Source organism: Aedes albopictus, chromosome 3 (genome assembly GCF_035046485.1).
Source record: "Aedes albopictus strain Foshan chromosome 3, AalbF5, whole genome shotgun sequence".
NCBI classification, from domain to species: Eukaryota; Metazoa; Arthropoda; class Insecta; order Diptera; family Culicidae; genus Aedes; species Aedes albopictus.
The window spans coordinates 167,883,513-168,027,691 of record NC_085138.1 but is presented as its reverse complement, the minus strand read 5'-3'; the positions used below and the strand labels follow the sequence as shown (position 1 = coordinate 168,027,691).

Here is a 144,179-nt window from a genome sequence, read left to right as displayed (position 1 = left end):
AATTCTGTGATACAAAACTATTTTATACAAATTAGGATCTTTCTCTGTTTCCAGAACGCCACTGTTCAACTGAGCGCAGATGGTGTGAAGGTGGTTGTCGAAGACTGCAAAACCGTCCAAGCCACCGCATACATAACAAAAGCCTGCTTCTCGGAGTACGAGATAGCCCAGCCCAGGAAACGCAAATCGACCGCCATGGACGGTGAAGACCACGAGACGGCGGACGACAACGAACCGTTGACTTCGTTCGGGCTCAATCTGAAGGTTTTCACCGATTGTCTGAGTATGTTCATGGATGGGGATTACGATTCCACCATGAAGATGCTGTACAAGGGCGATGGGGCCCCGTTGGTGGTCATCCTGGAGCGGCGCTGTGAAGATGAACTTATCACCGAGTGTTCGGTCAAAACGATGGAAGCGCTGGAGATTCTGGATTACGACTTTGAAGAGGATCAGGTTTGCAGTAAGGTTAGCATCAAGGGTCAGGATTTCTTCGCTCTGCTGTCGGAGATGGATCGGAACTGCCGGGAGGTTGAGCTATTCATCTCCCCGGACGCCCCACATTTCAAGTTCTCCACCTTCGATGAGCTGGGATCGGAGTCGAGTTTCGAGATCACCAACAGTAGCGATATGCTGATTTCGTTTCACAGTACCGAAACGACCACCAATCGGTACCAGTTTGCCCATTTCAAGCTGGTCATGAAGACTTTGGCACTGGCGTCGAAGATTGCGCTGCGAACCAACAAGGATGGATTGGTCGGACTGCAGGTGATGATCGAAAACTCCGAAAGCTCCAACATATTTGTGGAGTACTTTGTGATGCCTCTGTGCGACGGGGACGCCAATGATACGGCCATTTCGTGTGATTGATTTGGTTTTTATTTGGGTAATAAATAATCACGAAACTAGACAATTCTTACGGTGTGCCGACTATTGGTTCTAAACTGAAAGAAACAAATATAAGGCGCCGTAATCCGGGGTAGCATGGTAACATCATTGAATTTCTGGCGGATATTGAACGTAAAATTAATTAAATTGCATAAAGCTCTGCGTAACGAACACTAATGCGGACAATTGAAATGCATTAGATATGATTAGGATCTAAATAGCATCAATGACTATTCAATTCTCAATTAAAAATGCTCAGATCATACCTAATTTAACAACGTTACAATGAATTATTCAAATAGGGCTATTTTTGAATATTTATATTATTAACGACAAATCCAGGTACTTTAACCTTTCTATAGTCATTTTAAGTTCTAGAGGGTAAGCACTTAGTGCACAATATGAATCCTTGCTTGTTATATTTTCTTCTTTTTACTCAAAATTTTAACTTTTGGCCCGAATAACTTTTCAACTTTTTGACCAATTTCAAACCATTTAACATGCTTTTGCAGATATTTTAGTTGATTAACAATGTTGTGAATAAACAATACCTCTAGAATATTGTTTCAACGCGGATACATATAAAATCACTGTTCTAAAACACGAATTTTACCGGAAAAATTATAATTTCGGCTGAATTTTGATTATCTACCTGCTTAAACCACTTCAACTACATTTTAAGGGGTTACGTACAAAAGGCTGAATTACGCAAGGCTGAAATAAAAGGCTGAAATTACAAAAGGCTGAAATAGTGATTCGACAAGTTTGCAAACGCACCAGCCAAAAAACATCAACAACTCAGACAAACAGGCGCATCACTCTTATATAACGTTTCTGCAGTGAAATGGCACAAAAAGCGTGGGTATTATGATTCCTTGCCTAATTTGATGCTGTTTGAGCAAAACTTTGGGCAATAGTGTTGTTGTTTTCTCCATTTATTGCAACATAAACAATATAGTTATCCAAAGTTTTGCTCAAACAGCATCAAATTAGCCAAGGAATCATAATACCCACGCTTTTCACACCATTTCATTGCAGAAACGGAGAATTGACCTTCTCACCATACTAAAATTCAGCTCATTACTACAAATCTAGTACTACACCGAACGTGCCCCATTGGGAATGCTTACATACATACACTGATTCAACGGTCTATTTAAAAAATTGCTTGTTGTTCGTTTAACCCTCTAATACCCAATCCCGCCTTTAGACGGGGTATAGTTTGAGCATTTTTGTAATTTTTGTTTCGTGGAAAATCATTTTTTTATATTTTTGGCTGATATTTAGGACTGTTCTGTATATCTCAAAATGATTTTCGATGTATTTTAAAGCGTATTTACATTTTTTAAAAATCATTGAAAAATTGATGTTTTAGTCACCTTTTAGAAGTCATTGTTTATTTTGTATTGAATCGCTACAATAAACACATTTTAAAATTTTCCCAAATCATTCTATCCTTGTTTAATAGTTTAAGGGAATCGAATACACTCTTAAATAATTTTCCTTAAAATTACACGGAAAATAAAATTTTCTGCGAAAAAAATTTAAAATAATAATATTTCAACAATAATCATAAAATCTCAAAATGTTTTCATCTCAAAAAATCCGTTCCCCAAATGGGTTTCCAGGAAAAATGTAAAAGTGTGGGGACGTACAAAAATAAAAATTATAAAAATCAAAAACTGAAATTCACTAAATCGAGAATTAAAAAGAATCATCTTCCAAAACATGTTTAAATCGATTTTAGATGACGAAAAATGATATTTAAATCAAAATAAAAAATTTGGGTATTAGAGGGTTAACCAGCCAATTCACTCGCATTGGTTTTGCTTAAGCTTGACGTTTGGCCGTCTTGTCTTACCGTCCCCTAGTTCATGGTTGGTCATACTAGGCCATTTTGGGGGAACATGCTTCAGTTACTATGTTCTGAATCGGAAAGTTTTACGACTGTTCATAATGTTATGCATTATTGAACGCCTATACATTATATACCAAGACAATACACGGAGAAAACAAAGTACTCAAATGTGAGTTTCTTTCACCCAAATTCGCGGTTGCGTGCGGAAACCCAAATTTGAGTTCGTGGAAGCGATGTTGAAATGGGTTTTTTTTTGCATTTAATCACGTACGACAAGACCTACTGGCTAAGTTTTTTTCACCCAACTGCTAGTTCAAAAAACTCAAATTTGAGTTCAATGCTGTTTATACCCCGGACAGACATGTGATACGAGTGTGATACACGTACAACGGTACTCACTGTCAAGAAAATTCTAATAAGACTAACTTGAACGGAGAGCATTATCAGTGTGGCACTCATTTCAAGCGCAATGGATCACTAAAATAACTAAAACGACCGCTATGAAATAAACAGATAGCGCCACCGTAGCCTTGTGTGTTTGACGTAACTCGACTGCTGTCACTGTGTTACCGTCCACGGTGTCAGGCCATTCGGCCGAAGGTCATTAGGCCGAAGGCCATTCGGCCGAAGGTCATTAGGCCGAATGGTCATTAGGCCGAATGGTCATTAGGCCGAATGGTCATTAGGCCGAATGGTCATTAGGCCGAATGGTCATCAGGCCGAATGGTCATTGGGTCTTCTTCTTGCCGTTACGTCCCCACTGAGACAAAGCCTGCTTCTCAGCTTATTAACTGAGAGCTTCCTCTGCAAATGACCATTTTGCATGTGTGTATCGTGTGACAAGCACGAAGATACTTTATTGATGCTGAATCTACTGATATTTTACCCATGAATTTTTCCTTCTTTTAAATATAGGCTGTTCTTTCTAGTATCATTGCTGAAATAGTTTTTGGCGCTGAAACTGCTGATATTCAATTCATAAATTTTTCCTTCTTTAAAACATAGGCTATTCTTTCTAGTTCCATTGTTAAACTAGTTTTTGTCAAAAATTGTTGGAAAAGGTAAAAACAACGGCTAACTTTCAGTTCGTCCTGATGACCATTCGGCCTAATGACCATTCGGCCTAATGACCATTCGGCCTAATGACCTTCGGCCTAATGGCCTTCGGCCTAATGACCCAGCATCACCGTCCACATACGGTGGCGCTTTTGTTTTGATGCGGTGAGTAGCGAGAAAGTCGGCTTCAATGATCCATTGTACAGTGATTCCTATATCACATGTGTGTCATAAGTATTACTTAATTTTGTCTTCCCGCACCGAACTGTCAAAGTTGGGTTGGTTTGCTCTTCGCTCACTGACAACAACAAAGAGAGTGGATGAGAGAGGAGACAAAAAAGAACTCAAAAGTGAGTTTAAAAATACTCAAATTTAGATACTTCAGTTTCTCCGTGTATGTTTCAAAAGATTAGCATACATTTCAAAGAAGGGTAAATCTTGTATGAAATTGTTAGTATCCGTAACGACAACAATCTCCGAAACAACTTGACTTGAAAGAATAGCTCATGTTTAAAGAAGGAAAAATTAACGATACAAATATTATCAGATCCTTTCTGTATTTGTTGGTATGCATCATTAGCCTCTTCACTAAGCTCAGTGTTCAAACTTAAACCCATGCTGAGGGCTACGTGTTCGGGCCAAGAAGAACTTTTCACTTTCGTACTTTCAGCCTTTTGTTATTTCAGCCTTATGTTACAGTTTCTTAATTTCAGCCTTTCGTATTCAGCCTTTTGTGCATTCAGCCTTCTGAAATTCAGCCTTATGTTACCATCCCTTTTTTAAGTATTCTGAATAAAAAAAATCCATGTTCAAAATGCTAGGAAAAAATACATATAGAAATGTCTCCTACCTTTTGAGTTCCATATTCCTAATACGATGCTTAGCATATTTACTGTAAAAACATCAAAAAGTCAAGTTTTGGTCAATGAACACTTGAACGAATGGTACACAAACCATTGGACATTGGACAGTTTAAAAGTTATTGGGCCCAAAACATTTAATTTTGAGTTAATAAAAATTAAAAAAAAATAATCTTAAGAAATTCATATTTTGCGTTTAAATTATAAAAAAATAATGTTCTACAAGTTTTCTTTTCAAAATTCATTAAAAAGAATTTAAAATATTAAAAATTGAAAAAAATGGATTGAGAAAATTTTAATACGTAGAGTGGAGACATCTTTCTATTGATCAAGAATTCAACTTCGAAGCATTTGCGCCACCTCTAAAATCTCAACATTTTTGGCTCAAATTTGGAAGTGAACAGAATCTAAAAGATCCTAAGAATTCCAGTTTTCAACAACCTTTGAAAAATAAGCCGCACAAGTTTCTGCAAGTATGTCAGAAAAATATTCTGTCGGTATTCTTGGTGAAATTATTAAATTCATTTCTAGAGGAATTTATATAGCAAACCTTGGAAGAATTTTGGCTGAAATCACTGCGGAAATTTCAGAAAAAGTTGCTGAAAATGAAATTCTGAAAGAATCCTTGGGAGAACAAACACTGGAAAACCTCATGGAAATCCCTGGAGGAATCGTTAGAAAAATTTCTTTAGACTTTTGTGGATTGATTTCTGATTTTTGGAGAAAATCCCTGCAGAAATTTCTGAAGAAAGTCTTGAAAGGTTTCCTGAAATGTTTTCTGTAGAAATCCCTGAAGGAATACCGGGATAATACCCTGGGATCTGGAGGAGTTCTTAGATAAATCTACTTGATAAGTTTCTGGAGATTTAAGAAGAAATGCCAAGAAATAATTTCTCGAGGATCCACAGAGAAATTGCTGAGGTGATCATGATTCTGAATAACGAATTCCAGAAGGTATTAATCAAGCAATCTGTGAAGAAATATCTGAAGGAACTTTTGGAGAACATCTGAAGATTTTTTTTTATCTCAGGAACATTTTCGAAGAAAATCTTTTAAGAAATTTCTAGAGGAATACGTGGAAAAATCCCAAAGAAAAACTCCTTGAGGAATTCTGAATAAATTCGTGGATAAATCACTGAAAATAAAATCCAGGTAGAATTTTGGAAGCGTAAAAGGAATCCATTGAGGAATTGTGGAATAAATACCTCGAAGAATCCCTAGAGAAATTTCTTGAAAAATAATCGAGGTAACTTTCCTATCTTTTGAAAAAAATCTTTGAATGAATTCTTGAAGATATCCCTGAAAGGATTCAAGGAAGAACTCGTGGTAATGCGAATTGGGGAATTACTATTTTTTGTTGATAAATTTCTCAAGCAATTTCAGACGTTAATCCTGAAAAAAATCTAAAAAACTGTTTTTCAAAAAGAACCTCTTGAGGCATTCTTAAAAATATTTTCGAAGTAATGCTTAAAGGAATTCCTGGACGATTTTCTATAACAAATCCTCAAGAAATACCTTAAACCATTTCTATAAAAAATCTGATGGGATTCCAAAAAAATGCCAAAGAATAATTGTTAGACAAACTTCTGGAAGAATTCCTCAAAGAATCTCTGGAAAATTTTGGAAGGATCTCCGAAAATACTTCTGGAAGAATACCTGAAGAACATTCTGATCTCATCCCAGGTCAGAACTTTTGGTGAAAGCTTCTAGAGGAGAACTTATATAGAAATCTCCTAAACGTTTTTCAGGAGAATCCCCGCAGTTTTTTGAAGGAATTCCTTAAGTTTTTTTTTTCTGTGAATGCTATTGACTGTTGATTCTTGGACTTGGGTTTTTTTCGGTCTTGCAGTCTTCAGTGTGAAATCAAAACGACGCCCGACGATTCGATGGCAGATGGAGGAGATGGCATAGACCATCGAAATGTCGGGCATAGAGAACATACAATGTCGTTTCGATTGCACACCGAAGACTTCATGGCCGAAGAAAAACCCCAAGGAATCCCTTAAGGGGTAACCGAAAAAAAAATCCAGGACATTTCTGGAGGAATTGCAAGAAAGATTTCTTGACAAAAATCCCTGCAGAAATTTCTGAAGAATTTTCTGTAGCAATCTCTGAAGTGTTTTCTGGAGACATCCTTTTAGGAATAAAGAGAAAAAAATCTAGGATCTGGAAGATTTTGTAGGTAAAATTTCTGGTGAGATTTCTGCAAAAATGATAAGACATAATTTCTGGAGGATTCCCGGAAAAAAATCCGAAAGAATCATGATCCCGAATGAGGAATTCCAGAAAGAATTAATTATACTATCTCTGGAGGGATTACTAAAGGGGGACACAAAGACTGAACACCTAAGCCATTTTTCAAAAAAAAAATCTCAGGAGAAATTTATTTATTTATTTATTCTTACACCACACACTGTCTACAGTTAAACTGTACACGTACAGACTGTTTTACCTAAATTATATGTTTAACCAAATACAAAAATACACTGCAGAATACAAACATTACACAACATTACAAAGCGTATTTAAACTGAAACCAAGAAATTTCTTAAAAAGCTCTTGAGAAATTTCTAGATAAATTCACAGAGCAATGTGATTCCTCGCTGGGATTTCTCAGGCAATTACTGGATAAGTGGATAATTCTCAGTTGCAAATGCTTGAGAATCCCAACAATAATTCCTGAAGAAATCCTTGAGGAATTCGTGAAGGAATCCTAGCAGGAGTTTCTACTGGTATTCCGAGAGAAATGCCTAAAGGAATCACTGGAGAAATCTTTGAAATTTTGTATAGCAATCGCAGCAAGGATTTCTGGAGAAACCCCATAAGGCATTGCCGGAGGAAATCCAACAAGATTTCTCGAATAATTCCCCCAGGGAGTGCACTGGAAGTGCCTCTAGGAACTCCTACTGTGATTCATCCACGGATTTCTCTAAGGATTGTTCCAGAAATTGCTTTTCAAATTCCGTCAGTAATGCCGGCTAAAAAACCTCCAGAAATTCTTCTTGTGACACTTTAAGGGATTTTCAAAAATCCCTCTTGGCATTCCACGACTGATTTCTCTAAGAGGTCCGTCAGGAGATTTTTTTAGGAATGACACTACTGGACTCTCTTCAGAAGTTGCTTCTGTGATTTCTACAGCGATTTTTGAAAGACTCTTCCAGAACTTCTGCTTGAAATTTCCCCAAGAATGCCTGCCAGGATTTCGTCAGGAATTCTGCATGTGATTCCTTCGAAGATTTTTCCAAGAATCCCTTCTGCGATTTATCCAAAACTTTCTCTCGAATTTTCTCTTGAAATTCTAACTGGAATTCCTCCAAGTATTCTTGATTTGATTACTGCAGCAACTTTTGCTGTACATATTTTCTCTACGGATTCTTCCAGAAATTCAGTTTTTTTTTTAGGAAATTCTTCAGATTTTCTTTTAATATTATTAGGTACTGGAAATCCTCTTGAGAACTCAGTCTTCTGGATGAAGAAGCGCCATTAGGAAGAACGAGATCACGAAGCGATGGAAGCGTTGTATCGCGCTAAGGACAGACGGAAGTTCTACGAGTAGCTAAACCGATCGCGCAGAGGCTTTGTGCCACAAGCCGACATGTGCCGAGACAACCACGGGAATCTTCTCACGAGCGAGCATGATCGATCGCGCGATCACACTACAGTAGACGTTCGATAACTGCAACATGTTTACGTTTCACTTAGCGAATGAAATTCGATAACTGCAACAACTGACAGACGTCAAAGAACTGTCAGTTGCTGCAGAATGCAGTCAATGTGCATACGGAAAACATCGCATTGCAGCAAAAGTGCATGCGAAAAACATCGCATCGCTGTTGACATTTCATTTTGACGGATAGCGGTGCGATAACTGCAAAATTGTTGCACTTAGCGGACTTGCAGTTAAAAAGCATTGCAGTTAAAGCGTTTGCACCGAGCGAACGTCTACTGTATTGAGCGCTGCCTACAAGATACTCTCTCAAATTCTATGCCGCCGTCTGTCACTGATTACAAGAGAATTCGTGGAGCAATATCAGGCTGGATTCCGGGGTGAACGCGCTACAACGGATCAGATGTTCGCCATCCGCCAGGTGTTGCAGAAATGCCGCGAATACAACGTGCCCACACATCACTTGTTCATCGATTTCAAATCGGCGTATGATACAATCGATCGAGACCAGCTATGGCAGATCATGCACGAATACGGATTCCCGTATAAACTGATACGATTGATCAAGGCGACGACGGATCGAGTGATGTGCGTAGTTCGAGTATCAGGGACACTCTCGAGTCCCTTCAAATCTCGCAGAGGGTTACGGCAAGGTGATGGTCTGTCGTATTTGTTGCTTAACATTGCTTTAGAGGATGTAATAAGGAGATCAGGGATAAAAACGTGTGGAACGATTTTCACGAAGTCCGTTCAGCTGCTTGGTTTCGCTGATGATATTGAAATTATAGCTCGCAAATTTGAGACGATGACGGAAACGTATATCCGACTAAATAATGAAGCCAAGCGAATCGGGTTAGTCATTAATGTGTCGAAGACAAATTACATGATGGCAAAGGGAATCAGGGAGGAATCACCGCGCTCGCCGAATTTCTGATGACGGTGATAAAATCAAGGCGGTTGAAGAGTTCGTGAACTTGGGCTCACTGGTTACCGCTGACTACGACACCAGCAGAGAAATCCAGAGGCGCATTTTGGCCGGAAATCGAGCTTAACTTTGGACTCCGCATAACTCTAGGATCGAAGAAAGCTCGCCGTCATGCCTACGAAGTTACCCCTCTACAAAACGCTGATTAGACCGGTCGTCCTCTATGGGCACGAAACATGGACCCTACGTGCAGAGGACCAACGCGCCCTTGGAGTTTTCGAACGGAAGGTGCTGCGTACCATCTACGGCAGAGTGCAGATGGAAGACGGGACTTGGAGAAGGTGAATGAACCACGAGCTGCATCAGCTGCTAAGAGAACCAACCATCGCCGTCCATACCGCAAAAATCGGGAGGCTGCGGTGGGCGGGTCACGTCATCAGGATGTTGGATAGCAACCCGACTAAAATGGTTCTTGACAGTCATTCGACCGGTACAAGAAGACGTGGTGCGCAGCGAGCTAGGTGGGTCGATCAAGTGGAGGACGACTTGCGAACCCTTCACAGAGTGCGGAACTGGAGATACACAGCCATTGACCGATTAGATTGACGATGACTGCTATGCCTGACCGGCTAGGTAAGTACATGCCAACAAAATGATATTTCAATTTAATTTATTTGTCCAGAATTCAACTTTCTTATATATTAGAGTTATTTTATTCCCATCTCCAGATTTAGCAAAAGCAGTTATAAGATAGGTAAAGACGAAAACGTTGCAAGTAGTTAATCTAGTCGGAATCCTCTTGCTATCTCCTGTTACGGTATTCATTCCTCCTCTTGTTTCCACCACCACCGCCGCCGCCGCCTCTGTCCCGAGAGAACAGATCGCCATCGTTGCGATCCCGGCCGGAATAATTATCCCGGTCCCTATCGCTTCCTCCCCGGTTGTCTCTGTTGTCCCTCGAGTAAGGCTTCTGTTGCTGGTGCTGCTGCTGCCGGTCGTTACGGTTCATCTTGTTCTGCTGCATATGCTGCGGCATATGGCCCATGTTGAGCAGAGCCTGTTGACTCAGCTGGTTGATCATCCCCTGCATCATCTGGGTCATGGCCCCCGGGCTTATGTTGGCGAATTGAAGCTGAGCCAAGTTTGGCATGTTTCCTGGATTCATCTGTTGCTGCTGCTGCGGTTGTTGTTGCTGATGGTGGCCCCGGTTCTGCTGCGGATTGTTCACCTTCGGAGAGCCTGCATTCTGTCCGTTCTTACTCTTCTTGTGTATCGTCAACTGCCGGTTGAACAATCTGGTTCCGTCGAATATGTTGATGGCGTATTCCACCGATGAACCGTGGGTGTAAGTTATAAATGCGAACGACCTGGGCCGCTTGTCTTTGTCCTGGGGAATCTTCACCATCTCTACTGGACCAGCCTGTAAAACGTTTCCAAACTGATGCAAATATCTTCTCAATCACCAATCCTAATGGAAAAACATACCTGCAGGAACAACTCGTACAGAAGCTCCTCCGTCACTTTCTCCGCGAGATTACCGCACCACAATGTGCGCTCGTCCTCTTCGCTCATTTTCGCCGTATGGTTTGAAAGTTTTACAATCCAATTCAGAAGCAAGAACACTCACAAGTTCCAATCCGATCCGAAAACAGCACGCAAAATTACGCGAAGGAATCCAAAATCTCCGTAAAAATCCGTACAATTTCGCGTTCCGCTCGCCGCGATCCGGGTCGGGGGTGTTGTTTTGGTACACAAAATTATGACAGTTCGATGTTTTCTATGTTTTTTTTTGCGCTGCCCGCCCGCGTGCGATGGGTTGCTGTGCTCACTTTTCGACATGGCACTGCCAAACCACAATTTTCTTGAAATTTTTATTCAGGAAATAATTTTTTGCGCTTCAAATTTTCGTTCGAGTTTATTTTCACAGTCGCATCTCAGCGCAAGCAAAGGCTAATCGAAGAAAATCCGTGAAAATTGCAACGGAAAATGGATCAAATCGATGACGAACTTGTGAATTCGATAGTGGTAAGCTGGTGCAATTGAATGAGTAAAGAAAAGAGAAACAGTTGGTGCAATATTTGGGCGTATTTTGCAGGAGGAGGTGGAGAAGGAGGTTTCGTACGATGTCCTGTTGGAACGGCAGAAGATGCTGCTGCTGACCCGACGGGAGATCGAAGATTGGAAGCGGATTGTTTATGGTGAGTATTTAGGTTGAGGATTTTGAAACAAATGCATCTAAAACTTAAAAAAAAACCCTAAAATCGGCTTTACAGTAGACATTTCATAATTGCAACATGCTTACGTTTCACTTACAGGGGACATTCGCTAGGTGCAAGCGTTTTAGTTGCAATGCTTTTTACTAGGTAGACGGTGCAAACGGTTTAACTGCAATGCTTTTTAACTGAAAATCCGCTAAGTGCAACAATTTTACAGTTTTCGCACCTTTCCGTCCAAATGAAATGTGAACAGCGATACGATGTTTTTCGAATGCGCTTTTGTTGCATTGCGATGTTTTTCGAATGCACATTCGCTGCATTCTGCAGCAACTGACAGCACTTTGACGCCTGTCAGTTGTTGCAGCTATCGAATTTCATTCGGTAAGTAAAACTATAGACACTATAGATTCCATAGACTCGCGGAGACATGGTTGAGCAATACGATTTTAGTGTGTTTTGCCGTGAATTTAGAGTGTACCGAGCGAATATGACGTCACGCAATCCATTGTCGTTATTGAAATTGTGACGTCATGCTCGTTTGGCTACACGAACTGACAGTTCGTTTGGCTACAGTTGTCTTCGCCTCCGCGAGTCTATGGAATCTATAGTGTCTATAAGTAAAACGTAACATGCTGCAGTTATCAAACGTCTACTGTAATGCAAGTACAGTAGGCGTTCGCTCAGTGCAAACGCTTCAACTGCAAGTCCGCTAAATGCAACAAATTTGCAGTTATCGCACCACTATCCGTCAAAATGAAATGTCAGCAGCGATCAGTGGCGTCGCGTAACCTCACTTTTTACCTGTGCACCAAGTATAAATTCTTGAATTTTTTGAACAAATTTGCTTGTAATAATTAGAATATGGCGAGAATAGCTGCTTTCACTCATTTCTATTTCGATTTTGATCATAAATCCCCTGCTATTGCAAGTTTTAGGGTCGGTGCACAGGTAAAAAGTGAGGTTACGCGACGCCACTGGCAGCGATGTTTTTCGAATGCACATTAGGGTGTCCCAAAATATAAAAAGTGTCAAAAAGTTAACTTGCTCACCCTTAGAATGATAGATTAGGGTCCTAGCAACAATAGTTCCATACATGAAAACTCAATCAAAAAATATTTAGAGGTTGCACGCATCGGTTTTATGAAAAATTGACGATTTTTGGTATGTTCACCAAAAAATGCTAATATGAGTTGAAAAATAAAAGTCATCAATCAAAGTAAATCATAGTTCTGGGTCCCGCAAACAAAGTTTGGAGGGAGTTTAGGTCATCAAAGCTGATTTTATATATTTGGCAAAGGTTAGAATATCAAAAAATCGTGATTTTTTTCACCAAATTTTTCAAAAATGCCCAATTTATAAGGGTTTTGGAATTTTTCCTGTAATTCGCAATTGGGTTTTTAAACTAAGAAAAATGTATCAATTTTTTGATTTTATATGAAAGAGTACCTTTTTCTGAGCCACTATGATTTTACCAAATTTTTCAAAAATGCCCAATTTATAAGGGTTTTGGAATTTTTCCTGTAATTCGCTTATTTTATAGCAAATTTTGTGTAGATTATTTCGGCTGAACACAGTTTTGAGCTATCTCCTTCATGAGTTGAGATATCGGCATAATAATGATAACACAATCAATGAAAAAAATCGGATTTTCTTATGTTGTTTGTTTTTGTTCATTAGTTTCTATGACTACCATGAAAAAAAAACAAATAACAAGTGATTGACATGTTATATTATTGCAGACTACATCCCAAATTGGACTATCACACTTTTTTGGTACGCCTAAAAAGTGTGATAAAAGTGCACATTTGCCTCGGATCGTCTCGACGTCTTCGGTGCACTTATTCCTCCATTTATAAGGAATAAGTGCACCGAAGACCTCAACTCGATCCGACGTGTCCCTGCGCTGCAATCACACTTTGAAGGTGTGTGCACACTATTGTGACAGTCCAATTTGGGGTGCAGTCACACATGTAAGTACACATTTTTGAAGATTTTTTAATTTAATTTGAAGATTATTTAATAATTGGGTTACTTTGATGATTTTACATTGATTGTGCTTACCGGTTCAGAAAGACCCAGAAAGTGAATCGCTGCGTAATTTTAATAATTGTTACGTTTGTAATAATTGTTAAAATTTGTAATAATTGTTACGTTTGTAATATACGACGTTCGATAAGTGCAACATGTTTACGTTTCAGCTACCGAATGAAATTCGCTAACTGCAACGACTGACAGCCGTCAAACAGATGTCAAATGCTGTAGGGTACTGCAAGCACCTGATCTAACCTCACTTTGTCTGACAGCTCAGCGAGCTTGTTTACAAGGTGTTAGAATTTTAAACGAGCGGCGAAAATTAAATTTACGTTTTTCGTCCCGAAACCATTATGATACGGAAATATCGATTATATTCAACTCTACTATAGTACAAAACCAATCGTCTAATTACAGTAGACGTTCGCTCGGTGCAAACGCTTTAACTGCAATGCTTTTTAACTGCAAGTCCGCTAAGTGCAACAATTTTGCAGTTATCGCACCGCTGTCCGTCAAAATAAAATGTCATCAACGATGCGATGTTTTTTGCATGCACTTTTGTTGCAATGCGATGTTTTTCGAATGCACATTGGTTGCATTCTGCAGCAACTGACAGTTATGTGACGTCTGTCAGTTGTTGCAATTATCGAATTTCATTCGGTAAGTGAAACGTAAACATGTTGCAGTTATCGAACGTCTACTGTACCGTTTTACTGATATTGTATTGAAAAACAGTTTTGCCGGATCTTCGCCAGAGACTAAGTCCATGTAAACAAGCTCGCTGAACTGTCAGTGCACTGCTTCGTGACGTCATCTTGCAGTATCCTGTTGGACGCAGCTAAAATGCACTCAAAAACATCGCAATGCAGCTGATGTGCATCCGAAAAACTTAGCAACTCTGTTGACGTTTTGTTTTTGACAGATAGCGGTGCGATAACTGCAAAATTGTTGCACTTAGCGGACTTGCAGTTAAAAAGCGTTGCAGTTAAACCATTTGCACCGAGCGAACGTCTACTGTAGTTGATACGTTGTAAAGTAGTTTTAAGAATTTTCCATGAATTGGAGAATGCAATTCACGTTGGGCGCCAATATAACAAATACATTTTGGAACCCTATAAATGCACAAGGCCCCACGTTGGGCGCCAATGTAACGGATAGTACATTGGAACCTTATAAACGCGCATTTTATTTTCCGTATCGAGCCCCACGTCTGGGAACTTGGATACGAAAACAAAATGGAACATTACAAATGCACAAAACACAAACATGCAACACATGACATAAATTGTGCCCAGTTATCCAAATAGATAACGTAGTCCAATCCCAGGATGACGAGGTTTCATTTTTGTTCTTGGTCCATCAGTCATCCTAGAATTGTATTTTGTTTGGCAGTTCGGCTTTTAGTTCGCAGCATCTGTTGCGGCATGCATAGCTTGTTTTGGTCTAGGAATTTCTAATCCTAAGGGGCCCTGTCCAAGAGTGGTGGGTTTGACGATGGTTTATCAAGCGTCGTCATATAGTGAAAATGTGTTTAAATAATTTCAATTTTAGTCTTTTATAATTATAGATTAGCTAAATTAAATATAGTAACGAAAAATAGTGAAATAGTAAATGGAATAGTATTTGAAAGTAACTAGGTTTTGAATTAAAGCATTTCTTTACAAAATTAAACTAAAATAGAATCTGAATAATCATACCATTGCTTTATTGACTTTAATTTAAACGCTTGATTTGTCATGCCTCCAGCATACGCTTAATCGCTGTCGCATGATCTAACAACAGTTGATTACGCGCAGTGCTGGGGGGACCGACAGGGCTTATTACCAGTCTATACTATAGACACTATATATTCCATAGACTCGCGGAGACATGGTTGAGCAATACGATTTTAGTGTGTTTTACCGTGAATTTAGAGTGTACCGAGTGAATATGACGTCATGCAATCCATTGTCGCTATTGAAATTGTGACGTCATGCTCGTTTGGCTACACGAACTGACAGTTCGTTTGGCTACAGTTGTCTTCGCCTTCGCGAGTCTATGGAATCTATAGTGTCTATAGTCTATACTAACCCTCTAACTACTAACAAGACTGGGAAGCCAACGATCACTCATTGCACTTTTGATAGTTATTATTATTATTATTATTATTATTATTTATTAAAGAGGTTTTAACTTGAGTCATTCGCCTCTGCAAAAACAAACTTAAAATTAAGCTTAAATTCTACTTTTGATAGTAGTATTAGTAGTAGTACATAGTAGTAAGAGTAGTAGTAATAGTAATAGTAGCAGCATTTTATTAATAAGTTGATTCGTACTATTCTTTTTCACTTCTTCGAAATTATTTTTGTAGCAACTATAAACTTAGGAGTGGATAGCATAACGCCATTGATTGCAGCAGGGTCCAATCTTATTATGTAATGCAAGAATGCATAAGGGATGTCTCTGCATCACTTATATCTTCTAATTAAGACAGGGCAGGGTGATAAGAAAATCGCATTAGTGAATGAACAATTTAGAATCTAAATTCTAGATGTTTAATGCTGTTCACTCAAGAAGTTGGCTACAGAGCCACACGAGCTCTCAAAGAGATTTTCACATGGGTGAAAACACTCTAGTGAATTTCACTTTGAACGGCCCGTGCGGCGCTGCGGTGCGGTTTTTTGACAGTTCGAAATGACATTTACAATATTTCAACATCCTTCTATCTGATAACATGAAAAGATTTCTAATTTATGATGTTCTTGATGGTGTAAATCCAAAGAGCAGAATTTTCATGCGCTCAGTGCGGACAAGCCTGTTAGTCCATAGACAAATGCGTAGTTGAATCTATAATGAATACAAGGTGGTATCTTGCAGAAATTCACTCGATGTATCTTTGAATATCTAAAAGATTCTGGCTTGTATTTCTGAGAATCTTAAAAGGGATATCTCAACTGTTTTTCAAATCATCAAGCAAGCAACTTTATAAAAGTTGCCTTGTGATTTTTTGAGAGTTTTCCTCAGAACTTCATGAGAAGGTCAAATAATCTTAAATTGATATGCTTAGAATAAGTTCTAAAACAGCCAACCATCTTGAAAATAATTCTACAATACCTTTCCAGAAATCGTGGTACAATACCAGTAATCGCCATGGATCAATAATAAGCTCCACCGAATTCACTGAATATTTTTTTTTATTATCAAGCACGAATGTCACCAGAAAACAGGATTACATTTCGTTAAAAAAATCATAAAGAATATTGTTCAAAAATGTCTAAGAATCACAAGTTAGAGTCAGAGTCATATCAATATGCGAGAATATCAAACATCACGTCGGAAAACACAATAACATTTTTAGCTAACTGCATTATTTTAATAAGTGCACCGCACAGAAATTTATTTCTAAAAAGTGCACCGCGAGACAAAAGGGCTGAAAACCCCTGCTTTAGACTAATCGAAAGAGGTCATTATGCAATGCTAGGAGGAAACTCCAGGAGGAACTCCTGGAGTAATTTCTGAGGAAATTCCCGAAAGAACTCTTGGAGGAATGCCCGAAGGAATTCTTGATGGAACTCATAGAAAAATAGACGAAAACTTCTAGAGAATTTTCCAGAGTAACTCGTACAGGGGATAGACAAAATGATCGGGACAGGCAAAATTTTCATTTTTAAAAAAATGTTCAACTAGCTGTAACTTTTTGAAAAGTGCATCAAATATTCTCAAATTTTTACTGTAAGTTCATCAACTAGTTGTATATCAGTGGTCCAAATTTAGAAAAGATCGGGCCATTCTCCACGAAGTTATAAAGATTTTTGGAAAAGGTCAAATTATCCGATAGCCAACTTTGAGCTGTTATATCTCCGGATTCAATGAACCAAATGCAATGAAATTGACCATGTATGACTTATATGATGAGCTATGAAAAAACCGTTGACTTAACTTAAAATTCTTAACACGGAAGAAAATTATAACAATTAGATTATTAAATTCATTAAATTTCCTTCCAACTGACTCATTGTTGTGAACGAGCATTCGTGTACCCTTTCGATCGGCTCGGCTCGTCTCCATCACGACGACGGATGGACGACGACCGCCGCCGCCGACGACGACGACGACGAACGGCAGCAGCAACAACAGAACGTAATCGACTGCAACAGCAGCAAGATGCTGCCCGCGCGCGTTCTCCGCGGTATTACTTTTAATAGATTTTAATATGTTGTAGTATTGTGTAAATTGTGTACAAAGTCAATGTAAATAAATGTGCATGTTTTTATTATGTAATGTCCGCGTGTGGAAGTGTTTTATTCGGCCCACATAAGTACATTTTCCCGGACATGAAACTCATATATAAATGTGCTTTGAAGGTAAGTAACAACATAGCCGAAAAAAATGGAAACGTAATGGAATACATATTAAAAATAGACCAATTTGCTAAAAAAAACGTGAAAAAAATAAAATCGCTATAACTTTTTCTCTTGTTAAAAATTTCAAGTTAAGTCAAATGTTTTCCAGAGTACATTATATAAGTCATACATGGTCAAAATGTCATTGCAATCGGTTCATTAAATCCGGAGATATAACAGCTCAAAGTTGGCTATCGGATAATTTTACCTTTTCCAAGAATCTTTATAACTTCGTGGAAAATGACCCGATCTTTTCCAAACTTGGACCACTGATACACAACTAGATGATGAACTTCCAGTAAAGATTCGATGCACTTTTCAAAAAGTTACAGCTTGTTGAACATTTTTTGAAAAGTGAAAATTTTACCTGTGCCGATCATTTTGTCTATCCCCTGTAGATTAATTCCTCGCTTACTGCAATGTTATTTTTAACGCACGAAAATGACACCATCGCCAACAACTAGGTTTTTTTTTTGTTTAATTTCAGAAACTAACCGATGCCGCGAACAGTATCTCCGAGAATACCGTCTCGCTCGGAAGCAGATACGGGAGTTGTACAATCCGATCAACCGGATTAATGATCCATCTCTGGAAGCAATCATTGACCAGCATCTCGGCCAATGGATGGAAAACGATGGCAAACCAGTCGATCACCAACCGGAGATCGCGAGAATGCGAGCGAAGATCGAACGTATGAAGCAGCGTATTCAGACCTACGAGGACTCTTACGAGCAAATTCAGAAATCAAAAAGCCATCAGCTGGCCAAGGAAATCTCACGGAAGGTAGGTGAAGAAGAGCGAAAAATTGAAGAGCGTCAGAAAGAAATCGAACATTTGTGGAAAGCGAGGCGCGTTGAAGCTAAAAAGGAATGGGAAAATGAGATGAAAGTTTATGTGGAGCTCTGTCGACTATACACCGAATTCGCCCAAATGGAAATGGAACAAGAAGCTATGGCGCAGAACAATGAGATTAAAAGGGCCAAGATTGTTCACCTTGGCGAGGAAATCAAGCAGGCCAAGATCGAGCAGGAGGAAGAGGCTAAGCGTCGGGAAATTGAGCTGAACGAGCGTCTGTTGATTCCGGTCAAACTTCAGCACATAACTCTCGAGGATCCCGTCTTCAAGGATCCCAATGATTTCCCGGTCCTTATCGACAAGATCGAACGCACTCGCAAAACGTACGAACATATCTTCAAACGTCCCGAGTATATGGATCTGCGCAAGCTGCGAAAGAAGAACAGGAAGATTCTGAGCAAGAGTTCTAGCCAGTTGGCACTGCTGTTCAGCGCTCCCAAGCGGAAGGATAAGTCCCGGAAAGCGTCAACTCAGCCAGCTGCTGCCAAAGTTAGTGTGGCGCCAACTACAAAGGAGATTGCATCTAAACCGCGAAAGGAGCTTCGGCCACCGGTTAAGGAAGTGAAGGACATTTCAGTTCCGAAGCCGATGAAAATTGATCAACCGGAGGTTCAGGTCGAAAGTTCTCCGGAACCATCCCAGAAAGAACCCCCATGTCAACCATCACCGCAGTCTCCTGAAGTGTTATCGCAGAGTGTCCCACCAGCAGGCAACAGACGCAAATCGCTGGAACATAAAGAAACAAAAGCGGTTGAAGAGCAACATAAACCGGTTTGCAACGTACAAGGCCAACAGATCAAACAACCGTCTGCTCAGTTGATGTCCCTGCCCCGCGAACCCCAGGATAAACCGATTCAGAAGGAGCAGCCCAGAAAACGCTTATCTCGTGAAACCCCGATGTCACAGCCCTGCGCACAACCTGTTGAGCCCCAAGAGAAACCTTCTCAGAAGGAACCACCCAGAAAGCGACTATCTCGTGAAACACCTATTCCTTCTTCGGCTCCTGCGCGTACCGAATCGAAAAAACCTCATAAGGTGCAGCAGCTTTCGCCGGAACCTATTCCCAAGAAAGCTATTGCCAATGAGCCGCAAACGCAATCGTTTGAATTTGATAGCGAATCGTTCAGCTTTTCGCCGGAAAAGCCTAAACGTAAAAGCAAATCTCAACCTCCAGCGGAACCGATGGACTTCGAAGCTGCCCCCCAACCGCAACCGTCGGAGGAAGGTGATAACTTTTCACTGGGAAGTGGTTCACCTCCTGCAGAGGACCGTCATCGTCAATCCGGGGGTAAGGGCGACACCGGCGATTTCCTGGATTCGGTCAGTCTCAGCGGTAGCATTTCGTCGTTCGATATGGAAGATCGCGAAAGTGGCAGCGATCTAGGATTCGATTTGTCCCCCGTTGGTTTGCGGACGGGCGGCAATCGCAAAGGGGGTAGCGACGCCAGCAACGAAGGGGATTCCGACTTTGATTTCCTGGCTAGTCCACCGAAGTCGGGTGGTCCAGCGGGGAAAAAAGGTCAGGATAGCTTCGATTTTATGGACGGCGACGACAGCGGTACCGGATTCGATTTCTTCTAAAGGAGAGGAATTTGCCGTGGCGAATCTCTGGAAATTATACGATGTATAATTTAATTTGAGTTTTGCATGCCATTTGATGTGGCATTCACGAAAAGGACAAAACTGATGATTTCGTTATAATGTTCAGTTAAATTAAGACTATGAATTCTAACAAATGAAGTATGGCGTATGTACTACGAAAAAAAAACTTAACTTTCATTCCTGAGAACCCATAATGGTGCAGAGGACCAATGTGGAAGATCTCCAACCTGAATGATTGCCCCCCGCTATCGAATTGACTTGTGGCCAGCTCAAATTTCTGTCGATTTCCTTTATTTCTTTGCTAAGTCTCCGCCACCAGGAGTCTCTGGGCCTGCCTCTGCTGTGATGTCTTGCCGGGTTCCAATGTAACGTTTCCTTGCCGATTTTGTTTTCCACCCCTGTTAGAATGTGGCCGACTAGCTAATCTTCACGAGCTCCTGACGTTATCGTCTTTTGATGACATCAACGATGGAACTCCACCATGCAAGAATTATAAACCGCAGGCATCTTTTGATGAATACCTGCAGCCATTGAATGTTCTTCACTGATACACACGAGATTTCACTGGCGTACAGCAGAACATATTTCACATTTGAGTTGAAAATTCGAATTTGAGTGCGCCGAATAATCTGACTGTTTTTCCATGCATTTCTTAAACTCACAAAAGCAGTTTACAACCAACGATTTGTTCCTGTTCACGTTGATGGTAAAACCTCCACCGAGGAGCGGTCGGCAAGATCTTCGACCTTACTCTGCGCCATGATTTGGTTCACGATCAATCGCACCTACCAGGATCTCGTCGATAACTACTCCAAGATGATACGGAGCGTGACAATAAGGTCCACACAGGATCGTCCGGAACAAAATCCTGCTTGCTGCCACCGGAGAGTTGCGTTAATCTTCTCCTGTATCCGGTTAAGGATCACTTTCCAGAGGACTTTGAGACGATGCACAGTAACATGATACCCGCCAATTATCGCATACAGTTGGGTCACTCTTTTTTAGTGCCTCTAGTAAGACGCATTGCATCCAATCGAACGGAAACGTCGCGTATTCCCATGTTGCAGAATGATGGATGCAGATACTACTGGGTCAGCTTTGAGCATTTCAGTTGATATCGACCCCAAGGGCCCTGTTCGATTTTGTGCCACGGATGGCTGCTTCTATTTCCTGCAATGATGGAGCTTCGGTGTTGACACAAGTAATGCGTCGAACCCTTGGCGGATCATGCTGAGGTGTTGGTGATGTAACCGATATTTAAAGAAGCATATGAAAAAGTTTCCAAAGTGCTCGAACCAGCGTTTCAACTGGTGTCGGCCGGGTCGGTCAATATATACCTAGCTCTCCAGATTAGCAAAGGCAAATCTGGCTGAGACATCGATTTTTGTGAATCGATTCGAATCGGATCAGCAGAATCGATTCACCAATTTAATCTAATGCTTTGAATCGATGTTTTCACATCGATTCGATATAATAAAATATTACAAAACTATAAAATGATTCGTTTGCTGCATGTAATTCAAGTTCATGGTATGTTTTCTTCCGGAATCTTGGTAGGAATTCTCTCTGAATTTTATTAAGGATTTTCCAAGAATCCTGAGAGAGATTACCCCATATATGAGACGGATTGTCTCATAGTCTCGAGAAGAATTCTCCCAGAATCCTGTGATAGATTGTCTCAGAATCCTAAGATAAGCTTTCCCTTGGGATTCTCCCAAAATTGTCCAGTATCCTGAAAGGAATTATCCCAGAACCCTGAATAGGATTATCCCAGAATCCTCGGATGAATTCTCCCAGAATCCTGGGAAGAATTCCAAGAGCGGTTCTTCCACATTCTTGAGCTAAATTCATCTAGAATACTGAGAGAGATTCTCTCAAAAAAAAATGTTCGGATTCCTAGGACAATTCCCCAAGAAACTTAAAAGAAATGACCCTGAAACCTGAAAAGGGTAGCTTAGAACCCTAAGAAGAATTACTCCAGAATCCTGGAAAAGGTTCCCTCAAAGTACTGGGCGGGATTGCCAAAAAACCTGAGATATACCTACCTGAAATATACTCTCACAGAATCCTGGGAGATAGGAACCCAGAATCTTGAGAAGAATTCCTCCTCAATCCTTTGAAGTATTCTCCCAGAATTCCCTAAATATCCTGGGTGGAATGCTGAGAATAAGTCTGCCAGAATCCCGAAAGGTATTCCTCAAAATTCTACGAGTGTTTCCCCAGCATCTTGAGAGGGATCATAAGAGAAGTAATTCCAGATTCTTGAGAGAAATATATCTAGAAACCTAAGAGAAACTTTTCAGAAAATCTGATAAGGATTATCCCTGGAAGGGATTACGAAAACTTCTAGAATGGACTTCCCCAGCATTCTGAGAAGAATTCTCTGGAATTCTGAGAGGTATTTTCACATAAAACAGAAAATTACCGCAGATTCCTGAAAGACATTCCTGTTACGTGAGAATGGTATTGCGAACCCCTGAGCCGAGCCCTCCGGATGTGTCGGACTTCGTTTTGTGTTGTCAATCTTCGGTGTTTTCTGCTTAGCGTTGTGTTTACCGAATGCTCGTAGCAATCAAACAATGCGAACTAGGGTGCCTGTACCAGTTATCGCACCACCTAAGAAAAACTATTTCTACAAAAATAAAAAGAAGACCGAAGAATGTAAACAATAAGTCAAATGATAGATTAGTTTTCATACTTTACAGGAAAAATATAAAAACAGAGCCAAAACTACTTTTAGTATTTATTACGGCGTGTGCCAATGATAGGAACCCTGTACCAGTTATGGACACATTTGTTAATTTGGGTTCCACTTCGCACTATTTACACGCATTCCTTATGGGAGTTGCCATAACTGGTACACTATGGCGAAATAGGGTGCAAGGAAGCCGAAAAGTTAAGGAAAATGATTTATTTCTACCATAATTTGAGCAAATTGTGAAGCTTGAATGATTGCAATCATCTTTTGTGATCGTGATCTGTTGTTCACGATTTTTTTCTTGTTGATTTGTATCTTTAAAGGTTGAAAATCAACTATGGCGAACTTGAGGTACTATAGCCATAACTGGTACACTGAGCCTAGCAATAACACGGGCGCAAAGAACCAACTTTGTTCTTTGGCAGAAAAACACCGAAGATGTAAGTAGGGTGGGGCGGGGCAAGATGGGTCGCATAAGGATGGATCACCATAACTTCGTAAATACAAATCGGATTGGTTTGCATTCGTCCGCTACTCTTTAATACACTAGTTAGCTATGCTAAAAGTCGATAAAAAGTTCTTTAAATACAAAATATGATGTTTAAACAAGTAGTTTTAAAAAGTGATCGATTTTGTGCCGTGAAAAAAGTGCGGGGCAAGATGGGTCACTTTTTAAGTAAATAACATTTTCTCAACGAAAAACGTCAAAATATAAGATTTGTTCCGCATTTAAATATGCTCCATATCCATACTGAGTAAACAAGAGCTACTAGTAAACATTTTATAAATTTATTTGGAATATAAAAAACTTTACGATTTGAGTGGTCCTGAGGCGACTTACTAAAAAAACATCATAATTTTATGCTATAATTTTGAGCGTTCATTCCGCTTGATTGAAGTCATTTATGAGATAGTCTTGTAATAAAAAATAAATAACTTTTGAATGCTCCAAAAATACGTTCAAAATTGAAGGTGACCCATCTTGCCCCGCGGCCGTTTATATGGAGAATATATGGAATGTATCGCATAAGGAAAATGGCAAAAAACCATTTTATTTTTTATTTCCAATGAGAGTGAATAATTTTTCAATCAATGCCCCAAACTTTTGTATATTCATGCTGGTCATCTAACAAAATTATTAACATAACCAAAACATGAGTAATGCGCCCGAAAATGGCACTGACCCATCTTGCCCCGCGACCCATCTTGCCCCGCCCCACCCCACAATTATATAATATTGTTTATTGTGATGTTACTTATTTATAATGTGAATAAATTTTAGCTTTATAGCATGGGTCAACATGGAGTGCTGTTGTTTAATCGTTACGCCCTGCTGAAAGATCGGTGCCTGCTCTGCTATTCGTAATAATTCCCTTAGAATCTTTGAAAGGACTCCCCCAAACATCTGAAAGGGATTGTCCCAGAATTTTGAGAGTGATTCCTTTACGATTTAGAATTTAAAATACTTTAAACTATTACAACAGAATCTCAAGAAAATTTTCCCATAATCTTGTCAGGGATTTAGATTATTAAGAGGGATTCATCCAGAACCCTGAAAGGGATTTCTGGGAGACACTGTTCTAGAACACAGAAAACAGAATTCGTCTGGGACTCTCATAGAATACTGAGAAAGATTTCTTCCGAACCCTAAAAGAAATCACAAAATCTATGCGAGAGATTCTCCAAAATCCAAATTTCTCTAGAAAATTCTGCCCAGAATCTTGTGAGAGATTCTTCAATAATGAAAAATTCTGAAAGAAATTGCCCTAGAATCTTAAAATATATAGCCCCAGAATCCCAAGGATATCTCCAGAATCATGAGACAAGTTTCCCAGAATCTTGAAACAAATTTCCCCAGAATCCTGATGGGGATTACCCCAGAAAGCCGAATTTTCAGAGAATCTGGGGAAGAGTACCCGCAGAAAACTTAGTGATATTCCCCCAGAATCTTAAAAGGATCTTACGCAGAATCCTGAAAAGGATTCTAGTGATCCTGAGTGGGATTTCTCCAGAATCCTTATAAATATTCCCCCAGAATTTTGAGAGAAACTTCGCCACAATTCTGAGAATGTTGAGTATTATTCTCCAAGAAGTCCGAGAGGAGTTCCTGGGAATGCTGAGAAAGATTTCATCAGAATTCTGAGTGAGGGGAATCCTTAGAGGAATCAGTCCAGATCATCCAGATTTTTGTTTGAATCCTGAAAGGGAACCATGGTAGGGAATACCCCAAAATCCCGAAATGATTTCCCTTATAATCCTGATATTCCCTAGAATTCTCTAGAAAATGCTGAAAATTATCACACATCCTGAGAGGCCTTATTCCAGAAAAAAGACAAAAACTTTTCCAATTGGAATTCTCCCTAGGATATCCCTAGAATTCTGGGAAAGATTACTCCAGTTTTCTGACATGGGTTCTCTCAGAATCTTTAGAGGAATTCTTCCAGAATCCTTAGGGATTTCCTCAGATTCTCGAGATGGATTCTACCGGAATCCTGTGATGGATTCCTTCAGAATCCTGAGAGAAGTTTTTCCCCAGAGATTGCCTCATAACCCTGAGAAGGATCCTAAGAGGGGATCTTCCCTTTTATTAAGAAACGTTCATCTAGAATACCTCTCAGAATTCCAAAATAAAAATGTTCGGAATCATTCTGAGGAAAAATAGTTATTTATGCAACAAGTTGCAAAATGATGATTTTTTCAGCACGAGTCGTACATTTATCCAACGAGGCTTGCCGAGTTGGATAAATACGACGAGTGCTGAAAAAATCGAGTTTTGCAACGAGTTGCATACAAAGTTTTTTGTAATTACGAAAAACACCCATTTAGTGCGATCTTTTCTAGCTACACAAACATGTATCAGTAGGAACCACGTGCGCGCGCTCATGCTTGTCGGCGTAGTTTTTTGTTTGATCAGGTAGGCTCTGGTGTAGTAGGCGTCACCAGCAATCGAGCTCCCGTTGTCAAACAGTTGTGTGCCGGCAAAAGCAAAAGCAGATTCAGCAGCTGCCTCTACACTTGATTTGTAGTTCGAATCCGAATTGAAATCGTCTTGATTCAGATTCAAGCTGCTCAGTAGATGTAGAGGCAGAGGCTGAATCTACGGAAGGCATTAAGGTAAGTAAAAAGTGCGTACGAGCAAAAGTGCCGAAAAGTGCTACTTTTCAGCACTCTTAAGAGTGCCGAAAAGTAGTACTTTTCGGCACACTTGCATTAGGGGTGAAAAGTAGGTCATTTCAGCATACTTCAGCCAACTGAAATGTTCAACTTTTCACAACGTAATTACAAAAAATATATTTTTGAATCGAAAGAAAAATCGAATGTAAAAAATCGATTCGGTCGATTTCGTGAGGCTTCAACATCGATTCAAAAAAATCGATTATGTAATCGGAACAAAAACATCGATTCAAAATTGCCCAACGCTAGTCCAGATGTATCTTTCACGGGCGTCGTAGCATTCATTTTAGTTCTACTAATACCCCAGACAGACATGTGATACGAGTGTGATTCCTGTACAACGGTACGCAGTGTCAAGAAAATTTTAACAAGACTGACTTGAACTGAGAGAATTTTCAGTATGGCACTCATTTCAAGCGCAATTGTACAGTGATTCTTGTATCACATGTGTGTCATAAGAATAAGGCGACGTGAGACATCGTAGAGGAGACGAATGTCGTCGGTATTTGCAGCTTTTTCGCCTTCGTCGGCTAGGGAGTCCACCCATGCTCTTTTGTCCTGCCTAGATGAGCGCTTTACTCGAAAGCCGAATAGTGCTGACGGGCTACGGCTCTGGCTCCTCGTATTTTCGCTCGCTCTATCGCGGCTTTGACGTTCCTTCGCTCCTCTATATTCCTCCAGGTGGCATCTGTGATCCACCGCTTTCTCCGGGTGCGTAGCTCACCCAAATTATTCTTGCCGGTGGCGATGAAGGCGTTCTTGATGGCGCTCCATTGATCTTCTACGCTTCCACCTTCTGGAACTTTCGCAGCACGGTTCTCTAGCTCCTCGACGAAGGACCTTTTCACCGCAGAGTCTTCCAGTCGGCGTATGTTGAACCGGCGTCCGATTTTCTCCTGTCGCTGGATCCTGGCAATGCGCAGTCGGATCCCGTCGATTAGATGATGATCGGACGCAATGTCGGCGCTACGTTTGTTCCGCACATCAAGAAGGCTCCGTCTCCGGGTTCGATTCCCGTTCCAGTCGGGAAATCTTTTTCGACTCCCTGGGCATAGTATATCATTGTGCTTGCCTCACAATATATAAATTCATGCAATGGCAGGCAAAGAAAGCCCTTCAATTAATAACTGTGGAAGTGCTCAAAGAACACTAACTTGAAGCGGGGTAGGTCAAGTCCCAGTGGGGACGTAGAGCCATAAAGAAGAATAAGAAGAAGATGTGGTCGATTTGATTTTCCGTGAAGCCATCACGGGAAGCCCATGTCACTTTGAGCACTGGCCGATGAGAAGCGAGCGATCCCCCAATCACCATGACATGTTGCCTGCAAGCATCTCTACGTTTTCGCTCATTTCTCCGAGATCATGGCGTCCCATGACATGCTCATAGTCCGAGTTGTCGGAACCAACCTTCGCGTTGAAGTCGCCCATGAGAATCTTAATATCACCTTTCGGAATCTTGTCTACGACAGCAATCAGTTGACTGCAAAAGTTCTCTTTGTTTTATAATTCGGCAGCATCGGTGGGCGCATAACATTGGATCATGGTAAGTTTTCAAATCTGTGTTCTGAATCTGGCTACAATTATCCTCTCAATCTCTCATTAATAAGTTCCCACTTCATGAGCGCAGCATGGGCATGAGCGCTGAGGAGGAAGCCAACTCCACGGTGGCGAGGAGCGTGTTCACCTCGTAGGCCAGAGTATAGCAGAATTTGACCCGCCGACGCCAATCTATGTTCTCCAAAGTTCGACCAACGGACTTCGCTCAGTCTTAGGATCTCAAGCTTCATACGGCATGCCTCATTGGCTAGTTGTGCCAGTTTACCCGGCTGGGTTTGGATTAATACATACCAAGTTCCAATTCTTGTCCGTTGTTTCGCGCTAAAAATCGTTGCCGTTGAATCTGTTCGTAATCTTTCACTTTCGGATTCTTTCACGGTTTTTGGGTTTCGAGAACAGTAGATTGTTGGCCTAAGGTCCCCTATCCACCGTGGTGGGCCTGTGCCACCTTAGGTATAGCTTCCGGTGGAGGAGCATTTCATACTCAGCCGCTGGATGCCAGAACAGACGGTGTTTGAGCCGCACCTCCTTGGTGAACAAAGGCTCGGGACGTACCAATCTAGCTGAACAAGAACAACAGTGGTCAGGCTGCACTACCAGCTAAGCACACAACTCTTAGCTGGCGGTCTTCGTCATCGATTGACCCGTGAAGGCATGAGGTAGGGACTTGTGAGGAGCTATGCTGGACGCTTTCCTTATCGACTCACCGTTTTGCACCGTTATCTGCCTCGAAAATGTTAGCCGGCGCCCGAAGGGCTCACGAAGTGGAAACTTAACCGTTATGATAAAACTTGGTGTAATAGTTAATGAAACTTGAGTGCAAATAAAAGAACAGCTACCATAGATTTTAAGGTACATTAAAAGTAAACAAAAAATGAGAAAACAATGAACAAAAACAGCAATGCTCTATACTTTATCTAGTGTTTACATGAGCAATACATTAGTGTTGTAGTAGTACTACCTGTAGTGTCTACCTAATGGTTGTGTGCATAGGATATCTACCTACATGAAATACTATTCATTACAGTACCTAAATGTCTAGGTATGATTCATTATGTCTACCTAAGGTAGTATAAATACGTGTGGTCATTGGACCACACAGCAGAGACTGCACAATCCTTGGACTTGTAAACATCTTTAATATTCTTCTTTTGAAGGATATAAAACTACCATGGAAAGTAAAGTTTGTATCGCTGCTAAACCTTTTAATAGAGATCGTATATTAGATTTTGACCAATAACCGCTTACCACCCCTGTACCTTGTTCAACAACTTATTCAAGCACTGCGACTGATAGTTTCCAAGATTGGTGACGTCGTTTTCTCTAGTTTCGCCCACAGCTGGCACGAATCGCTCGTAGTTTTTAACGCATGCCACAACGGCTGTGGTCAAATGCATACAGCTTCTCAATGGGGAATTGATGGGTTTGCTGCTGGTGTCACCCATCAGAGATTCCAAGCGGTTCACCATCCTGTTGGCAAATGAAACCATTGATCGATGAGTGATTCCAATTTGAACCAAAGAGCTTATTTGTTCACAATGAATTGAAAACAACACGGTGTAGCAAAGATACTGAAAACGAGAGATGGTTATTTTTAGGGATCGGAAGACTGCAATATCAAGGGGTAGGTTACCTGATAGTGTGTAACGTTGAAGTTCTCAAATTTTCCTATCTCGGAAAGAAGCATTCTGAAGAGTTTCATAGTCCATCGATGGAAACGGCCTTTGTTCTGATCGATGATGTCCTTCCACCAATCATCGTAACGTGTATCAATTTTCTGATTTCCATTCGTCATTATCAATGGACAGACCATTTCATCTGGATTGTATTCCTCTGCGGATTCGTCCGGAACTACTCGTAGACCGTCGTGGTCTATGGCCAATAGTTGCAGCAGAATATCCAGCAAAGCAATTGACGTGCTTACAGCGTTTGATTGATTCAATCCTTTCAAAAGGATTTCCATCAGGTCATCGGCTCGACTAAGCTGGGAAAAGTTGGAAATGAGGGTCATCAATTGATTCCGGTCGACTTCGAGCACCCTAACGCATTCCAACATTCCGGTTAGCAGAATTATGGACGCATTTTGAATCCTCTCGTCGTCCTCTGACAAACGCCACGCTTGTTTCCCCAGTTCCTTATAAACCGATTCGTAGTCTACCAGTGAATAACCGCGCGCTTTGTGGATACATTCCTCCAGAACCGTCACTCCTTTGACGAACAGCTGGACCTTCTTCGAGCGGAGCAATCTGAAGCAAATCTGCTCGATCAGCTCCATTGCGGTCCGATCCAACAGTCGCATCTCGTCCTGATCGAACGCAACCAAATCCCAAACGAACGCACAGAAACTGGTCAGATCGCCAAACTGATAGAACCAATCGTCGGCGAGCAGCATCCTCCGGTAGTGCTGGAACACTTTCGATATCAACGGCCGGCTGGTGGCCAGCACCATGAGTTTGCTCCATACGAACGCTTCCCTCAGCGTTTGGAGCTCGGCCGCCAATTCTTCGGACAGCATGAACGCCGTCGATTCATAACAGCAGGTGATGAAGGATACTTGAAGCTGTGAAGAAGATAAGGACCTCTATTTATCTATCGATACAACCAGCTAACGAAAAGAACACTGCAAAATACTTACATTCAGAACGTCCGGTTCCGTAGATTCCTGTACCAACTGGGACGGATCACATTCCAGCAGGAGCCGCAGTTTTTGCAAGTTCGTCTCGTACGACGGAGCCATGAGCTGTAGGTCCAAGCGGGATGGCCAAACCGCTTCGCAGCTCTCGATCAACGGGAGCAGCTTCAGGTGCGAAACCAGCTTGGGTAACGATCCCAACCCCAACGATGGAGGTAATGATGAGTTTGTGCTGTTCTCCATTGGTTTCGGGTTTATTTCAGTGATCTTTAGTTCGATTTGTGATTAAAGAAATTCCACAGTAAATTGATTGTGATATTGACGGGGAAATTGAAAAAAAAATGTGTTGGTGTGGAACCAAACCAGTAACTGTTGAACTGATACAAAAAATAATTATTATTGTAATGTGCCCGTGCCGGTGCCCATCGATTCGCGGTCTTCCTTTCCCACCGCCCCGACGCCGACGCTTCCGATCCCGCGACGCAAACACGCGACGTCTCAGACACTGAACCAAAAAATACCAGTAGCGTTCGCCAATGAGAGCCATTTCAGGCCAAACATTTCAATAGATCCTCTCTGCATTTGAGAGGCTCTCTTTATTCATTTTCTGCGAAGACGGCTAATAACAAGACAGACAGCTCCCACCCTGTCGCAGGCGACATGGTTGGAACGCCCTCAACGATTCACAGGAACATTAAAACATGATTGTGTGCGTGTATATTAGAGTGGGTCAACGTTGTATGGGAAAATTCAGATTTGGTCACAACAGTCCGGAACAAAGCTTTTTCGATGCCTTCCATGGTCCGCAACAACTGTGCAAAATTTGGACGCGATTGGTTGTGTCCCCGCATTCCGCATTGCATTTGAAATTTGTATGGGATTTAGTATGGGAAAACATACTTTTTTGCATTTTTCTCGTGAGAGACTCAAATTTGTCTGGAACTATGTAACCAACGATGTTAAAGTATAGCCCAGGGGATGCTGAAAAACTTTGCCAAAAAGAGTAAGGTAATAGAAAGACTCTGAAAAAAGTTATTAATGTTCAAAGTTTGGTATCTCCGCGCAACCACAGACAAACAGACATACTACTTAGAAGAAATTTGTTTCAAAATCATCGTTTGGCATCTCACTAGCACCCTCTATAATGCTCAATCCGAAGCATTCATTTGCAGGTGTTGTTTCCCTCGGTTCGATGTAATAATTTAGCAGATGACGACTCCCTCGTGGCGTTACCCATTCATAAAACATGAATGAAGGTTCATGATTGAGTCATTTTATGTAAACATTGATCGGCGTCGCGTTCATTTCTCTCGAAAATTGAGAGGTGGTGTAGGCACAGCAGCGCCACCATGACACATGCGAGCACAGTCCGAACCACACTGCATTTTCAAAATGATCGTTAAATCGTGCGACGATTGCGATTTGAGTGGTATGTCTGTTTGTCTGTGGCGCAACTGCCAAAAACCATTTTTTCTGCCAACACTGCTGGTGCTTCGAAGGATCAATTCATCCTTGCTTTATATTCTGACGTTTCATGGTAACTCAACCTTCATTCCATCAACAAACAGCAAACAAACTAATGGGTTTTGAATCGATTTTATTTATTTAATTCTTTAATTATCTTAACTGATCACACAATTTTTATTATTTTAGGGTCTGCTCTTGAGGAATGGTTCCAGGACTATTTTGAAGGAGAAATTTTCGACCACAGGAAAAATATGGAAGTTTATGATAGTTTTCATGTGAAATAAATTTACAATAAAACATATTGTGCCTGTTTAACTACCAAGGCTGGTGCAGGGTCATTTTTGAATGCGTAGAAAAAGCAAGCCTGCGGCACGTTGGTTGAGGAGCTGTGACAACAGAGTTTGGGAAGCGCAGGGCTAATTTATGTTGCGGGAAGCTTATTAGGGGCTGTCCATTTATTACGTAAGGGAATTTTTGCAGTTTTTTGACACCCCCTCCCCCTCTTGTAAGATTTTTTGTATGAGAACCCAAATATTTTTATATGGCACGTAAGATTTTTCGAACCCCCCCCCCTCCCCCTATAAACCCTTACGTAATTAATGGACAGCCCCTTAGTAGGTTGTTAGCCTCTCTGAAAATAGTAAATTGCAATACAATTAAATTGTGTTTCATATTTTAATACTTTTTTATATGATTTACGGTGGAATATAAGAAAAGCAATAATGCAATAATAAAACGTATATTTTGTAATTTTTGTGGTCGTTTTCTCCTGGATAGTTTTTTTTGTAACCCCTGGTATAACTTATAAAAATATTTGAAAGGTGGAGGCGTCATAGCCCCTTCTTGAGCTTTTTGTACTTTCAAATTAATTTGGAATTGGAGTCCAACAATGCCAAGGCAAGGCTTATGAGGAGTCTGTCTTGTCATAGTTGGTTCCTTCAAATATGTTAGACTCAAGCTGTTGAACTTATTGCTTTTCATTCTAAAGTTATAGTTTATGCTGTCAATTGCAAAACTCTTTTAGAATGACTAGAATAAATCATTTCATAGAACCTATTCGAACATTTAATAAGGGCCCGTCCATAAACAACATACTCTTAGGGAGCGTCCACTGTGAAGGGGGAGGAGGGTTCAAGCAAAGTGTGGCGACCCATACAAAAATTTCAGAAGCACCATACAATAAGTGTGACACAAGAGGGAGAGGTGGAGATGTGTTGAAAATGGGCAAATTTTGCGTGACATAATTTATGGGCTTTCCTTATATGGGAAGGCCAAAGTCTACGGTCTACACAAATTAATAAACAATTTTTAACAAAAGTATACGAGGGCGGATGGGGTGTCTTAAATGGACGAAAATAAGTCTACGTAGCTCATAGACAGCGCATAAGCCTTCCTCTGTCTCAAATGATTCAAAACGTTTTTTTATTGTTCTTGGACTGAAAAATGAAAAAAAAAAGCGTCGCAAGCCTGGCTTCAGAAATATTCGCCAACTGTTTTCTTCTTTGAGTAAATCCGGAAAACCCCCGGGAGTTTTCCATGTGATCAAAAAGTTCCAAAATGCCTTGCATTGCACAACTTAGATTCAACTTAGATTCGTAAAGTGACCATCGTTTGTAGAAAGATGGTTTCTACGGTACTTCTCCAAATTAGTACCGGAAGCAGTCCCCAAAAGCAGACCCTAAAATGATAAGAACTGTGTGATTAAAAAATACTTGAAGAATGAAAGGAAAAAAAAAACGACTCAAAACCATTAGTGTTTGTTGATGAAATGGGAGTTAAGGTTCCATGAAACGTCAGAATATAAAGCAAGGATGAATTGATCCTTGGAAGCACCAGCAGTGTTGGCAGAAAAAATGATTTTCAGCAGTTGCGCGAAGATAACAAACTTTGAACATTAATAACTTTTTTCAGAGTCTTTCTATTACCTTACTCTTTTCGGCAAAGTGTATCAGCATCCCCTGGGCTATACTTTAACATCGTTGGTTACATAGTTCCAGACAAATTTGAGCCTCTCACGAGAAAAATGCAAAAAAGTATGTTTTCCCATACTAAATCCCATACAAATTTCAAATGCAATGCGGAATGCGGGGACACAACCAATCGCGTCCAAATTTTGCACAGTTGTTGCGGACCATGGAAGGCATCGAAAAAGCTTTGTTCCAAAAAATCGACCCTGTTGACCCAGTCTAGTGTATATGCTAATACGTACAGTAGACGTTCGATAACTGCAACATGTTTACGTTTCACTTAGCGAATGAAATTCGATAACTGCAACAACTGACAGACGTCAAAGAACTGTCAGTTGCTGCAGAATGCAGTCAATGTGCATACGGAAAACATCGCATTGCAGCAAAAGTGCATGCGAAAAACATCGCATCGCTGTTGACATTTCATTTTGACGGATAGCGGTGCGATAACTGCAAAATTGTTGCACTTAGCGGACTTGCAGTTAAAAAGCATTGCAGTTAAAGCGTTTGCACCGAGCGAACGTCTACTGTACACGTAAATTGTAGTATCGCACGCACACTCATTCATGATGTTGTTCCCTGAAGTCGTTCGCGGCGCTAGTGTGCTTGTAGCTCTCAAAGTATATGGAGCAAGAGGGTAGATGTCTGTCTTGTTATTAGCCGTCTTCGCTTTCTGGTTTAATTATTGCAATGTAGGGCATCTCCAGGAGCGTTACAAAATGTATGGGAGTTACAAAATGCATCTAGAACTGCATCTTGGGCCTCTTCAGCAGGCGTTCTAGATTTATAAATTCGAACAGTTTTGTTCCGAAATTTTGTAACTGACATACAGGTTCGTTCTATTTTCGTTCAAATTTGCAACGCGTTCCAAACGAGTTGCATTTTTTCTGTGTCAGTGTGGTAGTGGCCCTCTTGATGGTCTTACGTCAAACGTGATTGTTTTGCCTTCCGGTGCGCGTGGCTGATTTTTTTTTCGTTTGTGTGGTTGTCGCCGTACTAATTACGTAAACAAAAACAATCTTCTGGATTATGGGGAATGTAATCGTATTCCTCCTCCAGCCGAGACAAAACGCGCGTTCCAACTTCCGCGGAGTGAAATCTGATCGGGTGCAGTGTTTGTGTCGTCGTTTGGTCGATTGACTAGAATAAATTCGAACCGTCGGAGCTATGGCCAGCTTTCATCAAAGCCGTCGTGAACACCGTGGTGGATGCGGAGGACGTAGCAGGAGACAAGACTATTACCATCGCCACAACGGCCACAACCATTTGCAGCATTGAATGACTGCAGCTGCGGCAGCAGCGTAATAGTAGCACCGTCGGAAGTGGAGTACGGGAGTAACCTAAAACAGTAGTTCTGGAAGCCACGTCAAACATTGCATTCGTTACCGTTGGAGTCGTCCGAACAGATCACGGATTCCGTTCCTGTGTTCCTGTGTCCTGTGCCTATCCAGTTCTGTGTTGCTCCGAGTGTCACTCTATTTTGTGAATTGTGTTGGTAGAGTGAATGTCCCATTTTTCGACTGGATCTGGTCAAGATCATTTTCCTGGAACTCGTGCCCTACTGAGAGCTGGAGGAGAAGTCGTGAATTGCTCAGGTATTTGTTAATGTTTATAAAATGTCTGAGTGGTGTTTCATGTGTCTGAGAGTTTATTACAATTATGGATGGGGATTTCTGAAGTTTTTCAAAAATTTTCCGAAATCATTGAATATGTATTACAATTATTTAGGATTTTTTATAATCATTTCTGCAGATGTTCATAGATTTTTGCTTGTCGGATAAAAATTATTACAATTATTTAGGATTTTTTTAGTGCATTCTAGATGGATGAGGATTTCTGAAAATTTCATAGATCTTCACATATCATTTGAATATAGGGGAACCTACGTATTTTCGGCCGAACAAACTTGCCGATAATAAGGTACACCGGGGCAAGTTGAAACGGGTGGGGCAAGATGAAACAGCGGGTTAACATGATGTTTTCTAGTGATGATAAACAGTTTGATCGCCATAACGCATAGTTTTTGATTTAAACAATCTTACGAAGGATAAATTACCAAATTGTATTGAATTCTGTTTCAAAACTTCGTGTTTCATCTTACCCCACCCGTTTCAACTTGCCCCGGTGTACCTTACCCAAAGCGTGACCCAAAGTCAGCCAATTTCGAAGGCTGAGATTATTCTATAATTATTAGGGATACTTGAAATGAACTCCTCGAACAATTATCAAGATACATTTTAGAATTACTGGAGGGCACACTGAGATAGTCCAATTTAAAAGTAAAGACAGTTTTTTTCTTACTAACTCCTAAACAAACATATGAGCTATAGCGAGATGAAAGAAGGGGCACTTGCCCCCTCTTTCACCTCAATCTTTCTCGTGTTTATCAATGTGATTTAAGAAAATGCTTCCTACGCCAATGATCATAGGCGTAGTAAAATGTATAAGGAGGAGGAAGGGGGTAGGTTTTAAAAACATGCCAGTCCTAAAAGGGCTTGTTCACAAATGTCATAACGCTGGAGGGGGTGGGTGGGTGTCCTTCAGACCTTTCAGGACGTGCGCCAACAAGCAACCAAAACTGCACCGCGCTCGCGCTGTGCAAAAAAAACATGGGAAAATTGAGAGTTTTTGAAAATCGGGTTTTCATACATTTTCAACGGGGACTTCGGCTTGGCTAGAGACTTGAAACGACTTGGACTTGGAGACTTGGAAAGTACTGGACCGATTGGCGTGAAAATTTGCATGCATGGGTCTTTTGGGACGGAAAAGGTCTTTAGGGATTCTCAGACATTATTTAAATATATTTCGCGATGCTACTGATTCTTAAATGACTGAGAATATTTTCTTCAGATTTGAGAATGCATCCCAGACAACTGGGAATTTTTTAGAATCTTTACGGATTCTCAGGAATCTTAGAATACATCCCAGATCACGGGGAATTTCTGAGAATCTTTAGAGATTGCCAGGCATTTTTTAAATATATTCCGCAATGCTACTGATTTCTATAAATAATTGAGAATATTTTCTAGAGTTTTTAGAATACATTCCAGATGACTGGAAATTTATGATAATCTTAAGAGATTTTTAAGAATAATTTAAATTTATTCCGCGATGCTACTGATTTCTATAAATGACTGAGAATACTTTCTATGAAGTTTGGAATGCATCCCAGATGACTGGGAATTTAACGATTCTCAGGAATCTTAGAATACATCCCAGATCACTGGGAATTTCTGAGAATCTTTAGAGATTCACAGAAATTATTTAAATATATTCCGCGATGGTACTGATTCCTATAAACGATTGAAAATATTTTCTATAGTTTTTAGAATACATTCATGATTACTGGGAATTTCTGAGAATCTTTAGGGATTCCTAAAAATCTTAGAATACATCCTAATTCACAGGAATTTTCTGAGAATCTTTTGAGATTATTACAAATTATTTATATATATTCCGCGATGCTACTGATTCCTATAAATGACTGAGCATGTTTTCTATAGACTTTAGAATGCATCCCAGATGACTGGGAATTTCTTAGATTCTTTAGGGATTCTCAGGAATCTAAGAATACATCCCAGATTGATTCCACTTCGAATTTCTGAGAATCTTTGGGATTTCCAGGCATTATTTAACCCTCCTTTGGCATTATTAGGGTAATTTTTTACCTAAACCGTACACTACGCCAGCGAGCTTTTCCCAACGTGATGCAAAAGGAAGGTTAAATATATTCCGCGATGCTACTTATTGCTATAAACGATTGAGAATATTTCCTATAGTTTTTAGAATACATTCAAGATCACTGGTAATTTCTGAAAATATTAAGAGATTCTCAGGAATCTAAAAATACATTCCAGATCACCGGGAATTTCTGACAATCTATAGAGATTCACTGAAATTATTTAAATATATTCCGCGAAGGTAATGATTCCTATAAACGATTGAGAATATTTTCTATAGTTTTTAGAATACATTCATGATTACTGGGAATTTCTGAGACTCTTTAGGGATTTTTAGAAATCTTAGAATACATCCTAAATCACAGGAATTTTCCTAGAATCTTGAGGTTCTTGGAAATTATTTATATATATTCCGCGATGCTACTGATTCCTTGACTGATTCCTATAAATGACTAAGCATATTTTCTATAGACTTTAGATTGCATCCGAGATGACTGGGAATTTCTGAGAATCTTTAGGGATTCTCAGGGATCTTAGAATACATCCCGGATCACCGGGAATTTCTGAGAATATTTAGAGATTCACAGAAATTATTTAAATATATTGCGCGATGGTACTGATTGCTACATGACTGAGAATGTTTTCTATAAATTTTGGAATGCATCCCAGATTACTGAGAATTTCTGAGAATCTTTAGGGATTCTCAGGAATCTTAGAATGCATGCCAGATCACTGGGCATTTCGTACATTCTTTAGGGATTCACAGGAATCTAAGAATACATCCAAGATCACTGGGAATTTCTGAGAAGGTTTAGGGATTCTCAGGATTCTTAGAATGCATCCCAGATCACCGAGAATGTCACCGGTGATTCACAGAAATTATTAAGATATATTCCGTGATGGTAGTGTTTCCTATAAATGACTGAGAATGTTTTCCTTGAATTTTGGAATGCATCCCAGATGACTGGGAATTTCTGAGAATATTTAAGGATTCTCTGTAATCTTAGAATACAACCCGGTTTACCGAGAATTTCTGAGAATTTTTAGAAATTCTCAGAAATTATTTAAATATATTCCACGATGCTACTGATTCTTATAAATATATTCCGCGATGCTACTGATTCTAGGGATTCTCAAGAATCTTAGAATACATCCCGGATCATCGGGAATTTCTGAGAATCTTCAGAGATTCGCAGAAATTATTTGAATATATTCCGCGATGGTACTGATTCCTATAAACGATTGAAAATATTTTCTATAGTTTCTAGAATACATTCAAGATGACTGGAAATTTCTGAGAATCTTTAGAGATTATTATTCCGCGATGCTACTAATTCTATGAATGAATGAGAATATTTTCTTTGAATTTTTGAATGCATCCAGATGACTGGGAATTTAACGTTTCTCAGGAATCTCAAAATGCATCCCAGATCACTAGGAATATCTGAGAATCTTTAGAGATTCCCAGGCATTATTTAAATATATTCCGCGTTGCTACTTATTGCTATAAATGATTGAGAATATTTACTATAATTTTTAGAATACATTCATTATCACTGTGTATTTCTGAAAATCTTTAGGATTCTTAGGAATCTTTGTTTTGTCTGTATTAATGAGATTTTTAACCCAAGGCTAGTTCATCTCGGGACGCACGCTTTACTTCCCTTCCGAAGGAAGAACCCACATTTTGTGAGTGTGTCGGGAGTGGGATTCGATCCCAGGTCTGTAACCGTAGGTTCCAAGTTTTTAGACTTTCGGCTCCTCCTCAAATATCCTTCGCCTTTAAACCCCACCTGCCAGTGGGCACCTAATGCCTTGTCCAAATATAAAAACAAAATAAAATCCCAAAACTGACAGCCTCACTGGTGGCGTAATCCTAGCTGTCAAAACTGAGCCAAGTTGTTATTATAATAACACACGTTACTGGGCCGTGTCGTTTATTTGCAGCGGTTTGAGCTACCAGTCTATAAAAAATAGTCTCTATAGAAATTGTCGGCCTAATTAGATCCCTGCGAGGAAGGGTTGCCAACTATTACAAACCGAGTTGTCAAACTTCGTAAAAGTTATCAAACTTCGGATATTCTCTGCGATTTAGCCTTAAACGTTAATCATCAAGGAATTATCAATTTCATTCCGTCCGTGACTATCCCCGATAGTTGAAGTGCGCGTCGGGTAGTTAAAAGTAAAGTGTTTGTTTTAAAAGTATAAGGTGTATATAGTTAATATGTGGTTTTTCTTTATAGATCTTAAAGCTAGTTAAAACTTAAAACTAGTTAAAACTTAGAAGGCTAATAGTACGGTTTTGTGAATTAGTACGATTTGTAGTACGGTTAGTAAGAAAATGTGGTTTAAAAGAAGAAAGGTGAATAATGCGCTTTTGTTAACAGGTTACTTCAATAGAACCATTCAACTAGAGGTTAATTCGCCCTTAACAAAAGGAATTCTCAAGAAAAGGTAGGACTGTGAAAGAATTTGTGAAGTGGTGCAGGAAGAGAGACGGTGACATTTAGGTGTACTAATCCCGGAAATAGGTCCACTTCTGGGCCTTTTCTTTTCTACCTTCGGTGTAAAACCCGGAGGGCTCTATTTCGTGTTCTCGCAGGACCGTCCACGTACATCAGGTCGCTTTACGTTGGTTCGTCGGTCACGACCCACGCTAAGCCGTCGCCATCTTGAAAGCCACGGACAAAAGGAATCCAACAATAGCCTATTCACTGTGACGCCGGGTGGAACAATAGACCGTCCCCGACTACGCCATTTTGGGGATTGGTTGCCCACCTACCCTACTGGAGTCAAGAAGCTCGTCGTAGTGTCCCATCACACCCCGGCGGCCACCTCGAATTGCCGATTGCCCTGCCAACCCCGAAGAAAGTTGACCGCTATCGACCGAGTAAAGGTCATACGGTTGAAGGACCGTTAGAAGCCCCCCACAATACCGGCTGAGGGCCCTCCGATGCATGCATGCCACCGTGAACCACCAAGCTAGCCACCGATCCGCACCACCGCTGTCTACGCCACCACCGTCTGCACCACCGCCGTCCACCGTTCCGATGTAAAAGCGCAAGTACACCTTATTATTAATGTCACCTTTCTCTCATTAGGGTCCCAATATGGGCCGAATAAATGTAGATGTAAGATTGTAAAATTGGTGGTTGATTTCTACTAGAAAACCCCGCATTTAACATATATACGCCCTTTTTGAATATTGGTCGTTTCCCGTGCCCAAAAAGGGGGCTTTCATACCTCGATCTGGGTAGTCCGCTGGTTGAAATACGATTTTACCTTGTTTTGGTTAACTTTGATCGCATAACGTTGTTGGTTTCCTCCCCCTCATACGGATTTGACAGCTGACCACTAAAATCCTGCTCCTGCTAAAGGTGAGTGACCAGTCGTGCTTATGTAACGGTGCTATTAGAAATAAGCGACCCCGTGCTCGAATACTTCCCACCCACTATTTTCCCACTGAGCAGCCGAGGGGCTACAGGTCCTCGGCGTGATTGTCTTTTGTTCTAACCACCACATCAGGTCCGCTCCCTCATTCTTAGGAATCTTAGAATACATCCTAAATCACAGAAATTCTCTGAGAATCTTTTGAGATTCTCAGAAATTATTTAAATATATTCCGCGATGCTACTGATTTCTATAAATGACTAAGCATATTTTCTATAGACTTTAGATTGCATCCGAGATGACCGGAGATGACTGGGAATTACTGATTTTTTTTTGGATTCTCAGGAATTTTAGAATGCATCCCAGATGACTGAGAATTACTGAGAACCTTTAGAGATTCTCAGAAATTTTTCAAATATATTCCGCGATGCCACTGATTCTAGGGGTTCTTAGAAACCTTAGAATACATCCCGAATCACCGGGAATTTATGAGAATCTTTAGGGATTCTCAGAAATTATTTAAATATATTCCGCGATGCTACTGATTCCTATAAAAAATTGAGACTATTTTCTATAGTTTTTAGAATACATTCAAGATGACTGGGAATTTCTGAGAATCTTTAGGGATTCTCAGGAATCTTGGAATGCATCCCAAATCACCGGGAATTTCACCAATGATTTGCAGAAATAATTAAAATATATTCCGCGCTGGTAGTGATTCCTATAAATGACTGAGAATATTTTCTATGAACTTTGGAATGCATCCCAGATGACTGAGAATTTCTGAGAATCTTTAGGGATTCTCAGTAATCTTAGAACACATTCCGGTTTACCGGGAGTTTCTGAGAATCTTTAGAGATTCACAGAAATTATTTGAATATATTCCGCGATGCTACTGATTCCTATAAATGACTAAGCATATTTTCTATAGACTTTAGAATGCATCCCAGATGACTGGGAATTTCTGAGAATCTTTAGGGATTCTCAGGAATCTTAGAATACATGCCAGATCACTGATAATTTCAGAGAAGGTTTAGAGATTCCCAGGTATTATAAACCGCGATGATACTGATTTCTATAAATGATTGAGAATATTTTCTACAATTTTTAGAATACATCCCCGATGACTGGAAATTTTCTTAGAATCTTTTGAAATTTTCAGAAATTATTTAAATATATTCCGCGAAATAACTATTTAAATATACTTTGTGATGCTACGGATTTCTATAAACGATTGAAAATATTTTCTAAAAATTTTGGAATGCATCCCAGATGACTGGGAATTTAACGATTCTCAGGAATCTTAGAATACATCCCAGATCATTTCTCATTTCTGAGAATCTTTAGAGATTCCCAGGCATTATGCAAATATATTCCGCGATGCTACTAATTGCTATAAATGATTGAGAGTATTTTCTATAGTTTTCAAAATACATCCCAGATCACGGGGAATTTCTGAGAAGCTTTAGGGATTCTCATAAATTATTTAACCCTTTATAAGGCAGTGGCAACTATATTGCCACCTTATACACATATTTTTTTCTGTTCGTTTAGAAAATTATTACAACTTCTGTTTTAGCTGATGGACACATTAGGCCTTTGTGAACACTCATGATTTTTTTTGAGCCATAACAAATATGAATGGGCTATTTTAGAACAAAATGTCTCTCCAAAAACATCCATTTTTGAGTGCATGAAAGTTTATAAGCTCGAAATTCTGTTATGATGAGCGAATTGAAAATCGAATGATGGGGAATGAAAGGCCTATGTTCCTTTTACTTGTGGACAAAATTTCAACTTGATTGCTTCATTATTATTAGAAACTCAGCCATTTGAAAAAATGTACTATAATGAATGGGCATGTACTAAAATTGCCATAACGTCCAAAATAATTGACCAATCGAGTTCAAATCCACACAAGTAACTCATGAATATTAGGGCAATAACCTGTCAAAAAATCAGCATGATTGATTAACGCATCACTAAATAACAACATTTTAAACTTTGTTGACAAAAAGTTGAAATTTAGACCAATTTTTTTCATACAAAATCGACCATCGAATTTTTTGAAAATAAAAACGTTTTTGTTCATTACACCACATGTACTTTATATTCCAATGTAGAACGAGTGAATTCCGTGCCTAGTTCTCTCGGCCTTATAAAGGGTTAAATATATTCCGCGATGCTACTGATTCGTTTAAACGATTGACAATATTTTCTATAGTTTTTAGAATACATTCAAGATGACTGGGAATTTCTGAGAATCTTTAGGGACTCTCAGGAATCTTAGAATACATGCCAGATCACTGTGCATTTCTTAGATTCTTTAGGGTTTCTCAGGAATCTAAGAATACATCCAAGATCACTGGGAATTTCTGAGGAGGTTTAGAGATTCCCAGGTATTATATTCCGCGATGATACTGATTTCTAAAAATAATTGAGAATATTTTCTATAGTTTTTAGAATACATCCCCGATGACTGGGAATTTCTGAGAACCTTTAGGGATTCTCAAAAAAATATTTAAATATATTTCGCGATACTACTGATTCCTATAAATGACTGAGCATATTTTCTTTAGATTTTAGAATGCATCCCAGATGACTGGGAATTTCTGATTTTTTTTTGGATTCTCAAGAATTTGCGAATGTATCCCAGATCACTGGGAATTTCTGAGAAACTTTAGAGATTCCCAGGCATAATTTAAATATTTTCCGCGATGCTACTGATTTCTATAAATGATTGAGAATATTTTCTATAGGTTTTAAAATACATTCAAGATCACTGGGAATTTCTGAGAATATTTAGGGATTCTCAGGAATTATTTTAATTTATTTCGCGATGCTACTGATTCTTTAAATGACTGAGAATATTTTCTATGAATTTTGGAATGCATCTCGGATGACTATTCTCAGGAATCTTAGAATGCATCCCAGATCACTGGGAATTCTGAGAATCTTTAGAGATTCCCAGGCATTATTTAAATATATTTCGCGATGCTACTTATTGCTATAAATGATTGAGAATTTTTCCTATAGTTTTTAGAATACATTCAAGATTACTGGGAGTTTCTGAGAATATTTAGGGATTCTCAGGAATCTTAGAATACATCCTAGATCACCGGGAATTTTTGAGAATCTTTAAGGATTCTCTTAAATTATTTAAAAATATTTCGCATTGCTACTGGATCCTATAAACGATTGAGAATATTTTCTATAGTTTTTAGAATACATTCAAGATGACTGGGAATTTTTGAGAATCGTTAGGGATTCTCTGGAATCTTAGAATACATCCCAGATCACGGGGAATTTCTGAGAAGCTTTAGTGATTCTCATAAATTATTTAAATATATTCCGCGATGCTACTGATTCGTTTAAACGATTGACAATATTTTCTATAGTTTTTAGAATACATTCAAGATGACTGGGAATTTCTGATTCGTTTAAACGATTGACAATATTTTCTATAGTTTTTAGAATACATTCAAGATGACTGGGAATTTCTGAGAATCTTTAGGGACTCTCAGGAATCTTAGAATACATGCCAGATCACTGTGCATTTCTTAGATTCTTTAGGGTTTCTCAGGAATCTAAGAATACATCCAAGATCCCTGGGAATTTCTGAGGAGGTTTAGAGATTCCCAGGTATTATATTCCGCGATGATACTGATTTCTAAAAATAATTGAGAATATTTTCTATAGTTTTTAGAATACATCCCCGATGACTGGGAATTTCTGAGAACCTTTAGGGATTCTCAAAAAATATTTAAATATATTTCGCGATACTACTGATTCCTATAAATGACTTAGCATATTTTCTTTAGATTTTAGAATGCATCCCAGATGACTGGGAATTTCTGATTTTTTTTTTGATTCTCAAGAATTTGCGAATGTATCCCAGATCACTGGAAATTTCTGAGAAGCTTTAGAGATTCCCAGGCATTATTTAAATATTTTCCGCGATGCTACTGATTTCTATAAATGATTGAGAATATTTTTATAGGTTTTAAAATACATTCAAGATCACTGGGAATTTCTGAGAATATTTAGGGATTCTCAGGAATTATTTTAATTTATTTCGCGATGTTACTGATTCTTTAAATGACTGAGAATATTTTCTATGAATTTTGGAATGCATCTCGGATGACTATTCTCAGGAATCTTAGAATGCATCCCAGATCACTGGGAATTCTGAGAATCTTTAGAGATTCCCAGGCATTATTTAAATATATTTCGCGATGCTACTTATTGCTATAAATGATTGAGAATTTTTCCTATAGTTTTTAGAATACATTCAAAATTACTGGGAATTTCTGAGAATATTTAGGGATTCGCAGGAATCTTAGAATACATCCTAGATCACCGGGAATTTTTGAGAATCTTTAAGGATTCTCTTAAATTATTTAAATATATTTCGCATTGCTACCGGATCCTATAAACGATTGAGAATATTTTCTATAGTTTTTAGAATACATTCAAGATGACTGGGAATTTTTGAGAATCGTTAGGGATTCTCTGGAATCTTAGAAAACATGCCAGATCACTGGGCATTTCTTAGATTCTTTAGGGATTCTCAGGAATCTAAGAATACATCCAAGATCACTGGGAATTTCTGAGGAGGTTTAGAGATTCCCAGGTATTATATTCCGCGATGATACTGATTTCTATAAATGATTGAGAATATTTTCTATAGTTTTTAGAATACATCCCCGATGACTGGAAATTTCTGATAATCTTTAGGGATTCTCAGAAATTATTTAAATATATTCCGCGATGCTACTGATTCCTATAAATGACTGAGCATATTTTCAGGGATTCTCAGGAATCTTAGAATACATTCCAGATCTTCGGGATTTTCTGAGAATCTTTAGATATTCCTTGAAATTGTTTAAATATATCCCCACATAACGCTCTAATGAGCTTCTGATGAATTTCTTTGAAGAATTTGTAATCAATGGAAAAAAATAACTTTTGGATGACTATCTGGAGGCACTTCTGGAGGAATCCTTAGAAGAACTCCTAGAGGAATCCCTGAAGGAACTAATAACGAATCTTTTCGAGAAACGTTGAAGGACATCCTGGAGGATCTTTGTACGACCTTTTGGAAAAAATAAAGAAGGAACTCCTGCTAAAGTTCCTTACGGAACTCCTGGAAGAGCCTCTGAAAGAATCCCTAAAGGAACTCCTGGAGGAATCCCTGAAGGAACTCTTGAAGGAATCCGTGAAGAAACTCCTGAAGGAATCCCTGAAAAAAACTCTTGGAGGAACTTCTGGAGAAATGCCTGAAGGAACTCCCGGAGAAATCCCTGAAGGTACTCATGGAGGAATCCCTAAAGGAACTCCTGGAGAAATCCCTGAAGGAGCTCCTTGAGGAATCATGGAAGGAGCTTGTGCAAGAATCCCTGAAAGAACTCCGGGAGGAATCCCTAAACTCCTTTAGAAATTCCTGGAAGAACTTCTGGAGGAATCCCTGAAGGAACTCCTGGAGGAATACCTGAAGGAGCTCCTTGATGAATCATTGAAGGAACTCCTGGAAGAAACCTTGTAGGAAATTCTGGAATAATCCCTGAATGAACTCCTGATGGATATTCTAAAGGAATCCCTGAAGGAACTTCAGGAGGAATCCCTTAAGGAACTCCGGGAGGTATCCCTGAATTCCTTGAGAAATTCCGGGAGGAATTCTTGAACTCCTTGAGAAAACCCTGAAGGAACTCCGGAAGGAATCCCTGAAGGAACTCATTGAGTAATCATTGAAGGAATTCCGGGAGGAATCCTTGTAGAAAATTCTGGAATAATATCTGAAGGAACTTCTTGCAGAATCACTGAAGGAACTGTTAGAGCAATCCCTGAAGGAACTCCTGGAGGAATTCCTGAAAAAACTCCTGGTGAAATTCCTGAAGGAAATCTTTGAGGAATTATTGGAGGAAATCCGGGAGGAATCGTTGTAGAAAGTGCTGGAATAATTTCTGACGGAACTTCTTGTGGAATCACTGAAGGAACTATTGGAGCAATCCCTGAAGGAACTCCTAGAGGAATTCCTGAAGGAACTCCTGGAGGAATCCCTGATGGAACTCCTTGAGGGATTCCTGAAGGAAGTCTTTAAGGAATCATTGGAGGAACTCCGGGAGGAATCCTTGTAGAAAATTCTGGAATAATCTCTGAAGGAACATCTTGCGGAATCACTGAAGGAACTACTGGAGCAATCCTTGAAGGAACTCGTGGATGAATTCCTGAAGGAACTCCTGGAGGAATTCCTGAAGGAACTCCTGGAGGAATCCCTGAAAGAAAACCTTGTAGAATAACTGAAGGAACTACTTGAGGAATCCCTGATCCCGAAGGAGCTTCTGATGGAATTTTCTATTGTACAAATCAATGAAAAAAAAACTTTCGGGTGCATATTTGGAAGAAATTCTGGAGGAATCTTTGGAAGAGTTTCTAGAGAAATACCTGAAGGAACTTAGAACGAATCTCTTGAAGAAACATTAAAGGAGATCCTGGAGGAATCTTTGTAGGAATTTTTGGAAAATCTTAGAAGGAACTCCTGGAAAAATCTTCGATGGAACTCCTGGAGGGGTTTCTGAAGGAATCCTTAGAGGAACTTCTGGAGGAATCCCTGAAGAAACTCCTGGAAGAATTCTTGAAGGAACCCTGGGAGGAATCTCTGAAGGAATCCCTGAAAGAACGCTTGGAGGAATCCCTGAAGAAGCTCCTTTTGGAATCATTGAAGGAACTCCTGAAGGAATCCCTGAAGGAACTCTTTGAGAAATACCTGAAGGAACTCTTAGAGGAATCCTTGTAGAAAATTCTGGAATAATCCCTGAAGGAACTTCTGGAGGAATCCCTGAACTCCTTGAGAAATCCTCGAAGGAACTCCGGAATGAATTCTTGAACTCCTTGAGATATCCCTGAAGGAACTCCTAGAGGAATCTCTGAAGGAACTCCATGTGGGAACACTGAAGGAAGTACTGGAAAAATCCCTGATCCCCCGGATCATCCCCCGGATGACTTGGAATTTCTGAGAATCTTTAGGAATTCTGAGGATTGTTAGAATACTTTCCAAATCACTGGGAATTTCAGAGAATCTTTTGAAATTCTCAGAAATTGTTTAAATATATCCGCACATAATTCTCGAAGAAGCTTCTGATAGAATTCTCTAAAAATATTGTAGAAATCAATGGAAAAAAAAAAATATTTGGGTGAATCTCTTGAGGAACTTCTGGAGGAATCTTTGGAAGAGTTCCTAGAGAAATCCCTGAAGGAACTTAGAACGAATCTCTTAAGGAAGCATTGAAAGAAACCCTGGAGGAATCTTTGTAGGAACTTTTGGAAGAATCTAAAAAGGAACTCCTGGAAAAATCCCCGATGGAACTCCTGAAGGAGCCTCTGAAGGAATCCCTAATGGAACTCCTGGAGGAATCCCTGATGGAACTTCTGTGGGAATCTCTAAAAAAACTTCTCTAGGAATCCTTGAAAGAACTCCTGGAGGAATTCCTGATTCGGAACTCAAGAGTTTAAGTCTGTTTTTTTTTAATTTGTCTGAAAATTTCATACAATTTTGGCTGGGGATTTCAGAAGTATTTCATAGATTTTCAAAAACATAAGTCATATTTAGAAATGTTTTGTTATCAATTCTGAAGATGTTCATAGATTTTCGACTTTAAGGCGTCGAGTACACTGGCGGAATCCGTAAGGACTAGGATGGGCTGATCGGCCGGGGTGGAAACAGCCACGAGGATAGCCATAGCTTCTGCGGAGAAGATCGAGCACTCTGGTCGTAGACTCCTACTAATGTCTAGCCTGTCTAGCTGAGTTATACGACTCAATTTCAGGCAATTCGGCCCACAAAAACCCCCATGACGAAGAGAACAAACCTGCCGATAATACGCTTCGCCACTCTATGTTGAATTTATATTTTCAGCACTGTCTTGAGCACTGTCGATTTTCGACGGAGTCGGAACAAACGAAATTAGATGAAACTGATGCAATATTTTCTTGAATTCGATTGTAACCTCATAAGGTTAACGCAACCATCGTATCGTATCCGTATATCACACATAAAGGTTCATGTCCAAAGAAGTCAATAATATTTCCATTACGAAAAGATCCTTCGCTTTACCTACTAACTTGTTTCTTTGCTTCACAGTATCTGAACCAGTTTCTCCAGTACCTCCGTGCGGCCGACCAATAGGACAAAAAGCCGCCAAACATAAATTGAGGATGGATGAGGTCGAACGGAGTAAAATTACTGTTTTAGAAGAAATGGCTCAGGCAACATAGGAAAGGAACGAAATAATGCGACAAGCTAATCGCATCAAAATAGTGACGACGAGCTTGAACGATCTGGATGAGATTTCAACAAAAATACTCAAACTGAAAAAGAAAAAAATCCTAGACGAACTGCTATGTGAATCCGAAGTACGTGATTCGGCGCCCGGGCCATCAAATCCGGTATCCGATGCAATGATTGAGCTGGCTACTACTACTGGTGAACAACCATTAACAAGAGCCGCGCATGTTAAGTTGGAGGTGAAATCGATGGGCGAAGACTGTGGATCTTTTGATCCGGAATCACTCATTGTATCAGATTATGATAGTGATTAGTGGACGCATTGTTATGTTTGATTTATCTCAGTAATATCTCCATTTAAGCAATCTACCTTTTCTTTATCCCATTGAATTATTCTAGGTCTACATCTTGCTAGTTTCCTTCAATTTTAATCAATATTCAAACTTGTAAATTTAGATCGATCAATATGATAAGGACCACAATGTCGATAGAATAATGTCATGCAGCAGCGTTGTTCAAATTTTTTAAATGTTTTTTTATAAACATAGGCATCAAATGCTTTCGTGATTGCTTTAAATAAAATACGTTCAGAAATGGATAGCTGTTTACTTTTCTTATCTTATTGTGACAATATACTCTATATTTCTCTCTTCTTCTATTTACTGTGTGAAGGTCTTCGGCTCACGCTCATTGGAATTTTGTCGAAAAACCACCTCTTCGTGTTCGTTGTATTCAATGCGCATATTGTGCAAAATTATACAAGCTTCCATCACGAGTATCATGGTTTGCAAATCCCACAAACGACACGGCTGCTTTGTAATTTGCCAGGTATTGGTCAGAAGACTGAAACACCGTTCCACGTCTTTTCTTACAGATTCCTGAACCGTTGCAAAATGCTGCTCCTTCGCGTTAGATGGATGCGATATTGTTTTGACGAAACAAGACCAGTCGGGATAAATTCCATCTCCTAGAAGATATCCCCTTTCACGCGTTTTACCGTTCACTTCGTACGTCAGGTCCAACATACCGTTCTGTAAATAAACATAAATGAACCGTATTAGGACACATTTGTTATGCATTACCGAATAACATATTAAATCATCATTGAGATGAGAACAGGTCAAAAGCATTATGCCTAACGGATTTATGTCTTACTTCGCGCAGCCGAATATGTGCAATGGTGGTCACCCATTAATATCTTGACGACAGTTGAAAGGCAATAGAAAAATTCTCGGATACTTATTCAAAACGACGTATCAACATAGAATTTGCGTGTATGTATTTATTATACGTCGTTTTGAAAAAGTATCCGAGAATTGTAGTATCGTTCTATTAACATTTTCATATCGATAATTCAAAGTTCATACTTTCAGTTAGAGTCGCGCAAAGATCACAACGGCAAGCATAATAAGCTGAGAAGTAGCCTCCGTCCCAGAAAGGACGTTTCGTCAGAAGGAACAAGAAGGTAGTTTAGAAGGTTGACCTGATCAGTACCGCTGTCGACTGTCGATTAATCCGTCGAATTAATCGGACGCAGTCGACCATATAATTTGCTATCGTAACCCACAACGATGAAATTCAAGGTTCAAATTCCTGACTTGATTTGACTTCACTCAGATAGATCAATATACTTACATGTATTATTTCATCTAATAGTGGTGAATTGTCTAGTATGTTAATGTCGTTGCAACTTCCCGCAGCTCCGAAATTACAATACCATATCCGACAATTATAGCTCGCCACTGCCTCTAGTACAACCGTTGCTTTGCCTTCTTTGCCCTGGTATTGGCCTGAAATAAATATAAAATAAACATTAAATAAACGTTTTATTAAAATTTGTCTCCTGAGTGGGTGGACGTGGGTACCGACTTATGACAAATCCCATATACACTCAAACTGGTATGGTCAGGGCGTTAACAGTTAACACCCAAAATGATGTTTTATTAAAATCTGTCTCCTGAGGGGGTGGACGTGGGTACCGACTTATGACAAATCCCATATACACTCAAACTGGTACGGTCAGGGCGTTAACAGTTAACACCCAAAACAACGTTTTATTAAAATTTGTCTCCTGAGGGGGTGGACGTGGGTACCGACTTATAACAAATCCCATATACACTCAAACTGATACGGTCAGGGCGTTAACAGTTAACACCCAAAACAACGTTTTATTCAAATTTGTCTCCTGAGGGGGTGGACGTGGGTACCGACTTATGACAAATCCCATATACACTCAAACTGGTACGGTCAGGGCGTTAACAGTTAACACCCAAAATGATGTTTTATTAAAATCTGTCTCCTGAGGGGGTGGACGTGGGTACCGACTTATAACAAATCCCATATACACTCAAACTGATACGGTCAGGGCGTTAACAGTTAACACCCAAAACAACGTTTTATTCAAATTTGTCTCCTGAGGGGGTGGACGTGGGTACCGACTTATGGCAAATCCCATATACACTCAAACTGGTATGGTCAGGACGTTAACAGTTAACACCCAAAACAACGTTTTATTAAAATTTGTCTCCTGAGGGGGTGGACGTGGGTACCGACTTATAACAAATCCCATATACACTCAAACTGATACGGTCAGGGCGTTAACAGTTAACACCCAAAACAACGTTTTATTCAAATTTGTCTCCTGAGGGGGTGGACGTGGGTACCGACTTATGGCAAATCCCATATACACTCAAACTGGTATGGTCAGGACGTTAACAGTTAACACCCAAAACAACGTTTTATTAAAATTTGTCTCCTGAGGGGGTGGACGTGGGTTCCGACTTATGACAAATCCCATATACACTCAAACTGGTACGGTCAGGGCATTAACAGTTAACACCCAAAATGATGTTTTATTAAAATTTGTCTCCTGAGTGGGTGGACGTGGGTACCGACTTATGACAAATCCCATATACACTCAAACTGATACGGTCAGGGCGTTAACAGTTAACACCCAAAACAACGTTTTATTAAAATTTGTCTCCTGAGGGGGTGGACGTGGGTTCCGACTTATGACAAATCCCATATACACTCAAACTGGTACGGTCAGGGCGTTAACAGTTAACACCCAAAATGATGTTTTATTAAAATCTGTCTCCTGAGGGGGTGGACGTGGGTACCGACTTATAACAAATCCCATATACACTCAAACTGGTACGGTCAGGGCGTTAACAGTTAACACCCAAAACAACGTTTTATTCAAATTTGTCTCCTGAGGGGGTGGACGTGGGTACCGACTTATGGCAAATCCCATATACACTCAAACTGGTATGGTCAGGACGTTAACAGTTAACACCCAAAACAACGTTTTATTAAAATTTGTCTCCTGAGGGGGTGGACGTGGGTACCGACTTATGACAAATCCCATATACACTCAAACTGATACGGTCAGGGCGTTAACAGTTAACACCCAAAACAACGTTTTATTAAAATTTGTCTCCTGAGGGGGTGGACGTGGGTACCGACTTATGACAAATCCCATATACACTCAAACTGGTACGGTCAGGGCATTAACAGTTAACACCCAAAATGATGTTTTATTAAAATTTGTCTCCTGAGTGGGTGGACGTGGGTACCGACTTATGACAAATCCCATATACACTCAAACTGGTATGGTCAGGGCGTTAACAGTTAACACCCAAAACAACGTTTTATTAAAATTTGTCTCCTGAGGGGGTGGACGTGGGTACCGACTTATGACAAATCCCATATACACTCAAACTGATACGGTCAGGGCGTTAACAGTTAACACCCAAAACAACGTTTTATTAAAATTTGTCTCCTGAGGGGGTGGACGTGGGTTCCGACTTATGACAAATCCCATATACACTCAAACTGGTACGGTCAGGGCGTTAACAGTTAACACCCAAAATGATGTTTTATTAAAATCTGTCTCCTGAGGGGGTGGACGTGGGTACCGACTTATAACAAATCCCATATACACTCAAACTGATACGGTCAGGGCGTTAACAGTTAACACCCAAAACAACGTTTTATTCAAATTTGTCTCCTGAGGGGGTGGACGTGGGTACCGACTTATGACAAATCCCATATACACTCAAACTGATACGGTCAGGGCGTTAACAGTTAACACCCAAAATGATGTTTTATTAAAATTTGTCTCCTGAGTGGGTGGACGTGGGTATCGACTTATAACAAATCCCATATACACTCAAACTGATACGGTCAGGGCGTTAACAGTTAACACCCAAAATAACGCTATACTGAAAGCGGTTTCCATACCGAATGTGAATCGAGAAGTAGTGATCCTCACGGATTCAGCAAGCTGTTTGTCCGCTCTCGAGACAGGAACATCAAAACACCCGTGGATCCAAGAGATTGAAAACATTGCACAAAATAAGTCAGTTCGATTCTGTTGGATTCCCGGACACGCCGGCATTCCTGGTAACGAGGCAGCCGATCGACTAGCGAATGAGGCAAGAACAGATCCAGCCGTTGAAGTGCCGATTCCGGGTGAAGACGCGTTAAGGACGATAAAGCAAGCGATACGACAACGATGGGAGAACAACTGGTTCGAAACACGAGAGGCGAAGCTGAGAGAAATCAAACACGATACGTACCGGTGGACAGATCACGGCAATGCAGCCGACCAGCGAGTGCTTACACGCCTGCGGATAGGCCATACACGCCTGACACACACGTTCCTTCTGAAGGAGGAACCCCCACCAACATGCGAGTGCTGCGGAACTACACTGGACGTGCGACACGTGATTTTGAATTGTAGAAAATATGAAAGGGAGCGACAGGAGAATAATATTGGAACGACGAGTTTACGAGACGCCTTATCAAACGAGGAAGAAAAAACAACTAGGATTCTGAAATTTTTGCGCGACTCGGGATTGTACAAGCAACTGTAGACTTAGAATAACAAATTGCAAATGAGTGATTTTTTTTTTTTTTTTTGCGATACGAGATTTGCGAACAATTGTAATAGAATAACAAATTGTAATCAAAATGTGAATTAGACCGTGCGACATGAATGCACCCTTCCGGTGTAAAATGTCGGAAATAAACAAACAAACAAACAAACATATACACTCAAACTGGTACGGTCAGGGCGTTAACAGTTAACACCCAAAACAACGTTTTATTCAAATTTGTCTCCTGAGGGGGTGGACGTGGGTTCCGACTTATGACAAATCCCATATACACTCAAACTGATACGGTCAGGGCATTAACAGTTAACACCCAAAATGATGTTTTATTAAAATTTGTCTCCTGAGTGGGTGGACGTGGGTACCGACTTATGACAAATCCCATATACACTCAAACTGGTACGGTCAGGGCGTTAACAGTTAACACCCAAAACAACGTTTTATTCAAATTTGTCTCCTGAGGGGGTGGACGTGGGTTCCGACTTATGACAAATCCCATATACACTCAAACTGATACGGTCAGGGCATTAACAGTTAACACCCAAAATGATGTTTTATTAAAATTTGTCTCCTGAGTGGGTGGACGTGGGTACCGACTTATGACAAATCCCATATACACTCAAACTGGTACGGTCAGGGCGTTAACAGTTAACACCCAAAACAACGTTTTATTCAAATTTGTCTCCTGAGGGGGTGGACGTGGGTTTCGACTTATAACAAATCCCATATACACTCAAACTGATACGGTCAGGGCGTTAACAGTTAACACCCAAAATAACGTTTTATTAAAATTTGTCTCCTGAGGGGGTGGACGTGGGTTCCGACTTATGACAAATCCCATATACACTCAAACTGGTATGGTCAGGGCGTTAACAGTTAACACCCAAAACAACGTTTTATTAAAATTTGTCTCCTGAGGGGGTGGACGTGGGTATCGACTTATAACAAATCCCATATACACTCAAACTGATACGGTCAGGGCGTTAACAGTTAACACCCAAAATAACGTTTTATTAAAATTTGTCTCCTGAGGGGGTGGACGTGGGTACCGACTTATGACAAATCCCATATACACTCAAACTGGTATGGTCAGGGCGTTAACAGTTAACACCCAAAACAACGTTTTATTAAAATTTGTCTCCTGAGGGGGTGGACGTGGGTTCCGACTTATGACAAATCCCATATACACTCAAACTGGTACGGTCAGGGCATTAACAGTTAACACCCAAAATGATGTTTTATTAAAATTTGTCTCCTGAGTGGGTGGACGTGGGTACCGACTTATGACAAATCCCATATACACTCAAACTGGTACGGTCAGGGCGTTAACAGTTAACACCCAAAACAACGTTTTATTCAAATTTGTCTCCTGAGGGGGTGGACGTGGGTTCCGACTTATGACAAATCCCATATACACTCAAACTGATACGGTCAGGGCATTAACAGTTAACACCCAAAATGATGTTTTATTAAAATTTGTCTCCTGAGTGGGTGGACGTGGGTACCGACTTATGACAAATCCCATATACACTCAAACTGGTACGGTCAGGGCGTTAACAGTTAACACCCAAAACAACGTTTTATTCAAATTTGTCTCCTGAGGGGGTGGACGTGGGTTCCGACTTATGACAAATCCCATATACACTCAAACTGATACGGTCAGGGCATTAACAGTTAACACCCAAAATGATGTTTTATTAAAATTTGTCTCCTGAGTGGGTGGACGTGGGTACCGACTTATGACAAATCCCATATACACTCAAACTGGTACGGTCAGGGCGTTAACAGTTAACACCCAAAACAACGTTTTATTCAAATTTGTCTCCTGAGGGGGTGGACGTGGGTTTCGACTTATGACAAATCCCATATACACTCAAACTGGTATGGTCAGGGCGTTAACAGTTAACACCCAAAACAACGTTTTATTCAAATTTGTCTCCTGAGGGGGTGGACGTGGGTATCGACTTATAACAAATCCCATATACACTCAAACTGATACGGTCAGGGCGTTAACAGTTAACACCCAAAATAACGTTTTATTAAAATTTGTCTCCTGAGGGGGTGGACGTGGGTTCCGACTTATGACAAATCCCATATACACTCAAACTGGTACGGTCAGGGCATTAACAGTTAACACCCAAAATGATGTTTTATTAAAATTTGTCTCCTGAGTGGGTGGACGTGGGTACCGACTTATGACAAATCCCATATACACTCAAACTGGTACGGTCAGGGCGTTAACAGTTAACACCCAAAACAACGTTTTATTCAAATTTGTCTCCTGAGGGGGTGGACGTGGGTTCCGACTTATGACAAATCCCATATACACTCAAACTGATACGGTCAGGGCATTAACAGTTAACCCCAAAATGATGTTTTATTAAAATTTGTCTCCTGAGTGGGTGGACGTGGGTACCGACTTATGACAAATCCCATATACACTCAAACTGGTACGGTCAGGGCGTTAACAGTTAACACCCAAAACAACGTTTTATTCAAATTTGTCTCCTGAGGGGGTGGACGTGGGTTCCGACTTATGACAAATCCCATATACACTCAAACTGATACGGTCAGGGCATTAACAGTTAACACCCAAAATGATGTTTTATTAAAATTTGTCTCCTGAGTGGGTGGACGTGGGTACCGACTTATGACAAATCCCATATACACTCAAACTGGTACGGTCAGGGCGTTAACAGTTAACACCCAAAACAACGTTTTATTCAAATTTGTCTCCTGAGGGGGTGGACGTGGGTTCCGACTTATGACAAATCCCATATACACTCAAACTGATACGGTCAGGGCATTAACAGTTAACCCCAAAATGATGTTTTATTAAAATTTGTCTCCTGAGTGGGTGGACGTGGGTACCGACTTATGACAAATCCCATATACACTCAAACTGGTACGGTCAGGGCGTTAACAGTTAACACCCAAAACAACGTTTTATTCAAATTTGTCTCCTGAGGGGGTGGACGTGGGTATCGACTTATAACAAATCCCATATACACTCAAACTGATACGGTCAGGGCGTTAACAGTTAACACCCAAAATAACGTTTTATTAAAATTTGTCTCCTGAGGGGGTGGACGTGGGTACCGACTTATGACAAATCCCATATACACTCAAACTGGTATGGTCAGGGCGTTAACAGTTAACACCCAAAACAACGTTTTATTAAAATTTGTCTCCTGAGGGGGTTGACGTGGGTTCCGACTTATGACAAATCCCATATACACTCAAACTGGTACGGTCAGGGCATCAACAGTTAACACCCAAAATGATGTTTTATTAAAATTTGTCTCCTGAGTGGGTGGACGTGGGTACCGACTTATGACAAATCCCATATACACTCAAACTGGTACGGTCAGGGCGTTAACAGTTAACACCCAAAACAACGTTTTATTCAAATTTGTCTCCTGAGGGGGTGGACGTGGGTTCCGACTTATGACAAATCCCATATACACTCAAACTGATACGGTCAGGGCATTAACAGTTAACACCCAAAATGATGTTTTATTAAAATTTGTCTCCTGAGTGGGTGGACGTGGGTACCGACTTATGACAAATCCCATATACACTCAAACTGGTACGGTCAGGGCGTTAACAGTTAACACCCAAAACAACGTTTTATTCAAATTTGTCTCCTGAGGGGGTGGACGTGGGTTCCGACTTATGACAAATCCCATATACACTCAAACTGATACGGTCAGGGCATTAACAGTTAACACCCAAAATGATGTTTTATTAAAATTTGTCTCCTGAGTGGGTGGACGTGGGTACCGACTTATGACAAATCCCATATACACTCAAACTGGTACGGTCAGGGCGTTAACAGTTAACACCCAAAACAACGTTTTATTCAAATTTGTCTCCTGAGGGGGTGGACGTGGGTTCCGACTTATGACAAATCCCATATACACTCAAACTGGTATGGTCAGGGCGTTAACAGTTAACACCCAAAACAACGTTTTATTCAAATTTGTCTCCTGAGGGGGTGGACGTGGGTATCGACTTATAACAAATCCCATATACACTCAAACTGATACGGTCAGGGCGTTAACAGTTAACACCCAAAATAACGTTTTATTAAAATTTGTCTCCTGAGGGGGTGGACGTGGGTACCGACTTATGACAAATCCCATATACACTCAAACTGGTATGGTCAGGGCGTTAACAGTTAACACCCAAAACAACGTTTTATTAAAATTTGTCTCCTGAGGGGGTGGACGTGGGTTCCGACTTATGACAAATCCCATATACACTCAAACTGGTACGGTCAGGGCATTAACAGTTAACACCCAAAATGATGTTTTATTAAAATTTGTCTCCTGAGTGGGTGGACGTGGGTACCGACTTATGACAAATCCCATATACACTCAAACTGGTACGGTCAGGGCGTTAACAGTTAACACCCAAAACAACGTTTTATTCAAATTTGTCTCCTGAGGGGGTGGACGTGGGTTCCGACTTATGACAAATCCCATATACACTCAAACTGATACGGTCAGGGCATTAACAGTTAACACCCAAAATGATGTTTTATTAAAATTTGTCTCCTGAGTGGGTGGACGTGGGTACCGACTTATGACAAATCCCATATACACTCAAACTGGTACGGTCAGGGCGTTAACAGTTAACACCCAAAACAACGTTTTATTCAAATTTGTCTCCTGAGGGGGTGGACGTGGGTATCGACTTATAACAAATCCCATATACACTCAAACTGATACGGTCAGGGCGTTAACAGTTAACACCCAAAATAACGTTTTATTAAAATTTGTCTCCTGAGGGGGTGGACGTGGGTACCGACTTATGACAAATCCCATATACACTCAAACTGGTATGGTCAGGGCGTTAACAGTTAACACCCAAAACAACGTTTTATTAAAATTTGTCTCCTGAGGGGGTGGACGTGGGTTCCGACTTATGACAAATCCCATATACACTCAAACTGGTACGGTCAGGGCATTAACAGTTAACACCCAAAATGATGTTTTATTAAAATTTGTCTCCTGAGTGGGTGGACGTGGGTACCGACTTATGACAAATCCCATATACACTCAAACTGGTATGGTCAGGGCGTTAACAGTTAACACCCAAAACAACGATTTATTAAAATTTGTCTCCTGAGGGGGTGAACGTGGGTACCGACTTATAACAAATCCCATATACACTCAAACTGATACGGTCAGAGCGTTAACAGTTAACACCCAAAATAATGTTTTATTAAAATTTGTCTCCTGAGGGGGTGGACGTGGGTACCGACTTATGACAAATCCCATATACACTCAAACTGGTATGGTCAGGGCGTTAACAGTTAACACCCAAAATGATGTTTTATTAAAATTTGTCTCCTGAGTGGGTGGACGTGGGTACCGACTTATGACAAATCCCATATACACTCAAACTGATACGGTCAGGGCGTTAACAGTTAACACCCAAAACAACGATTTATTAAAATTTGTCTCCTGAGGGGGTGGACGTGGGAATCACGTTAACCATTTCACATGGTTATTTTTAACAAAATCTCGTCGTCGACTAACCTAGACTAAGGAGGACGACAGGGCTGGCTCCCATACTGATGAAGTAGCGGGGGACTTCTATAAAACACAGTAGGCAGGCAGTACGACGTTTGCCGGGATAGATAGTTCCATATAGAAGGAGGCGCATAATCGGCTATGTGAATTCTTTTGGGGCTGTTCATAATCTACGTAGACTAGAATTTGGCAATCTCAGACCCCACCTACCCCCTCGTTCATACGAATTTGAAATTTGAAACTTTATATGGAGCGTAGGATTTGGCCAGACCCCCTCCTCCAAGAGTCTACGTGGTTTATGAAAAGCCCCTTTGCAATTTTAAGTTTGTGCGACATTAAAATCAAGGTGTTTTACTTACTTACCTTGATTAAAGTAGTATTAAACAAAAACATATATATACAATAGAACATTCTAGCATTCAGCAGCGTACCTTTTAGGGCAACTGGGCAGTTCTTCCACTCCCAATGCATGCAGTCGATACTGCCAATCATTCCAGGGAACCCCCGGCTCGCGTTTTCTTCTTCTAATGCAGCCTTTTGGCTTTGGTTCGGTGGACGCAAAAAAATCTCACGGTATAGTTTGAGTAGCGTGCGGCAAAACTCCTTCATAGCCTCGTTGGCTGTCGATTCACCGATTTGAATATATTCGTCAGTAGCATCGGAAGCAGTTCCGTAGGCTAGTTGACGGATGGCTGCTGCGCACTTTTGGATACCGGACAGCCCAGGCTTTCCAGCAGCATTGCACTTCAGCTTAAAATAGTCGTTGGCGGCTGTGATGTCCTCCAAGATGCGCAAAAACATACGTTTTGGCATCCGGAACCTTCTTTCGAATAAATTTTCTGGATAGACGGATTGCGGGGAGAAATAGTGGTCCATGAGCATTTCATGCCCTAGAACAAAGTTTCGCGCAATATTACGACGCCCAGGAAGTGATCCTCGACGCTGACTCGCAGCCTTTCCAGAGTTGTCTGCAAAAAATGGAATCAAATGGTCTTCAATGGGACAGTATATTTTTGGAATTGATAAACTTACCTTCAATTATCTCTAGAAACAAGTCCATTTCTATCCCGGGATCTTCGAACTCTCCGGTTACACTTTCATACCAATCGTCGGACATTTTCGCAGCGTTTGATTTGTTTACACGAACTGATTGACAATCTGAAGCACGCACACAAACGCAATTCTATATATATAATATCATTTAGAACTGCTGCTGAAGAGTCGACGGTGAGTTACAAATTTTTGACCAACAAAAATTTATAACTGTCATAACAAATGCATCTACAACTATAATTCTGCTGGAGATGCCCAATGATACACTTTTTAACAATTTTTGCAGTACAAATCAAAAGACGATTAATAATGATCAATGTAGTGGATAAAAGCATCTTGGTAACAAATAAATGAAAGCGAGCGATTCGTTTCGGTGTATACTTCAAAGTTTCCTCGGGGATCACCTTAACTAATCGGAAAACCGAACGAATAGAAATGAGTGATAATTAGAGAGAAAACAAATACTGCTCTGAATGGGTACAATGGGTGAGAGAAAATATAACAGTTCAACACGAAAACGAAGTTGATCCACGCGCGCTTTTAGTACGGCAAGAAGAAGTGAGCGAGAGGCAAGCCTTCGTCGCATAATACGACCCGAGAGCGATCGGCGGGGTATGCCCGGCATTCTTGTGAGCACCGCTCTCCCAATGCCACAGACACGACGTACGGTACTGAGTGTAGAGCTGTTCGGGGTGAGTCGTAACTGTTCGTACATTCGCGCGCTCCTTACACCGAACCAGAAACGCCCGAGAGTGAAATCGACGGGGCGATGGTGTGGCGGTTTGAGAGCGGGTGCGAGTGAGTGAGAAACGTCCAGCATTGGGTTGTGTAGAATTGCTCTCGGATTTGAAAAGCGGTGGGGTTCGCGATAGCTGAAGCCGAAGTCGATCGTCATTCTGTTGGCTATTGTTAAGACGACAGCACGTTTTTCGGCTTCGCGGGTGCTTTTTGAAAAGTGGAAATTTTCTGCTTGGCGGGTGCATTTGAAAAGTCGTCGGATCGGCGTTTTCTATATTCCGATTTGGAGCTTCGGAAGCCAAATTTCCTAATTTGCGGAAATTGGCCAGTAAGCGGCACGACAATCAACACCGCTGCTTTCCATGCAAACAGCGAGAGAACATTTCTGTCATGACACATCTGTCCAGCACAATGGCAAGACATTTCTGTCTAGTGGAGACGTCGGGTAAGATAAGTTGTCAGCTTGAGCCGCAGTTATGTCGGCTACGAAAACATTGCATTGGTGGGATAGGAATGCCACTTCCTTGTTCTATAATGATGATTGCTTCTGATATAATTATTGTCGTTTGAAACCCGAAGTTTCCCCACACGCGACAGTCAAGTTTTCTCCAAATCCATATGTGAAACCTAACATCGGACGTAGTGCGCTGGGTAGCGGATCTGGCCCTCTAACCAGCGCACTTTTCTCGACGTACATCCGACGCACGGTTTGGGAGCAAAATCGATTTTCGCGTGTCAAAAATTCCGATTTTCAACTGAACGAACAATATAATTTCAAATGAAACACATATTGAATTAGAAATCGAAAATGTAATGCTTCCTCACTTAAATTGCTTGAATAATGAATAATATCCCCGTTTCACCGATTTGTATTAATTTTATTTATTTATTTATGTAATTGCCTTTATTATTTAAAGAGATTTACAGCCGGGCTCGCACGCGATTCAAATAAAAAAATACTAAAATTATCGTCGTCGCGTTTAAAACCCGAAGTTTCCCCACAACCGACAATCGAATTTTCTCAAAATTCATACGTTAAACCTAACGTCGGAAGTAGTGCGCTGGACAGCGGACCCTCTATCCAGCGCACTGTGCCCGACGTACGTCCGACGCACGGTTCAGGAGAAAAATCGAATTTCGCGTGTCAAAAATTCCAAGTTTCAACTGCACGAACTCTGCAAATTCATTCACAAAATATTTAAAACCTCGTCACAAACAAACCTTGCACACGTGAAATCGCCCAATTTTGTTGTCATCGCGCGACGCTCCAAAACACATCTGCGTGTCAGAATCCGCGACCCGAAGTTTGACAGCTTGCGCCGATGCATGCAGAAAGAAAATCGCACGATCAGCAGCCAGCAGTCACTTCAAAGACACACGACGAAGCCACTACTCCATTCATTCGTCATTCTAGCAAGCAACAGTAAAAAAAATTTCTGGTGAAAAACTTGTGTGATGTTTTGTGTCTATTTTGTGGAATGTTCCACCGTAATTTCGAAGTTTTGCGTTCCGCGTTCCGCGTAGTTCACGGCGCATTTCGGTAGTCGTTCCGACGGGCGAAGATTTCGACGGATTCCTTCGGTGAAAAGACAGCAAACGACGTCTTTTAATCCGCACACGCAAAAACGGCTACGCTCAAAAATGTGTTTGACCTGCACATTTTTAGTAAACATCCATGCCGCACATGACTGTGTTGGGAACACACATTTTTTTAAAATTGCTCGTACGCTCACATGAGCATGTATTTTGCAATAATTTCGACATGGCAGCTCACTGGGTTTATGAACCACCTTCAAATACCGAAAAATATTGATATTTTGCAAAAATGTGAGCGTACGAGCAATTTAAAAAAATGTGTGTTTCCAACACAGTCCCTGTGCGGCATGGGCGCTACTCAAAAATGAGCGTTTTTATTTTAGAGAGCAGTGCAGCACCTGTCCGCCGTCGTGTGTAGTTCGATTAGATCGCCAGGGCTCTGCCTCTGCCACAAAGCAAAGGTGTGATAAAAGGAGTTGCTTGCTGCTTCGGGTGGAGTGTGTTGTGTGGGGGGAAAGAAGAGGGTGGCAAGGTGTTCAATCTCTTCGGGTCAAGGAGACATGGTTGGTGCCTGACGTGAAGTGTTGTTTTTGCAGTCGGAAGAATTCGATGGAAGATTATTGTGTTTTTGTGCATGGAATCCATATTCTTTGTGTTGTGTTGCAAAGAATTAGGGAGAAGTGTGTGACTAACGTGCAGATTGGATAAATTTTCTAATAATTGATTGGAATTCCGAAGGTAATCTTTGCGAAAGAACATCTAAAACGGGGTCATCAAAAACATTGGCTTCGTGGGCCTGTCAAATGCTTGGGGTCGTTCCATGCCAAATAGATAAAATTATAAACATTTAATGAATAGATAGCAAACTTTTAAAAATAGTTCAATGAAATTAATATTGATTACACTCTAAAGAATTTTCACTTCCGATTTACGTGAAATATCACGTAGCTCATCCTTATTTTCAAAATCTCAAAAGTTACGTGACGTCAGTAACTGTCACTCAAAAACCACGTCGTGTGCACCGCCCTGTTTGGTTAAATCCACCTTATTTTCACGTAAATCGTTTCAATGCGTTTGTGTTGGTGTACTTCCGACTTGTAAGTTTCAGCGAAACGAAAGTTACGTGAATTTTCAGGTGTGAAAAAACAGTTCAATATGGCGTCGAGAAGTAGGTTGGCGAAAGAACTGCATGCTGAGTTTCTGTGCAAGTTGCTGCAAGTATTGAGGTAATTTAATTGTTATTTATTATAAGCAGTTGTGTATTCTTCTATTTTCAATCATTTCAGGAGCTGGAATAGGTGTCTGACGGTATCGGAGGTCCAGTTTAACGGTGTTTGAAACGGCTGGACCTTGGGCTGGACTTCGAAAATTCTGCGTTAGAGCCCCGAGATTTGGTTTGTGTTATTTTTAGGAAGAGCCGTAGAAAGAAAACTACACTTCGGTTGACGGTTAAACTAGGAATGAAAATTTTATTTAAAATCTATACTACGCCTACTGTGATGCGTTTAGGCGTCGCTGTGGGTTACACATTCAAATTCAAATTCTGCACGCCTGCTGCTACTGACGACACTCCTCCTCGTGCAGATCTGGATTGACTCCTAATTGTTTTCGGAGGCTCTCCAAACGCACGCGATGTAATGGCTTGGTCAACAGGTCGGCGAGCATCTCTTCTGACGGACAGTACTGCAAATCGATTTGACGTTGTTGGTGTAGATCACGAACGAAGTAGAATCTGGTTTCGATGTGCTTCGTTTTGCGCTCCATACGGTCACTCTCAACCAATTTTATGCAGCTCTGATTGTCTTCGTACACGACAACGGGATCAGAAGAAAACACTCCAACGTCCTCCAGCAAACGCTTCGTCCAGATGAGTTCCTGGCATCCTTCTGCGAGCGCGACCAATTCAGCTTCGGTAGAGCTTAAGGCCACACACGATTGCTTCCTGGAACTCCACTGAATGACGCCTCCTCCGAACATGATCAAATGCCCAGATTTCGATTTTCGGTCTCGATGATCTCCGGCCCAGTCTGCATCAGCATACATCGAGAGACCGGCGGTGGTAGATCCAAGTGCTAGCTTGAAATGACTTGTCGCTCCTAAATACCTCAGCACCCGTTTGGCTTCGTTCCAGTCTTGCTGGTTTGGACAACTGGACTTTTGCGCCAAGATTGTGGTGCTCACCGCAATATCCGGACGCGTATGTAGGGCAACGTATAGTAATCCTCCGATCAAGCTCAAATACTGACTGTTATTCGGAAGCTGCTCCTGCTCCTCCTCCTTCAGCTGCAAGTAGCCTGGGTCGAGCGGAGTCTTTGCCGGCTTGGCATTCTCTAAGCTGAACCTTCCGAGAAGCTTCTGGATGTACGCCTGTTGGTTGAGCTTGAATCCATCCTCGCAACGTTCAACTTGCATCCCCAGGAAATGTCGGACATCGCCAAGGTTCTTGATGGCGAACTCCTCCTCAAGATGCCGCAAAATCGAACGGAACTCCTCCTCGGATTGTGTAACGACAATCATGTCATCCACGTATATGAGGATGTACGTGAACGCCCCTCCTTTCTTCCTGATGTATAGGCACGGATCGGCTTTCGATTGGACGAACCCCATCGCTTTAAATACGGAATCCACTTTCTTGTTCCATATGCGCGCGGACTGCTTGAGGCCGTATAGGCTCTTCTTCAGACGACAAACGGTGCGTTCGGTTCCGGAATGGAAACCCTCGGGTTGGCGCATATAGATGACTTCATCCAGCTCTCCATTAAGGTACGCCGTCTTGACATCCACATGCTTCACGACCCAATTGTTGCGGGCAGCGACAGTCAGCAGCACGCGAAACGTGACTTGCTTCGCCACGGGCGCGAAAACTTCGTCGTAATCGACACCAAACTTCTGCGTGAAGCCTTGTGCTACAATCCTCGCTTTATGCCGTTTGAAATTTCCTTTCTCGTCCTGTTTGGTTTTGAACAACCACTTGCAGCCCACTGCACGCTCGCCGGGTGGCAAGTCAACTAGCTCCCATGTGTTGTTTCGCATTAACTCACGATATTCTTCCTTCATTGCAGCTCTCCAGTGGTCAGCGTCTGCGGATCGCAACGCTTCGGTGAAACTGCGGGGGTCATCGCAGCCCTTGCTCACGAGACAGTTCCTGGTCGACGCTCCTTGTTGCGTTTGCTGCTGGCTCGCAGCGGGAACCGATGCGACTCGTGAAGTACCGGCGGTTGATCGATCCTGATGCTGTTCTGAAAATTGGTAGGAGGGCAGGCCTTTGTTCGGAAGATAAAAGTCATGGTACTTGCCTGGGAAAACGCGCTCCCTGCCGCTGCGCCTCAACACCTGTGACTCGGGTGGATATGAAGATTTTTGCGGGGGGAGCGCAATGATTGTCACGTCACCGGATGCTTCATCCGAAAGATCGCCTTCGCTGGTGTCTGCTTGCGAGAAGTAGTTTGAAGCATCGGAGTCGTCCGACTGGTCATCTGCGGACTGAACCTCTTCCGGATCGGGTCGCTCATCTGGTTCGGGCGACTGAACGACGACGACTTCACCTGGTGGTTCTTCAAAGTCAAGCTTCACAAACGTACGAACTGGTGTAGGCTTCCTAAGTGGAGCAGATGCCGGACTTGGTGACGGCACATGAGACGGCTCACTGATGAAGACGACGTCACGACATTTGAAGACCTTCCTGGACACAGGATCGTACAGGCGGTATGCCTTCGTGTCTTCGTCGAATCCTACGAGAACGGATTCCTTCGATTTGGCGTCCCATTTGCGCCGTTTTTGCTTCGGGATGTGTGCCATGACCTTGGCACCGAACACACGGATGTGCGCCAAATCCGGCTTGCGGCCACTCCAAGCTTCTTCCGGCGTTTGCTTGTGCCCTCTGGTCGGGGAACGGTTCACCAAGTATGTGGCAGCTGCCACCGCTTCGGCCCAGAATGCCTTGGGTAGATTTGCCTCAAACAGCAAACATCGAGCCCTCTCGACAATTGTCCGGTTCACGCGTTCCGCTAAACCGTTTTGTTGCGGGGTGTACTCCGTCGACGTCTGGTGCCGGATGCCCAGTTCCTTCAAGCGTTTCTGGAAAGACTTATTAATGTACTCCTTACCATTGTCCGTTCGAAGAATCTTCAGTTTGCATCCGGTTTGACGCTCAGCCTGAGTGCGGAAATGGTCGAATGCTTGCAGAACTTCTGTCTCGGATTTCCTCTCCAAGAAATAAACGGAAATACGCCTCGTCTTATCGTCGGTAAAGGATATGTAGTACCGACTACCGCCCAACGACGACTCCTCCATGGGTCCACAGATGTCGGAATGTACTAACTCCAACACTTCGCTGGCTCGATGTCCCTTTTTCGGAAACGGTAGACGAGACTGTTTTCCCATCGCACAAATAACGCAATTTTCGCATTTCGCCTCGCTGAACTCGATACCAGAAGCCAGTCCATCCTTCAGCTGCTTTAATCCGCCGATGTTCAGATGTCCCATTCTTCTGTGCCACACTTCCATACCACTTGATGTGCACGCCAGCGACGACGACGACGACGACTTTTTCTCATCGAATCGAAACAGGCCTTTCTCTACATCGTGGCAACCCGTTGCTATGACGACGCCTGATGGATCGATCACCTTCACACCGCTTGCAGAAAATTGCACCACGTGGCCGCGGCGAACGATTTGACTTACCGAGAGGAGGTTATTCGACATCGACGGGATGAATTTCACATCATTCACTTCTATCGGTGGGCTTTCGGGAGAGCACTTTGCATCCAGTTTCGCTAAACCGGTGGCTACGATGGTCATAGCAACATTATCCGCTGCCACAACTGTGCCGCTTGCTGCCCTGGCGTTCACCAGAAGGCTTTTATCGTTGGTGAAATGGTCCGACGCTCCTGAATCGAAATACCAAGTTGTGGAATCTGCGCCGTGGTTCGTCGACAAAACTGCACTGAACGCTGACCCTCGGTTCGCTTGACAGTCTCGGGCGATGTGTCCAAACTTCTTGCAACGCTTGCACCTGGGTCCCCTCGGCTGCTCGGCTGACTTTTCGTGTGCGCTTTGCGGATTTCTCGCCGGCGGGCCCTTTTTGCCAACAAACGCTGTCTTGTCCCTCGTCGTCTGCACTTCCTGGAGTAATTTGGTTTTTATGCTGTCGCCGGTGATCGCCGTTCCAGAGCTTTCCAGGGCCATAATCATCGGTCTGTACTCCTCCGGCAGTCCGGCTAGCAGCAACGTTCCAACCCATTCTTCCGATATGTCGAATCCAACACCCCGGAGTTGGTGGGCAGTTGAAACGATTTGCGTTACGTACGTGTCGATGGAGTCACACGCGGCCAACGTGGTGGTGATGAGCTTCCTGAGGAGTCCTACGCGCCGGGTCAGGCCGGTGTCTTCGAATGCCGCCTCAAGCTTCGCCCATACCTCGCGGGCCGTTTTTGCGTCCTTCACGTGTACGTAATTGACGGGGTCGAGTAGAAGGATTATTTTAGCACGCGCCTTCCTATCCTTACGTGCGTCCACCGCCGGGAATGTTCCGTCAGGGTTGGCTATCGGCTTCACTGCTTCCCAAAGGTCCTCGAGTTCCAAAAATGTCTCCACCGCGAATTTCCACGTGGTCCAGTTTTCACGGCCGGCCAAACGTTCGATGCACGGTAGCGTTGACGAAATTTGAACTGCGTTCGGGTTTCCTTGGGGGTCACCGATTCCGCGGACTCCTGCGGCATTTTCCGGCGATGCCATTTTCACTTTTCTTCGATTTTTCCTACTTTTTCACCTGGCCCATAACCTTTTAGGAAGAGCCGTAGAAAGAAAACTACACTTCGGTTGACGGTTAAACTAGGAATGAAAATTTTATTTAAAATCTATACTACGCCTACTGTGATGCGTTTAGGCGTCGCTGTGGGTTACACATTCAAATTCAAATTCTGCACGCCTGCTGCTACTGACGACAGTTATCTAATCACAGACGATTAGAAATTAATGTAGATGTATTACTTTGTACCGTCTTACCCCGTTGGTTCGACACGTTTTAATACGACACTTTTTAATTCGTACCCCGCTTATTCGACACATGTCGAATTAAAAAGTGTTCGAATGTCACAGCGATGTATACTGTAAATGCAAAACAGTTTGATGTTGCGGTTATACTCCCACCCGCAGCAGCTACTCTTGCAGCCGCTAATTTCGGAAGTACTGAGTTGGTGCTATTCTACATCCAAACCGCCTGGAGACCAACCGGAATGAACTGAGGATGGCAATAATCGCAGAAAGAACGAGCTATTCATTCGCACCATCGCAATATCTGTTGAAATTATGTTTCATAACAACTCCGGAAATCAAAACAAAAACAAAAATAGAGTTGCCAAAATTCAATGAGCATGATGGTGTAGGGTGACCAGTTTGTCGAATTAAAAGTTTACCCCGGTTATTCGACAACAGTCGGTGTCGTATTAGCGGGGTAATACGGTATGTAGGCGTACATATATTAGTTACTCCAGAATAAAAAAACTAATTAAGATTTTTCTTCGTTACATATTGGTACCAGCTTGTAGCGTATTTGAGGAGGCAAGAGTTTTTAAATCCCTACAAAATGAAACGACATATTTATTAACCGGGAGGCTTTTGCTTTTAATGCTTTTTCCTCGACTTTTTAATTGCATTTCGGAAGGATTTAAAATCTCTTGCCTCTTCAAATATGTTGCAGGTTGATGCAGCTGCTTTATTTTCATTCCAAAACATGAATAAATTACGTGAAGTTTGTGTAGAACTAATCATGATTTCACGTAAAACCTACCCGCATAATCACTAACAGTAAATGCAATGTTTCTTATACTGTAGATGACTATTAGTTATTGACATTTAACTATTTCACAGACTACCCGAGATAACAGTAAGATAACCATTCCATGTACAGATTTGCCAGTCTGACAAATGGTAAGCAGCCAAATTACAGTATGTGGAATAGGCGGTTAAGATAGGTTACCATAAAAAATCGCTCGTTTTCTCGAACAAATTTTTCGCAATACAGTAAAGGATACAGTCAATATACTATCCAGTTTTTGAGACAATCCACTGCATAGCAAATGGTTAGAGATCAGTTTAACAATAAATGTGGAAGGAAAACGAACAATGTATGTGTTATTATTGGTTTATGGTCTTCCATGATATTTTAAGCTTATGGCATATGGTTCAGATATATTGAAACCGTTTAAAAATAAAAAGTGGTTATGCGTTAGCTAAAGATTTGTTTTATTGAAAAAAATATTTTTCCACGAATTTATCATACCGTCATACCAAGCATACATAAACGGAGGAGCGTCTCGGGTTATTCCGAACGGATGAAATGGGTTGTTATGTCGATGGAATTCTCCGACTTGCGACTTGTTCCATTTTGGGCCCGGCCGCTTCCACGGAAATTAAAACTTACTATGGACCTTCCTCCAGTGGCAGCAGATTTTTACTCGCAAGAGGCATACAATTCTCTCCCGCTGCAAGACGAATCCTTCCTCCTCCGTTTTGAGGAATCCCTCGAAGTTGCACTCTCAAGTTCGCGTATTCTGCAAAATAATTTACATTCGATAAGATATGGCATAAACAACAAATTTACGAGTTATGGAAAACTTACCCTTGTTTCATCCAGGGTCAATGTCTTAAATTTGACAGGTCCGGCCCATCGTATGGGTTTGTTAGTATTGGTAGCGAAAAAAATGTAAACATGCGACAAATTGGCGGTGACGTCAAGTTTGCAAAAACAAAAATAGATTGCTTGCAATGTGAATTGGAATAGTAGTTCTTTAAGTACTTCTGTGTTCTAAATAAAGAATTTCCATTAGTTTTTTATTCAATTTATGGTAGTGTGATAATCCACTAATGTTGGCATACCACGGAGAATCGAAAGTTAGCTTGTCAAGCCATCAGAAGCCAGCAGTGCAGCAGAAATCACCAAGGAATCACATCCGCCGTGACCTCGTTTTGCGGCACCAAAGAAAGTCCACCAGAAGCAGATTCCTGAATTAAAACCATCTACCTTCCAAAGAATATCAACTAGGCACCACAAACTACATATTATAAACTTCACCGACAAAATATGTATGCGGTTAAGCTTGAAAGTTTCGGATGCATAAAAGTAAACTTTGCAGTAGGTGGCTTTGGCTGTGGATCGCGCAACAACGGGAGATAGATTCTGGTCTTGGAGATTGAGGAAGCGGAACCATCATAGAATCTAGAGATTCGCGGAACAATATCGGCAATAGTAGGATCCGAAAACAAATCGAGTCCCGATGATGACCAACATAGTGAGATCAACCTGGATAGTTAAATAAAACTGATACCGATAGTAATGGAACTAAAATAATTATAGTTCTCTGATAAGCATTTCAATTTAAAAGTGATAAGGTGACTTGGGGTATTTTTGGCAGTCATGTTTTCTTGATTACGAGGGGATTCTGTCGGCAACATTGCCTAAAACTTGACCATGTAAAAGAGACGAACCAGCCAAGGGCTGAAAGTCTCTCTAATAAAGACAAATCAATCAATTGACCATGTAAATAAGTGTGATAGTGGAAGTTTTTAGGTCAACTTTGAGTTCAATCGATTCTTAGAACCCCTTGACGAAGAGAACAAAGCTGCCAAAAATAGCATTTGTTCCCCTATTTCAGTACCCGAAAAAGTGTAAAAGTGTATTGTATTCGTGGACAGATAATATTTAAATCACCAGACACTCATTAATAGAGGCAATTCAATCATAGGCTACTACAGTGTTTCAACGATCAGAAAGAATTTCAATCATTCATGGATGTATTACTGGTTTACGATTGTGCTGTTTTTTCCCGAATACCCCATTTCTCCGGATGACTATCATTATTGCTCGAAGCGACCAGTTATCATAAACAGTTCGTGGTCCAAGGGCATATATAACCTATGAGTTGTTGAAAGAGTAAACCGACAATTAACTGAAAAGTGTTTAGACCAAGGTTCAGACAGTATTCGAAGAACTAGTAGCGTTTCTTCTGCATTTTTTTAGACACTAGCTGTCCCCGGCAAACTTCGTCTTGCCTACTACGTTTTTGACGTTTCAAGTCCCTAGCCAAGTCCAAGTCCCCATTCAAAATGTATGAAACATCGATTTTCAAACACAAAAAGATAGATAGATAATGTTCTGTTCTAATCATATGATCCTTCTTCCCAAAATAACCTTAAGAGATAATCGGTGATGAGAAATTGCCCATTGCATATACTGCCCCCGCTCGCATAACAGTCCCATCTTTGCTGGATTTCCTATTCATATAGGACTGTTTTGCGAGTGAGGCAGCTTAATGCCTGTGTGATACTGAACGTCAGAAAGATATGAACATGATTTTTTTCAACTTATTTTCCAAATTCGTTGTATCTTTGAATAAAACATTTTCAGTTCGAATCGATTTATTTACGTGTTTTGAAAATTTTGATCGATATGGTGAGATCAAGGATCGGATATAGCCACGCCGTGATGATCTGAAAAATAATTTAGTTATTTGTAAAAAGCAAGGTAAAACGTAATGTAAAACAGAAATATTTCAGAAGATTTTACCTAGCACCTGTCTTCAATTGATTATATGGTTTAGTTTTCTACTATTCTGTCGAATAGCTGGAGTTCGCTCCTTTTTGTATGCTTCACCTGCGTTTTCTTTGCCCCTATGTCTGCGTTTCTTTCTAATTTTGTTTTCATGAATTTTGCTCTCCTCCAAACGTTTCTTCAAATGTCGTACTCGTATGTTAATTCTGCTGTCAACGTATTTTTTTATAATTTTTTGTGGAACTTCGGGAAACTGCTTATGCAGTCGACTGATAGATCTTTGCTGGACATTTGTAGGATCCCGGAAGCCAATTATAGACCGGTCTTCAGTCGTGGGTTCTGATTTATTATTGACATGATTGAAGAACGAATCCATTTGAGAACAAACATTATTCCACGAATCTGTCGGTTGTAATAGTCCTCCATAGGACAAATCTTGTACGTAGTTCTCAGGTCGTGAATCATCTTGATCTGCATTCTGCAGTGTGTGAGTGTAATTTGCAAGGTCAGGGAAATTTTTCAGTAATCCTCGAGCCACGAATCCGGCAAAATATTCCCCACCGTCAGCTTCCTCTAGACTACTTTCTCTTGGGACAAACTGCCACGGCTCATCATCATCATCACTGTCAACATCGTTCAAATTATCTTCATTTTTCCTCTTTGTATTAACGTTCATTTTCTTCCGAAACAGTCTTGCCATAATAAAATCTTCATCGACTTGGTTGTCCTCAGTATTTTTGTTACGTTTCAAATTGGGCACATTTTTCCCAAGAAAAATTAGTCGTAAACGATCGAGTGCCTTCAACGGAGACGGGTGGTCATGAGTTCCACCGTTCAACCTTATGATAGCAAAAAGATTTTCAATAAAATCTTGGTTCAATTTGTAGGTCATGATAAAAATCACTCCATATTGCTCCTGCATTCTTAAGAACAGCTTTTTCGTTGATGCTATAGAAATTAGAATCGCTTTTTGGAACACCTGAAAAACAAATTAAAAATAGCAAGATTTAAATTATTAAAATATGTTTAGTCTATATGGTCGGTGTTATGTCAGAGCGAAAACATGTTCACACAGAGAAACAGATGTCACACCATAAACCGCTTTCTATCGATCACCTTTTTAACGGTTGATTCAAATTGTCGGTAGTTTGGTCAATAAATCGTAGCTGCAACTTTCTGTTTTCTGAGAAGTGATTTTTGGGATAATATGTTTTTCGGTGTGATGTGAATTTCGAAGCAAGTTAAAGGTATTGGTTTTTCGGGAAATAACATTCATAGTATAGGATCTAAACACCGCTAGCCATGATGGTCTCCAATAGCGGAAGGTCCGAAAGAGCTTGAAACTATTGAGAAATCATCATGTCTACAGGTCGTAAGCCCTGATAAAGTGTGGAACGTTTTGATGGCTGTGATCCCTGACCATCATGTCAAAACCCAGGGATACCCAAGTGACCATACTGTTAGGGTGTAGGGGTTGCATGTGTGAGGCGCATATATTGACAGGCATTGCTATGGACCGTTAGGGCTGAGTAGGGTCGAAGAATGGATCTACGATTGCTGAATTATACTGAAAAACTCGTGATTCAGCAGTGGTGGCACCGCTTTCCGCTTTTGGTCGGCCTTGGTGGTTTGTGTGGGGTGGTGCGTGTCGGTGTGTGTGCTTTGTGCGTGTGGTGCTTACGGCTTCAGCAGGGTGGTTACTTGGGTAGTGTGGGATAATTGGGTTTGGGACTGAGGGGGTCGTCGTTGATAAGGCCGACATCATTGAGTGCTCAGTGTTGGCGGTTGTATTGGTGACGATTTCTTCAGCCTTAAGATCTCATTTATACCACGCACAGATTTTTGGGAAGAGGGAGTACTTTGTAATGCAAGAGAGGGACTTAAACTCTGCGTTACGGGTTGGGCGAGGTCATGCAGATAGACTCAACCCAGGTGACCGTGCGGCTCGGACAGTGATGCATGAATGAGTGCGGTGTGGGTGAGGTGCGCTGCCCTGTGGGTGCAGTTGAGTCCGGGTTGGAGTGGAAAGAGACCCTTCTCTACTCTAGGTCGGGTTCGGTTGTACGGGCGTGGTAGTGTTTGTCTTATTTGTGCCGTGTTGTGCGTGATTTGCGGCTCGAGCTGTGTGGTTACTTGGGAAGTATTGTGCTCTGTAATCTAGATTTTGGTTTTAAGGTGAAGCTAAGGCTGGGCTGTGCCTCGGATTTGTTGGGCGCAGGTCGGGAGAGCTGGTGGCAGTTTGTGCTGGGGGGTTTACTCGATTGGTTATTCACTGATGGTGGCCAGTCGATCGACTTATCGGCGCTGCCTGTCATTTGGTTCTTGGGGTTTGTGCTCTCGAGGTTCGGGGCGTTGCTTCGTTGTATCTTCGCTTTAATACTAATATTCCTTGTTTGATTTAACTGACTGTTTTCTACAGGCGTTTAACTCATTCTATTTCATAGATTGCCAAATTTAAGGGTAATGGTTCAATAGGGTGTTAGCTATCAGAGTGGATTAGAACGAGTTGGCGCCTACAATACACCAACACTGACACACACACTCCAATACTTACACGCACACATGCACCTACAACTAGCTGTAAAAGACCAGTGGGCGGGACAATGGTGCCTACCCAACAGTTGTAGGTGGGGTGTTTGGCTTAGCTACAAGACTTGGTCCGGCAAGCCCATAAACTTCAATTGGTAGACGTATTGCCTAGTGAAAAGACAACGCAGATGGGCGAAAGCCAGGGGATGCGTTGATAATAGCAGAATAGCAGAATAGCAGAATAACATTCATAGTATAGGATCTAAGACTCACCTCAAGATGCGACCTATGTGGCAAGCAGTGCCGATTTAAAGCTCTGATGTTCTTCATCAGCTCAGCCATATCATCCAGTATTTTGTCTTGATTGGGAAGATCCATGCCATAGCATTTTTTACTTGGAATGTTCTGCGAAATTTGGTACGAATTCATGACGTCGAACCACAGATTGACTTTCTCAATTATTTCTGCTAGGAGGACCGCCTCTTCATACTCTCCAAAATGGCGCCGTAAATTCACGGCCGTCGTGTGACTTAGCAACTCAGCAGCTAAGCGCACATTTTGCCTTTCAGATTTCTGCACGGTCAAATGTTTTATAGAAATTTTGAAAAGAGAATTCAGTTCTATGTTTTTTGATTGTGCGTTTTGGGATGCCATCGGGTTTTGTAGAGTCGATGCCTTTTCCACCAAAAGTTCCAAGAACTTCTTAGTGACCAGCTTGCCTGTGTAAAACAAGAGTAGTAAAACTTTAATAAGATAGTTAATTTACAGACAAATAGACGTAACATCAACAACAATTTTCGTGAAAATCCACCACCCACTTTACACTACCATCGTCAACAGAAGGCGCTAGAGTGAAACGTCAAACGCAATGAAAAATGATGTGCGCACCTCTGGTTTTGAAAGCCACAACTTTGAATGCTCGTGAAAAGCGTGGTCGATAGTAATTTCGGAGGTGTTACGTCTGTTTGTGGGTTAATAATCCTTCTAACAAGGAATAAAAAGACATACAAAAATTTCAAACTGTGTTTAAAGATCTGTTCTGTAGTCCAATGACCATTGGGCTTAACACATTGAACGACCGAACATTTATAAGGTTAAACTAACTAATCATATACCTATCTATAGGTATTACTGACGTATACGTCATATAATCTATATATGCTCCCGCCTATGGCATTTACTTGCTCTATTTGTATTTACCTTTGTAGTAAAATCCGTGATCCAATAACCAGTTTCGGATGAGTTTAAGAAGATGAGGTGCGTCCGGAAAAAAGAAAATGTCCTCGTTGGTGACAGGGTGCTTCATACTAGTTCGTCCCGAAGAGTAGTCTATGCCAATTTCGTTCCACAATGTCCGGTTTTTCGAGCTGCAATCATGTACGTTTCCCACAACTGTGAAACCGATTTCGTGTAACCGAGTGATGACTTCATTCAAGATAGGCAACGTCACTGCCTGATCGAAGTTGACATATATTGGCTGCTTCCAGTTAGAAAAAAGTCCACGAGCTGATATGACCTGCATTTCGTTATGAGGTCCTACTATCTCATCATTCCGTCTGTCACGCTCGAACGTTTGGCTGACTGACATTTCATCGTAGCCCAGAATAACTACTTTCTCTCGTTCTGTCATATTCGCACCAGCTAACTTGAGGACCGTCAATACATCGGCGATAATCCCTTTCCGCATGTCAATGTTGGATGCCCATTGCCTAAGAGTTCGGAGACACGGTAAAGGAATCCTCATTTCTCGACGAACAATTTCGTAGCCAGGTTGACTGTGGTACCTGTGAAGGATATAATAAATCATAGTATATTTGTTAGCATAAATTTGTTGGCATAAATAGGGTCAGGGTTTAAAATACTCAGTTTATTTGTAACCAAATGACACTGTGGAATACATGCGTACCGTGAGGTCGCCATTCACCGCTCGTTTCATTCATAGAAATTGTATGTAACGAGCGTCGAATGGAGCATGAGCGGGGAATGGCGGCCTCACGGTATATTATCTAGCCGTATGCAAAATTTCAAGTCAACTAGTATGAAAGCGACTGAGTTACAGTGGAATAGTTTCAATTTTGTCGTTACCTCAAAGAAAATGCCATTTGAATATCTTCTGGTGTCCAAATAACTCTTTTCTTGTTTCCGAGGATTAAGTCGGCCTGATTCGGGGTGAACACCTTGAGGAATGCTGATCGGATTCGCGAATTGATCACGGATTCAGGAACGTTTTTCAACTCAGCGCAAGCCTTTCGAAGGGTTTCAACGTCCTGGTCCTGGTCATCCTTCTGTTTATTTAGTTGTCGGATATCACGCTGTAGTGTTTTAATGTGTGAATCCTTGCTCCGTAGCTAAAATACAGAAGATAAATTTAAAAAAAAATAGTACTCTTTTTAATAATAACATTTACCTGCATTCGAAGGTTTCGAATCGTTTGCCGTTGATGTTGCAAAATTGTATTTAGCCTGGCAACAGAACCACGAGATGCTTTGGGTTTGATGATTGATTCGGCTCGTTCGCTCTCTTCAGGGATCTCGCAAATGATTTGATCTTGATCCGGGAGCGAAATAATTGAGTCTCCAGAGCCACGCTGTATTTCAGGCCTATTGATAGCTTCGGACCCTTCAAGAATCTCAGAACTGATTTCCAAATCATGAGCTGTTGACTTCATCACGGTATCACACAGCAACTTGATGTTGTAGTCCGGATCAATTTCATCGGATACGATGATCGTGCTGCATAAATCAGGGATGAAGCTTATGTCGAGTGATTCTTCGAGTTTTTGTTCTGTATCGGGACACGAAAGCTCGCTCTCGATAGAGCTGGGTAAGCTGTTATCAGCATCCAGATTATGAGTCGACACCGGGCCCGGGGAACACGACATGCGCTGAAAGTCATCAGACAGTGCTTCCGGAAACTTCTGGTGCTGCTGTAGAAGAGTTTCGACCAACTTTCCACGTGACTTCCGACGTGCACGTTTGAAACGTTCAGATGGTTGTTGTTCCATATCGAGACACGAAAGCTCGCTCTCGGTAGAGCTGGGTAAGCTGTTATCAGCATCCAGATTATGAGCCGACCCCGGGGAACACGACATGCGCTGAAAGCCATCAGACAGTGCTTCTGGAAACTTCTGGTGCTGCTGTAGAAGAGTTTCGACCAACTTTTCACGTGACTTCCGACGGGCACGTTTGAAACGTTCAGATGGTTGCTCCGGAGGTAAGTGTAGAACAGTTGGAACAGCTAAAAATATATATTTGTTACACATGAGTACATATATAAGATCCTATTTTAACCTACCATTTAGCGTCAAGCGGCGTCTACGGATGTCCGGGTCGTAATAGTTATGATAATCTTCCGGGATAAAATGTTTGGAGCACACGTAAATCGGCCAGTCTTTGTTGCAGTTCGTACCAATGCCGCAGAACAACAACCACTTTTTTCTTACGTCTTCTTTCTTTGGAACGCGATGAAGCTTTATTTTCACAGCGCTATTTTGAATTGAGTACCGCCGGGTATCGCATTTTCGCACAGAGCACGCCATTTCCACACAAAACTGCATCAAATAATGAAAAATCAGTACAGCCTGCAGGAAACTTTATGTAAATAATAAACGTGACGTCACCACTTTTGGCAGCGATCAAAACAATCATCGACTATAGTGTATACAGAGAGTCACACGACTACTATGATACATCTCACAAATACATTATGCTTTTTCATCCGCACCTGTAAATCCAGCACATCGATCCAGGGTTTCATCAAGACCGCTCCATGCACTTGAAACCGTTTTTCGAGGCGATTTTAAGTTTGTTGTCGCTCAGCTCGCGAGCGAAAGATTTTGTTTTTTTTTTTTCTACAAAACTGAAAACTGCAAAGTTCAATCGGTACAGATACCAATGAAAGCTACTATTTGGCAAACTGTCAATTTTAAGTAGCATACAGTGAAATACGTATGTGTGAGTGTGTTGCGCAAATATAATCTCAAACCGTTTGATAAAAGGTCATTTTATATTGCCACCATGCCTCCCGGGTTTTCATCCTTATATTATTTGACAATTTCTGTACAATATGATATGTTGTTACAGCTTGGGATGGGTTACATAAACCGTTCTTTATGATCGAATGCTTCGAGTTTCACAGTTTCAACAGAAAAGCAACTGTTCGTGGTACAGTTACAGTAACAGATAAAGAAGACTTACTGTGCGGACTGTAATACAAATTGTATTTCACTATGCGGGTACCTAAGATTCCAGTAGCTCTCACCCACATTTCACGTAAACGATGCATAAAATTCATGTCAAATTTACCTGAATCATCACGTCGATTACCCAATCTCAAATGAGTCCAGCTACCTGAAATTCCGGCGAAGGCTACGTGAAAAATATGGTGGACGAAAACTACCTATCTTTTCACGTAAATCGGACGTGAAAATTTTTCAGAGTGTAGTTATCCAAGCTCTGATGGTCCATATAGTATCAGGTATCAGAAGGCCGGCTCCAGAGGCACGTTATCCCCCATTTGGGACATTTGTGCCATCGCCAAAATAATAGCCTATTTCATCATCTACCTGAGGGAAAAGGAAGGAAATAAGGATAAGGATGGGGATAATGACAGGTAGGGAAATAGGAAAAATACCCTGGAAGAGGATACTAACGCATAAGCGTACCACAATGGGTTCAAACAGCGTCCTGAAAAGGACACTAATAACGCATAAAGCGAAAGAGAGCCTATATAGCTCTTTACCACGGCGGGTTAAGAACAACAGAATATCCTGAATATTCAGGTCTTTGAAGTCAGTTTCACTTAATGAGTGTTTACCGAATACTCGGAAACGCAGTTCCGCAAAAACTGGACAATTACATATCAAATGATACGAAGTTCCATAATCGGATTCACAGCTATCACATGCAAATGAATCAGCTTGCTGAATATTCGCCATGTGATAGCTGAGTCGGCAGTGGCCAGTCAAAGGCTTTGGCCAGAATGCTGCAATTCTGCTTTGGCAGATTTGTAAGGTACTTCGCCACCCTTGGAGATGGCTCAGTACAATAAAATTTGGTTTGACGACATGATTCCAAACTACCTTTTCCAGTATTGTCTGTGTTGTGAATCTGAAGCTTTACCCAACACTTTGATATCAGAATAGCTGGCTCAGGGCCAATGAAATCATGTGATGCTCCAGTGCGAGCTAACTCATCAGCCAATTTATTTCCAGCGATGGAAGAATGGCTAGGTACCCATACAAGGTGAACAGCGTTGCTGAATTCAGCTCCTCGATTTGAGTTCGACAAACGATAACTATCTTCGACCTGGAGTTGGCCGAAGTAAGTGCTTTAATAGCAGCCTGGCTATCTGAATAGAAGTATGTATATGGCTTTGCCCGTTACGTGTTGCTGAAGTGCTGATTGCAATCCGCACATAAGAGCACATATTTCAGCCTGAAAAACGGTGCAGTGTCTATCAAGTGAGTAAGACTGATCTAGCCTTAGCTCACGAGAGTGGACACCAGCACCTGCTCGACCTTCGAGAAGGGAGCCATCAGTGTAACATACGCTGCCGTCTGAAATACTTCTCTCCCGATAACTAGATGTCCACTCTTCTCGGGAAGGGAATTTCGTGGAAAATGTCCTATATGCGGAATTGTAAGCAATTGTAAGATCACTTGGAGCAAGGACAACTTTGTCCCAATCCACCAAAAGTGGAAACAACCAGGTGTGTGTCGATCTTAGGTTTACAGAAGTTTCCTCTAATAAAATGAGCACCTGTAGAGGGTATACTTGGGTTTTAAACCCCAAGTTGTACCAAAGGTGCACCGGCAATGCCCGAAGGCCATACAAACTTTCTTGATTCTGAACTCAATGTGAGGTGTCCAGGAAAGCTTGGAATCAAGAATGACTCCAACGTACTTTACCTGTTCAGTCACATCGATTTCAGAATCAAAGAGACGCAAAGGTCGAACGCCATTACGGTTTCGCCTTTCCGTGAAAAGAACGAGATGTTTTACTCGGATTTACCGAAAGGCGCTAGGAAAGGCGATATTGGTAACACCACCCCTCAACTACCTGAAGGGTGCTTTGCATCAGTTCGAAAAGGGTGTTGATGTACAATGTTAGGTAGTCGTCGGCAAAACCATAAGTAGGAAAGCCGCTATTATTGAGTTGCCTCAATAGCATATCTGATACGAGATTCCACAAAAGTGGTGACAAGACTCCCCCATGGGGGCATCCACAAACACTTTATTTCCTAATCGCCGCTTGACGCAATGTCGAGAAGAGATGTCGGTTTTTGAGCATTTCGTTAATCCAATTGGAAATCATTGGAAATATACCATGACCCCGTGCGGCTTCCAATATGGCATCAAAAGGCACGTTGTCAAAAGCACCCTCGATACGTAAGAAAACACCCAAGCAGGATTGCTTTTGAGCGAATGCCTTCTCGATATCGTAAACAACTTTGTGCAAAAGAGTCACAGTGGACTTTCCAGATTGGTAAGCATGTTGGTTCACATGAAGAGGCACGTTGGCCAGATGAACATCACGGATGTGATGATCCACAATGCGTTCTAAGCATTTCAGAAGAAAAGAGATCAAACTGATAGGTCTGAAACTCTTTGCTTCTTCATACGACGCACGACCCACTTTCGGAATAAACTTCACAGTAATATCCCGCCAGGATTTGGGAATATACCCAGTAGCAAAACTGCAAACAAGTAGTTTTTTTTCAAAACATGTTTGAAATAATCAAATCCCTTCTGAAGCAAAATAGGATAAATCCTATCTGCCGCAGGAGATTTGAAAGGAGCAAAGCTATTAAGTGCCCACTCAATCGATTCTGTAGTTATGATACTCCGAGCCGAAGCCAGAGAGTCATAACTACAAGAAAAGACATCAGGTTCTTCATCAGAAGATGTAATATCCACACATCCGGGGAAGTGTGTACTGAATAAACATTCCAAAATTTCCTCATCAGAGGAAGTGAAATCACCATTTGGCAAACGAAGTTCGTTCACTCGGAAATCCTTAGATTTCGCAAGGATTTTGTTTAACCGACTGACTTCACTCAAACTGGAAACATTTGTACAAAGGTTTTTCCAGCCGGATCGTTCAGCAGACCGGAGAGCTTTCTGGTAGGCCTTGCGAGCCGTCCTGAAAGCCTCTGATCCAGCCGAGCGTCGCCTGTTCCAACTCTTTCTGCATTGTTTCCTCCTGAGCTTCGCCAGATCAGAGTTCCACCAAGGGGTTCCTCTTGTGGTCTTCACAGACCGCAGAGGGCAAGCTTCTTCTAAAGCTTCCATGATGAAGGCCGTTGTAATATCAACGGCATCATCTCTAAATCACTTGTGTCAATGGATGGTGAGTATCCATGAAATTTGGGTGCAACCACATCGGTAAAGAGATCCCAGTTGGTTGACCGGGGGTTCCTGAAACGCAAAGTTTGCGAAGAAACATTTACATGTTCAAAAAAGATATAGTGATGGTCAGATAAAGATTCTTCATCTGACACATGACAATTGGGCATGACTAATTCATGCTAGAGCGAAGCGTTATGTCTAACACTTCCTCTCTAGCAGATACCATGAAGGTTGGGCGGTTGCCTATGTTAAGTAATCCAAGATCTGTACTACTTAAGTATTCTATCAAACTGGACCCAAATTGATAACTGGACTCAAATTGATATCTGAGCTGCCCCAGATGATATGGTGAGCATTAGCATTACTGCCAACAATTAACGGAAGGCCTTTTGAAGTTGCAGTGTATGCGACGACTTGCTTGAAAGCATCCGTAGGGGATGGTTCATCATGCGGTAAATAAACCGAACAATTAACGTATTTCCTGTTGAGGTTTCCAACAGATACATACATCTGTAGTGGTTAGTTCAGATATGAGTGTAGCAACCATTGCGTTGTTGACAAGCACACGTGCTCGAGGCATGACACGTGAGTTTGCTATTTCATTTTTACTGAAAGTAGCAAACACCGGATTCACAAGGTTTCCTAGATAGAAATTCCCCTTACGAAAGTAAGGTTCTTGGACTAACGCCACTTGGGATGTACCATTTTGCATAAGTCTGCAAAGATTGATCGTTGCTGTTCAAAGACAAAACGTCAAAGTTTAATTTGTTTCAGCCTAAATAAAATAAAATTTTTCAAAAATCATAACTTTTGACCAAGCTACCCGATTTGACATGGAATGACCCGTCGTCGTAGGCAATGTTCATAGTGATGTTCTGTGAAGCAATGTAACTATCCGATTTGCGTTGAGCGAGCATCGGGGTAATAACACTGTGCCAACAAATTATTGATCCATTCGAAGGACAAACTGTCGAGAACGCGAAGCCTCAAGAGTACATATAGAACAAAGTGAAGCCAGCATTGAAGTCTGCATTTATCTGCAGGGATCGCGATGGTGACATGTAGTGCGACGCGTGGTAATAACAGCCGCGAGGATTACTCCGACTAGGTACTGGCTGAGCTGAGACTGACTGACCATCGATCGATGCGATTCGATGGCACAACTGCAGCCACAGAGACCTATCTACCGTCAGTCAGCGACTTAAGATTACATAAGTTTTTGTTGATGTTTTTCTTCGGCTGCGGCGAGTGCGTTCGGGGTTCGGACTGATTCTCGCGACTGTGGATTGTGTAGTGCAACAAGCAAACAAGTGTTTTGTTCCGAGAGGGAGAGAAAGACACTTGAAGAACGGATAAGAATAAGCCTCAACGTCTCACCTGGCGGCTACAAGACGAATGAAAAATGGCTCGCAGCGGAGCTAGCAAATGTTCTCATCTGGATAATGTTGTTCATCTTTCGTTGGTTGAGCTGTGCAAACTTAAGAAGGTGAGTAGTACAACTAGTGTAATGTACATGTATCACTATTCTCGTTGACCCTCAATAACCATATTATTTTAGTCAGTATGTAAAAAAATAGTTTGCATAGGCAAGGCAGAACTTTTACAACTTTTTTTTTAATTCTTTATTATTGTGTTTTTTTAACCCTCCCCATGGATATTCGATCTTGCCGCGATGGGAGGGCTTAACCCAATAGCAGTTAAGCCAGTTGCTTCACCTCCGCTTGGATCCTGATCTTAGCGATAAAACTGGAGTTGAGCGTAGGTGAAGAAATCGGTCGTAAGTGCTATTGGGAACCAAAGGAGTATCCGCTGTGAGCATATCACCATTTTTCTAAGTCATGTCATAGTTCTGCTCGCATAGATCCAGAAATGTAACGCAAGAGTGGGTATGGGAGGCCTCTGTGTTACACTCGCACTTACTTATCATTAACGTTAGGAATCTCGGAGACAATGGACGATAGGTTAAAAATTGTTTTGCAGTAGAACGTAGACGAGTTGACTGCCAGTAGAAAATTGTGGACTTAGTATTAAAATAAAGTTTTTCATTATTTGGACAGAGGCTCCAGTTTTGTTAATCTCCAATATTGAAACATGACAGATAAAATAGCAGGAATTTTAGTAGACATCTATTTTTCATAACGACATGATCAGGTTTACAGCATATTCAATTAAATCGTGTTTTGAAAACTTATTATTTTTCTTTGATCTTTAACACAAACTTCTACTTATTATTAATTTAAAATACATATTTTTTCTCACCAAATTTTTGAATTCAGAAGAATATTTGGTATCATTTCATAATTTTATGGCTTTAACACATTTCAAATCAGAATCAATATTGTATATTTTATCTTTTACTAGTGTTTTATGTTTGGATTCGGTGATAATGAATTAAATTGTTAAAGTTTTGCTTCATTAAATTTCGCGGTATTTATTTGTATTGTGCCACAAGTCTAATCCAATTCCTTTCCCCAACCTATACCTTTACCCTTCCGATGGTGTTCTTGTGGTCCGCACGGACTATTACGGCCATTACCCCTCCCTGATCTTCGGCTTTGGATTGACTTGCGCTCTTATTGCCCCACCAAATGCTGCAAAATGAAAATGAAAATGAAATTCTTTATTATTGTGTTTTTTAACTTAATGTTAGTTCAACACACACTTTTACAACTATTAATTTCAACTAGAAAATCCTAAAATTCCAGAGACAATCCGGAAATTTTCGATGTTAAGTATAGCTTTTCATTGAAAAATATATTTGTTTCTATGTCCATGTATTATGTCTTATGGATGTCATTGGGCCAAAATTGCATAGTCCATCCCTTTGTGAGCCGTTACAACAATATTTTAGCTCTAAAGCAATGTAGAATTTGGTAGACACGTTTATTTTTATATTTAAGATTGTTTAAAGTATAGGTGCATGCTTCAACTTTAATTTTGACAATGATAGCTTAATTGAAATTGGCCTAATAGGAAGCAATCAGTGAAGTACTAGATTGAAAGTAGTGAGCTGGATTTTTGTATGGTGAGATGATCAGTTCTCCGTTTCTGCAATAAAATGGTGCAAACAGCTTGGGTTATATGATTTCTTGCCTAATTTGATGCTGTTTGAGCAAAAGTTTGGATAACTGCGTTGTTGTATTATTTATTTCTTGCAACTTCAACAACACAGTTACCCAAACTTTTGCTCAAACTGCATCAAATTAGGCAAGGAATCATATAACCCACGCTGTTTGCATCATTTTATTGCAGAAACGGAGAACTGATCATCTCACCATACAAAAATCCAGCTCACTACTTTCAATCTAGTACTTCACTGATTGCTTCCTATTTCACTCCTTCTAGGGGGTGACATTGGGTCAAACACTAAACAGTTCAATGTGAGATAATATCGCTTACAAATCAAAACTATTAAATATATAGATCAATATCTAATCACTTTAAAATAGCACAACAAACAAACAAACGTGAAAGTTTGACCACATTCATTGTAAACGATCAATTATCCAATACAATACATCCGCTATCCCATAAATATAACTCTAACTAGTAGACGAAAGTATTATTTCTTTATCATCTACCTAGAAACTGATATTCGTGCATTCTTAATTTTGCATGAACCTAACATTTATTCTCAAAATAGTACACCGTATTATACACAAAATAATGTAAATACTCTCTGTTGTTTTAACTCACATTTGAAGGGTTCTCGTACTGATTGCACTGCCTTCATATGCACCCCCAGAATGAATTATTTGTACTACAGCTCGAATAAATAAGATTTTCATGCAAAATAGCATACAAAACCAAGAAAACGCATATTACTTTTCAAAACATGTTCGGTGTTTAGTTGTTTTCTACTACACTGAAGATACTGCACTTATGTTTCTCATAGTTTACATCTTATGAATCATGTTTTATTACACTAGTTTACAGCATTTTTGAATTCGGTAAGCTGATGATCATTTTTGGTGTAGAATCATGCCCTGAGTTCGAAAACGCGAAAGAAAAAAATTACAGTAGAGCGGACATTTTTTCGACTTTCCATACAAGCTTACTGATATGAAATCGAATTTTGTTCTATTTTTAAGCAAAGTCGTTCACTTCAAACATCTCATTTTTCGTAATCAATGCTTCGATTGAGCTGAATTTTTTACTGTAACTCGCCTACATATGATATGTCAAATAAACGTTCAGAAAAAAAATTTAAGTTGTTTTTTTCTTATTGAAAAAAATACATTTGTTCATATAATTTTGGAAATTTTGCTAAAATTTAGGGAGATTGTCCCTAAAACTCGCCAATATCTTAAATCAGTAACAAATTTTGAAAACGACGTATAATCAATGCTACACCATTGATTATACGCAGTGGCGTCTCGTAACCTCACTTTTTACCTGTTCAACGACCCTAAAACTTGAAATTGCGGCGAGTTAAAGTTCTGAATCGAATTGTAAATGGATGGAAACGGCTATTCTCGTCAATTTCTACAAGTTACATGCTAATTTGTTGAGAAAATACAAGAATTTACATTTGTTGAACAGGTAGATTTGAGGTTAGAGAATCGCCACTGATTATACGTCATTTTCAAAATTTGTTACTGAAATGTTATCAATCTGACGCAAAATCTGCTTTCAGATGATCGAATGGTATTATATTCAGCTTTTAAATTATGAAAAACCCGATTTAATCCACCTATGGTGAACAGAACCCTTCTTACACTTATTGAAATTATTGTTGTATTATTTGTATTTAACATATTTGTTTTGTGGAATTGACTAAAAGTTCTAGAAAATGTTGTGGATTTGGCATCTTGTGGATTGGTTTCCAAAATAGCATCATGGACCATGGACTAAACTACCAGAAATGCCAGACACTTCCTAGAGTCTTGTATGGAATGTTTAAAACATAGCTTACATATTCTGGAATTTTGTATCTTTTATTAACTGCTAAAAGATCTTGAATCGATTAACATATTGTTAGTTTCCATAAAATTCATGTGTATTTGTAATTTGTTATTTATAATTTTGTTGAAAACAATAACCTGTTAGTATACACTTTGTATGTGGTCAGCATCATTTATTGAAAAATAATTTCCCATAGACTGGTCAAAAACAAATGCAAGATAACAAGTGAATATAATAAAAAAAAGAATTTATTGAAATACTCTTCGTAAGATATCTCAGTAATCAAATGACGAATCGAAATAAAATTTCAGGGCCTTATACAAGCATATTGTAGCTTTCATTTGGTGCTTAGAGAACCTAAATCGGTTGACAGACGGCTGAGATATTTATTATGGTACCCTTGGTCAAAAATCTCTCAAAAAGTTAACCTGTATTACTCCCAAATATTCTTTGAAAGATATCTCGGTAACCAAATGTCCAATCCTAATGAAATTGTATAGGGTTCTACTAGAATGTTGTAGCTTTTATTTGGTGCCAGGATAACCAAAATCGGTTGACAGACGGCTAAGATATTTATTATGATACTTTTGGTCAAAAATCTCAAAAGGTTTAGTTGTATAAATCCGAAGTACTCTTCGAAAGATATCTCTGTAACCAAATGTCCAATCGAAATGAAATTTCTGGGCGACCTACTAGGTTGCTGTAGCGCTTTCATTTGGTGCCAAGAGAACCCAAATCGATTGACAAACGGTCGAAATATTTATTATGATACACTTGGTCAAAAATCTTAACAAGTTTAGAAGTATGACTCATTAGTACTCTTCGAGAGATATCTCGGTAACCAAACGTCCAATCGAAAAAAAATTCAATAGCGTTCTACTAGGATGTAGTAGCTTTCATTTGCTTCCAAGAGAACTCAAATCGGTTGACAGACGGCTGAGAAACGTGCGTGACTTTTTTTTGTAACGCACATACACACACACATACACACATACACACACACATACAGACATTTGCTCAGTTCGTCGAGCTGAGTTCATTGATATATGAGACTCGGCCCTCCGGGCCTCGGATCGAAAGTCGGTTTTTCGAGCGATATTTATACCCTTCTTATGGGTGTAAGAAGGGTAAAAAGAATTTATTGAAATACTCTTCGTAAGATATCTCAGTAATCAAATGTCGAATCGAAATAAAATTTCAGGGCCTTATACAAAGATATTGTAGCTTTCATTTGGTGCTTAGAGAACCCAAATCGGTTGACAAATGGCTGAGATATTTATTATGGTATCCTTGGTCCAAAATCTCTCAAAAAGTTAACCTGTATTACTCCCAAGTACTCTTTGAAAGATATCTCGGTAATCAAATGTCCAATCCTAATGAAATTGTATAGGGTTCTACTAGAATGTTGTAGCTTTCATTTGGTGCCAGGATAACCGAAATCGGTTGACAGACGGCTAAGATATTTATTATTATACAATTGGTCAAAAATCTTAAAAAGTTTAGTTGTATAAATCCTAAGTACTCTTCGAAAGATATCTCTGTAACCAAATGTTCAATCGAAATAAAATTTCTGGGTGATCTACTAGGATGCTGTAGCTTTCATTTGGTGCCAAGAGAACTTAAATCGATTGGCACACGGCCGAAATATTTATTATGATACACTTGGTCAAAAATCTTAAAAAGTTGAGAAATATGACTCATAAGTACTCTTCGAGAGATATCTCGGTAACCAAACGTCCAATCGAAAAAAAATTCAATAGCGTTCTACTAGGATGTAGTAGCTTTCATTTGCTTCTAAGAGAACTCAAATTGGTTGAAAGACGGCTGAGAAACGTGCGTGACTTTTTTTTGTAACGCACATACACACACACACACACACACATACAGACATTTGCTCAGTTCGTCGAGCTGAGTTCATTGGTATATGAGACTCGGCCCTCCGGGCCTCGGATCGAAAGTCGGTTTTTCGAGCGATATTTATACCCTTCTTATGGGTGTAAGAAGGGTAAAAAGAATTTAATGAAATACTCTTCGTAAGATATCTCAGTAATCAAATGACGAATCGAAATAAAATTTCAGGGCCTTATACAAGCATATTGTAGCTTTCATTTGGTGCTTAGAGAACCTAAATCGGTTGACAGACGGCTGAGATATTTATTATGGTACCCTTGGTCAAAAATCTCTCAAAAAGTTAACCTGTATTACTCCCAAATATTCTTTGAAAGATATCTCGGTAACCAAATGTCCAATCCTAATGAAATTGTATAGGGTTCTACTAGAATGTTGTAGCTTTTATTTGGTGCCAGGATAACCAAAATCGGTTGACAGACGGCTAAGATATTTATTATGATACTTTTGGTCAAAAATCTCAAAAGGTTTAGTTGTATAAATCCGAAGTACTCTTCGAAAGATATCTCTGTAACCAAATGTCCAATCGAAATGAAATTTCTGGGCGACCTACTAGGTTGCTGTAGCTTTCATTCGGTGCCAAGAGAACCCAAATCGATTGACAAACGGTCGAAATATTTATTATGATACACTTGGTCAAAAATCTTAACAAGTTTAGAAGTATGACTCATAAGTACTCTTCGAGAGATATCTCGGTAACCAAACGTCCAATCGAAAAAAAAATCAATAGCGTTCTACTAGGATGTAGTAGCTTTCATTTGCTTCCAAGAGAACTCAAATCGGTTGACAGACGGCTGAGAAACGTGCGTGACTTTTTTTTTGTAACGCACATACACACACACACATACACACATACGCACACACACACATACAGACATTTGCTCAGTTCGTCGAGCTGAGTTCATTGGTATATGAGACTCGGCCCTCCGGGCCTCGGATCGAAAGTCGGTTTTTTGAGCGATATTTATACCCTTCTTATGGGTGTAAGAAGGGTAAAAAGATTTAGAATTGGTTGAACAAAAGGCAAGATATTTGCATTTTGGTAAATTACATATTTTAAAAAGTTGTAAAACTCTATATTGAGCTAAAACTTGAAAACTGTTCTATTTAAAATTTTTTGAAGGTCGGTTCCGAAATCAGCGCTAAATTGTGCTTCAAAAATTTTGGTCGTTGACAAAAGTTCACGACTTTCGTTTTATTTTGTAAACTAGTGTTATTATTTTTATGATTTCATAGTTTTCGTATGCTTGTGTATGAACGAGGCAATCCATGAGACTTGTCGCATGATAAACCTCATAAGAGGATTCTTATGACATTCATAAGATATAGGTGTATTGGTTTCCTTATCAAGCATTGCCTCCCATTTTCATCATATAAAAAACAAAGAATTGAATAAAGAGCGCATTTTGTTTCTGATTTCTGTAATTATTTTATTGTTAAGAGTAAACACTCATGAAACCAAAAAGAACGGAATCAATCGGTGCCTTGATCGCTTGTTTTCGAATATGATGAATTCTGTAGCGTGACATTACTTATGGCACTCGTATCCTATATATGGAACGCCATTGCTTAAAAACAACAAAGCTTCTATTGTTTTCTAATCGCTTTAAATTCTGAAGCGTCGATAAGCGCCTTAGTAAAGCACGCGATCTCTAACCTAAGCGTCCTTGTAGGCATTTTAAAACAACGATATTGTGCAGTACGTCTTACCATAAAATTCACATAACGTTTTTTTAATAGAAAATTAACTAAATCTGGCGTTCGATTTGAATAGGTCGAATGTGCATGGTAATCACAGCAAACATACGACCTATTCAAATCGAACGCCAGAAATTTAACTTTTTTCTACATCGGATGGTCAACGCAAGTTATATTCACCATATTCTATCCACTTTTTGATAATCACTTTGATGAATGCTAGTATTTTGAGCATCTTTCTTGATTTTTGGCCCAAAGTTATCTCCCAGTCCCAAGTTCGCCCCGACTGGCGGTACACAGAGAAACATACGTGCCACTCCGCTCGCTTTCCATCGATCACCTTTTTAACGATCGATTCAAATTATCAGTAGTTGGCCGATTGACCACTCGCGGTGTTGGCATCGTTTTCGCTCCCGTTTGACGTTCGCTCACTATCGCCACCTAGTGATGGCTCGGCCAAACACAGTACCTGTAGCATTGGGCAGTTGCGTTATCGTGACAATGTTTTTAAATAGAAATGTATTAAATGTTACGTCTGTTTCTCTTTGTTTGCTACTTTAAAGTATAGTCCACAGCGCTTACTACAATGTTGATTCCAAAAATATTCTAGCAATTTTTTGCGGGATTCCTTTGTATCTCGAGGACCACTACATAAGTTTCTCTAACGAAAATGGTAGTTCTCAGTATTGCAGAATTTTTGTTAGAGTTTCTTTGGAGATTCCTCTTGAATGGTTTCCCCAGGAATCCTTCCCAGATTTTTTTTCCACAGATTTTCGCGGGATTTATCCTAGAGTTTCTACCGGAGTTATGCCTGAGCTTTCTATTAGAGTTCCTACTAGTATTTCTTCAGGAGTGTTACACGAGTTTTCGCTGTATTGCTCTCAGAGTCATTTACGTCATTTTTTCTGAGTTTCCTTCTGTTATTTCATCAATGACTTTTTCCCAAGATTTATTTCGGTGATTCTTTAGGGTTACTTTTGGGATTTTTGCAGAAGGTAAAGCTGATATTTCTCTCGATTTCACAGGTTTTTTCAAGCTTTTCTCGTAGTAGTTTCAAGTATTTCTTGAAATGATCCTCCTGAGATCATTTGGTATTTGTTTCAAAGCATTATTTTCATTGCTTTAACAATCAAGCCTCCGCGGCACTGATTGTAGTTTTAAATACTTGTTGACTTTGAATTTATCACATCATTGCTTTGAAAGTAAGTAATTTTGCAATTTCAAAGACTATATATTTTTGAAAGAAATATTCATGGACTTAGAATTAACACCGCTAGCCATGATGGTTTCCAATAGCGGAAGGTCCGAAAGAGCTTGAAACTATTGAGAAATCATCATGTCTACAGGTCGTAAGCCCTGATAAAGTGTGGAACGTTTTGATGGCTGTGATCCCTGACCATCATGTCAAAACCCAGGGATACCCAAGTGACCATACTGTTAGGGTGTAGGGGTTGCATGTGTGAGGCGCATATATTGACAGGCATTGCTATGGACCGTTAGGGCTGAGTAGGGTCGAGGAATGGATCTACGATTGCTGAATTATACTGAAAAAGTCGTGATTCAGCAGTGGTGGCACCGCTTTTCGCTTTTGTTCGGCCTTGGTGGTTTGTGTGGGGTGGTGCGTGTCGGTGTGTGTGTGCTTTGTGCGTGCGGTGCTTACGGCTTCAGCAGGGTGGTTACTTGGGTAGTGTGGGATAATTGGGTTTGGGACTGACGGGGTCGTCGTTGATAAGGCCGACATCATTGAGTGCTCAGTGTTGGCGGTTGTATTGGTGACGATTTCTTCAGCCTTAAGATCTTATTTATACCACGCACAGATTTTTGGGAAGAGGGAGTACTTTGTAATGCAAGAGAGGGATTTAAACTCTGCGTTACGGGTTGGGCGAGGTCATGCAGATAGACTCAACCCAGGTGACCGTGCGGCTCGGACAGTGATGCATGAATGAGTGCGGTGTGGGTGAGGTGCGCTGCCCTGTGAGTGCAGTTGAGTCCGGGTTGGAGTGGAAAGAGACCCTTCTCTACTCTAGGTCGGTTTCGGTTGTACAGGCGTGGTAGTGTTTGTCTTATTTGTGCCGTGTTGTGCGTGATTTGCGGCTCGAGCTGCGTGGTTACTTGGGAAATACTGTGCTCTGTAATCTAGATTTTGGTTTTAAGGTGAAGCTAAGGCTGGGCTGTGCCTCGGATTTGTTGGGCGCAGGTCGGGAGAGCTGGTGGCAGTTTGTGCTGGAGGGTTTACTCGATTGGTTATTTACTGATGGTGGCCAGTCGATCGACTTATCGGCGCTGCCTGTCATTTGGTTCTTGGGGTTTGTGCTCTCGAGGTTCGGGGCGTTGCTTCGTTGTATCTTCACTTTAAGGCCGCACGGGACGACGTGTAATTTTTCCTATCTTCCCTCTCTTTCTAACAATTTGCCTCGCGATTTTGAAGAAGCAAATATCAATTTCCACTGCACTGACGTAGCTGAAAGTTTAGTCGATTGTGCACCACAAGTGAGCAAATGAACGATCAAATTTCTAGTCAATAATATGAAGTAGAAGTTGAGATTTGCATCTTACTAGCAACAGAGCAATGGCGGGCGATTCAACCACCGTCCCGTCCGGCCTTAATACTAATATTCCTTGTTTGATTTAACTGACTGTTTTTTACAGGCGTTTAACTCATTCTATTTCATAGATTGCCAAATTTAAGGGTAATGGTTCAATAGGGTGTTAGCTATCAGAGTGAATTAGAACGAGTTGGCGCCTACAATACACCAACACTATAGATAGTAGAGTAAACATAGATCCGCTAAGATGAATCCGTTGTATCCAAACGAACTGTCAAAATCTGTATCCAAACGAGCATGACGTCACGATTTGGACAACATCAATGGAACGCATGACGTCATTTTCAATCGTCGCACTTTTGAAAATTACTACTTACACGCTTGAAACATTTTAGTCAGCGGTGTCCGCGGATCTATGTTTACTCTACAATCTATAACCAACACTGACACACACACTCCAATACTTACACGCACACATGCACCTACAACTAGCTGTAAAAGACCAGTGGGCGGGACAATGGTGCCTACCCAACAGTTGTAGGTGGGGTGTTTGGCTTAGCTACATGACTTGGTCCGGCAAGCCCATAAACATCAATTGGTAGACGTATTGCCTAGTGAAAAGACAACGCAGATGGGCGAAAGCCAGGGGATGCGTTGATAATAGCAGAATAGCAGAATAGAAATATTCATGGACTTAGAATCAAAAACAAAATATTTTTGTTTGAAAATGGAAGCGAAATAAAAAAAAGGCGAGCGAGAATCGAACACGGATACTGCTATATTATGCTATACTGATAGCGAGTTATCGTTCACGACCAGATCTGCTTTTGAAAATCTGAAGGTAAAACTGAATCACCTTGCTCATATTGGCATTATGCATTCTCCAATATTGAAAATTAAGAAATATTTTTTGATTCAACAAACCTCGCGACTTTGAAACAAAGTCTCTTTAAATTTGATTCTAATATGTGTTTTTTTTTTCTGCGTGTATGTGTAGTTAAAACCATACAAATTCATCAAGATCGGATTAGTATTTGCACATATGCTGTCGATACAATAAAATGTAATTTTGGAAAGTTTGTGCACAGACAGATCGTTTCCCTTTTTAACGGATAAATCAAATATACAGTAGTTCGCAAATCGCTCGTTCACGGCACTCACATCGTTTTTGTTCCATTTTGACGTTTGCTCACTACCCAAGTAACACACTTGTCACCGAAGAGTCACGGCGGCGCAGGTTTTTGTTGCGCAGAAGTCACCGTGACTTACTTCTAGCAAGTAAGTATTTATTTGTTAGAACTAAGTCACAGTGACTGCTGCGCAACAAAACCTGCGCCGCCGTGACTCTTCGGTGACAAGTGTGTTACTTGGGTACCGCCATCTACTCAGTGGGTTTGCGTAACATAGCGTTATTAGCATTGGGCGATTATGTTTTCGTGACGATGGTTTTAATTAGTTCAGTTTTAATCGCATTTTATTCCAAGTTTGAAGAAATAGTAAGGCATAATAAGTGGTGAAATTTTCATCATAATCAGTTCAGGTTCAGAACTTTTTTTAATCCTCTATTACCCAAATTTTCTTCAATTTCACAAGAACCACCATGAAAAATCCAATGAAGAAATCTCAAAAGGAACTTCCGAGAAAATGTGGCACATCTCTAAACAAATTCTAGGAATTATCCCGGGAGAAACTTTTGCAGAAATCTCGCAATAATTCCAGGCAGAACTGTTTGAAAGCCATCTCGGAAACCCACTTAGAGAAATTCCTGAATGGACTTTAAAAGGATCTTCGGAAGGAATTCCACAAGAAGCTTTAGAAGGCTACCGGGAAAACATCTGGAAGAGACCCCGTGCAATACTCCTACAGAAATTTTGAGACGAACTCTGATAAAATCTTAGGAATAACTCTCAGAAATCTGTTACTCCTGGAGAAACCCAAAAAAAAACTGACAGACCTCCTGTTAAAACATCCCGGAGAAATCATGGGAAGATCACTGTAATAATGAATTGCGGTAGAAAGAAATAAAGGAAATAATCCTGAAAAGAATTTAAGCAGGAATCCTCGATATAATTACGGGAGAAACTTACAGAGGAATTAGGAACGAATTCTAGGTAGATTTCCTAGTAAGGAAATCTCTAAACAAATCTCTTAAGAAAATACTTAGCCCTGAAAGGATTCTTAAGATCACAGTTTCCTCCAGAGTTTTCCAGAATCCATCGGAATAGTCAGGATAATATTGGTACCTCCTGTTTTTTTCGAAACTGTTAATATTCCACCATAATTTCCAGATTTTTGTAGGGTTTCCATCGGAGTCCCTATTTACGAGTTTCCTACAGGAAATTGCTGTCCGGCATTCTCAAAACATGCCCTGCTCATCGTACCCTACCACTTTCCGAATGCTAGGTTCACCGTAGAATGTAGCGAGCTCGTGGTTCATCCTTCGCCGCCACATGCACATAGCAAGAAATGGTCCTAAGCACCCGACGCTTAAACACTTCGAGTGCTTGCCTGTCCCCCTTGAGCATAGTACAGGTTTCGTGCCCGTAGAGAACCACCGGTCTTATCAGCGTTTTGTAGAGGGTACATTTAGTGCGGTGGTGAAGCTGTTTACACTGCGGGTTCTTGTGAAGCCCATAGTAGAGATGGGCAATCAGATCCGGACCCGTTGAAAAGATCCGGATCCGTGCAGTGAGTGAGCGAACCGTGGTTCTTTTCCAGAGAGAGCCGGATCACCGGAATCACCCGTCCGCGTGCCTCTGTACGAAAGACCCGAGAAAAGAACCGTTCGCTTCTCTTTGCATCGCTCTCTGGATTGCTTGCAACTCATTCTCTCAGACACAGCACACGACACTCACTCTCGCGTTTTTGGGCGTGTTTGGGTCGTTCGTGTCAGACCACCCAGGACAGTCGGATTTGCGCTCTCCCGATTGAGCATCGTGTGCGTTGTTAGCGGACCGCATGCGTGAATTCTTCGGTACCAGCCAAAGTGGTCGTGCAACGCGGCGCGGAAATTTGCATGCAAAGGAATAACAATCAATAATAAGGAGCTGTCAAATCGTAAGGGAAGAAGATCCGGTTCACTAGAGTGATTGATCCGACTCGGTTCCGATCACTGAAGTGAGCCGTTTTGCCCACCTCTAGCCCATAGTATGATAATACGCCGTCGTATTTCACGGCTAACGTTGTTGTCGGTCATTAATAAGGATATACGAGGTATACAAAGTCCTCCACCACCTCAAAAGTGTCCCGTCTATCATAACCGTGCAGCCTAGGCTTGCCTGGGCGATGTTGACCAGAAGGCTTGTCGTATTTTCCGGCGAGATTCAAACGAAGTAAACCGATCGCTCGAAACCCTTACGCAGTTTTTGACACCGTCCATTGTCGATTTCATCGGTCTAGTGAGCTTCCCGGAGAAGCCGTTTTCGGCCATGACTTTTCATAGCTCTCTGCGGTCTTTACTGTCGTACGTCGCCTTGAAGTCGATGAACAGCTGTTGTGTTGGGACCTGGTATTCGCGGCATTATTGGAAGATTTGCCGCACGGTGAAGATCTAGTCCGTTGTCGACCGGCCGTCGATGAAGCCGGCTTGATAACTTCCCACAAACTCATTTACAGAAAGACGACGCAAGATATTCGGGCCCGGGGATAACACTTAGTGGCGGCGTTCTGGTAGATGGGGCATGACCCCTTCCTTCTACTTCTCCGGTAACTGTTCGTTCTCTCAGATCCGGACTATTAGCTGGTGCAGGTAGCTGGCCAAGCAGGTTCAAGCAGGTGTTTAAACTTGAGTTAAGCTCCGATACCATCCTAACCTGCTGACTTGTTGTTCTTGAGCTTCTGTATAGCATTCTTAAACTTCTCTCAACGTGGGAGTTGGATCGTTGTGATCCCTGCTGTACTGACGTAGTTATTTCTTCCGTTGCCTTGATTCTCCATGTCTATACTCCCCGCAACATTCAGGTGTTCGTCGTAGGGCTGGTTTCGCATTTCGATCACCTCACGTCCTTCCGTGAAAATGGTCCCGTCCTTATCTCTGCACGTTCCTGCTCGCGGCACGAAGCCTTTTCGAGATGCGCTAAGCTTCTGGTAGAAATGGCTACGCTATTGTCCCAAGCATATCATATAGATTCTCGGTAAGATGTCAGATCAGAGATGCTTTGAGGTATCTGGTGAAATACTTATACCATTTCAACTTTACGATCCTTGTTACATTCTTTATTACATCCTAGATGGCATACTTTCAGCACGTTAGCTCTAGACTACGGCTTTGCACTAATCACTAACTCGGTGTCATCTCTTCCTTCCAGGGTGAACCATGTACCGAGTGCGATGCCAATGGACCAAACCTATGGATTTGCCTGCAGAAAAATTGTCTCCACATTGGATGTTCGGAGCAGTACAACGACCACAGTACGACGCATTTCCAAACGAATCGCTCCCATTGCATCCACATGAATCTGTCCTCGCAGCGAATATGGTGCTATATTTGCGAGTTTGAGGTGTTCCTGGTGCAGCAGCAACAACAACAGCAACAGCAGCAGCAGCTGCGACGAACCTCGGTCGTGAGCAACGATTCGAGCGATGCCAGTCGGTACTCGAGTAACAATACTAACGAGAAATTACTGATGTACGGGGACCGGTTCGCCGGTGGACTTGGAGGTGGCGAATCCTGTGATAGCAGCTGCGAAGAGGACGAATTCGAAAGGCATGGTAAATGGAACGGACTGGTTGGGCTGCAGAACATAGCAAACACTTGCTACATGAACTCGGCCATCCAGGCACTCAGCAATAGTCCTCCTTTGACGGGCTACTTCCTGGACTGCGGGTCGATTATAGAAACGGATTTGTTAGGGAATCAAACCGTTTCGAAGCCCGGTTTGGCCAAGCATTACCACAAGTTGATCAAGGAGATGTGGTGCAAGAACCGGAGGTACGTCGTCCCGAGTGGTATTCTGTATGGGATTCGCATTGTGCATCCGATGTTCCGAGGTTACCAGCAGCACGACACCCAGGAGTTTCTTCGCTGCTTCATGGACCAACTGCATGAAGAGTTGAAGGAAGTGACTCAACCACCACCGGAACTGCTGTCGCTGCATGGTCGAAACGAGGAAGACGGTGAAGACCATTCGCCTTGCCCGTCGCCATCGCCTTCGCAGTCTGAGGCGGAGTACGAAACTTGTGACAGCGGCGTTTCCGAACAGTCGAGCCTTTCGGACGATATTTCGGTAAGTCGGTATTTGAAAATCTCTGCTCTGAGTGAACGGAATTCAATCAGATGCATTCATTTCCTCACAGCCTCTTTGTATGCTCATAAAAATACATAATAAATGTGTTTTCCCCCTTTATATCTAATCCAGTGCAATAAACGAACCAGGATGGTTTCGAGATCTCCTAGTCCCAGCGCAAACCAAAGAAGTGCAACCTCCGGCAGTCGGCAACAGTCGCCGATAGGAAGCAATCGGAGCAATTCCAGCAGCAGTGGAAGCATGTCATCGATGCAGCAACAACAACAGCAAGCGGGCTCGAGTGATCAGCAGCAGCAGAAACCCGCAAAGGACAAACTTCCGGAACGGTCCATCATCAGTGACATATTCGATGGGAAGCTTCTGTCGTCTGTGCAGTGCTTAACCTGTGATCGCATTTCTACCCGCGAAGAAACATTCCAGGATCTATCGTTACCCATTCCAGGCAAGGATCACCTGGAAGTGTTGCATCAGAACCACCCGGGAATGGCTGCAAATGCGACTCATCCGCCGTCTCCGGTGACCGGAAGTAGTAGTGGCATCACTTGCTCCGATGCGGTCTATCCGGTAACCGGCGACAGCTGGATGTGGTGGTTCTGGAACTGGCCTTTCTGGAGTTGGATCCGATCATGGTTTTGGGGACCGGCCGTTTCGCTTCATGACTGCATGGCCGCTTTCTTTAGTGCGGACGAGCTGAAGGGTGACAACATGTACAGCTGCGAAAAGTGCAATAAACTGCGAAACGGAGTCAAGTTTTCCCGCGTCCTTGCCTTGCCCGAGATGTTGTGTGTTCATTTGAAGCGGTTTCGGCACGATCTGTCCTACAGTTCGAAAATATCCAGTCCCGTTAATTTTCCCCTGAACGGGCTGGATATGAGGCCATACTTGCACAAGGACTGCAAATCGGAAGTGACTTCGTACGATTTGTGTGCGGTCATCTGCCATCATGGCACGGTCGGTGGCGGACATTATACAAGCTTTGCGAAACACGATCCCACCGGAAAGTGGTTCGAGTTCGATGACCAATTGGTGACGCAGGTTAGCCCGGAGGATGTTCAGAACTGTGAGGCTTACGTGTTGTTCTATCGGAAGAACAACAGCAAAATGACAACGATCCGGGCACAGGCCAGTGATCTGATCAGCGTTCAGGAACACGCCTCGGATATTAGGTTCTACATTTCGCGGAACTGGTTGCACAGGTGAGTTTTGTGTTTACTCTTTAGTTTTCATGTCTTAGGTTTTTATTCAAAAGTGCTTCTCAACTGTGAGCATTTTTGTACATCCAGAGGCACGACCACGACTTCAAAATTCACCAAGATAAAGTGGAACAATAAAGATCTTTGTAACTCCCATACAAAAACGTTATCATCTAATCTTTTATTATTTTAATGTTATTAATTAAAAATTCCTAGATGAACCACTGACGAAAAATCCCTCTTGACCTTTCAGGTTCAACACATTCGCCGAACCGGGACCAATTGACAACTGGACATTGCTCTGTCCGCACGGGGCCTTTCCCCCGCACAAGGCTCCCTATTTTTCGAAACTGGTGGTACCCATACCGCAGATCCTGTGGGACTTCCTGTACAAAAAGTTCGGCGGAGGCCCGGTATGTAATCACATCTTTCCGTGTCACATTTGCAAGAAGGCAGCCGAGTCGCTATCCAGGAGGCAGCGAGCCGAGCTGGAAGAGTTCACCGCGTGCAATGACGAGTACCAGGTACGTTTAAACTACTTGTTGGCTATCCCAATCATTACTATTTTCTTCCCGTTCTTCCTAATCAAGCAGTACAACGAAACACCAACCACCATTTACGCGATCTCGATGGCGTGGTTCCGTCAGTGGCAGCTATTTGCTCGAGGGGTCACCACCGATGAGCCTGGTCCGATTGACAACAAAACCATAGCCGTACCGGGAGATACCAACGTTCCCCTTCGGAGCGTTCGGCAGGGATCGGACTACGCACAGATTAACTCTGCCTTGTGGCACTTTTTCCACGGTATCTACGGTGGAGGACCGGAAATCGTACTGCGTGGTAATCCTGTTCCGCCACCGGAGCCGAAGGTCCCGAAGGCTGCCAAGGTAAGTAAGTTATGTTTATAAGTTTATCTTCAGCAGTGTTATGATGGGTTGTGCTAGTTTTCCCCGAATGCCGTTTCCCCGAGCGCCGTTTCTCCGAATGGCTCTTTCCCAAAGTGACGCTTTTCCTCGAATCACACCCTTTGTCGATGCAGGAAAGGACGACCTGGTAACCCTATACACCGATGAAGGGGCAACGGACGTCAATGGGGTCAGATGTCTACGCTGACGTCTGTCATAAGTGCCATTTACACTTTCAATAAGTTGATTCAACCAAGAGGTTCAATATTTCCTTCAATTTCATCAAGAAACACAATTTGATGGAGATATTGCTAAAAGTATTGCTTGCATTTTTATTGCGGAGAAGATGGATGATAATGATGAATCTTGATATAAATACTGACCAACCTGCAAAAGCGAGGATTGAGGTTGGTGTTTATATCTTCAATATTTCCCCTCCGAAAGATTGATCCAATCACCGCTATCATCTAGTTTGACCAAACCATCAAGATCATCCAAGTCCGTCAAACTTTCCCCTTGAGTTGTTTTATTCGATCAATCCAGCAGGGTAAAAGAGTCAGCGGATTGAGCGAAGACCATTCCATCAGTGAGGAAGAGATAGCAATTCACCAACATTCAGCGCGTGGTTTACGGCGTTCATGGTGGCCAGCTCAATTGAATTTTATGGAATGCTTTGGAAGCAATTTTTTAGAAATAAAGTGTTGCATTGTAAATAAAATAAAGACTTGATCGTTAGAAAAGTGCAAATTTCGATATTCCACTTGCTTATTCAATTCCATTAATGATTATGAAAAAAAATGTTTTGATAATTTTGGTTATTTACAACGCCATATTCGATTTTTTGTAAGCATTCATAAACTCTTATTTATTGAACCCAATCTCTCGGATAAGTATGATGAATTGGTAAATAGTGGATCTATTTACTAATTCATCATGCTATTTTTCCTAATTTCTTGAGAAGGTTGATGTTTTTTTTAATTTCTAACACAAGTTATGAACTTCTACCGGTGAACCAAAATATTTCATACAGAATGGAGCTTAAACAATAAGTATTAACAGTTAGGTTCGAACTTCAACATGTAAATTTGGAAATCACTCAAAGGGGGAAAAGCTTACAAAATCTTACAAAATTTAAAGTTAAAAATAAATAAATAAATAAATAAATAATAGTTAGGTTCGAACAAGTTTTGATTTTTGCTAATGTCATAGTAAATATGTAAAGCAGTAGAGGTTTGGAAAACAAAGTCTGATAAGAGGTTATTGCTATATTGATTATTTTGTTTCGGCTATAATTGAAAATGTTTGCTTTATCCGTTATAAACAGATTTATCTATAGCTAGATTGATTACGGAACGATGATTAAATTATATGCCTTGAGAGTGACTTTGTGTATTGTGAGATATAAGATGTACTGCATAAAGCTGTGGAAAGGAGATTGATCACAGCAGGCGATATAGCGCATTTGAATATGATGCGAACTGTCAAGCGGACAATGTTAGTATCCCTGCTTGCGTAGCAACAACTCCAGGCGTCACCCAACCGCGTTCACTCTTGCCACTTGCGAACCGACGTCAGCCTGGGTAAGTTGTGTGTGCTGCACGTGAGGGGTGATTCCATCCCAGTGAAATACTAAACTCCACTGTTCACGATACGATTATGGTCACTCGCGACACTGACCCGTGGCACGCTCCGTGATATGATCACGACAGAAAAGTCACAACCGTGGGAGGAAAAAGGCTGTCTTTATCACTTGCGAAGATCCACCTAGACTCGATAGACTTGGTCTATTCGGTATGACCGACGCGAGGGCAGAAACAACAAAATGCGTGTGCTTCTATTCGATTGCTTTTATTAACTGACTGTATGCGGCTCTGGGCGATCGGTCCGTTCGGCGATCGTACCCAGTGTGTATGTAGTTGTAGTGTGTTGAGGTAGGGTAATTACAATAATTATGGGTGAGTGTAGTTCAAATAAATTTAATTTAAAAAGTATATCTGGTATGGAACATGCCGGCCGCCGTTGAAGCCGTCCGGTTCAACCATCATCTACGACTTCGAGACTTCGACTTGTACTGGTAACGATGTTGTCGTCCTTCGGTTCTTCCTCGGCAGGAGCTATCGGCAGGACGGCGATCTCTGTGACCGCTCGCTTGTACTGTCCGGAAGCGGTCTTGACTACGACCACACGGACTCGTCCATCCTTGCCCGCAACGGTTTCGACGATCCGTCCTAACGGCCATTGCAGGGGCGGTGCAGTCGCTTGCCTGACGAGCACCAGCTGTCCAACGCGCACATCCGGCTGGGATCGCTTCCACTTTCTTCGCTGCTGGAGTTGACTGACATAGTCTAGCTGCCAACAACGCCAAAGATCTTGGACCGACTTCTTCATCTCCTGCAGGCGCGAGAGTCGATTTGGGTTGACATCGACCAGGTCTGGCTCAGGGATGGCCACGAGCGGTTCGCCAACAAGGAAATGCCCTGGAGTCAGAGCGGAACAATCGTCAGGAGAATCTGTAAGCGGAGAGAGAGGACGGGAATTGAGGACTGATTCGATTTGGGCAACGACGGTCTGGAGCTGGTCCACGGTAAATGAGCGGTTGCCCATGATGCGGCGAAAGTGGTGCTTGAAGGATTTGATTCCGGCCTCCCAGATACCGCCGAAGTGCGGAGATCTCGCCGGGATGAAGCGAAACTTGATTCCGCTTTCCACGCAGAAGTTCTCCCAGTCCTCGGACCGCAATTGACGACGAAACTCTTCCCGCATCGAACGGAGTTCTCGGTCTGCTCCGACGAAAGCAGTCGCGTTGTCGCAGTGTAGTTCGAGCACTCGACCGCGACGAGCTACGAAGCGCTTAACGGCGTTTATGCAGGCGGCGGACGACAAATCGGCGACGACTTCGAGATGCACGGCTTTCACCACGAGACATACGAACAGACCGACGAAGATCTTAACCGACGCGCCCCGACCACTTAACGGACGTACGAGAAACGGCCCACAGTAATCCATCCCGGAGTGTATAAACGGTCTAGCAGGTGACACACGAACGGCTGGAAGGGGTGCCATGATCTGCTGTGCTAGCCGTGGCTGGCAACGGAAACAGGTAACGCATTGACGTACCACCTTGCGAGCTAGCTGTCGACCCCGGACTGGCCAAAATCGTTGACGAATTGTAGCGAGCGTGAGCGTTGGACCGCCGTGAAGTGTTCGGATGTGGCTGGATCGGGCGATGAGCCAACTGAGCCGGTGATCGGCTGGTAGAAGGATCGGGTAACGAGTGTCGTACGGTGCTTTCATATTTGCTAATCGTCCACAGAGTCTGAGCAAACCGAACTGATCCATGAACAACTTCAAGTCCTTGAGTGGCGATTTAGATGTTGCAGATGCGGATGGAACGCTTTGAGCGCTACGGTAGTGGTGAACTTCAGCTGGGAAAGACGCTAACTGAACTTGTCGTACGAGAATCTTGAGCGCATGCTCACCTTCCTCTGGGGTCAGTGAACCAATGGTGCGGTCGCTCCGCGGGAGCCTCGAATTGTTGAAAAATCGATAACATCGTGCTACGACACGGATTAACTTGGATAAGTCCGTGAATCGTTCGCACAGTGTTTGGTCGACGGTAGCACTATGCAGAGCGATGACTGGACAGGCTTCCTGCTGCAAATCCGGAAGATCCGGCATCGAAACCACACACTCGGGCCAACTGTCGACGGGGTCTTTGAGGAAACTCGGTCCATGCCACCACAAATCGTCCTTCGAGATCTGACTTGCCATCATCCCTCGAGAAATCCGGTCTGCTGGATTCATTTCCGACGGAACGTGTCTCCACTTGCAATCCTTGGTAAGACGTTGGATCTCTGCAATCCGGTTTGAGACGAACACCTTCCACACATTTGACTGCGACTTGATCCAGTGAAGCACGATGCTGGAATCAACCCAAAACGTTGGAGGTTCGACGAAATCCGTTGTTTGCCGGATGCTGTCGGCAAGCTGGCTGCCGAGTAACGCGGCGCACAACTCCAGGCGAGGGATGGATTGTCCACGTAGTGGAGCAACACGTGACTTGGCTGTCAGCAGATGGCTATGGGACTGTCCGAGCTCGTCACGGGAAACGACGTAGATACAGCAACCGTATGCTGCTTTCGAGGCGTCGCAGAAGCAATGCAGACTGTAATGGCGGTTTTGCACGACTCTGCGCGGCACGGAGAGTGCCTGTAGCTGATTGAGCTCTGAGCGGTAGATTGTCCACCAGCTGGAGTGTTCTTCGGACAGTTGGTCGTCCCACGACCAGTGTTCTGCCCAAAGCACTTGAACGAACATCTTAGCTTTCATCACTACGGGTCCCAGAAGGCCGAGCGGATCGAACAGTTGCGACATCTCGGATACGACGAGGCGTTTTGTTGCGACATCCAGCGGCGACAGAGCTGGAATCTTGAACTGGAATGTATCCGACTGTGGAAACCAGAGAAGTCCCAATGTCTTCACAGTAGGGGAGCGATCGATTTCTAGTTCTGGTTTGGTTTCCCACAACTGACGAGGAACGCTGGCGAGAACGGCGGTATTGTTGGTGGCCCATTTACGTAGAACGAAGCCTGCTTGGTGTAGCATCTCCATCAATTGGCGACAAGTTTCGGCAAGCTTGACTTGGTCGTCGTCGCCGGTGAGGACATCGTCTACGTACGTTCCCTTCTTGATGACAGGAACCGCCAATGGAAAACGTTCTCCTTCGTCAGTGGCCAACTGGTTCAGCACACGAGTAGCGTGGAACGGCGAGCTAGCGAGACCGTAGGTGACTGTCTTCAACTGGTAGATGCGAACTGGTTGTGATGGATCCTTCCGGAAGAGTATTTGCTGATACTTCCGGTCATCCGGGTGCACCCAGATCTGTCGAAACATCTTCTCGGCGTCAGCAGTGACGGCGTATCGAGGAAGACGGATGTTGATGACGGTAGAGTACAGAGCTGGCTGCACTGTTGGCCCAACAAACAGAACTTCGTTGAGTGATAAGCTGGTAGAACTTCGACAGGATCCATCAAAAACTACTCGTGTCTTCGTGGTGGAACTCTCAGGACGGTGGATGGCATGGTGGGGTAGGAAAAACTGCGGGCTACGCGACGCGCGCGGATTCACCTCCTCCATGTGACCCAGACTTTCGTACTCCTCCAGGAACTCGTGGTAGGCGATACGGAGACCTTCATCGACAGCGAACTTCTTCTCCATAGACTGGAGGCGACGGAATGCGAGCTGGTAGGAGTCGCCGAGCATTGGCAACATGTCTTCTCGCAGCGGTAGACGGACGATGTATCTCCCGTCTGTATCTCGTCCAACGGTTTGTTGGAAATGATCTTCGCAGCGTTGTTCGTCAGGAGTGTAGGATCTTCCGACGTCGAAGTTGTCGATTTCCCAAAATCGTTCGAGTTGCTTGTCGAGAAGGTCGTCAGTGCAAATGTGACTGGTCTGGACTGCCGGTGGATCGAGAGCTGGATCCGATATCTTCCCGCATACAATGTATCCAAGTACGGTTTTCTGTAGTAGCGGACACCCAGCGGCGAGAGAGATTTGCTGATGTTCTAGCAACGAGAAGAACAGTTCAGCGCCGATAATGATGTCTATCTTCTGGCTGATGTTGAACTGGGGATCCGCCATCGGAAGATTGCGAGGAATTTGCCAACGAGAGACGTTGATGTGGTGGCTGGGTAGCGACACCGTTAGCTTTGGCAGTACCAGGCAGTCCAGAGTGAAGCGATGATCTCCAAAGCGTGAAGCGAGCGAAAGAGTTACACCGAAGTGAACGTTCACGGTGGATTGGCCTATCCCACTGATAGGCGAGTTGATCTTGAAACGCTTCAGACGGAGCTTCTGGCAGAGTGATTCGCTGATGAAGCTGGGTTGGGAGCCACTGTCCAAGAGCGCCCTAGTGAAATGATCGTTGTTGTCGGCATCTTTCACTTTGATAACGGCTGTCGATAGCACGACCGTATTCTGACGAGAATGTTGAGTCACTTCAGCACTTTGACAGGAGGTGGAGGGAGGCGAATTTGTTTCGACGAGAGAATCGACCGACGGAGTGGTGGGGGGAATACCGACCGAATACGATTGCGGAAATGTACGGAACGACGAATTCGCGAGTGGTGATGCACCGGAAATTGCCGACGGTGGACGTACGGCGGCGTTAGCGTCGCGTGGCGATACTTGGTACGAACGCGCACCGATTGCTTCAGCGGATTGACCAATTGCAACTGGTACAGATTGGTTGGGAGCTGCTGCTGGTGCACCAGGAACCGAAGCAGAGGAAATCGGCGGGAGGTGCAGCAGTGAATGATGTTTCTTGGAGCACTGCTTGCAGGAACCGCTGGAGCAATCCTTCGCCAGGTGTGCACCCTTCAAGCAGTTTATGCAGAGCCCGTGCTTCTTGACGAATTCGAAACGTTGTTGCGGAACGAGAGATTGGAAACCGCTGCACTGAAACAGGAGATGGGCTTGCTTACAGTGAGGGCACTTCTTCACGTTCTCAGAAGCGACGTGGGCTGTGAGGCGTGGTTTTGACGGTTTAGATTCTGATTGGGTACTGGTAGTGTGGGAGAGCATTAATGTTTGGATGATTCGCGATCTTTTATGAATGAAGTCGACCAGTTGTTTGTAAGTGGGTCTCTGGCCGTCGTCTAAATGGGTTTCCCACTCCCGCAGTGAGCCATGGTCCAGGCAACTGCTTAATCGCTCAACGAGAAACGAGTTCCAGTGTTCCTCCACTGTTTCGAGCTTATTCAGCAACTGCACATGGCGATCGAAGCTGTCGGCCAGCTCCGACAGTCCTGAAGCAGACTCCTTCTTTATGGGACTGATCGCCAACAATGCCGACATGTGTCGCTTGATAAGCAAATTAGGATTCTCGAAGCGATCCTTCAAAAGGTTCCACGCAACTTGATAATCATCAGCAGAAATATCAAGTGTGGAGACAATACGAGCTGCTTCGTCCGTCAACGATGCTCGCAAATAGTGCATCTTTTGCACTGCCGTCAACTGTTGATTGGAATGAATCAACGAGACAAAAAGATCGCGAAACGGTACCCAATCGTCAATCTTGCCTCCAAAATTAGGTATTTTAATCTCCGGCAGCCGAACATTGGTTATTGGCTGGGCCGGCAGGGCGCAAACCGAAGACGGTGCGCGAGGCTGTGCGGGTGGGGCTGGAGGTACAGTGGGAAGCTTGCTCTGCAACGACCCTTTCAGATCGAGGTACAACAGTTGGAAATCTCGCCTTTCTTCGGAAAAATGTTCCTCACTGTCCTCCAAAATTTCGATTTCCTCCTGGGTGGAGAGAAAATCACGCCACAACTCATCCAAAAGCGCAATTTGAGTGGCTAATTGGTTTTGACGAGCGGGCTCATACGTTCGGTTGAACTCATTCACCATCATCGCCGAGCCCAAAATGTTCGAGCGACGACGATGTAAAAGCTTCAGCTTTGTAGCTGAGCTGGCCTTGCTTGCCTTCTTCACCGGCATAATTAAATCGATCACCACCACCAGAAAGGGCACGTACCTGGGATCGGTGGTAAACTCTACCTGACCGATTTAATTCTGCTGACTGCTGTGGCTGGGAAGGGTACACGGTGCAACGTTGCGCTGCTATCCTCCGATGCTGCTGGAGCCGACGGGAGCGATGCTGATCTTGGCTTGGCCACAGATCTATCCACGGGAACAAATCACTCTCACTGCACTGCGTTTGAACACGTGTTCTGAACGCGGCCCGAATAGCGATGGCGGTTATCTGGAACCGTCCACGACGCGCACTAGTGCAATGGCACAAATTTGCAACTCACTGTCCCGGGTTTCGGCACCAAAATGTTCACGATACGATTATGGTCACTCGCGACACTGACCCGTGGCACGCTCCGTGATATGATCACGACAGAAAAGTCACAACCGTGGGAGGAAAAAGGCTGTCTTTATCACTTGCGAAGATCCACCTAGACTCGATAGACTTGGTCTATTCGGTATGACCGACGCGAGGGCAGAAACAACAAAATGCGTGTGCTTCTATTCGATTGCTTTTATTAACTGACTGTATGCGGCTCTGGGCGATCGGTCCGTTCGGCGATCGTACCCAGTGTGTATGTAGTTGTAGTGTGTTGAGGTAGGGTAATTACAATAATTATGGGTGAGTGTAGTTCAAATAAATTTAATTTAAAAAGTATATCTGGTATGGAACATCCACATTGGCGAATTCCCGCCAGTTTTTTCGTTTAATTGAGGAAATGGAACCTATATTTTTGCTGGGAGGAATCACCCTTCAATGTGCATGCATTAGTGAACAAGTGAGGGAAACACAAAACCCATATGTGAAAAGTGGAAGTTCGGTGTGATATTTTTCGGGGACGTAGCTCCCGCTGGAGCATGCCTGCGGAAAACTATTTGTGCATGGGCAATTATTGATGGGAAAGAGTGCAACAAAAGAACAAATTCCAGCAGCGCTATAGTGATCGAATTGTTTTGTTTTGTGCTTACAGCGTGTTGTTTGTCGTGGAGGAAAACTCCCGGCAATGTCCGCTTACGAAAAGCTAGGTTAGAAAGATCCCGTTGTTTTGCATCGTGCAAGTGTCGGATCGGAAGCTTACAGCGTGTTGTTTGTCGTGGAGGAAAACTCCCGGCAATGTCCGCTTACGAAAAGCTAGGTTAGAAAGATCCCGTTGTTTTGCATCGTGCAAATGTCGGATCGGAAGCTTACGGCGTGTTGTTTGTCGTGGAGGAAAACTCCCGGCAATGTCCGCTTACGAAAAGCTAGGTTAGAAAGATCCCGTTGTTTTGCATCGTGCAAATGTCGGATCGGAAGCTTACAGCGTGTTGTTTGTCGTGGAGGAAGACTCCCGGCAATGTCCGCTTACGAAAAGCTAGATAAGAAAGATCCCGTTGTTTTGCATCGTGCAAATGTCGGATCGGAAGCTTACAGCGTGTTGTTTGTCGTGGAGGAAAACTCCCGGCAATGTCCGCTTACGAAAAGCTAGGTTAGAAAGATCCCGTTGTTTTGCATCGTGCAAATGTCGGATCGGAAGCTTACAGCGTGTTGTTTGTCGTGGAGGAAAACTCCCGGCAATGTCCGCTTACGAAAAGCTAGGTTAGAAAGATCCCGTTGTTTTGCTTTGCGCAAATCTCGGATTGGAAGTTTGCATCGTGTTGTTTGTCATGGTAGATAAACATTGGCAATGTACGCAAAAACAAAATATTAGAAAAATCACGTAGTTTTGATTCGTGCAAATGTGGTATCGAATGGTTACAATATATTATTTATCAAGGAGTGTCGTCAATGTTGGCTGGCCAGAAGAAGGATTATGTTAATGCAGTTTGTTTTCTGTGAATAGTGTTTCAATGAATGGCAAGGCAATTAACTTTATCTATAATGTATTTTATCAGATATCTCGAATTTAAACGAGGGTGCAATGGGATAAATTTGGGTATAAGATTAAATAAAGACTCAAATAACAAGATGTTTTTTTTTTCTGGATCACCCAGTACCAAACCGGTAATTTCTTTTAAATACTACAAGTAGAGAGGCTTGCATTACCAACATAACTAACGGAATGAGATACAATTTGTAAGCATTCGCCTTGACGGAGGCTCTCTGAGAGAATTGCGCTGTGCGTGAAAACATTTTTTTTTAACATGGGAAAGGATAGGAGCTGCATTCTCAAATGCTTCTAATTCTTTATAGAAATTTTTTTAAGCAAAACGTTCTTAATGTTATCGAATGAGATTTTGATGCGCTATATTATAGACATAACATTGTGATTTAAAAACTTTTTGTCTAAAACCAGTTATAGTGTAGCTAATTGAAAGTATATTGCAAAACATTTACTCTTTTTTCAATCTGAAGTCCCTAAAATATTTTAGAAGCATTTGAAAATGCAGCTCCTATCCTTTCCCATGTTAAAAAAATTGTTTTCACGCACAGCGCAATTCTCTCAAAGAGTTCCGTCAAGGCGAATTGCCCTCAAAATTATTTCGCGAGCAAGGACGGCTGTATCGAGCGACCCCGAACGAGAGAAAGAGATAGAGAGATGATGATGACGTCACTGTGCAAGCTCCTATTGCTTGTCGGAAAATATCATTCTTACAATTAAGCACTAAAATGTTCGATCTATTTTGAAAAAAAGTAGCGGCAACATAGTCAGGTACCATTTGACTCACAATGAAACTGTATTCGGTAGCTTCATGGCAGTAATTACAACGTATGCGATGATGTATTATAACAGTAACTTTTTGCCCGTTGTGATGATTTATATATAATTCCGACGATTCCGACGCAAATGATTAGGCTCATTTTCAGCGTAGGTGCGTTATAAATGTTTGCTTACAATGCAAAATCATCACCAAATGTGTACCTAGCAACACAACGTAAAATATTCACCAGGACGCGGTCTGGTTTTATATCTGTGGGCCCACGCAACTAATTTTCGCGCAGGAGTCTAAACAGGTGGAATCTCCGCAATATGTTAAATCGTTGTAAGTAAACACTCCAAATTGAGATACGGAAATTCTTTTTTTTTTGTTAAAAATGTGTAAAACTTCTCTAGAGTAGAAAGGAGTAGAAGGAGGATGTGAGATATAAGATGTACTGCATAAAGCTGTGGAAAGGAGATTGATCACAGCAGGCGATATAGCGCATTTGAATATGATGCGAACTGTCAAGCGGACAATGTTAGCATCCCTGCTTGCGTAGCAACAACTCCAGGCGTCACCCAACCGCGTTCACTCTTGCCCTAGGATAGGATACGACAACTAGTCAGCCCAAAAGAGACCAATTTGGGGACCAATAATCTTAGCAACGCGGAAAAACAAGACAGCAAGCTGTGAAATTAGACAGAGAAGTTGCAGGTGTCACATCCTATCCTAGCTCTTGCCACTTGCGAACCGACGTCAGCCTGGGTAAGTTGTGTGTGCTGCACGTGAGGGGTGATTCCATCCCAGTGAAATACTAAACTCCACATGTATTATTGGCAGTGTTTCTCTCTTTGCCATAAGAGTTTTTTGTCGTCCAAATAGCTTGAAACTTAGTTGTAAACAGTTTGATTGGCAACGATGTGATGCCAACTTTCAGTTTATCAGACTTTAGATAACACCCCATGACGAAGAGTACAAAGCTGTCGAAAATATACTGAGTTTTCTAGCATTTTATACTAAAGGCACTAGAAAATCGCATATACGTTAGTGGAAATTAAAGATGTGATATAAAACATAATGAACCAATGTTAAATGTTAAACATTATTCCTAAATAATCTAATGAAAATTTACGATGCGCAACTTGTGCTTGAAAATGTTTATTTGGCAGCGCTTTCTTGTTTCCTTTATTCCACCATTCCATCAATTATTTCTTTCTCAAGGGTTATTGATGAAATCACGAGGATCAAACCAAGTATCAATCCAATATCTTCGACATTACCCCTTTCCAGAGAGATAGATCAAGCCGAGGCTCGGCTCGAGCAGAGAGAAAATCTCCCGGCAGTATGAGAGAAGTTAATGCATAAAGAGAAAAAAAAAGTATCCGTGCATGCTTATCATACGTGCACAGCTAGCAAAGCAAAGCCTTTTATTGAATCAATGCGTCGTCGGTGGGTGTGCGGTTGATTTTCAGTCCTACCGATCCCAATGCCAATAATGCGGAAGATAATGTATACAATGCATTTCTGTCACATTTTTATTTATGTTTTTTTTTTTAATGAATTTTCTATTCACATTATTTCTTCTTCTAAGCTTTACCATTTTTACATAATCAAACATTTTACATATTTTTTATTACGAAAAGTTTTTGGACAGCCCATGGGATGGGACTCGAAACACCTTCAGTGCCGTCTTGCTGAATTACCTTTATATTTCGACATTACACAAAATTACTACTGAAGGGTGTTATTTGTCAGAAGGGGGTATTTCTAATTTATAGGTAACGCAGCTAAGCATGTTACCACCATAATGTGCAAATTATTAATTAACTGGTGTTAGAGACCGCCAGTGCACCAGTAATTTTTAGCAAAGTGGAACACGAACCGAGTTATAAGATTACACAAAAAATGTTGTGAACTGTTTATTATCACTAATGCATTGTAATCGTTGGGTTCATTACATTTACCTCTGCATAAATTACTTTACATAAACTTTGCATAAATTTACTACATTACTTCTGCATAAATTGTTTTTTTTTTGTTCGATGATTTATTACATCTAAATTCAGTTTTTTTTTGTATAATATATTTCAATAGCTGTTTATTTAAATTTTAAAAAATACGGCAACACGGCAGAATGCTCTGCAATGATGATGGTCTCGTTCACGCGCTGCTGCATTGAAAGAATGATAGGTTGATCTGGAGGGGAAATATTGAACCAATCAATTGATCCATGGAATAGTTTGACCCATGGTTTGAACAATCTTCGAGAGTATTGATGTAACAATTTTGAAGGTGGGAAATATTGAAGAAAAATGCGCTATGGAGGGGAAATATTGCTGTGTGGTTGATCAAACGGAAGATAGGGGAAAAGTTGAATGATTGATGTCAATCTATTTTTGAACAATATTATACATTCAATGCATCCATAAAACGGCCAACTATTGATCAATATATGCACCGTGTGACTGGCGCTATACATAGTAGAAGATCATTTCCGCTGAACACGTTGCTTATTCTTATCGAACCATTGTGAAAGGTAGACCATAAGTGCACACTGAAGATACCGATATCGAAGTAAAATCTATTGAATTTGAGACAAAGCTAATACTCAAAAGGTAGTGAAAAATTATCATTTTAATGTCCATTTCTAATTTCGTTTCAAATAATGTGTGAATTCGTAGAGTGTAGTTGGGGAAAGTCATACATCTAGTAGCTGAATTGCAGTTCTTAGTTCCAGAAATTGAGGTTGGTGTAGGTTAGGTTTGGCCAGTTAATAGTTGTAAAACCCGATTAAATCCGTAGCTTGCGTGAAGTGGCCCAATCCGTCCGTTGTCGAAGTAGCTGAAAAGAGAAGATACCTGAAAAGAAAAGTAAATTAAAATAATTAAAAGTTTAACAGTATAACAAATAATAGTTAACAGTATTCTGCTGTTTTCGGTGCTGGGAATCGACACGTGGGGTGAGCGAGCTAAGGCCCACCGAATTGTAAGCCATTACAAGATATTTATTTGTATTTGGGATTAAGTGTACTTACCATTTTGTTTAATTTTTAGTTGAAGCTTACATAATACATAGTTCGCTGTCAAAACGGAACGATTTTTCTTCGCACCCCGCCCCCTCGACACTCTTCTTTATATAATAGGCGGTTCTTTCAAGTTTTATTGCTCCTCCAGATCTGTTGAAACACTGCTGAATGAAGAATGGTTATGTGACTCCTTTCAATTGTGGATCGTTCTTTCTAGAACAAATTGCCCCTGACGACTTGGCAAATTACGGTCGATCAACTTTTTGAGTAACCTATAGTCCCCAAGATCACGAACATGTTGTGTCAAGTGATTATTTCGAACAAGAATGTGCTGTAGTCTTTTTGGGGAAACGGGTCATTCGGGGAACTACTTTTCAGGGAAACGGGCCATTCCAGGAACTGGCGTTCAGGGAAACGACATTTGGGGAACCGACATTCGGGGAAATCTAACACAATCGTTATGATGACAGCTATAATTGTAGGTAACTGTAACTTGAGCGTCTTATGTAGAAAGTATCGACAAGGGCCTGTCCATAAACTACGTAGACTCGGAGGGGGAGAGCGGGGGAGTCTGGTCAAAGTCTACGCTGCCCCCACTCGCATAACAGTCCCATCTTTGCTGGGATTCCTATTCATATGGGACAGTTATGCGAGTGGGGGCAGTACGGTCCATACAAATTTCGAAAATGTTGTATGGACGAAAGTCTACGACATGGTTTCCCAAACTGTGGGTCGCCGGCCTTCATCCAGGGGGTCGTGAACGACAGTTGAATGATTTACTGTAACAGACAACAAATGAGGGAATTTCTATGGTCGCCGAAAGCACGTCTACTGGCAAAAGGGGGTCGCGCACCTCAAAAGTTTGGGAACCTATGGTCTACGAGAAGGGGGGGGGGGGGGGTCTGAGATTACTAAAATTGAGTCTACGTAGTTTATGGACAGCACCCAACAAGAAACAAATGTAACTGCTGTAGAAATATAATAAGCTGTTGACTTGTTAGTACAGATCTGGGTAAGAACTCCCCAATTTTCTGGAGAACTATAACTAGTGCACTGTTACTTAATTTGAATAAACCGCGAAATTGTAGTTTTACAATTGCTATTCAGCTCGTTACATATTATGTTGTCTTTCAGGAACGAGAAATCGAACCAATGGACGTAGGTGAACCCATCCCACCGGTGAAATCCACTGCTCCGGTAAGCGCAAATCAGCAACACCAGCAGCAGCAAAAGGAGCATCCCGTCGAGGTAGCACCAGTAGATCCATCCCCAAGCACCCAATGTGCAGCAAAACCCCAAAAAAGTGTCTCCTTTGAGGACAACGATGGTTACCACGAAAATGACGACGACCACAATGAATCGTCCCGTTCGGTTCAATTGAAGCGGAAGCAACTAAAACAGCAGTCGAAGGAATCGAAGAAATCTGAATCGGCGGACAGTTCCGATGGTTTGGTGACCTACCTGCGGCGGAAGCAACTCAAGCACCAGCAGCATGTGGCCGCTAGCCAACAAGGAGCCGGTGGTGACGGCAATCCGGAATCGCTGGAGATTGTCAACAAGAAGGATCGGAGACACCGGTCCGGAATGAAATCGAACGGGCTTTTCGGACCGGAAGGTATGTGGCAAAATAAGTTTGTGGGATACAAATTTTGACCCTGCTTTCTCATCCTGCTTGTCCTTTGTCTCATGGTATGTTGATTGTTTTTTTGTTTCCCCATTTTATTAGTATAATAGGTATCTGGGTAATATTACATTGTATTATTTATACAGTTAGTGATTACTAAAACAAATTCTGAATATTCTTTTATTTTCTATTCTTTGTCTGATAACTTTAGGAAAATATCAAACTAGTGCCGATTCGACCAACGGTGTCATCCCCCGGACGGAATCGTTTTCCCAGCCACCATCGTCAAATGGAACCAAAGTCAATTATATTAGTTCTAACATGAGCAACTCTGCCTCCGCCATGGCGTTCTCCAACTCCGTGGATGACTCTCACAGTGCCAACGTTGGCGACACTTTCGCCGCCGGAATTCACCCTTCCGCAAAATCGGTAGATGAAATAATGCCTTTGCTCAATCAAACGAGCATAACTAGCAGCACCTCGCTGGACGACGACGCCCAAGGTGGTGGTGCCGCCGACGAAAGCGATAACAACGATGGGACAGTGACCGGGAAAGGGCGTTCCCATCACTCGGGACGCAGGTCTCACGGACACCGGACGGCCAGCCAGCAGTCCGAATCGGAGAACGAGCGCGGAGTGATGTCGTCGTTCAGCAGAAAGAAGCTAAAATCCAAATATATGAAGAGCAGCAGTAAGGCGGCGAAAGCCGGAATCGTCCTGGACGGTGCCAGTGGACAAATTTCCAGCACTGCCAACGCGGCCAGTGACAGCGAGAAATGAGTAAAGCAATCGCTTCGTCGCTTCCGTTTTCTGCCATTCTCTTGATAGTCTGCTCTGTCGTAACAAAAATGCGGGGGACAGGTTTGTTCAAGAAATCTGTAAATATTACCGTACCTAAACATTTATTACCTAGCATTTTCAGTTTTGTTAGATTTTTTTTTATTATTGCGCAAGGGTTAACCTCTATTTCATTTTCTTGGAGGGATGTTGTTCTTTTAAGATAAAAGGTATTTCTCGTAATTAGGTGGCAAATGGATGTTGTTTCGTTTCGGTATGATTCCATTTCAGTAATGGGGTTTTCATTTATTATCTGACTGATTTAGGCCGAAGAGTCTGCGAATTTGAACTGCAAAAATGTTCAAGGGTATTTTGGAGAGTCTTTACGTCTGTTTTTTTCGATCATATTTGGCCGATATTTGATAAGATCAATCAAACAAAGAAGCGTTACCAAGAAAAGAATACTCGGCATTATCGTCATTTGTCATATTGGTTTGGTATAACAGCAATTCTTCTTTTGAACTTGGCTTTGTTAAATTTTGAACAACACGGCATTATGCCAAATGACTCTTAAACCAAATGGCAAATGATGTGAAACCAAATAACAACTGTATTATATGGGATAACCACAAAACAGTTGACTGCAGTTTATTAAATTTACCTAGTTTAAGGACATGTGACATAAAGAAAGTTTGGCGTGAAACACGTACACGTACACTTTAATGTTCACATCTTTCTAGCTTCTTTTGGTTTATACCAAGTGTCTTTTATGTCAAACGTCTTTACGCGAAACGTATCAGACCCGTTGAAAATGCTACTCAATGCATATGATTTTTCAGCATTTTTTTCATGTATGAGAAAAAAATCATATTTGTACATGTTTCAAGATAGACATTGTTTGTTACAACAGGCGAAAAACACCTGCAAATTATTGTGTAGTCTATCGAAAGTTAACATCCAGTTGAAAATATATGATGATACCTACAAATTCATGGACATTTTTTCTTTTGTAAATTCGCAAATTATGCAGCAATGATATCGGTCAGATAATAATAAAAAAATCCCTGATTTGACTGTTAGCTGTTATGTTTTCTGTTAGAAGAGACGGTGAGGCAATTTATTCGGTATATTTAAAAGAAAATTCTTATACAATACAAATACAAAACATTCAACCAGTTGTCTACTATCCAAAGCAGTAGTAGCAACACATCATCGATAGTATAATTCGACAAACAAACAATTTAATCAATCAACATATTCTTTTTCCAAATCATCGAACGGAATGGGTTAAAAGGTTTTACGGTTTTGCTCACTTCACCAATAATGACGACAAGTCAACCACATTAGTAGGACAGTTTACAAGTGTTACAACACAAAAATAGTGCATCAAAAGTGGCACTTCCAGATTAGTTGCACGATGTTTCTTTACTCCTGCAGGTAGATAATCCAGATTGTTTTGACTTGAAATAAAAAAAAATAGAAGAACGTAAACTTGTCAGTCTTGAAATAAATTCTTTAAACGAAACTATTTGGCTATCATAAATTGTGAGAAACGCTCCTTATGTCCTTTATCACTAAGACATGCCAAAGAGTCATTGATGACAAAGAAATCTTTCCCATTGGCGTAATGTCTGCTTCTCAGTTTAGATTTCAATGAATACTTACACAATTGGTTAACCTTTTCTTTCCCACGACTTTGAACGACTATTTCTATGCCAAGAAAGCGTTGCAAATTGGCCAAATTTTTCGAAATCAACATAAAAAAAAGTTGTAAATCAAAAGCATTATGATTGTTTATTAATAGTTCCACTATTGAAACAAATAGATGAGAGTTGGGTTTACCTAATGAGATTACAATCATATTAAAAAAAAAACTATTGCATCATATTCATCTAATTTCGTTTGTCTCGAGTTCGTCGAAAATTGATGGTGCTCTAGAGCAACCATGTGAAGTAGAGGGTTTAAGTGCGTCTTTAGCATTCGTATATGATGTAGCAGGCTGTCATGTCCAAATCGTGTTACAGTCGACTCTCCACATGTCGATGTTCTACATTTCGATATCTCTCCCTATCTCGATAGTTTGGTCGGTTCCTTCAATCTGCATACATTTTACCTTTCTACATGTCGATATTTCCTCAACACGATGTCCCTCTATCTCGATGCGATCTCATTCATTTTTGTTCTAGATATTCTCTCCACATGCCGATATAGGGCACTGCACTGTTTTGATTTTGTATGGGATTTTGACGTTTCGTGGCCTTGTTGTTTACAAAATTTCTGTAAGAGTAAAAGAGAAGGAGATAATTTCATGCACTGCCCTATGCCTGTTTTTACAGGTTGCTAGATCCATTCCTTAGGTGCCAAACATTCTGAGAATGCAAAGTGACATCTGTTTGTTGACGGTTTTTCCTAGTTACGGACAATTTTTCAATCTAGTGTGCATTACAAATTGGTTCTTCAATTCGATCTTTCCCTATCTCGATGGTCCCTTCAATATAGAGATGTAGATAATGCGAGGTATGCACTTCAAACGGAATCGCTCAAGTAATTTTCGTTCAGTGCATTATTTTTCCGTGACCGGAATAGTCAAGAAATTAAACTCCAGCAAGCCCCATTTGATTTGACGTTTCGTTTCAGCTCCGTACTAGGATCCGGAATAAAGCGACGCTTTCTTATTTCTTGAGCGATTCCTTGCCTGAATTTTCCACGCATCGAAATAGGCCAAGAAATTTCTTGTCATCAGCGTACTACCCATAATCAACTGTATTGAAAACTGATACCCATTAGCATGAGATAGGGTTGTATGGAAAAATATAAAACAATGGAAAAAATAGTGAGCTAGTTTCATACTACTTCTTTAATTCATTCTATCAATTTATACTTTTTAATCGCATATACTGCCTATGATCGCATATCAGTCCCATATTTGCTTGTTTTCCTATTCATATGGGACTGTTATGCGATCATAGGCAGTATAAACGCTATATAAACTGTGCAAAATTTCAGCTCGATCGGAGAAACCATATTTTAGCGCCCGCCGTTCTAAGATTTCATACGATTTACTATAGGGATAATTAATTTTCCATGAAAGATTTCTGTAGGAAACTTCACGAGAAATCAGACCTTCGAAGACCGCGAAACGATGCGACGTTCGTGGGAAAAAAGTTATTAAACCATACGCGATCGATACAATGACGACAGTTCATTATTCATAAACCAGCCTCGGGTTGAATTTTCCTATAAGAAAAAGTCAATAATAATAATTATGTCTCTACTGTACATATATGTAGTTATTTTGCAATCATGCTGAAAGTTTGTTCAGTTCATATGGGCCCGAATGGAACCCAAAAAGTGTACAGGGAGAAAACTTTTTTCTGGCCCAGGCTGACTCTCATCTAAATTCCATGTCATGAATACTGATCGCATAACTGTCCCATATGAATAGGAAAACCAGCAAATATGGGACTGATATGCGATCATAGGCAGAATACTCCACTGATACACACTCAGTTTCACTGGCGTACAGCAGCAAAGATTTCACTTTCGAGTTGAAAAATCGGATTTTGGTGGGTCGAGGCAGCCCTCGCTCGCTATTTGGCTACCAAGATATTGGAAGCTTGGACCGTGTTTACATCGTTTACATCCAACGATTTGTTGTTGTTGGCGTTGATGGTAAGACCTGCCGCCGAGGAGCGATCGACAAGATCGTTGAGCTTACTCTGCATATTAGAGCACCATTGAGCTCTAGAAAAGCAACGTCATCAGTTAGCTTGAAGTTATTTAGGTGCTCCATGGTAATGGGCTGCCACAGCAACCCACGATTCGGATCACGATCAATCGCACCTTTTAGAATCTCGTCGATTACGATGAGGAAAAGTAGCGGTGATGGTATACATACATCCTTGCCTTACTCCAACGACGACCCGGATTAGGTTGGACAAGACACCGTTGAGCAGTACTCTGCACGAAAATGCCCTGTACTGTGCTTCAATGAGGCCGCTGATTTTCTCAGAGACACCCTTGTGCCTGAGGGCTCCTCACGTGTTTTCATGATTGAGACGGTCGAAAGCTTTTTCGCAATGAATGAACACCAGGTAGAGCAAAGGTAGAGAGTTTATTGGAATTCATTGATTTGCTCTAAGATAATACTGAGCGTGACAATATGGTCCGCAAAGGATCGTCCGGCACGGAATCCTATTTGCTGCTGCCGGAGAGTTGCGTCAATCTTCTCCTGTATATGGTTAAGGATCACTTTGCAAAGGACTTTGGGAACGATGCACAGCAACATGATACCCCGCTCATTATCGAAAATAGTCAGGTCACCCTTTTTGGGAACCTTTACTAAGATGCCTTGCATCTCGCCTTGCATGCAGTCGACCGGAAACGTCGTGGTTTCCCATATGTTGCAGAATAATTGATGCAGCTTTGAGCATCCCGGCTGATATGCGATCGATCACCGGGGCCCTGTTAGATTTCATGATACGGGTGGCTGTTTATATCTCCTACAATGATGGCGATTTGGTGTTGACATGGGTATAATGCTAGATATAATCCATCGAACCCTTGGTGGATCAAACTGAGGTGTTAGTGGCGTGGCCGACACTTGAAAAAGGTTTCCAAAGTGTACAAAGCATTTTAGCTGGTCAGCCGGATCGCTCAATAGCTGTCCAGATGTGTCTTTCACGGGCTTCGTAGCATTCATCTTAGTCCCACTAAGGCGACGTAAGGCCAAGCGTAAGACATCGTAGAGGAGACGAATGTCGCCTGTATTTGCGGGTTCCTCGCCTTCATTGGCTAGGGAGTCCACCCACGCTCTTTTGTCTCGCCTACAACATGAGCACTTCACTTCCTTCTCGAGAGCCGAATAGCGCTGACGGGCTACGGCTCCTCGTGTTTTCGCTCGCTCTATTGCGGCTTTGACGTTCCTTCGGTCCTCTATCTTCCTTCAGGTATTATCTGTGATCCACTGCTTTCTCCGGGTGCATAGCACCCACTGGCGTGCACAAGGGGGAGGGGACCACTCGGGAAACTGGCTAAGCGCCAGCATGCTACCGTGATGGACTCTCCAAAGCGAGTCATCGATGTTCGTTGCTGCAGGCTACGCAGCTAACCTTGAGGATTCGATGTGCACTAGCCCTTCTCTGAAGCAATACCTTTTTGGTGGTTCCGGAGAGACGTAGGGTTTGGCGACCATAGGAATGGTTTATTGGGTACGAGGAGAGAGTAGTCCTGGATTTTACTTTTGTTGTAGAAGACGGCCTGTCAGACCTACACTACCCTAACCTTCTGTTAGGGTGTCTGTTGAGCAGATTATCCCCCTATGGTTTAGAAGGAAAAAAGGGGGGGGGAGGTTAAGGGGGGTCTCTTGCCCCCCCCTTTTATAAAAAAATACATCTGAGAAATATGGTGCGAAGCGAACGTTGAAAGATGCGACTCCTCGAGGGTTAATAGCATCTTATGCACCATATTGAGAGTAATTGAATTATATTGCTATCACATACAGTATATTGACATCATGCAGCTTCTTCAAGTTCTATGCACCATCTGAACAACTTATATATCATCTAAGCATTTAATTCACATTTGAATTTTGCAGGCTCCATTTTGGCACATCGTACACCAAATTGTATTCACATGTCCTGTTCCATGCTGGCTTCCGTACCACATTAAATTCTATGCACCATTTTTGCAATTTTTGCACCTTGGATCTAACCACACAATATCACTGAATCATGGTGGCAATTAATGCACCACTGACACATACAATTTAGTATCTAGCACAACCATGATGTTCTCAGAACCATCTAGGCTAATCTCAGGCACCATCTTTCAACTAATTAGTGATGTCAGCACCACGTTTGAATAACATGCATTATTTTGGCATTTTGTATTCCAAAACTGTATTCCATGTACGTGAACCACCGACGAACCGACGGGACAGTGGTGATTCAAAACTGTCCACCCCAAATTTAACGGTCGACCAGCGAAGCGAGCGAACGCTTCTGTCAAATCAGCGCAGACGCGAACCTCTTCCTATATGAATACACGGGGGTTTAGAATCATGCTATCAAAACAACGCGAACCGTTATAGAGGAGGCGGTAGTGTTCGGCTATTTTTCATCATGGCGTCGGGGACAACAAATTTGAATTTATTCGTTCTAGCTGTCACGTCGGTTCGTCGGTGCGTGAACCATGGTGACATCGACTTGAATTTTAAGCACCATTTTTGCAATTTGTGCTCCTAGGGGCTGTCCATAAACCACGTGGTCATTTTTTTGGGACTTTTCAACCCCCCCCCCCCCCCCCCCCCGCGTGGTCATTAGTCCATACAATTTTTTTTTATTTGTTCATACAAAATGGTCATTGGCCCAACACCCCCCCTAATGACCACGTGGTTTATGGACAGCCCCCTAGCTATACAAAATAACGAGTTTCACTGAATAACAGTAACGACTAATACAGCACACTAACATCATGCACCTTCTTCAAAGGTTTCAATGCACCATCATGATGTCCTGATCTCATGAAATGCCTTTTAATCAATTGGGTATCTAATACATCATACTGATATGTACCATCATCAAATTTTATGCACCATCAGAGCTTTTCAAGCACCATTTCAGCGTTTATCGTATTTGCAATTCGTGCACCTAAATATGCAACATGTTGATAACCTTAGAAAATCAGCGACAACTTATGGATAACCTAGCATCATGCGCTTTCTTCAAAGCATTCCATGCACCATTTCGACATTCACTATATCATCTAGGCGTTTTATGCACCATTATGATGTGGTTCACATTTGAATCCCATGCATCATTTCGGCATTTCGCATACAAAATAGCATTCCATGTACCTGGGCCATGTTGATTGCTGTGCCACATTGAGTTTCCTGCACCATTTTTGCAATTCGTGCACCTACATTTGGAATACGTTGAGTATAACAGAATCATGGCGAAGCTATTGCACCATACAGACATCATGCAACTCCATTGCATTCCATACACCACCATGATGTTCACAGAAATATCTAAGCACCATCTCACGCGTCATTTAAGCATTTAATTCACATTTGAATTTCATAAGATCCATTTTGCCATATCGTACACCCAATTTTATTACATATACCTGATCCATGTTCCATCTAACCACCCAATATTGAGAACCACTGAATCATGGTGGCAGCAAATGCACCAATGACACATACAATTTCTAAGTATCTCATGCACAACCATGATGTTCTCAGAATGTAGGCTAATCGCACGCACCATATTTTAACTAATCAGCACCATTTTTGAATAACATGCACCATTTTGGTATTTCGTATTCCAAAACTGTATTCCATGTACGTGAACCATGGTGACTTCGGCACCACATTGAATTCCATGCACCATTTTTACAATTCGTTCACCTACAAATACAAAATATCGAGTGTCACTGAATAACGGTGACAACTAATACAGCACACTAACATCATGCAGCTTCTTCAAAGCGTCAACAGAATCATCTAGGTATCCACGCATTATGCTGATCTCATGCACTATCTCTTAACCCGGGAGAGGTGTACTGATATACGCACCATGAAAAATGCACGCATGTGGTACACAGCGACGCTGCAGGTAGTTAAAGACGCGACTGCTCGAGGGTTAATCAACTAGGAATCTAATGCCAAGGATGGGAATACTCACTTGCAGAGAGTTACACTCACTTGATGTTTTCTCAGCTCAGAAGCATGCAATCTAGAAATGATATGAGCGCTTGCACGCTGACGTCATCACTGTCTCCTTCTCTTTCTTTCCTTCGGCGTCGGTCAATAAAGCCGTCCTTGCCCTCAAAAAAAAAAATTGAGGGCAATGTTTACAAATCGTATGAGAATTCGATGAGGTTATGTTTTAGATGCAAGCCTCTATATGGACGACATTTGTCTTGTAGTTTTGTCTAAAAGTTTTCCAAATAGAGTAGGGGTCGCACACGCAAACCGAAGTCATGAAGGAGCTGCGAAGGCAACTCTCCACGAGGTAAATGTAAATTCCCAGCACGGAGGAAGTTAGGCGTTCGACACTGTTAGGCATTGGTTAGACATGTTGCTCATCGAAAATTTTTGGAGAGCATAAATCATAACTCCGAATTTATGCTGAATGTTCGATTTTTTCGCGCATCGTTGACAGTTGAGCAAATGGCAGTGGAAAAAAACTTTGTTGATTGCGGCAGCTTGAAAATCGCGTTCGTCGGTCGAGAGAATGAAAAAAATTCTCGTCTCAGTTAGTTAAACCCGTGCCATTTCCGTCGTTCGGTTGTCCAACCCGTCAATTCCTCGTCGCTGCTCTTGGCCACTAAGTCCGTTTCGTTCTCGTCGTACTGTCGCCGGAACCAGTCATCTCCAAAACAGTGTCCGATTCCGTTAAGTTTGGCTTCATCGAGCCGGTGAGTAACTTTAATTTTAATTTATTCTTTCATTTAATTTGATTTATTTTTCGTTTAGTTTAAATTTAATTTCATTTCAATTAAATTTTAATTAAATTTTAATTAAATTTTAATTAAATTTTAATTAAATTTTAATTAAATTTTAATTAAATTTTTATTAAATTTATTAAATAATATTAAATAATTATTAAATAATTAAAATTAAAATTAAAATTTAAGTTAAAATTAAAATTAAAATTAAAATTAAAATTAAAATTAAAATTAAAATTAAAATTAAAATTAAAATTAAAATTAAAATTAAAATTAAAATTAAAATTAAAATTAAAATTAAAATTAAAATTAAAATTAAATTAAAATTAAAATTAAAATTAAAATAAAAATTAAAATTAAAATTAGAATTAAAATTAAAATTAAAATTAAAATTAAAATTAAAATTAAAATTAAAATTAAAATTAAAATTAAAATTAAAATTAAAATTAAAATTAAAATTAAAATTAAAATTAAAATTAAAATTAAAATTAGAATTAAAATTAAAATTAAAATTAAAATTAAAATTAAAATTAAAATTAAAATTAAAATTAAAATTAAAATTAAAATTAAAATTAAAATTAAAATTAAAATTAAAATTAAAATTAAAATTAAAATTAAAATTAAAATTAAAATTAAAATTAAAATTAAAATAAAATTAAATTTAAAATTAAAATTAAAATTAAAATTAAAATTAAAATTAAAATTAAAATTAAAATTAAAATTAAAATTAAAATTAAAATTAAAATTAAAATTAAAATTAAAATTAAAATTAAAATTAAAATTAAAATTAAAATTAAAATTAAAATTAAAATTAAAATTAAAATTAAAATTAAAATTAAAATTAAAATTAAAATTAAAATTAAAATTAAAATTAAAATTAAAATTAAAATTAAAATTAAAATTAAAATTAAAATTAAAATTAAAATTAAAATTAAAATTAAAATTAAAATTAAAATTAAAATTAAAATTAAAATTAAAATTAAAATTAAAATTAAAATTAAAATTAAAATTAAAATTAAAATTAAAATTAAAATTAAAATTAAAATTAAAATTAAAATTAAAATTAAAATTAAAATTAAAATTAAAATTAAAATTAAAATTAAAATTAAAATTAAAATTAAAATTAAAATTAAAATTAAAATTAAAATTAAAATTAAAATTAAAATTAAAATTAAAATTAAAATTAAAATTAAAATTAAAATTAAAATTAAAATTAAATTTAAAATTAAAATTAAAATTAAAATTAAAATTAAAATTAAAATTAAAATTAAAATTAAAATTAAATTTAAAATTAAAATTAAAATTAAAATTAAAATTAAAATTAAAATTAAAATTAAAATTAAAATTAAAATTAAAATTAAAATTAAAATTAAAATTAAAATTAAAATTAAAATTAAAATTAAAATTAAAATTAAAATTAAAATTAAAATTAAAATTAAAATTAAAATTAAAATTAAAATTAAAATTAAAATTAAAATTAAAATTAAAATTAAAATTAAAATTAAAATTAAAATTAAAATTAAAATTAAAATTAAAATTAAAATTAAAATTAAAATTAAAATTAAAATTAAAATTAAAATTAAAATTAAAATTAAAATTAAAATTAAAATTAAAATTAAAATTAAAATTAAAATTAAAATTAAAATTAAAATTAAAATTAAAATTAAAATTAAAATTAAAATTAAAATTAAAATTAAAATTAAAATTAAAATTAAAATTAAAATTAAAATTAAAATTAAAATTAAAATTAAAATTAAAATTAAAATTAAAATTAAAATTAAAATTAAAATTAAAATTAAAATTAAAATTAAAATTAAAATTAAAATTAAAATTAAAATTAAAATTAAAATTAAAATTAAAATTAAAATTAAAATTAAAATTAAAATTAAAATTAAAATTAAAATTAAAATTAAAATTAAAATTAAAATTAAAATTAAAATTAAAATTAAAATTAAAATTAAAATTAAAATTAAAATTAAAATTAAAATTAAAATTAAAATTAAAATTAAAATTAAAATTAAAATTAAAATTAAAATTAAAATTAAAATTAAAATTAAAATTAAAATTAAAATTAAAATTAAAATTAAAATTAAAATTAAAATTAAAATTAAAATTAAAATTAAAATTAAAATTAAAATTAAAATTAAAATTAAAATTAAAATTAAAATTAAAATTAAAATTAAAATTAAAATTAAAATTAAAATTAAAATTAAAATTAAAATTAAAATTAAAATTAAAATTAAAATTAAAATTAAAATTAAAATTAAAATTAAAATTAAAATTAAAATTAAAATTAAAATTAAAATTAAAATTAAAATTAAAATTAAAATTAAAATTAAAATTAAAATTAAAATTAAAATTAAAATTAAAATTAAAATTAAAATTAAAATTAAAATTAAAATTAAAATTAAAATTAAAATTAAAATTAAAATTAAAATTAAAATTTAAATTTAAATTTAAATTTAAATTTAAATTTAAATTTAAATTTAAATTTAAATTTAAATTTAAATTTAAATTTAAATTTAAATTTAAATTTAAATTTAAATTTAAATTTAAATTTAAATTTAAATTTAAATTTAAATTTAAATTTAAATTTAAATTTAAATTTAAATTTAAATTTAAATTAAAATTAAAATTAAAATTAAAATTAAAATTAAAATTAAAATTAAAATTAAAATTAAAATTAAAATTAAAATTAAATTAAAATTAAAACATGCTCCGAGTTTTTTATTAAATATGTTTCGTCCAGCTTTCATTCGAGGCAAGAGTATGGTTGTAGTAGTGAACATCGACAAAAGTTCACTACTACAATCACACTTCTTGCTCGGATGACAGCTGGAATGAAAACAAGCAGCATAAAATCTATGCCTAACATTTGTCTAACAGCCCATAGTAAAACATGTCTAACGTTAGTCTAATGTTAGACTAACAAACATGTTTCGAATTTGCAACATGTCTAACAAAAGTGTGTCATATCTGTCTAATTTTAGACTAACATTAGGCAAAAGTGAGACAAAAAGTTAGCCTAACATGCTGGCCAGTTAGTCTCACATTAGGCTAATGTTAGGCTAACCCTCCGTACTGGGTACACTCACCTCGTGGAGAGTCGCTTTCACAGCTCTGTCGCGACTTTGATATGCGTGTGCGGCACGTACTCTATTCGGCAAACTTTTAGACAAAACCACAAGCACAGACAAACAGACGTCTCACTCTACTCACTTCTCATCGTTTCCCTTTTTAACGGATTATTTAAATATTCCGTAGTTCGCAAATCGCTCGCTCATGGCGCTCACATCGCTTTTGTTCCTGTTTGACGTTTGCTCACTACCGCCATCTACTCAGTGGGTTTGCGTACCACAGCATAATTAGCATTGGGCGATTGGGTTTGCGTGACGATGATTTTTATCGCATTTTGTTCCAAGTGATACGTCTGTTTGTCTGTGCCACAAGGCAAAAGTCGTCCATACATCATTTCTTTGATTGCACGCTTCTGAGCTGAGAAAACATCAAGTGAGTGTAACTCTCTGCAAGTGAGTGTTCCCATCCCTGTCTAATGCATCATACTGATATGAACCATCATTAAATTTCATGCACCATCACAGCTTTTCAAGCACCATTTCAGCGTTTATAAAATCATCTAGGCATATGATGCACCATTCAGAGCCGTAGCGTGGTCCCATGGCGCCCTTGGCAAGCATCCAGATTGGCGCCCCACGACAATTAAATTTCGTGAATTTGCAAACGTTTGTAGATATTCATTTTTTTTTCTTTTAAATATGGGTTTTGGGTGTTCCGAAGAAACAAATTTTTCCCGTTTTTTTTTGTTCTTACAGTGTTTTTCATTCGTGTATTTCTTAAGGAATGTCAATGGGGTCACCCAAAAATTTTTCAAAATTCATTTCCCTCCTGACACGAGTTCGAGCACATTTTGCATTTCAATAATCTCATTGAGACCAGCACAATAATTAGAAATTACATTTCAGATTCCTAACATAAATGACGCATACATTTATTCAAGAAACCGTACAGTATTTTTTTTTCATTTTCTGGATGTTTGGTTCAACTGAATTTTGTTACCAAAAATACTTAATTGAGTTTCAAAGCTTATTTCAGAAATCCTCAAACGACCTTTTAATTTTGAATTTACATTTATTGCCATTTTAATTCAAATTTGCTTTACCAAATAACTTTACCAAAGGTTTTCTCTGAATTTTAATCGAAATATTTCCCAGAAGAAAGTTAAGTTTCAGTAAGCACTGAACGAATCACGTACATGGATGAATGCCGGGAGGAAAAAATCTTTTTATTAGTTTTTCTTAGAGTCTCTAGAAGAATTCCTGCTGGAACCATTGAATGAATTTCTGGAATCCCTGAAAAAAAATCCGGGAAACATTTCAGAAAGAATTTTCAATGTAATTCATGAAGTAATTCTTGCAGGAATTCCTGGAACAGATTGTGAAGTAATACATAAAGAAATGCCTGTAAGGTTATGTGGAGAACCACTGGAAGTATTTCTGATAGAATGCTTGGAAGATTGATTGATTTGTCTTTATTTAAAAGACTTTCAGTCCTTGGCTGGTTCGTCTCTGTAGCTTGGAAGAATGTTAGAAGGAATTCCTGAAAATTTTTAAGGAATCCCTCGAGCTCTTTTTTAAAGATCACCAGAAGGTTTTACGAAGAAATATTTGGAGGAATTTCTGAATGAAAGGCTTTCAAAAGAAATCTTTGGAAAAAAATTATGAAATCAATGGTAGATTTTTTTCCAAAAATTTTCCCAGTTATTCCGTTAGAAAATCCGCCAGTGATTTCATTTTTTTTTCCATATTTCTAAGCGATATGAGAGATTTCTTCTCAGATGCATTTCTGAATTCCCTGGAGGTATTTCTAAAGGAATTTTCCATAAGAAAATAAAGACGAAATGTGATATAGTACTATTAAAAAATTGAAGCATAAACAGTTATAAGAAATCTGTGGAGAAATTTCTGAAAGTATCCTAAGAAAATCTCCAAATTTATCCATGAATCATTTTTTAAAAGAATTTTCTTAAGGAAACTATGAAAGTTTATCTAATAAAATCCTTCAAGAAATATCGAAACCTTGACCAATTTTTGAATTAATCCCTAGATAACTCGATGTCTGGAGGAATTTCTATAGAAGTCCTTCAAAAAAATTCGAAAGGAATCTTCAGAATTATTCTTGATTTCATTTTTTTACGCATTCTTGAAGGAGTTTCTGTGAGAATTTCTGGAGGAATAAAAATCTGATTTTTTTTTATGAATACAGAACGTAAAAAACACATGATCAATTTAAGATACTGTAACTAGCGAAAACTTGATATCATTCAAGAATACAATAGCATCATTCTGTTTCCTTCTAGCCTTAGGCCTTTTCGGCGCCCCTCTGAGGCTGGCGCCCTTGGCGGGGGCCAACCTGGCCAACCGCACGCTACGGCTCTGGCACCATTATGTTGTAAGCATTAGCATTAGCATTAAGCGAGTCGCACAAATTCGTAGGTGGTATTACAGTCCTAGACCGCTGTTATGAGGGTTGCCTCCTTCCCGTCCGAACCAAAGCACAAATATTTGGGACTAATCTCTGACTCTTAGACAAGACTGACGCAATCCTCCAATGTTCGAGCACTGTCCTGGCATTGTCCTTGCGACTGCTGAGGAATGGGAAAGGATGGTTAGTTTTGGACACCTATGAAAAATGTAGACAAGTCTACAATCTCTCATGCCTAGGTGTCCGGGAATTTGGGTGTTGTTAGTGAAAGGGTAAACTCCAAAGGATACGCTTGGTTAACGTTCAGGCAGACCATTGTTAGACTGCTTCGAATCAGTTGTCTGCCCAATTCATCCTGGTTTCCTCGTCATCTTGTTGGCATTTGGTTGAATTACTAGATTCTTCGGTTGATAATCTGAAATATAAAATAATATTAACATCGTACGTCAAATAAGCTACATATTAGTGATACGCTCGCCACAGTTACATATTTTTAAAATATTATTTATATCGTACGATACATTTACCTGAATCCTGATGAATGTTAATTAGCAGTACATTGAAACACAAATACTACAAAACACAAGGAAAAGAGCATCAAACTTTGATCTTGGAATATTTAAAAATACGATAAATATCAAGATCAAAATTTGATTCGGTAGATCTTACACCGCAACGCACCATTCTATGGTGATCTACCCACGTTACGGGGTTCTCTCATTTATAGATTCTCACTTAATGAGCGCAGCGTGGGCGTGAGCGCTGAGCAGGAAACCAACTCCACGGTGGCGAGGAGCGTGTTCACCTCGTAAGCCAGGGTATAGCAGAATTTGACCAGACGCCAATCTGTGTTCTACAAAGTTCGGCCAACGGACTTCGTTCAGTCCTAGGATCTCAAGCTTTACACGGCATGCCTCATCGGCTAGTTGTGCCAGTTTACCCTGCTGGGCTAGGGTTAAAACATTCCAAGTTCCAATTTTTGTCCGTTGTTTCAAGCTAAAAGCACCGACGGAGATTCGTCTGTGCTAAAAGTCGTTGCCGTTGAATCAGTTCTTAATCTTTTATTTTCGGTTTCTTTAACGGTTTTAGGGTTTCGAGAACATTGTTATATATATTGTTGGTCTAAAGTCCCCTATCCACCATGGTGGGGCAACCACCTTAGGTATAGCTTCCGGTGGAGCAGCATTTCATACTCAGCCGCTCGATACCAGAACAGACGCTGCTGTTTGAGCTGCACCTCCTTGGTGAACATACGCTCGAGACATACCTTCTCAATCGAACTGAAGACAACAGTGCCCAGGCTGCACTACCAGCTAAGCACACAACTCTCAGCTGGTGCACCATGGTCTTTGCCATTGCTTGACCCGTGGAAGCATGAGGTAGGAACTTGTGAGGACCAGAGCTATGTTAGACGCTCTCCTTAGCGACTCACCGTTTTGCAGCCCACTCTCTTTATTTGAGTCGTTTTATTTTTTATTTCTTTACAAACAAATATATTGAACACAGTTCACCTACATCAGTTACACCTAGAACAGTTCTAACTACCGTAAAACGGGGTAACTTTGATAGTTTTTCAGCGAATATTCTCAATATTTTTCCATGTATCAGTATTTTCCCGAGTTTTATATTTTTAAAACAAGTACTGGGATATCAGCTATCAATTGAAATTGAAAGATTCGATAATCTGAAATATTTTGGGTAACTTCTAGTTTTTCATACGAGCGAGAATCAGATTTTTATTTTGGGGTAACTTTGATAATGCCATGAAAAACACATCAAATCTTAAAAAATAATCACAGATTGAAATCTTAGGAGTATGAACATGATGAGAAAAGCCTTGTGGAATAGATCAGATATAATTTTTATATCAAAACATTGATTTTTTACTAAATTCTATTAAATTCTAAATATAAAAATGAGTTTGTGGAGTACTGGGTGGAAAACACAGTGAATTTAGTATGAAAAATCACTACCTTTGTAATATTTAACCCTAAAGGGGATACCTTCATGGCCTTAGTTTCGTCACCTCGTTGAGTGTGTTCCATCAAAGACGAGCTCTGAAAGGCGCCTGGGGTCCAATGGACCCCAGGTACCGTAAAATGGGGTGTTAAGGGACGGAAAAAAATCGTCCTCATTAATTCATGGGTTCTACTTCTTAAAACATTCAGGAAAAGCAGTCCGATCATTGTCTTGCTGCCTGCTACGCATATAGATTACAAAATTTGATGATTTTTTGGAGAAATTTAAGATATTTAACAAAATGTGCGAATTTTTGGAAAATATGAAAATGGGGTGTTAAGGAATTTAAGGGCATGCATGTAAAAGTTCTTATATTTCAAAGAAAGATACAAATTGATTAATTGTAAACAGTGACTGTAATATATCTTGAACATCACCGAAAAAGATTATCATAGTCCTGAAAGTGCAGGGACAGTTTTATTATCATCTACCTTTGTATATGAGTTTTTTTTGTTAAAGCTTCGAAATCTGGAAAAAATCCCGTCAATTGTACCTGAGTGGCTTTATTTTTTAACAAACACATTATTCACAGTTACTATTTAGAGTTACCAAATTGACTAGTTCAGACTGACCAACAGGTTGTAAACTAAGTATGTATATTTACAGCTTTTGTTCACTAAAAACTCATTTACATTGAAATGTTTAATATGCAAGCATCATTAGATGGCCCAGGGTGTAAACTGTGTATTCAATGCTGATATTTCTACGCTGGAGCATCGCTGATAGGTCGTATTTCAGATTCTGAGATATTTTAGCAGGGACTCATGGCTTCATAAATATTTTCTTTTCCAAGAGTTAGTGACAGTTTGGTTTACATAATATATGGAACAAGTGAGCATATTCCACATTTTCAAAAAGCTGTCACGTTTTAGCGCCAATCAATAATAATATTCAAATAAGAATACATACGGAAAATCTATTTTGAAGAATACGCCTTCATTAAAACATACCAAAACACCCAAAGAACACAAACTTCTGTAAAGAGGGGACTATTGCGGCATTCAGTAATAAATATTTGACCAATATTCTAATTATATGTATCAATCTAACACTTGTTTCTTAAGATCTATATTGTATTAGTTGAATTTATCATCCATAGCAATTGTTAGGATGTCTATGACCCAAAAAGAAATCCGTAATACGTCATTCAGAGTAGTAATTGCTATACAATGAATCAATCGCCTTAAAACTTCATGATACAAATAAAAAAGTTATATGAGAAATTTCATCCCTTAACACCCCACCAGTTTCTGAAACTAGATTTTTTTTCACAAAAAATGTCGGTGTTCGAAAACCACCTTAGTTACATCACATATCTTACCCTAGTTTCGTTTGAAATGAGTTGTAGAACACATTACGATTACCCATATATTTTTCCTAATAATATTTCCGACCTTACAAATGAATGTTTCTGTGGTAGCGAAATTGAGAAAAAGGAATGCCATTCAGTTTTTGATGTCTAGTGCCCAGTTAAAGTCGTATTTTCATGAGTGGTAATTCTTATAGTATGCCTTTATTTCCAACACACATTTTAAGCGAATTTGGAAATTGTAAATCAATTTGTATACGGTTTGGCGCTAGGTTTGGCGATTTTTCAAAGTAGTATGTGAAGACGAATCCCTTAACACCCCATGAGTTCTTAACACCCCATTTTACGGTATGCCTTTTAGGGTTAACCCTTTCCCGCCCATGGTGTCTGTAGAGCACCATAACTTTCAACCCTTGTATCTCTGAAACTAATGAAGTTTTTTGAATATGTTAAATTGTAAATCATGATTTCACATGTTGTTCTCTATCTAAAGGCATTACACTAAGTATGCGCATACAAATTCAATGTTTTTGTCAAAAAAAGTTTTCACGAAAAGCTATTTTTTCGACAAAAAAATAATGACAAACTTTGACCTCTCAATTAATGGCATAGTTATCCTCATGGGTTGTAATAAAAATAGTTCTCTAACAGTTTTTCTATTTATTTGTGTAGGCATACGTTGAAAAGAACTAAAATGTGTATTTAAACCCTTAATTTGATACAATATGAATGGTGCATATATGCACCACTGGGCACATGGCGTGCAAAAAATAAGCAATTTTCCAATGTAATCATTGTTTGCACCCCATTCTAGAATTCTGGTGGCATTAAAGTTCGAAGTTTTTGAGAACAACTTGTCTCGAATTGTATTGTGCATCCTAGCTTAATCACTCAGATCCTGCTGATCTGAGTCAGCCGCCATAAGATTGCGCCCGTTTGATTTGTATGCGGCGGCTGACAGCTCCACCCGGCGGCTGCAAAACAGTTTTAGCCAAGGTGCACACCGTGTACAAATCATACGTGCGCGGTCTGGCGCGATCTGAGGCTGCGCGTTTCGAACGCAGCTTGCTGAGAATCTAAGATAAGCGCGACAATAATGAATTTGTATAAAACTGGTTGGGAAAGTGATTTTCTTGGATTGTCAAATGAAGCATCCTGTGATTTGACCATTTTTAACGAGAAAAATCATGAAATAAAGTTCTCCAAATGCCTGGTGGTGCTCCAGAGCACCACCTCATATTTGAGTTGTAATAGCCCTAAACGATAATTTTGGCATAGAAAATAAGATTTTGTTCTACTATTTTTAGCAAAAATAATAAAAACTATTTTTAAACACTAAAAGAAGTCATGGGCGGGATAGGGTTAATATATGCTTAACGGTACATCAACATAAGCTATTCATGGTGAATTTTCTTTTTTGTGTAGTTTTTTAATGGTTTATTATCAAATTTTGAACAACACGGATTCATTTACATGAAATTACAAGGACATTGCATACTTTTAGGCGTTTATCAATGTGTGGAGATTCAAGGCCAGATTTGGAATCTACTATGATGAATCTATTGAGAATAATAGTCCATTTATTGAAAAATAGTTGTAACGAAGTCGTATAGCAGATTGTTTGAAGGGGTTGACAAATGACAAACATATCAACAATTCAACATATCAAGGGTTCAGCAAAGTGTGACAACCTATACAAAAATTTCAGAGGTCTCATACAAAAAGTGTGACATAGGGAAGGGGGAGGGCGGTTTGAAAATTGACAATTTTTGCGTGACGTAATTTATGGACGCTCCTGTAGTTTTATTAGTTTAAACTGTAAGATCTGTTGCTGATATTATCACATTATACTGACAATAATATTTATTCTCTTTTATTTCTCGGTACCATGATGCAAAACTACGTACTTACCCGTATCTCGATACGAACTCAACGCTAATCCAACACAGGATGAATCAAATCAACCAGGTGAGTATCTTATTTTTATTACCAAAGCCGTTTCAATGCCCTAACGCATTGGTCGTTCTATTGAGCAAATTCAGCATGTTTGCCAATCTATCAACGTACCATGTGTCTACAAAAATTGCGTAGTTGTATACAACTACGTATTCCAGTTTGTAGAACTGTGCTAATCATGCGTACAACGTCCTCTCTGTCTACTGCTCTCGGATTTTCCCGCGAGGTTGTTCTCCGCAAATTGTTGTTCTCTCCCACTTGCGCTCTTGTTTCTCGTGTTCTCACGTGTTCATGCATTTTGATACGCATACAATGCAAATTTTACCTTACCTTGCGAAGAAAGCCGTAATATCTCATCGAATAGAGAGCACTGTTCTACGCATTATTGTCTCATGTGTGTCTCATGAAATGGAATATCTAGTCTAGGATAAGATGCGTCACGTATTCAGTCATTGAGACCTCTTTGCTTTCAAAAGGAGACCAGTCGCTGATTGGTTAAAAATTCCAAGTAACCACGCTGTTAAGCACACATTGCCCACATAAACAGTTAAAGTTTAATTACTATACAGCTGACTTACGAGCACAGACAAACAGACGTAACACTCTTTAAAACAGCTTGGCACATGCATTTAACGATCAATTCAAATTTCATTTCACTTGGGCGATCGTTCCACCAGAGGCGCTAGTGTTCGATCGCTTTGACGTTTGTCAGTGTACACTAGATCTCTTCATAAAAAATAAAATTTCTCGAATTCAGCCAGTCACCCCCACATCTTAATTCTAATGCTAAAACAAACTTCTGGTCAAATTTTCAGCTAAATTGGTGAAGATTTCGAGGTGCCTCAAGTCAAAAATGTGTTTTTGGTCATTTTTTACCTTAAAAAAATGCCCATGAAGGCTAGAAGCCATATAAAATATCGCGGCCGCCAGTAAATGAAAGATTTTTCTATTCCTTACAACTTTTGTGAACATTATGTGCTGATCTGAGAATGTTTTGATCATATTTTTTCGATTTTCAATCATGCAAGTACCCTAAAAAGTTACATTTTTCAACAGTTTTTGTTCTACGAAATTCAAATACACAACTTTTATAAAGAGTATCAAATCATTAAATAATTACCCACATTTTTCTGAACAATATTGCCATACATCATTTTCTTATCCGATCTACGAAAAAAATCACAAAAATCGAAAAGTAGAAGATTTTCTGAGTTTTCTTATATCTGGGGTTGACGCAACTGTTGGCAAACAGAATAATCAAACATAGTAGCTTTGCTTTTTCTTGATGATTGCGATGATTGATCATTGATTCAAGTGGCAGGTAGGCACAAGCAAACATTGCTTTAACAAAAGTGATGTATAATGTGTCACAGTAAAATGTGAGGATTGGCTCAGATGGTAAGGATATGGACTGGCAAACCAAAGGTTCAGAGTTCGTCATTTTTATCGTATTTTTTATCATCATGCTGAAAATATCAACCTGCACTTAAAATGCAAAATAAACGAATCAATTCATTATTTCATTTAACCTGGCCTTGTAATCTTTTTCAATCGATGGCTGGTGTAGGGAAAACGCATGCATGTACGTATCACTCCGACAGAACTTTTATGTTTGCGTAGTTGAAAATCGAACACGCTAACTAATTTATTTCTCAATCCGTCTTCCGGCCCAGCTACCCAGGGTAGCGGATCACATCCGCTCATTAGAATCATATAATTTTCCGTCGTTAGGTTAGCGTATTCAATTGTAGGAAAACCGACTTTCACATGTCGAAAAAAATGCATTCAAATTTCATAAAAAAATACGATAAAAATTACGTTACTCAAACTCTGAACCTTTGGTTTGCCAGTCCATCCCTGATAAAAAATATCATAAAAATACGATAAATGTTATTGTTACAACACCATTTTTTCGAAAATTATTCACCATTAAACGTATTGTAATTTGCACAGCACACCCACCATCACCCCTATTGTTCTATACCATTCGGCGAATGGTAAATGGCACTTTTACAATAAAAAATGGTGGTCGTTATGTATCTTAACCATACAATTTTGAGAAAATTTTCATACATTTTTCCGCGAGAAACAATAGAATGTATTGTGTTTTTATGAGACATTTTTAGGGCAATTTTCAAAAGAAAACAATACATCCTAATGTTTTTTCATTGTTCTTACAATACAAATACAATTCATTAAATGGCGTCAAATGAATCGTTGTTACATTAAAAATACAATAATATTTGTTGTTATTTGTAAGCAGTTTTCGCTTTTGAAAATTCATAGAATTTATATTTCCCGCTAACATTTATATCCAGCATTTACGAGTTAGAATGATATGCACATTTTATTTTATTTATAATAAGAATCATACACTCTAATGTCTGTCTGGTATGTATTGCTTGGCTGATGTTGATGAGATCTCTATCATCAATCTTTTCAAATAACTATCTGTTGAGAACCACTGGAATGGATAGTCTCTCATGCTCTCGCCGTTCTGCGTGCTCGCCGATAGCATTGTAATATGCCTTCGGCCGATGCACAATCGCAGAGATTAATTAGATTAGAAGTAATGTAGCCTCCATGTAGTAACGTGTCGTGTTTGTCATGTAATTTTAATGTTAATAAAGTTATGTTTTAATCTGTTATTTCGCTACGCCTGGGAGTTTAAATAGACAAGCATGTCTCCCGGCCACCCCGAACTCCAGGACGTAACACTATCGAATATCACAAGTCAGACCTCAGGTCATATGATCCATACCATAAATCTTTCACAATTCATGTGGCCATTAGTACCTGTAAATGCTGACGAAAAATGTTACCGAGAAATATGAATTCTATGGTTTTTCAAAGGCGAAATCTGTTTACATAACAACAAATATTATTGCATGTTTATTTTAACATCGGTTCAATTGACCCCATTAAACTAATTGTATTTGTATTGTTATCAATGGTAGTTTTCTATTTATTAGATTCCTTTAATTTATTTGGGAACAATAGAAAAATCATTGTTTATCTTTTTTTTGTCGTAACGTCCTCACTTGGATAAAACTTGTTTTTCAGCTAGTTTTCTATAAGTACCTACTTCCTCAGTTATTCATTGAGAGCTTCCTCTGCCAACACGGTTTGCCGTCTGTCAGTCGCTGCAGTTTTAGCGAATAACATTCGATAACCGAGACATCTACTGTACTCAAATTTAAAACGAAACCTAAGAAAATATGTCAAGTGATTTTGTATTTTATTATACAGTGTAGAATAACATGATCCAAGCAACAATAATATTTATTGTTATTTATTTGTTACGGATTGTTTTTAAGTGTAATGGAGAAATAAACTCTTTTTTTAATAAAAAGGCCATGAGAACTTTGCAGGCACTTTTTCAACTGTATAAAAACAACTAAAATTAATTTTTACTAATAGTAACTTTGAATTACTAAAGAACTATTGAAAAACAATCGAATCAATTAGTCACTGATAAAACTAATGTTCAGTTATTGTACGAACTATATGGGCTTGATTTCTATTGTAAAAAGTAACAATATATCTACTGTGTGTTTTATTGTGAACAATAAAACCAGTCATATGTTAATAATATTTACCATGTAATGAATGGTCATTTTTTATCCGGGATAGCCTTACCATCTGAGCCAATCCTCACATTCTACTGTGACACATTATACATCACTTTTGTTAAAGCAATGTTTGCTTGTGCCTACCTGTCACTTGAATCAATGATCAATCATCGCAATCATCAAGAAAAAGCAAAGCTACTATGTTTGATTATTCTGTTTGCCAACAGTTGCGTCAACCCCAGATATAAAAAAACTCAGGAAATCTTCTACTTTTCGATTTTTGTGATTTTTATCGTAGATCGGATAAGAAAATGATGTATGGCAATATTGTTCAGAAAAATGTGGGTAATTATTTAATGATTTAATACTCTTTATAAAAGTTGTGTATTTGAATTTCGTAGAACAAAAACTGTTGAAAAATGTAACTTTTTAGGGTACTTGCATGATTGAAAATCGAAAAAATATGATCAAAACATTCTCAGATCAGCACATAATGTTCACAAAAGTTGTAAGGAATAGAAAAATCTTTCATTTACTGGCGGCCGCGATATTTTATATGGCTTCTAGCCTACATGGGCATTTTTTAAAGGTAAAAAATGACCAAAAAACACATTTTTGACTTGAGGCACCTCGAAATCTTCACCAATTTAGCTGAAAATTTGACCAGAAGTTTGTTTTAGCATTAGAATTAAGATGTGGGGGTGACTGGCTGAATTCGAGAAATTTCATTTTTTATGAAGAGGTCTAGTGTACACGTTGCTGAATGATGTAAACGAATATTGACCAATCCAAATTCCTGTGTGGTAGTGGTTTGTGTTCAGATTTCCCGTGTTAATCTATCTGTAAGAACTTTGTAAACATCTTTTGTTCTCACGTATATGGAAAGGCTTGCAGTAGGTTTCGTGAGACTTTTTTTGGACAACTCAATTACAGGCAATTTGTGTAGTAGTGTGCGTGTTAGCAAAACGTCAAATCGAAATCCATCATGGCCGACAGTGTCGCGCGCGGTTATACCAACAGGTGGCAGTGTGCTCATGAAAATGACACTGGGCAAAAGATTTTGATGAATTTCTTCTAAGAGTTACATCTGTTTGTCTGTGTTACGATTATACTGGCTTAATCGTAATTCAGCAATAGTGTTAGCATTGAGCAAGTTTGGCCGAGACATCGATTCGATTCGAATCGGATCAGCAGAATCGATTCACCGATTTAATCGAATGCTTTGATTCGATATTATAAAATTTAACATGGAGTATCATCCAGTTTAAGGGATGCTATATTTGTCTAAATAAATTCAATATGTATTTTTTTAATGATCTTTATTAGTATTTCAATCAATTTTTACGTTCTTCAACTTAAAGCCCAGTTTCGTGTTTAAAAGGAATCGCTCAAGAAATTTCTTGACCGATTCCTGGCAGAAACTTCTAGAGTAACTGCCATTTTAATTGTTATTTCTTCGCAACTGCGTACTGCGATCCCAGAAAAGGATTATTTGGGCGATTCAGGCAAGGAATTTCCCATACATCAAGATTGGCCGAAACATTTCTTCTGATCTGCAAACAGCCCTTAATCTTGGTGTTCTGTGTATTACACACTATCATCCTAATTTGGTAAAATAAATTTAAACTGTTATCAATACTAATTGATAACATATTACATTTCATTTGCTGTAGCATTTAAGATTTTTTGCACGTTTTTTTTTCACCTGCGTGTCAGAAATACATTTTTTTAACATATCTTAACCCTAACCTAATCTGGTGAATTTAAATTTGAGATTGCCCAGCTAACATTTCATGATTCTGGTTCGAAAATGGATGTAACGTTGAGACAGTGCATTCTAAAAAAAAATAATCGAAAGAAAAATCAAATAACTACTACCTTTTTTGAATAAAAACTACACTTCATATGGGACTGTTTTGCGAGTGCAATACAATCCTATGCTAAAAATTACCTCTGCATGCACTTACAATTATGTTTTTCTTTCTTATTCCTTTCAATTTTAGTCTTCTTCTCCGTCTGAAATTTCACTCTCTTCCTGTTTATAGATTTCTTCCGCTTTTTCTTTCAGCTTAACTTTATCCTTATTCAGCGAATCCTTCCAAGTTAAGCTTGTCTAATCCTCCTAATTATCGTTATGCCATTCAATACTTACTTGATACTTGATGGGCTACAACTCGTAGCGGTGAGTCTATGCCGAATGAAGTATCCGCCTCCACTGGCCTCGGTCCTGGGCCAATCGCTTCCAGTCGCCCTGAACGTTTAGAGTCCTTGGGTCCTCCTCAACTGCAAAAAGCCAACGTATGCGCGGCCTCCCACGAAGCCGACGACCCCTTATAATTTTAGCTTGTCGTCCCTCCGGCATACGAGCTACGTGTCCAGCCCACCGCAGCCTGCCGTGTTGTATTCGCTTCACTATATCCATCTCTTTATACATATACCTTGTACAATTCGTAGTTCATGCGACGCCGCCAGATGCCGTCCTCCAGTTTACCGCCGAGTATTGTTCGCAGCACTTTACGTTCGAAGACTCCAAAGGCTCTCCGATCAACTTCTTTTAACGTCCCCGTTTCATGACGGTATAAAGCGACCGGGAGAATCTGAGACTTGTACAACGCGAGTTTTGTCTTCGTTTGCGGCCTGCGGGACGTCAGCTGGTTTCGCAGACCGGAAAAGGCCCGATTTGCAGCCGCAATCCGTTTTTTCACCTCGTTTCTTATATTCAACTTGTTATTGTTTTCTTTACTGCAGTTTTGCCAAATACTTTAATCTATATTTTTCTCATATTTTGCTATCTGCTGTCTACTCTTCTTTGTCAGCGTTGATACTTTTGTACCGTATAATATTGCCGGTGCTATCACAGTATTATACAACAAATTGCCAATGTTCCACGGAGGTTTGAATTGTTTACAGAAGTCGATTACTACTCTGGCTGCATTTACTGCATTTATGCATCTTTGCTTTACTGTTGCTGGCCTATTCGAGCTTTGCGTTAAGGTAATCTCCAGATATTTTAGTGATTTACATGTTTTGCAGTTTTTATTATTTAGCTAAATTGAAGTTGTAATGTCTCCTATTTATTTGGCGCTCTTATTATTACGTGGCCTTTCTCTTAATTGATTCCTTAGCCTACTGTCGGTAAACACTCTTCTAACGCTTTCACTATTTCCTCTAATTCCGCACGACTTCTTGCTATAATTAGAACATCATCTGCAAAAAAACTAATACATGTACTCTTCGATATAACGTACAAAAAAAAATCTATCGAAGTTAACGTTATATCGAAGTAAACGTTATATCGAAGCAGAGAAAAATTTAATATTGCTTATGCTAGTGTTGATGTATTTGACGTGAAATTAACCCTAAATAATGATTTCGGTGAAATTCACAAAACCAATAATGAAAAACATAAGTTTTTACGAAAAACTCATTTCGTTTTTTGTGCTTCGATATAACGTACACAAAATGTTTCCCCAAATTGCGCTAATTTTGGGTAAAAGGCTGCAACACAGCATTGATCGATTTCGTAGTTTATCTGAGGGTTATTCCTGGGAAAAAAAAAATTTCAAAATCAATGTTGTACGTTATATCGAAGCAAAATGTACATTATATCGAATTCGCTATATTTAGGGTACGCTTTATCGAGGGTACGTTATATCAAAGAATACCTGTATTAAGGGAAGTTCTATTAAATCCATTTCCATCAGCTTGAGTCCGGGAACTTTATCCACCACTAACATTAACACTTTCTGCATGACTAGATTAAATAGAAAGGGTGACAGGGGCACCCTTGCTTAATTCCCTTTCCTCTGTTGATTTCTTCTGACCACTGATTTTACCACTTTACCCATGTTCTATCTTTATTCAAACACAATAGAACTCTATTGATTACGTGTACATTTTTTTAATTTTTTATACTCTTACGAAAAAACTCAAATGTTTACTCAATTCAATAAAAAAAAACTACGATTTTGACTATATAAAAATCATTGACTAACTAACTAACTAACTAACTAACAAACTAACTAACTAACTAACTTTCAAGATTGCTTGATGCTGATCCTCTTCTGAGCTAATAGCTCTTACGAACCGAAAATACTTGAATATCGGCAAACTACTGTCTGCAGTAATTCCGCAACGTGACATAAGCACATTTTTGGTTAAGACTATTTGTGTCAGCCTTACGTTATGGCCCATAAAAAAATGCGAAAGTTTTCTACGACATTGTTCACCTGCTTCTAATCGATAAACCATGCATTTATCTACAGTAGACGTTCGCTCGGTGCAAATGGTTTAACTGCAATGCTTTTTAACTGCAAGTCCGCTAAGTGCAACAGTTTTGCAGTTATCGCACCGCTATCCGTCAAAACGAAACGTCAACAGCGATGCGATGTTTTTTGCATGCACTTTTGTTGCAGTGCGATGTTTTTCGTATGCACATTGGCTGCATTCTGCAGCAACTGACAGTTCTTTGACGTCTGTCAGTCGTTGCAGTTATCGAATTTTATTCGCTAAGTGAAACGTAAACATGTTGCAGTTATCGAACGTCTACTGTATTGGATTATATAGTCGAGACACTAAATTAACAATGACATTTAGGAAACATTTAGTGATTTTATTCATAAGCCTTTACGTACTACGTATTTGTGTCTATTATAAACGTAGGTTTATGAGCCTTCATTAGCAAGATTTTTTTTTTTCATTTTTATTTCAAACAGTGTGATGTTATTAGCTGATCTATCTTATACCTACATGGGTTTTGAAATATGCCATTTTTTATTTTTTTGATTCTTAAGCATCTGTTATTGTTTTCAAACAGTTTTCTAAATGGGAGTTTCCAAGAGTACATATATATCTCTGTGTGGTTTCCATGTGTTTAATAGTTTCCATCCAAATTCGTTAAGCCCAAAAAGTTTGAGGAAAAAATGATTTATTCTAGAAATTGTGGGCAATTATGAGGCATCGCATATACGTAACCAATAAATATTTTGAAACAAATTTGAGATATTCTGTA

At 40.2% G+C, this 144,179-nt stretch overlaps 6 protein-coding genes and 2 long non-coding RNA genes across 10 annotated transcripts in view; 5 read left to right on the top strand and 3 right to left on the bottom strand.

Moving 5' to 3' along the window:
- LOC134291965 (cell cycle checkpoint protein RAD1-like) overlaps nt 1-913 on the top strand; it is a 1,121-nt gene extending 208 nt beyond the window's left edge. Inside the window, exon 2 of the mRNA XM_062860522.1 lies at nt 55-913. Coding sequence (XP_062716506.1) covers nt 55-870 — 816 coding nt within the window. The 3' untranslated portion in view covers nt 871-913. The remainder of the gene's footprint in view (nt 1-54) is intronic.
- Nucleotides 914-9,950: 9,037 nt separating this feature from the next.
- Nucleotides 9,951-11,006, bottom strand: LOC134290099 (RNA-binding protein 7-like). The gene is made up of 2 exons (XM_062857129.1): nt 10,740-11,006; nt 9,951-10,674 (listed from the first exon to the last, which is right to left on the bottom strand). Exons 1-2 carry the CDS (start codon nt 10,824-10,826, stop codon nt 10,057-10,059), a joined length of 705 nt encoding a protein of 234 aa, XP_062713113.1. The 5' UTR covers nt 10,827-11,006; the 3' UTR covers nt 9,951-10,056.
- Nucleotides 11,007-11,152: 146 nt separating this feature from the next.
- On the top strand, nt 11,153-20,499 carry LOC109402828 (fibrous sheath CABYR-binding protein). Its single transcript, XM_019675561.3, has 3 exons — nt 11,153-11,279; nt 11,350-11,452; nt 18,371-20,499. The coding sequence occupies exons 1-3, from the start codon at nt 11,241-11,243 to the stop codon at nt 20,317-20,319; spliced, it is 2,091 nt and encodes a 696-aa protein (XP_019531106.3). The 5' UTR covers nt 11,153-11,240; the 3' UTR covers nt 20,320-20,499.
- Nucleotides 20,500-28,995: 8,496 nt separating this feature from the next.
- On the bottom strand, nt 28,996-30,643 carry LOC109422612 (uncharacterized). The gene is made up of 3 exons (XM_019697419.3): nt 30,404-30,643; nt 29,402-30,328; nt 28,996-29,339 (listed from the first exon to the last, which is right to left on the bottom strand). Exons 1-3 carry the CDS (start codon nt 30,641-30,643, stop codon nt 29,013-29,015), a joined length of 1,494 nt encoding a protein of 497 aa, XP_019552964.3. The 3' UTR covers nt 28,996-29,012.
- Nucleotides 30,644-34,548: 3,905 nt separating this feature from the next.
- On the top strand, nt 34,549-49,786 carry LOC134291191 (uncharacterized). The gene is made up of 2 exons (XR_009998960.1): nt 34,549-35,429; nt 49,045-49,786. It is a non-coding gene; the product is annotated as an uncharacterized LOC134291191 (long non-coding RNA).
- Nucleotides 39,240-40,991, top strand: LOC109419948 (uncharacterized). Its single transcript, XR_009998862.1, has 4 exons — nt 39,240-39,696; nt 39,758-39,843; nt 39,902-39,968; nt 40,046-40,991. It is a non-coding gene; the product is annotated as an uncharacterized LOC109419948 (long non-coding RNA).
- A 61-nt stretch (nt 49,787-49,847) lies between the features above and the next one.
- Nucleotides 49,848-60,900, bottom strand: LOC134290442 (uncharacterized). The gene is made up of 3 exons (XM_062857587.1): nt 60,055-60,900; nt 50,824-50,978; nt 49,848-50,219 (listed from the first exon to the last, which is right to left on the bottom strand). The coding sequence occupies exons 1-3, from the start codon at nt 60,503-60,505 to the stop codon at nt 49,848-49,850; spliced, it is 978 nt and encodes a 325-aa protein (XP_062713571.1). The 5' UTR covers nt 60,506-60,900.
- A 2,441-nt stretch (nt 60,901-63,341) lies between these two features.
- LOC109402804 (ubiquitin carboxyl-terminal hydrolase 20) lies at nt 63,342-117,881 on the top strand. Of its 3 annotated transcripts, XM_029856405.2 has the most exons (9): nt 63,358-63,411; nt 63,547-63,688; nt 83,339-83,863; nt 97,742-98,659; nt 98,792-99,876; nt 100,127-100,397; nt 100,464-100,760; nt 115,090-115,570; nt 115,791-117,881. In XM_029856405.2, exons 3-9 carry the CDS (start codon nt 83,780-83,782, stop codon nt 116,357-116,359), a joined length of 3,705 nt encoding a protein of 1,234 aa, XP_029712265.2. In that variant the 5' UTR covers nt 63,358-63,411; nt 63,547-63,688; nt 83,339-83,779; the 3' UTR covers nt 116,360-117,881. The 3 variants fall into 3 exon arrangements, with proteins under 3 accessions (XP_029712264.2, XP_029712268.2, XP_029712265.2); XM_029856404.2 differs by having other exon boundaries at nt 63,342-63,688; nt 83,421-83,863; XM_029856408.2 differs by having other exon boundaries at nt 63,342-63,688; nt 100,467-100,760.
- The last annotated feature ends 26,298 nt before the right edge of the window (nt 117,882-144,179 follow it).

Coding starts and splice junctions, on each gene's coding strand:
- LOC109422612 (XM_019697419.3), bottom strand. CDS start 30,643: ATGGAGAACAGCACAAACTCATCATTACCTCCATCGTTGGGGTTGGGA. Junction 30,329..30,403: donor CGGAACCGGACGTTCTGAAT/GTAAGTATTTTG, acceptor TCTTCTTCACAG/CTTCAAGTATCCTTCATCAC. Junction 29,340..29,401: donor TCAACGTTACACACTATCAG/GTAACCTACCCC, acceptor TCTCGTTTTCAG/TATCTTTGCTACACCGTGTT.
- LOC134290099 (XM_062857129.1), bottom strand. CDS start 10,826: ATGAGCGAAGAGGACGAGCGCACATTGTGGTGCGGTAATCTCGCGGAG. Junction 10,675..10,739: donor TGTACGAGTTGTTCCTGCAG/GTATGTTTTTCC, acceptor AACGTTTTACAG/GCTGGTCCAGTAGAGATGGT.
- LOC109402804 (XM_029856404.2), top strand. CDS start 83,780: ATGGCTCGCAGCGGAGCTAGCAAATGTTCTCATCTGGATAATGTTGTT. Junction 98,660..98,791: donor GCCTTTCGGACGATATTTCG/GTAAGTCGGTAT, acceptor TATCTAATCCAG/TGCAATAAACGAACCAGGAT. Junction 115,571..115,790: donor CGGGCTTTTCGGACCGGAAG/GTATGTGGCAAA, acceptor TGATAACTTTAG/GAAAATATCAAACTAGTGCC.
- LOC134290442 (XM_062857587.1), bottom strand. CDS start 60,505: ATGCTCATGGACCACTATTTCTCCCCGCAATCCGTCTATCCAGAAAAT. Junction 50,979..60,054: donor CTGCCCAGTTGCCCTAAAAG/GTACGCTGCTGA, acceptor TATTTATTTCAG/GCCAATACCAGGGCAAAGAA. Junction 50,220..50,823: donor TATTAGATGAAATAATACAT/GTAAGTATATTG, acceptor GTTTATTTACAG/AACGGTATGTTGGACCTGAC.
- LOC109402828 (XM_019675561.3), top strand. CDS start 11,241: ATGGATCAAATCGATGACGAACTTGTGAATTCGATAGTG. Junction 11,280..11,349: donor AACTTGTGAATTCGATAGTG/GTAAGCTGGTGC, acceptor CGTATTTTGCAG/GAGGAGGTGGAGAAGGAGGT. Junction 11,453..18,370: donor TTGGAAGCGGATTGTTTATG/GTGAGTATTTAG, acceptor GTTTAATTTCAG/AAACTAACCGATGCCGCGAA.